At 34.5% G+C, this 144,179-nt stretch overlaps 1 protein-coding gene across 1 annotated transcript; it reads right to left on the bottom strand.

The window, feature by feature from the left end:
- Positions 1 to 8,639: 8,639 nt before the first annotated feature.
- LOC119260685 (ubiquitin-40S ribosomal protein S27a-like) lies at positions 8,640 to 9,110 on the bottom strand. The gene has a single exon (XM_037529706.2). The coding sequence runs from the start codon at positions 9,108 to 9,110 to the stop codon at positions 8,643 to 8,645; it is 468 nt and encodes a 155-aa protein (XP_037385603.1). The 3' UTR covers positions 8,640 to 8,642.
- Between the last annotated feature and the right edge of the window lie 135,069 nt (positions 9,111 to 144,179).

Genomic DNA, 144,179 nt, shown 5'->3' with positions numbered 1-144,179 from the left:
TTTTAAAGAATTGGGAACCACTATTTGATTTATAGTACAAAACTATTTGTGAACAGATAGAAAGAAAAGCAAATTCCACTGTGCAGTCCACTGAAACAGCTGCTTCCAAAGCTCTTTGCAGGCACGATGACTATTACCTTTCCATGAGTCCCTACATTAATCAACTTTTGCATGTATCTGTTTATTTATTTTAGAAGTGATATATTAAAATTTTTGTAAAGTAGAAAATACAGAAATAGAAATTCTCCCACAAATCATTCATTGTTTCAATGCCTAGAGACAACTTAACAAAAACATTTAAAACATTCTTTCAGTCCTTTTATTTTTTGGAGGGGAGAGGAAGGAGAGCAAATCAGGAAAAGAGACACTTAAAGAACCGAACCGGTATGGTGAATAATAGGTTTTGACTTTTGGTGGTGAATCTAATAATGTACATGCGCATGTTGACTCTCAAAAATGGACAATTGAAACATATGTTAGAATACAATGCTACTTCAATGAAATAAAAGGCATAGAGTACTAATGATTTGGAGTCTTAGAGATACCTCTGCTTACAAGCCACCTGATGGCAGTGCCATTTATTCCTTTCCAGATTCACATAGAATGGACCCTGAGAACAATCACAAAAGGCTAGCTATTCTCTAGTTTAATCAAAAGAATAAATCTTCTGATGCTAGATCATCTCTGATGCACAGAGTTCAATAAGAAAAGAAAAAAATATTCTACAAAAATTGTCAAGCAACACTTGGAGGGTACAAAAACCTTCATAGAAAGGTGAAATATAAAGGATTTTCTTGAGATAGGGTTCATATATATGGTTATAATTTATTTTTCTAATTTGGCAGTAGTATAGCCTTTAGTTATATAGTTATGAGTCAGCTCACTATGATCTATTCATTTATTTATTCAATGAACAGCATGTTATTGCATGTCTAATGTCTCCTTCCATTCTATAAGCTGAAAATACAATAAGGACAAATTGATACTTCCTGTTGCAACTATTTTGCTGTGAAATTTGGCAGAAAGACAACTATAAGGAGTAACATTTTCATGTAAATTTTGTGACCAGTTCAAGTACAAGAGGCCCTGGGAACACATAGGAGAGATAAATTTTGTGACCAGTTCAAGTACAAGAGGCCCTGGGAACACATAGGGGAACAAGTCCTAATTCAGGCTTAGGGAACAACAGATTTTTCTTTGGTCTAAAATTTGTGACTAAAATTAATGAAAACAGATGATTTAATTCATTGCTTATAATAATTTTAATATTCACAGTTATAATGAGAGTTATGCTATTGATAGTGTTAGAAAAGAATGGAAAATCTTGACTTTAACAAAATAACTACTGTAAAATAAATTATGAATTCCCACTTACATATAAGAATTTCTCACCAGTACGAGAATATTTAATGATCCAAGGAGCTCAGCATATCCCAAAGAAAAATTAAAAAAAAAGAATGTTACAAATTAGCACACCTTTTCACTGTAACTGATTTGTGTAGAAAATATGCTCTGTTTCTTCTTTTAAAGTGTATATCAACTAGACTTTATTTTTAAAATCAAACTTAGGTATTTTTCTTTATGCAATTTCCTTAGAAGATAATTCAATTTTAAATAAAATTGAACTATAAAAAGTCTATCACACATATACAAATGAGCTATATGCCTTAATAGCAAGAAGGGTGTAAGGAGAAATGGGATTAGAGTCTTATAAGTGCTATAAATGTAAAGACTGCACTATAAAGTAGGAAACAAAAGTAATTTTTTTAGGTAAAGTGGGATGAGGGATAAGATGATACACTATAATTCTAAATAAGAAAACATAATGTAATACCTAAAGTGATCAGGATAAATACTAAATGACATACACAGACAGATGATATAAAGATAGAAAGAAAAAGGCCAATATAGCAAATGCAAAAGAATAATAATGCACAGCTGACCTGTTGCTGTGCCCTTAATGGCAGAGAAAAAGAAAGAGCAGTCTGTTTTCCTTTTCTTACAAAAGCCACTGATGTTATCCTAAGGCCCCATCCTAATGACCTCAGCCAACTTTAATTGCCTCCCAAAGGCTCCATTTGTAATTACAATCATATTGGGGATTAGTGCTTCCATATATGAATGTGGGGTGGACACATAATTTAGTATATAGCACAGCTGTCAAGAAAATCATCAGATATAGAGCATTCATCTGCCTACAGAAAATGAAATGGGGAAGAAACTCCATCCTGCAACAAGTTTCTATCTCACAATGTTCTTCTGAGGATTAAATCAAATCAGATAACAGGCCTAAAGTTCTTAATGCAAGCCTAGCTGTCAAAAATGATTTGACCTTTGTATTATTAACTGCCAAGCCAGGCATTTTTGATACATTATCTAGATTTTTTTTTTAAACAGCTGCAAAGTGAGAATAATCCTCCTTTCTCAGTGAAGAGACTGAGACTTGGTAGAAGCAAATACCTTTTACAAAATCATGCCACTCTTTAGGGCTGGAATCAGGATTAACACCATTGTCTGTCTGATTCCAAAGTCTAGCTTTATACATTAAATCAAGCTGCCGCTTCTTTCTGCAATTATGGTGATTTGTATTTGCAGTCATAAGTCTCATATCTTTACAACTTCAAAAATTAGTGGGAAGAGGGACTATAATGGGAAATAATGGAAAATATGCCACTTCCAAAAAAATAAAAATTCATGGTGTACATTGGATTTTTGTGATTTGCAAGATTATCACTTTTGTAGGGCAACCCCAAAAGGAAATGGGGTGGCCTAGGTATGAGTCTTTACCCACATACTTAGAATAAGACTAAGTGCAGATGTTACAGGGTAGTCCCTTGTAACACAGACACATATAGACATATAAAAATGTTAATAAAAGGTTTACAAGGGAAATGAAAAGAGGGAAAACCCAGATAGAGAATGGGATTAATCGGTCAATTGGTCAATGTGTCCACCCATAATACTGTCTAAGCTGGGACCACAAGAGCTTGTTGAAGGTAGGCAAAACCAAGAATGTGCAGGCCATCAGATGTTTGGTTTTATACCAAGCATGGCTGCTTAACTCCACCCTTAGTTCCCAGCAACCGCCCTTCAAGAAGTCAAGAGCCATGGCAGATTCATAGCATGATGGGATTTGCAATTCTCTGTGCCTAGGATTTCTTTGGTATGGAGATTGTAGTGGGGAGAAATAGCAGGGGGAGGCTGGAGGTGTGCAAGTGAAATAATTCATCAGAGACATATTTGTGAAGAAGAAAGGTGGATTTATTGAGATACACTGCTGAGAGAAGCATCTGGAGAGACAGGAGAGGTCTGTGCACCAAGATCTGGGGCTCCCTTTTATAACCTGTTTTGGTAGGCTTTTCATGATTGAGGGAGTTGGTCTTTTCTGGTTGTTATCTGCTGAAACATCAGGTTTTGGTGGGCCTTAAACTCAGGTGTCCTGCTGAGTTCGTTTTGCCTGGAATTCTTCTTTTTTTTTTTTAAAGAGAAAATGATTTTTTTAAAGTTTTTTTTATTTATTTATACAAGCACTGGGTACAGTCAGAAGTGTGGGAGGGTGAGAGAATTCACCAGAGACAGAGCAGGGAACAGAACAGGCAGAGGGACGAAATACACTGCTGAGGGGAGAGCGGGCGGCAGGAGAGGTCTGCGCACCTTGTGGGACCCTCGCCCGGAGGCCAGAGATCGAACTGGCACTGCAGAGGCTGCAGGCAGCTTCGCAGCCCAGCGCTCAACCGCTGCGCCACCAGGGGAGGCCCCTGCCTGGAATTCTTGATAGCCCCTAAGGGTCATGCAGACCCATGGCCAGGTTCCCATGGCAACTCTATTTTGTGGCTCCTAGCATTGTTCCGCTGAGCAAAGTGCAGAGACTAAGTTTTAATTTTATTAAATGATACCCTGACAGAGGTGGGGGTGGAGTTCATAAAACATCAGTGGGTGGGGTGGGTGAATGATCAGGATATACTGTTCCCCTAACACCACATGTCTGTAGCAAGATGTGAGAATGAGAATGGGAATGTGGTACTTAGATTTTTTAAGGTAATTAATGTCTCATAGGGTTTACAATATTATTTGATATAAGAAAATCAAGTTGTCAGATTGAGCAACAAAAGTGACCCACTACACTGGAGCACATGATAGGTCCAACAAACATGTACAGGGTATTGAAGCTGATGTTTAGGTCCAGCAGAAAAGTGGGTAAATGTTTATGTAATCAAATACAGTTGAGGATTTTTTGCTAAACCGAGGAAAAATTGTAAGGAATACTTTGACCTAAATAAGTTTTTATTAAGCCCTGTCTGCTAAAGTAAACTGTAAGACAAATGACATATCTTGGCAGAGTTCGGTCTTACAAAATGGAAATTTTCCAAGACATTTTGTGGTTGTGTTGGGGATTGCTTGGGGGTCCTTGGTGTCTTGCAGAAAATTTCAGGAAGTACCAGGCAAAGCCAGCAACAAAGTTTTTGAGGACACAATGGGAAGAACACTGTGAGAGGCACTGGGCAGTCTCAGAAAGAGGAGACCTGCCCCCAAGGCAATGAAGCAATAGGCATTTCAAGGTTTCCCTCTCCAGGTTGGCAGCAGTCCCTCATAAATATGCATGCCTTGCTCATACCACATCTCTCTGTTCCAGAACTAATTGGAACTACTCCACTCCCTCACCCCACTTTTTTTTTTAAGCGGGGAGGTGCTGTAGCTTAAAGACTTCCCAGGCCTCCCAGATCTGCCAGACCCTCTCCGGTCCTTGAAACCAAGCAATAGCCCCAGCTGGATGGTGGGATGGCACAGATGCAGCTGTGGTTCTCTGGGGGAGGGTGTGAGGGCCTTTTTTCTATCCCTAACAGTTGCCTTTCAACTGTTCATTATTTTCTATTTCTTCACTCTTCCTTCCTTGGCAGTATCATATATATCCTGGTCTTTATTAATTAGCACAAAATGATGCAGCTCAGATGTCCTCTAGGTATGTAGAATTGCACTGTAATCTGTTTTTGATCTTTTTTATTGGGAGATTTTGTTTTCCTCAGAGGGAGCTTTTCTCAGTGCCTCTGCTTGCAGCTTCCTTGACAGGTCTCTGGCTGACTCATTAAGCCCCTCCCCCATGTGTACAACACACACCATAATGCAACAAAAGTCTAGTGACCTACAGCCAGAATCTTATTGCTGGGGTCAACTTATGCAAAGAATTAATTAGCCATGGTTGGAGTTAATTTTAAAAGACCCCAGTGTGGCTTATGTGGCACAAAGAGCATCCAGTGGAAATGGGTACCTTTCTGCCCCACGAGGATGCAAGCCGCTCTCAGCAGAGCCGCTCCTCTCCACGCTTCCAGGCCTGCAGCTCTTAATCTTTACATTTTTCAGTCATGATGCAAACACAAGATGTGGTAGAAGATTCATGACAACCTGACTAGCTGGTCATCATGAACCTCTTTTTTGTACTGAGTTAAAGTGAAGTGAAAGTAGCCCTATTCACACCCCTCCCATCCACTCCTGCCCTATGTCCCAGGCAAAAGTTCACAATTAAGTGATAAGCTTCTCTAAAGAATTCTGCTTTAATTTACCTACAACCTTCCCAAACCCACAATGGAGGTTAGCAATGACCGGGCTTACCCCATATAGGTGGGTTAACTCATAGTTTTGGAATGTGGGTTATGAGATATGTGCTCATTTCTCAGTCCTATTGTTCATATTGTTCATATCTCACTTTCTTTTTCATATCTCACTCAGCCTATTTTTGTTTCAGTTGAAATGAGGAAGAACAACAGAAAACGTCTGCTCTTAGTTGTACATATATAAGCAAACAGCAAATGTGTCTCTGTTGCTTCTTGGCCTGGTGATAAAATGCTTATTAAAAATTTCCAATACTGGCCTCCCTGGTGGCACAGGGATTAAGTCTGAGCACTATGAAACTATCCACAACCACTGCAGTACAAGTTCGATCCCTGCCAGGGAGGTGACCTCATGGCCACATGGCTTAGCAGACCTCTCCTGTCTTGCCCACTGTTCCCCTCAGCAGTGTATTTCAGTCATTCCACCTGTTCTGTTCCCCACTCTGTCTCTGGTGAATCCTCTCACCCCCAAACCTCTGGCCTATACCCCAGTTCTTGTATACATAAATTTTTTTTTAAAAAAATTCCCAATCATTTCTAAGATGCTTTAGATTGAATTTTAGTTTTATCACTTCTATTGTCTTCAAATATAAAAACAACAACAAAAAATTGTTGTTTTGGGTAGGTTCTGTGTCATTCTATGAGGGTAGAATAGAAAAATCTGAGGTACTTTGGCAGAATTAAACTCCAAAGGAATTTTGCAGATTTTGAGCTTGCTTTCAGATATCTGTCTACATAAAAATTTTAAGACTTAGTGACTCTCTAATCCAGCCTGTAGCAGTATCCCCTCCAGCATGGGGAATCTGCATAATTATCTGTCTATGAACTTTCCTTTTGAGAATTGAGAGCAAAAATTCATAGTAATTCACTAGCTAAAGTGACATTGCTATAAGGGAAATATATCTGCCTCTTCCCCCCTCATTATTGATATGATTACAAATGTTTGCATTGTAGTCTAAAGCATATTATATCCTTCCCATAGATCTATTTTGAAAATTGACTTTCCTTTCCTGTCTTGAAAACTTTGAAATTCAATTTGTCATGTGACTAGTCCCTAGAAATTCTGTTGTTTATAAAGATACTTTATCTCCGATCTCTATTTCATGGGGCAAAAAACCCTCAAAAATAATTCCAATTCTGGTTCTGATTTAATTAACATCTACAATGGCAGTAGATCAGATAACTTATAAACCTATTGGGAGAGTCTTTGATCAATATATATTGATGTTGAGTGAGTCTTGCTAAACTCTAGCTCTCTTATTTTCCAAATTACATGTGCTGCCAAACCTTACAGACAGGCCATCTGAATGTAAAATTAATTTTACTGGTCACAGGGACCTGGTGTACATGTGTCTGACAGTGGCTGATACAATGTGGGAAGGGACCACACAGCTCTGAAATATAAGTGGCAGAGATCACTAAGACTATCTTGGGAGGTGGCCACCCCATTGCTCAAGCATTTGCCCTCTGTCCTTGCTTCTTCTAACAATAGCAAAAAAAGAACAAATAGATGTAACTATTTGCAGGATTTTGCAGGATTTTGCAGAAGTCATGGTATGTCGCTTCCAAGATAAGGTTATGCGACATACACTCTTTCGGTGAGATCACCAGCTCTGGGGAAACTCAATTGCCATGTTGCTATCAGTTAAAAGGGGTGACTCCCAGGATAAGAAACAGAAACCTTCTGTCAGCATCCAGGTGAGTGAGACTGGAGTGGATTATTCAGCCCTGGCCAGGTCTTCACAGTGTATACAGGTAAGAGCTCTGTTGCAACCCCATGAGTGACCATATATCAGTTCTGCTGAGTGCTTTATAGGAGGCATGAACACAGGATGGAAATGTTTAAACCAGTGAAATGGTGGCTGAATAAGAGGACACATTTCAAAACCTATCACCCCATACCAAACTCTGCCTGGGAGCTATGTATGCAGAGAGTCAGTCCTATTGTTCATATATCACTTTCTTTTTCATATCTCACTCAGCCTATTTAGAAAATATTTGTGTTCTAAACTTACAAAATAGGGCCTCCCCTGGTGGCACAGGCGGTTGAGCGCCACGCTGTGAAGCTGTCTGCAGCCTCTGCAGCACTGGTTCGATCCCAGCCAGCCGGCGAGGGTCCCACGTGGCGCGGCAGACCTCTCCTGTATTACACGCTGCTCCCCTCAGCAGTGTATTTCATCAGGCTGCCTGTTCTGCTCCCCTCTCTGTCTCTGGTGGATCCTCTCACCCTCCCACACATCTGGCCTGTACCCCGGTTCTTGTATAAATTTTTTAAAAAAGGTCATTATCAAAAAAAAAAATAAACTTATAAAATATTACATCACAACTAATTTGTTAATAATAGCAAAATCAAATGTGACTTTTTGGTCTAATTTTGAAGGATTCTGATCACTCTTTGCCGACTATTCCTGAGGGTTGTTTCTCCCCACAGCATGTGCCTACTTTTGTCCACTCACAGGAATAATATGATTTTCTCAATGTAACAGTCATTGATTTCTTTTATCTGAGAAAGTCATGAAAAATTTTTATGATTATAAAGCAATACACTTCAAATTTATGTACTTTAGAAATGTTCATGTATAATGAAAGATGTAATAACCATAATCTTACCTCACGGGGATAAATACCTGATCATTTTGCTTCATTTCTTCAAATATTTTTATATATGGCTACCTATATAGATGAATAGATGACAAATTGATAGATTGTGAGTGATATATTAATCCACAATGCTAGGAATAAAATATATTTAAATATCCCCATTTCAGGGTTTTTTTTTTTTTCATTTTAATTATCAAATCAAATAGAATCTTTATTCTAGGTATGATAGTAGTACAGCATCTTTTCCATGATGTGGGATAATTTCCATGAGATAATTTTTATCTTGACACCTCTTTCTCTAAATCCCTTGCCTTGTCTAAGGGGCTTTAAGTAGCAGATTTCCTTTAAGAAGCATATTTCATAATCTTTCTTCACCTATGTTATTTTTCTTTTCTTTTTTTAAATGTTAATGTCTTATTATGAAGACATACACAATTACTTGTCTTCTGGTTTGTTGAAACAATAGGTCAGACAACATTTGCCACAATAATGTCTGTCAAAGTGGCTGGACATAAAAACTCCAGCACCACATTCATCAGATGGGCACTCCCGACGAAGGCAACTGATTTTGCCATTCTTATCCACCTTATAACATTTCAGGACAGCCAGCTTAACCTTCTTTCTCTTATGTTTATTTTTCTTGGGAGTAGTGTAAGACTTCTTTCTTTTCTTAGCACCACCACGTAGTCTCAGGACAAGATGCAGAGTGGACTCCTTCTGAATGTTGTAGTCAGACAAAGTTAGTCCATCTTCCAGTTGTTTGCCAGCAAAGATTAGTTCCTGCTGATCAGGAGGAATTCCTTCCTTATCTTGGATCTTGGCCTTTACATTTTCGATTGTATCCAAGGGTTCAACCTCGAGGGTGATCGTCTTCCCCGTGAGGGTTTTCATGAAAATCTGCATTTTGGTGGTGGGTCCACCACGGCGGGCAGAGGGTAAAGCACCTATGTTATTTTTCAAAGTAGCTTGTTTTTCTTCAATAAACGATTAAGTCTCTTATTTAGTCAGACTTTTGGTTATGTCAACAGCTTCTCACTTTTGTTGATTAATTTAACAAGTAATTACTGAAACTTTATTGTGCTAGCTTCTATGTAAAGCATTTGGAATGTAGAGTTTCCTTTATTCATGAAGTTGAATCTAGCTTTCTGACATAAAGGGCATAGTTGTAGTTTGCCAGAAGCTGTCATTTGTACTTCTTAAATAAATTTGAATATTGTGCAACATAGCTCCATGGTAGTGTGATCATGAAAAATTAATCACTCTGACATCTTGCCATGTGAAAATAATTATTAACTAATTTGAATTCATTCTTTTATCATGGACAATTGGATCTATCAGTTCAAACAACAAGTGAAAATGCATCAAGTAATATTCATTAGGAAAAAAAAAAACAACTTGATCTGTTAGCTATTCATCCAGATATCCACATGTACTTGCCATATAATTTAATTTCTAAGTAAACATTGTATTAGTGTGCTTGCCACATATTGGACATGCTTGCTTATTTCTTTAGGGCAATAGTCATCTGTTGAATGGAGTGTTTATATTAAATATCTAAGCTAAAGATTTATTCCTTTTCAGTCTACATTTAGAATTTAGTTATCTGTCAATATGTGAGCCCAGGAAATCAAACAGTGAGAGGTTACCCAAGGGATCATGACAGAAAGGATCATTAATATATTGTCTTTTTATTCCCCTTGGGGCTTATACCATATATCTAACTTGATTTATAAAAGTACCATGAAAGAAGTGTATGTAATCAAATTTAAAGCCCTGAAAGGAAATATGTTTTATCTCACCATTTTGAACCTAAATCTGATATCATACATATATTTAGTGTGATTTCTTAGTGATTACTTATGAGAAACATCATAAATTAAAACCACATTGCTACGCTCAAATTTTAGTAACCAATTATTAATGTGCTATTACATTTATTTCCCTGTTGCCCTTTTCCTATTGCCTTGCTTTCTTGGTGAGTTTTATTTAAGATTCGTATGATGAGAAAATATTAATATTTTATTTGTAACAATAGAAACATAACCAGATGTGCATGGGTAGATAACAATGGACATAAAAAATTTCATAGAATGTAGCAGATGGGCATTTGCAGCAGCTAGATTTTATGCTCTGAGAAACACATAATATGAAAAATCTACTGAGCCAAGAAAAGGATATGAAAATATAAACAATGGCATTTTTTTAAAAAATGTCATTTGTTAGATTTTGTACTTATCTAAATCACCTGTTTCCTATAAGTATTCTTAGAATGAATATAGCTAATTACATAAAGATTTTAAAATGCCAATTATTCTATAGCTAAAGAAGTTGGATCTATTGAATATATTACATAGTAATTAGTGACAGTTTATATTAGGTAAGCTTTAAGACTCAAATTAACATGAATATTGTTGACCTTTAATAAATAGGCAACTATTTCACCAGCAAAATAGATCTATTCAGAAACAACCAAAAAAGCAGTTAAGAAGTACAGTCTTATGGCAAAACACTTAGGCACTTCCACAGAATGAGAGAACAAAAGTTTTTATGTAGATTTTATGGGGGTGAGGGAGGAATGGAGTATTGTAAACAATATTTCAGGAAACTGGGAGTTTGACATATTGTGGTTTCTCATTGGTTGGGATATGGCATACTCTGATTGGCTGGGTAATGAGGGGCCTCTTGGGATAGTCAAAGCCCTATCACTTCCTGATCTGACGGAAGGCATATCTCTTTTGGTTGGATTCTGTAGTATGTGCTCAGTGTGTATACATGAGAACTGTCTTCCAGCTTCCAGGCCTCATGAAAATAAGTTTTCTGTATTTTATTTTCCACAATGTTAATTTAACATTCCCTCTGACACTATCATTCTTATGGAGTAAAAGGGCATTTGTGATTATTGAACATGAATTTAGTTAAAAACACATTTTTATTCACTAGTTTATCCTGACAAGACTTAGGAATATTCAGTAACTCTGATACAATAAATTATCCTAGGGATTTACATAAAGGAGTAAATAATCCCCAATATCTTCTAAAATCAAAGATCGAAAACCATGTGTGACAAGATTTACTCATTGTAGGGTAAGGAAAAATATCAGGCTTTTCTGCCCTCCCGCCATCAGGATAGATGATGGAAACTTGCGGTCCTGAATGCATGCCTGATGGTGGGCACCTGGAGTAGGGTGTGGGCATAGGTAGATGGGATTCACCTGGGTTGAGACTGGGCTTTTAAGGGTGGCATCATGGGGATGCCAGGAGAAGCCAAAAGAGAAGCTGAGAGAGAAGCAAAGAAGCAGAAGCCGAGATCACCGGAGAGCCCAGATAGAGTGAAGATTTGCTGGGGGCTGGAAGGACTACCAGCCTCCCGGCCCCCCAGCACCCCTGCCTGCCATGTACCAGGTAAATCCCAATAAAAAAACCTGCAAAAAGCCACTAAGGATTCTGACTCCTCCTTTACCCGGTCTGCTGGATCAGGAAACCTGCACTGTGTCATTCCTGCTCCTACACTTATTTAATCTATAATTTGAAATATATTTATTCACATATAGTAAGTACTAAACCCAGTTCCAGTATGTACCAGCAGGTGTCTAAGTATGCAACTAAATTCTGACATTATCCACAATTTCACAGCTAATGGATTCAGTTTCACAAAACTGCTCTCCACTTCAGATGCTAATCACAAGCCCAAGTTGTGACCAGTATTTCTTACTGACTGCTATAACCTAGAGGTTCCCAGGACTCCATTCTTGGGTTCAAATAATTTGCTGAAGTAGTTTACAGAACTCAGGATATATGTTCACACAACAGATCACTGATTGACTACATAGGATTTTAAAAGATATAAATTCACATTAAGATGAAGAGACACATAGGGATATGCCTCAAATGCAGACATTACACATCAAGGAGATGAAAACTCTAGCATGTGGAAACATTCTGATTCCTTACCTGGAAGCTCTCTGAATCCTCTCCTTTCTGTATTTTTTTAGTGGATGCTTCATTACGTAGTGTGATTACTTAATTGATCACTGGTGATTAAATCAACTTCCTGCTAGTTGTCAATAAAACTTGAATTTAAAGACAAAAATTTCCTCCAGATGAATTTCAAATCTAAATGTGAACAGAAGAAAACTTTTAGAAGAAAATATATGAGAACATGTCTTGATTATTGATAATACCATATGCTATAAATATATTTAGTGTAAGAACTTATGTTTTTCAAAGATATCCACTAATACATCTGATGAAGGACATATCCACACACATATAAAATAGCTATGAATCAATATCTTAGAGATTAAAAAATCTAATAAAAATACAAGAATCAAAACTCTTAATTAGGCAAATCTTAAACAAGGATATGCAAATAATTAATAAACATGAAAAGGTGTTCATGTATATTGGGTATAGGAAAATGCAAATTAGAGCACAACACAATACCAAATGTTAGCAAAATGTGAAACAACTGTAATAATCATTCACTATTGTTTAAATTTAAACCACTATTAGTCCCTTGGATAATTGTGTCTGTCAGTGTCTCTGAAGCTAAATATAAGCATACCTCAGCAACTTGAAATTCTATTCCTAGGATTACATTCAACAAAATGCATAAATGCATATATATATATGGTAGCTACATGTACATGAATTTTTTAACAGTGCTCTAAGGGTAAAAAATTGAATATAAGCCATCTATCAAAGCTAGAATGGATAAACAGTGGTGTTTTCACATAATCAAATACAATACTACTGTATTAGAGTGAACAAGTATACTAAGCAAATAAATGATGGACTTAATTCAATACTATTTAAACAGAACTAGTGAGATACACAAAAATATATACTGTATGGCTTTATCCATATAAAGTTCAATATATATGATGAGTATCATAGTAATTACTATGTGAATGGAAGATGGGTTAGTGGTATCCAAAAGCAGGCTTCTTGCAAGCTGAAATAATGTTTATGGTCAGGGTCATTATCATATGGCATTCCCCATTTGTGGAGTGTTATGTTGACAATAATTATTTTTGCAGTTTTCATTGGTGTGTTGTAATGGTAGGAATGGCACAGTGCAGGTTCTCTATGATCTGAGCAGAGAGGTGAAGGAGGTGAGAGTCCTAGAGCCCTCAGTGGCTTTTGCAGGCTTTTATTGGGATTTACCAGGTACACAGCAGGCAGGGGTACTGGGGGGCCAGCAAGCTGGCAGGCCTCGCAGCCCCCAGCAAGTCTTCACTCTGTCTGGGCTCTCTGGAGTTCTCTCTGCTTCTTTTGTGGTTCTGCTTCTGCTCTCTGCACTCCTCGTGGTTCTGCTGGCGTCCCCGTGACGCCACCTTTATAAGCTCAGTCTCTCAGCCCAGGTGTACCCACTTATGCATGCCCACACCCTACTCCAGGTGCCCGCCATCAGGCATGCATTCAGGAGCACAAGTATCCATCATAATCCTAATTGCGGGAGGGCAGAAAAGCCTGATGCTTTTTCACTTACCCTATATGTGTGTATTTCAATATAATTTCAAAGAGAATCTAGAATGATTATGAATGTTTAAGCAGTATGAGATATTTGTTTTTAAACTAGATGATGAAAACAAACATTTTAAAGATATATGTGACACACTGAAAATAGACAAATATCCATAATATATAAAAAACATACAATTCAAAAATAAAATAAAAATACATTCCAATTAATAAATGGGATGTATATATGAATAGGCCATTCACTAAAGAGATATCATATCCGTAAGGCCAACAGACACATGGAAAAGTGTTCACCATTTCTCTTAATAGGGACATACAGTTAAAACCACAATCAGATCTCTCACACCCATGAGAATTTCATATACTTAAAAAAAAAAAAAATACTGGAGAGGCTGCAAAGAAGAGAAATCCTGTTGGTGGGTGTAGGGTGAGGAAAAAAATGTCAGGCTTTTCTGCCCTCCCGCCATCAGGATAGATGACGGATCCTTGCGGTCCTGAATGAATGCCTCATGGCGGGCACCTAGAGTAGGGTGTGGGCGTAGGTAGATGGGATTCACCTGGGCTAAGACTGGGCTTTTAAGGGCGGTATCACAGGGACACCAGTAGAAGCCGAAAGAGAAGCCGAGAAAGAAGCAGTAGAAGCTCAGAAGCAGAACCACAAGAGAGCAGGGCAGCAGAGATCACCAGAGAGCCCAGGCAGAGTGAAGACTTGCTGGGGGCTGGGAGGTCCCAGCCCCCAGCATCCCTGCCTGCTGTGTACCCGGTAAACCCCAATAAAAGCCTGAAAACCCGCTGAGGGCTCTAGGACTCTGACTCCTCTTTTACCTGGTCTGCTGGATCAGAAAACCTGCTCCGTGTGCAGTCCTGACCCTACAGTGGAAATGTAAACTAGCCAATCATTTTGGATTTATCTTAAAAAACTAAAAGTGGAAATACCTGACAAGCAAGAAATCTCACTCCTGGGGATCTCTCTAAACAACATGAAGTCAGCAACTCAAAAAACCCTATATTTTCTGCAATATTTATTGCAGCAATACTTAAAATTGTTAGAACATGGAAGTAGCATAAATGTCCATTCATAGAAAGTTGGATTAAGGTGTGTTTTATCTGTTGTATGGTAAAGAAAATGTCAGGCTTTTCTGCCCTCCTGCCATCAGATAGATGATGGATCCTTGCGGTCCTGAATGCATGCCTGAGGGCACCTGGAGTAGGGTGTGGGCATAGGTAGATGGGATTCACCTGGGCTGAGACTGTGCTTTTTAAGGGCCATGTCACGGGGACGCCAGTAGGATCAGAAAAAGAAGCCAAGTACGAACAGAAGCCGAGAGAGAAGCAAGAGAAGCAGAGACCAAGAGAAGGCCGGAGAGCCCAGAGTGAAAACCTGCTGAGGGCTGGGAGGCCTGCCTGCCTCCCAGCCCCCCAGCGCCCCTGCCTGTGGTGTACCTGGTAATCCTAATAAAAGCCTGCAAAACCACTGAGGATTCTGACTCCTCCTTTACCTGGTCTGCTGGATCATAGAAAACCTGCACTGTGTCCATTCCTGACCCTACATCTGTTCTACGGAATACTAATTGAATTAAAATATTAGAAAGTTTACCAATGAGCACATGTCACTGAAATGTCCCCTTTGGGAAACATATACAGTGGGTGTTAAATATCAAGTCCTTCCAGATGAAGCCTTTTTTTTTTTTCTTGGCTGGTTCTTACTTCAAGTATTTTGTATTTTGTTTTTCTTTCACAACCTGTTGAGTTTTATCGTGCTGGACATTTCCAGCAGCTTTCCTACCACTACACCAGAGTGATAGGGATATGAGCACCAGTAGAAGCCAAAGCTTCACACACAATAGTTTATTTAAGTCACTATGTGAAAAAGAGCTGATACCCACAAGTCTGCACATGAGCAAGGACACAGCTCTACCCACAGTAATCACTGTGAAGACTGTAATCTGAAACCTTGCTTACATATTCTCTATGATCAAACCATCTACAGGAAAAATAGTTCATAGATATTCTGTAGAGATTATATATTTCTGGATCTTTTCTGCTATTTTATGGAATCAATCCCTAATTAAAAACTGAGTATGAAAAATGTCAGGTAAAGTAAGACAAGATGATAAAGATTTATTGATATATCAATAAACTAAAAATAAGTTGTTGATTTGAGAATTCTGTTTACTTTTTCAAGTAGTGACTTATTCTGTTAAACCAGTTGATTGCCAATTGTATTTATAAATTTAAGTAGATCTATTTAAATAATCAATGGAATAACAAATAAAAACATTGGAAAATTTGAATGACCTGTATTGGGATTGATTATAATATAAAATTCAGTTATGCATAGATTTTTAATTTTCTTGTATTTTGTTTTGTCCTATTTTTAAAATCATTGGTTTTATTTTATTCTCTTTTTATTTTTTATATATAACTTAACACCTCTTAGATGTTTAAAGAGTATCTCTTCAATGATGAAAAAAAAAACCCTAAAATTACTACATCAGTTTTTTCTTATTTATTTTTGATAAAATAGTATATTATATAATACTATATAGTAAAATATTTATAATATAGTACAACTATAATTATAAGCTACTGTATGCTGTAGTATATATATATATATATATATTTATGACAGATATAACACACACACACATAAACATATCTCATTGTTACCAGGATTTGCCATTATCTTGGAGTAACTACTGTCTTCTCCTGGAATACAGACTGAATCATTTCTCTCTGGTAAATATTCTGGAAGCAATAGGGAAAAGAAGGAAGGAGACAATTTGGAGGAAGACCAGCATCATCTTGCAAAGCATCTGCTTCAGGCAGTTTCTTTGCTGGGTCCACACAAGTTGAGATTATATTTGTCTAATAAAGGTAAAGGTCTTCTATATGTCAATATTTCTGAAAGAAACCACGGTTTCAAGATTTTTAGGATGATGAAAACAATTTTTCCACTCAGTGGTCAGGTTCCTATACCTTTCTCATCAATAACTGGATTTTTGTATAGGGTATCTGTCAGTGCTTCCAAACAAGTTTCTATGCACTACTACCATGAGTAGGAAAAAATGTGGGTAAAATTTATTTTCAGCACAAATTGCATTATAGTTTTAAGAGATGAAGGTATCTTCAAAGTCATCCTGGAGGCCTTCTGAGTGCTTTCAGTTAATAACAAACTGACCCAAGTCTGTCATTTTCCTTTTTCAAGACATCTAGAGTAGTTAACAAAAGCCGGCCAATTTCACATATCTTTAAATGGCATTCTAGTGCCTGAGTCATCTCATAGCCCAAAGCTTTATCAGCTTTATCTTCCACATTCATCTCATTTTCTATCAACACCTGTAGGAGCTTTAGGAACTCTGATGCTGCCATATGCAGGTAATAACACTTCACCTACCACCTCAAGTGGAATCCTTATTTATAATGACGATTAGATGTTTTATTTCCAGAGTACCATCCTGGGCAATCTGTTTCCAGAGGTGCTTCCAGACCAAGTGTTTAAGCTTGTACTACCTACCCAATGCTTTGCAAAAGTAACTGAAGAGGAAAAGCCAGTCTACAGATGCATTACTGACATCACATCTATGGGTAACTGACAGTGCTCAGTTTCTTCCTGGACCTTTAGGAAACCTTAAGGAATGACTCTCAGAATTATTCAATAATTAATTAACTAGGGGAACAATTATTCTTTGCCTCCTGTCCCACCTCCATTGGTTGAGCCTTGCCTACAGGAACTTACTACCATGCTGCATTATGGTTACTGCTGTTTGGGCAAGCATAACAATGGTAAAAAAGAGTCAGTTTTAGCTTAAGACCTGACTCTCATAAGGTATTCTGAATCTTGCACAAAATTGCCAGCCACTAATAAAATATAATCATGGGTGATTCAAGTGAATAATTATGAAACAAGTATTACATATAGAAACTTGCTCTGCAATGTGAATATTTTAACAGCTTTTAAAAAGCATTCATTTGAATTGGAATTTATTAAAATATATGTATACATAAATAGGCAAGTAGGTAAATAATCAATTAAATTCACACAAAGATTGTTTGAAATGGAATTAGGAATATAACTATATTTTTATTGTTTGATTTTTCTGAATTTTTTGCCAGTGCTGCGTGTTAAGTAAATATATACAGTTTTCTTGGTATCTCAGTAAGCTAGTCTATATTTTAGATAGTATTTATAGCAAAATAACACTTTCTCTTTCTCTTTCCCTCTAGTCTCCATTAGGCAACTTGGTTCATTTCCTTGCTTCAATTAGTTGCTAGGCGATGCATACCACTCCACAGTAGCTGGCCACCTCTACTACTACAGGTAAAAGGATTCCTGGGACCAGGGCCAGACTGAGCTCCGAAATGTTTAATAATATGCCCACATATACACAATACCAGGGCTACATGTAGCTAATATTCTAGATAATTTTAGCTTCCATATTCTAGGTAATTTTAGCTAATTCAAAGAAAATGCAGCGGTCTCATTAATTGTGGTTGCAGGAACAAAAGATAAAGGAGTTTTGAGAAAGAAGTACATGAATTAAAAATATATTAATTAGATAATGTTTAAAAGCAGTCACTTTACCCTATTCCCTTGCAATAGAACACAGGCTTAAGGATTGTTAAAGAAAATTTTACTCTTGAACTCTTTCTGATTAAACGTTCATGTTCCTGTTCATGTAAATCTCATTAGATTTACATTTACATCATTGGCAAGAACAATAGTTATAATTTCTAAGTACCTATTATGACTCATATGCAGTGATTCATAAGAAACATTCTTAAATCTGGTATGGAGAGAGAGAGAAAGAGAGCGAGAGTATACTGCGGTGCACCGCAGTATACTCTTCATTATGACATGAGAGAAAGAGAGAGCGTGAGCAAAAGAGCATGGAGAGAGAGAGAGAAACAAAACACAATGCATAGGGCCATGTCCTTGGTACTAATCAAAAATGAAATGTCCTTGGTACTAATCCATGTATTTTACATGACCCCATGTGATTTTATAAAATCTGCAGTAATTCTGAAGCATCTTGAATTTGAAAATAACATTGAACACTTTAGTCATTACAATAATTATATAAAATATAGGGGTTTTTAAAGCAATTTTTGCTGAAAAAAATTGAGACTTAAAAATTGAGGGTAATTAACACTTTTAACATTATCCTGCAATAAGCCATGCTTTTTCCCGCAAACCTACATAGCCATGAGCTTGAGCAGTATCTGTAAAGATGTAAAGAGGCCCTTGAATGATTAATATTTATTACAGGGCCCTCAATATACATTATGATCTTGTATTTCTTACTTATGATGAGAGAGAAATATGTGTATGTCACATATAGATTATATTTTATAATGGGTTGGGACATTTAAAATATACAATTTTTTTAAAAAGCAAAAAGAATTTAAAAGATTAAATCTAAATCATAGTATTATGACAAATTGGATAATCTACAAAGATAAGTGAAAATAAAATATTTGAAAGAATTTGAAATGTTTAATATTTAAACAAAACTGGTTAAATAGATGGATGATGGATTCATAGCTATATAGAGTATATGGATTTTTCTGAAATGAGGTTGTGGAGGACACACTTATAGGCAAGAAAGTAAGTGTGTTAGACCTCGGTTTTTAAAGAAGAGTGAATGGTAATGACATACACAAGGTGAAGTAATACTCTTACTGTAATAAAGGCAAATGATTGAAGTTTTGCAGGGGGCACTCATGAGGAGAGGGAAGATAAGTATACTTTCTTACCCAGCATAAAGGAAATTACTGAGCAGAGACAGAAATGAAACAACATGTCAACATGTAGGGTAAGGTTTTTAAATCGATGCCAAACCACCTTTTAGTTATCTTTTCATATGCATATTTATTTGTATTTTAGATCCTGATTTTGAGTGTGTTGAAGTGTACTTATATGGAGAAGGAGATGGATGAAATCAACAAAGTGTTTGTAAATGAGTTTGAGACAAATGTGAGCATGATGAATAAAACAGTACGCTAGTAATTAAAAATAAAAACACATTCAGAAGACTGTTATTTTTGTTTCATTTTACTTCTTAGTGTATTTTGCTGGGCTTTTCCTCTATGTATTTTTAAGCAACATTTATGTTTATTTGCTATTTTACATAGTTTCCCTAACTATGGCATGGAAAATTTAATACAAATGGAAAGAAGTTTTAATATTATTTTACACACTGTTGAAACAGTGTGAAATAAGAATCTGAGAATTAAAACCAGATAGTCACATGAAGTGCCAAACCCAAAGGATATATAAAGTCCTAAGGCCCAAGTGTTCATTTTGCTAAATTATCCATATAATTAGTTTTAATTAAGAATTATGTTCACTTCCCTAATTTTAAAAGCAGAGCAAATGCATGACCAAAAATTATTCTGAAAAACATTATATGAAAAATGCTTTTAATTTAAAATAAGAATTTGTGAAAATTACCCAGAGATAGCCACTATTTACATAATAAAATACATTTTAATTTTAATTAAATTTTGCCAGGGAAAAGTGGAGTTAAAACTTAAAAAAAAAACACCCAAGTATAGTAAAAAAATGAAAATACTTCATAATGAGTTGAGATCCTATGAAAATATCTCTGAAGTTTGTATTATATATTAAGAAATTAATGTCATTATGAGTTTATTTTTAGCTACTGATTTCTGTTGGGGCAAAGCAAAACTTGCAACATAGTGAAATTTAATTGACCAGTTTATCTTGGTCACTATGGAACTGAAAAGCCTATAATTTTTTTCTTAAAATAAGATTATACTATAATAGTTTACTTTAATTTCATGATAGTGTTCTAGGAGATAGTAATAGAGAAAATGAACTATAAGCCTAATATTTTATAGAAAAGGAATCCTATTCAGGGAAAATTCTACTGCATAATGATATTACTGTCACCTTATAAGTTTTAAGGATATTATGGGAAAAAATCATGCATGAAATAAAATAATCTCTGCTGAATTACCTGATCAATGAATGTGTGACTTTCCAATTTTAGAAAGCACCGTTTTTTATTCTTGATCAATTATTGCAAATCATGCCACATTTTAAATTGCTTTATATTTGAAACACGATTTTCTTGCATAACATTTTATTTGTTGTCTCAAAGCATCTATTTTAGTTTCCTCATTGCCGTTAAAGGAATACATACTTACTTTTACTTTCTTTTTATGATCTTTCACATTCTGAATCATACAATATGTTGAATGTAGTATCCACATCCTCCTAAAAACATCTTATGATAGGGCACAAAGAAAATCATCCCATAACTCTGGGGGTCTTCCAGGCTGGCAAATATCAGATAAGCATCAGATAAATTGATGAGAAAAAGCCATAGAGAAGTTTAATAATAACATACATACCTCCTGCATACATGGGGCTGACCCAATATGACAGAATAACTCACCCACATGACTTTACATGCTATTAGGTAGCTCAGTTAGGACAAAGGAAGTTAGGCAAGAAAGGGTGGGCCTAACTGGGGAGTCTGCCTTCTCCAGTAAAAAGGGGTAAGGAGATTAGGTATTGCTGGAATAGATCCTAGAGAGAGAAGTTTAAAAATAAACAAGCAACTTCCACCCTGCCTTTAGTCAGTCCCACAAAATAAGTCCCTTGCCAAAGACATATTTTGGGGAGGCAGATTTTTTCCTCCCCCTATGCTTACATTGCATAAGTTACACTAGTACTTTTTAACTTTGTTGTTCAGCTGTCACTTTGGAATGTAATTCACTTATTGGGTTGGTATATTGTTTTAATTGGCTGTTTTCTTAGAAGAATATGGTAAGTAAAACTCCCAAGTCCTAGAAATATACAATTTTTTTATTATGTTCTAATTGTTATTAGAAATCAAACATTTTATTGTCACACATGTTTATGTTACCAAGGGTATGGCTTTTTTCTTCCTTTTTGACATTTTGTATGCTCTGTCCATCTGAAGATTAAAGTCATTTTATTTTAAGAACATTTATTTGATTGCATGATATACCTACTTATAGGCTTTCTTTTATATCAGCATTTCCTCACTTGCATCTGCAGAGTTATTGCTACTATATAACAAATTAGGCCAAAACTTACTTTAAAACTGGCATTATTTTGCAATTTCTGTGATGCAGTTTCTAGCTTTGCTTTACTTCTTGCACTGACATCCATTGTCCTCTTTAAAATTGAATCGATTAGTCCAAATTATACTCTGACTTGGGGAATACACAAAGGCAGGATAGCAGGAGGTAAGGCTGTCTTGAAGCTTCTTAGGGACGTCTGTCACAGGATGTCCTCTGGCCCCCAACATTTAATATCCTATTTTAACTGTCTTGAAAATTCACAGAAAATGTATCATTTAATTTCAATGTCCAGAATTTCATTTTGTAGGTCTTGGTCACAAGAGTAGATAAGGCTCCTTAGGAAGTTTCTCCTGAGCTGTTGTCTGTAGAATTAAAGAGATAAGGTATCTGTTAATAAACAACCAACATACAATGATTGGACAAGCATGGGTAATGACTGGATGTTCCTGTTCAAATAATGGGGCACAAGAAAGTTACTGGTCCATAGAAATTCTAATATCCTGCTAGTATTTCTTTAACTCATAAGGCCCAGGAATAATTTTCTGTTTCTTGGCTCTGCACTGGGCTTCTGGTTTCCACCCTCTGACATTATACTTCCTTTTTAGGAAACATTGTACATTCAAGGTTGAGAATTGTCCTGCCTACTTTGTTCTAAAACTTCATACTCCAAAATTACAGCTTTGGAGATTCATTTTTTTAATTTTAATTTTGTACTATTTCTGATCTATTAGTCCAAGATGGTAAGGTTTCTACAAATTCAAATCTCTTAAAAATCTCTGGATTTTCTGTGAATCTCATTGGTGACTTTTTTTTTTTTGTTTTTTAAGATTTATTTATTTATCTATCTATCTATCTATCTATTGATTTATTTATTTATACAAGCACTGGGTACAGTCAGAAGCGCGGGAGGGTGAGAGAATCCACCAGAGCCAGAGCGGGGAGCAGAGCAGGCAGAAGGACCGAAGTACACTGCTGAGGGGAGCAGCGGGCAGCAGGAGAGGTCTGCACGCCATGCGGGACCCTCCTCCGGTGGCCGGGGAGCAGCCGGGGATCGGATTGAACTGGCGCCGCAGAGGTCATTGGCTACTTTTTAAAATAAAAGTCATACCACAAATCTCTTTGAGATAAGCTATTAAATTTCTTGAAGGTTTTATTGTTTGATTGAGAAGACCTGGGAGGCATTGCATTTAATCTCATTGAAAGTCTATTTGAGACTGAAGAGTGGCTTTCTGAAGAACAGTCTTATCTCTCTCTTAGGCCTTAACAAAAGGATGCTAGTTGCACCCTCAATTTCTTCTCTAGACCATATTTTACTAGTAGTTTCCTGAATTAGATATTTTCTTAGATGCCCTCAAAATACTGGCATGATTTTCAATTTGGAAAGACTTCAAACTTTCAAAATCTCAAGTCCTTCCCCTTTGTGTTTAATAGTTCTTCCTAAAATTTATCTCTCTTCTTCTCACATTTTACTATAAGCAATGAGATATTCCCAGATGGATCTTTTAACACTTTACTTGAAAATTTACTTGGCTAAGTCAAGCAATTTGTTAGTTACACTTTTTCCTTCCATATTTCTGCAGGTGATAATCATTGCTACTCTTTTTTCTTCTGCTGCATACAAAATATTCCCACTTTTTCCAGTTTCCAGTAACACATTTCTCATTTCCTTTTGAGTCTCCACCAGCTGCAACCTAAAAATCCAGGTTTCTACTAATGATTTATTAAAGACAATTCTGGCCTGTATAACATGCTTTTCAAAATCCCACTGCTCAGGTCTGAAGTCAATGTCACATTTTTATGTATTTAAGAAAGAACAAAATTCCTGGCAGAAAAATCTATATTATTATCTATACTATATACACAAATCACCCCCAAATTTAGCAGTTTAAAATCACAAATATCTATTATCTCACAGTTTCTGTGAGTCAGTAAGCTGAAAACAGCTTAGCTGAGCAGGGTGGAATTCAAGCCTGCGGGAAGATGTCAGCTGAGGCAACAGTAGGTGATGGAGGATGGGTTTCCAGCTCACCTTCATCGTTAACAGGATTCAATTCCTCATGGTTGTACTGAAGGCTTTGCTCCCTGCTACATGGGCCTTCTCATGGAACAGAAAACATGGCAGCATGCTTCCCAGTGGGAGAAGAGCACCCAACACAGAAGCAGGTCTTTGTGATATAACGTGGGAAAAGGCATCTTATCACTTATCGTGTGGTATGTATTTAGAAGGGATGAACAGCAGGAAGCAAGGTTAGGATTATGTAGCCAGCTTAGAGTTTGCTTACAACAGAATTTAATCTCCTTGTGTATTAACTATTATCCTTATATCTGTGTGTATACCTTTCTATTTATTTGTATGCCTTTCTAGGGAAAAATAATCTACACTTTAACTTCCCCTGTAGAGCTGTAAATTTGCCAAGGAAAAAGAAAATCCTGCCCAGTGCCAATCTTACAGAATCCTTGGTAATGTCTTTTGCTTTGATACAAATTTTGGATACTTTTCCTTCTAGGTTTGAAGTGACATGCAAATGATTCAGTGAAATAATATACACAAAACACTTATAAAACACATTTACTCAAATATAAACTTATTCATATAAAGAAAACAAATGTGACAATATACTGAAATGACCCTACCTGAAAGTGAAAATCATGTAGATTTTATTGTATTTCTCTTTCACATTTTCTCTAAGTTTGACATATTTCAGAATGAGAAGCTCGGAGAAAAACAAAATCCCACTTAAGGCATATAGTAACATGAATTTTATCTACTCTAGGGAACATTATATAGAAAATGAGATACTGGAACAAATTAGTGTTTAAACTTTCATAATTTGATTTTGATGAAAACATGTATTTTTATTACAGATTATTTTAAAGTAATTTTGATATTCTAATTAGTGACTAAAATTCAAATGCATTATTTTATGTAAAATGCCTTGATTAGTGTAATACTTGCAGAATGACTTCAGGTTTATTTTAACTATTATTGTAAAATAATAAAAAATACTTAAAAACCATTTTTAATATTATTAAATGTATTTATTTATTTTCTTGCATTGTTGTTAATTTTTGTACAGTATTTGATTTCACCCCTCAGGTGTAGTCCTCATACTTTACCCATCACCATAATATCTGTGATCCATCACCAAGTCCCTTGGGCTCTTCCCTCCTCTTTTGACCCCTCACCTGTCCCTCCCCTGCTACATGCCTCAGATCTATGATCACCTTGCAAGTTTTGTCTTTTTTTCTGACCCACTGTTCAGTTTCTCTATCTTACACATGTAAGTGAAACCATTCAATGTTATCTTTTTCCTTCTAACATTTCTCTTAGCATAACCCCTTCCAGCTCCATCTATGTTGACACATAGTGGCATGTGTTTATCTTCTTTGATTGCTGAGTAGTATTCTACTATGTATATGTACCACATCTTCTTAATCTACTCATCTGTTTTGGGACATACAATAGCTATCTTAGCTATTGTAAATAGTGCTGCAACAAATATAGGAGCACAGTTTTCCTTCCGAATTAGTGTTTTTGTGTCCTATGGGTAGATTCCTAGGAATGGAATTGCTGGATCATATGGTAGATCTTATACAACTCAACAAAAACAAAGCAAACAACCCAGTCAAAAAACGGGCAGAAGAGCTAAAAATTCTTCTCCAAAAACTAAATGCAAATGGACAGCAGGTATATGAAAAAATGTTCAACACCACTTATTATCAGGGAAATGCAAATCAAGACCACAAAGAAATACCATATCACACTGGTGAGAATGATCCATATTTTAAAAAATTAGAAATAACAAATGCCAGTGAGATTGTGGTGAAAAAGGAACCTCTCATACTGTTGGTGGATATATAAATGGGTCCCAACCACTGTGGAAATCTTTGTGGAGGTTCCTCAAAACACTACAAAACCTTTTTTTTAATTTTTAAAGAAATGATGTCCCTGCAGTTGTACGTTTTCCGGTCAAAACTTTAGGCACCATCTTTAACTATCTCTCTGGCTATTATATCACAAGCATCACCTACCCAACTGTTCCTTCTAAATTAATACACCAGAATATGCAAAGAATTATTCCAACTTGATAATAAGACAAATAATACAATATAAAAATAAGTAAATGATTTGAATTGCTTTTCTTTGAAGTCCATTATTTATAGTGTGAAGGAAAACTAAAGTTTAAAGAAGACACTGACCCCAAATGCATGCCTTGTTGTATGAAGGGTATGGAAAAGGAAGAAGATATGTCTTGGGACAGCTACATGGCAAGGAGTGTCTTCAGGTGATTGCTAAATTTTAATATAATAATGATCAATATTAATCTTTAAGAGAATGATACAGTAGTTAGTATTCTCAAATAAGATATTTTAACCTCATTAATTTTTGTGCCACTCATGAAAATAACGTTACACACAATAACCTCAAGGCAGCCTAGTATAATGGCAAGTCTTTGGAATCTGGAGGAAGAACAAGAAGTCTGATTTTCATTATTTCATATGACAATTGAGTGACCTTGAGCAAATGGTTAATGTCCTTGTGACATTATGCTTTGGAGAATGGTGACTTAGAGTCTGTATTTTAAAAGATGCTTCTATGTATTTCCCAGAATCAAGTTATTTTTGTAATTCCTTAGTCACCTTGACACATGGGAGATCTAAAAGGAGTATTTCCATACTTGGGAGATGGAAGGAGAGGACCAAAGTATCTCATGGAAGTAACATTTGAATACTAAGGCAATCATGTTTCCTAAGAATGGCAGTGAGGTCTGGTTCTTCTAAGGACATTCTTTTATAGGGACAAGACTGAATATTTTGAGAACACAAAGACTCCACATTCCCTGGTGAGATTATTTCTGAATACTTAGCACATTTGATAAGAAAATCCTCATAACCAAAGGTTCTGTAAGGTAAGCTGCAGCAGTGACTTCAAATCTCTTCTTCCCAGCAGTGCTAAGGGTCAAAAGGAAGTACCAGATTGTGCACATGAGTAAAATACCCAATGCAAAAAGAGATCAAAGCTACAAATTAAAGAAAATTCTTGATTGACACAGGGAAAAAAGATAACTCAGGGGAAATGAAGATACTAAAGCATAATTTTAATTTTATCCAAACATTTTTCTGCTTAACTTATGTTTTCACATAGCTTATTCTCTACTTCTAGTTAATGATATCTCTGAGAATGTCTATTACTCTGATATATCTCAGCTTGTTTTAAGACAGAACAAATTAGTAGGTATCATATATTCTACCCAATACTAATTGAAAAGGAAAAAATTTAGTGTTACAAGCACAAACACAATACTCTGAAAAGAGTAAGTATATAGAAGAATTTCTTGGTTCTTCTGATATATATTTTTATGTTTGTTTTTGTTCATACAGAAAATGACCATTCAAAGTATTTATACCTGTTATTAGCCTATAAAATAATAAGCCTGAGTCTATAAGCCAAGGAAGAAATGCCTCTTTATTGTCCATGTATCTCTAAATTTTAATAATTATTTATAATTTTTATAATAAAGTAATCATATTTCTACTCTTTTACTTGTATTTAAGTGCTACCATCTGTTTAATTACATAAGGCAAGAACTGAATGCCATTTTTATTCTGAATTAACTTTGACAAAGGTAAAAATAATTCACAACTGCTACTAATTTTTCATTGTACAGAAACATCTACCATTCCCCAGTGCAACTCTAATTTCAAATTCTCACCTGGATTGTTAAAAGAGTCCCTTAGTTGGGTGTCCTGTCTTCAATCTTGTCCACTAACTATCAACACCTATCTTGCTCATAGAGACTTATAAAATACTAGTTTATCCTCTGCTTAAAGCATGTGCACTCTTTTTAAAGTAAGTTGTGCAAAATTCTGTGTGATTTGGTTTTTATTATATTTTACACTTTATACTTAACAATGTTTGTATTTTTCTCAGTATATCTTACTGGCTTCTCATATCACATTCCTGAATGCCTTTCCTCAGTTACCCAAACCCACCCACGAAATATATCGCTTCAGTCTTACCCTTAAATCTCAACTTGGTATCATTTTTTTCCCCAGGAAGTTTTCTTTCTTTAACTAAATAAGTTGGAAGAAACATCTCTGGTACCAAGCCTGAATAAAGCAAAAGAAAATTATCAGCCTATCTTTACCACAAAAATCTCCTTAAATTCAGTCTTGTTATAGAAAGCTTTCAAGCAGATAGAAGCTAGATAAGGTATGGAACACATGATGTAAACAGGATTTGAATCTTAAAGCTGCAGAAGGGTTGCAGGAATATAGATGAAGGAATGACATCATATGCTTTGGAGATTTTTTGCACATTTAACTAATACTTTTTGTATTAAAGCACCATCAGCTATAGACTTAAAATCATAGTAACTTTTAGTAGCCACAAAATGTATTCAGAAAATGATGTCATCTTATATCAATAGCTGTCCTACATTATTTTCAATATGCTGTTTAAATATATAGTAACTGATATGTTCACTCTCTATATGAATGTGTGAATAGTCCTCTAATGTTATTTTAAATTATTACATTAAATTTCAGCTATTTGTGGTTTTTTTTCACTTTGACTGCTCTTTTAAATGTTAGTATTCAAAATGTGTATTTAAAAAATTTTTATTCTATTTCTCAGTTTGAATTAATAATAGAAAGCATTTAATGTGTACTCAAAGAATTCAGTTGGCTGTTGAATACCATTACTTTGGAAATAACTGATTGGAGATTCAATTTCTTAAAAAAAAGCAACAACAAAACATACACAGAAAAAACCAATATCTAATCAGAACATTTTGCTACCTGTGCATGATTTCTACTTTTCTTTGTAACTTTCATATTAATTTTTATATAAAAAACATTTGAATATTTTTGTTTTAAATCATTCTAAAATAAACACAAACGTTTTTAGAGCATGAGGTTGTTCTTTGTTCATTGACATATCTATTGAACTAAAGTATGGATAAAAATAGAAGTGCACTGTTTTTTTTTTTTTTTCCCCTGGGTCTCAACCCTACCCCAAGAAAATCAAACAGAAAAGTGAGGGTCTTTTTTTCTACTACAGAATCATTAACTGTACATAACTGAACATAACTGTAGTGTAACTTATATAGCTTTCAATATCAATTTTTATTGTGTCCCTGTGCCCTAAACCTCAAAAGACTAAAAAGATACTAAATAGATTAAGTTGCCTGATATTCAAAATGTTTGAAATAAAAATACATATGAGTTTTGGTATATGGGTTAAATGAATTCAAGTAGCAATTTGGTAACCACTCATTCATTTGTCTATTTAAAAAAATAATGTCTTGTGTACTTAATATGGTCAGCAAATAGGATTAGCATAGGACAACTAGAATAATTAAGGAGAGACAAAGCCTTTAACTAAATTGCATTCTACTAAGATATTTATTAACTAAATATTAATGTGAAAAATACAAAACTGTACTAAATACCTGTAGCAAAGAAAGAGAATGTCATAAATGCAAATATCAGATATATGGTCCAGTTAAGATAATCAGGGAAAGCTTCCATGAGGAAATAATATATAAGCTAAGACCTAAAAGAGAAGTCAAAAACAGTAAAGTAAGTATATGGAAAATATGCAATAGAAGAATATTAAGTAGATGGAAATATACATACACACACTCACTATATATTTATAAAGTATTCTAGAGACTAAAGGAAAGTCCAATATAGTTAAAGCATGGGAAGTGAAGATGTAATAGCAAAATCTCATGGTGGGGATGGGTTGGGTCATGGATATTATTATAAATCAAGTTGAAAAACACCGATTTTTGAGAGCAATAGTAGAATACATATGGCCTGTAAACATATAAGTCTGATATGTATTGATTTCTTGGCTGCCCAGAGTTCTTTCTCCATAATTTTGAAAACAGTTACAGTTTTCATTTATGAATCCCCCATATGAATCCACAAGACTCATTGGGCTCCAATCTTCAGTCCTAAGCATAATATGTCCCCCTATCATATCAATCATAACCATCAAAACTCAACCTTTTGCTTGAATCCTTTGGAAGAGGAATTGTTCCATTTCCTCTGATCTGAACACAGAGAAATACATGCTTGAGCTGCTTCAGGAGTGTTCTATATGCAAATATGAGTATGATACCTATAGAAAGAGAAAAAAGAAAAAAGTTGGAGAATAGCTCAATAATGATTACATTGTTATATCTCTATTCAAGCTGCACTTTGAAATTTTAAATTATATTAACCACAATTTCTTCTTTCATTAAGGCTATTTATATGCTATATAATGGAAAGCTGAATCTTTGGTTTAGGGAAAATGTGTTAAAGAATTTAGAGATAATTAACTGAACATTATTGTGCTCTATTGGAGGCTATTCAAAACTTGGTGTGCTTCTCTCTGGGCTGTATTAACTCTGTTAATGGTATAGCATAGACATAGCATAGATAGCATAGAAAATAAAAGCAAATATGACCATAGAGTTTACCCATTCTTCATTTGCTATCACTATGGTCAACTGACAGATATCACACTGATTACGCCCCCAAAATTTGGTTCAAATGTTAAGATTGATGATGTATAAAGAGGGTATGAAAGGTTCATTACTCACATAATAAGGCTTACTGAGAGAGCAGAGGAGGCTCCCCAAACCGGTCTGAAATGGGGTTGAGGTATCCAGTAGAGTGATGTGGGTTTTTTTTACGTTTAGGGAAGAATGATGGATCCTGTGTAGTTCAGGACTTGAATGGTTTGATCTTCCTGTTAGAGAAATGACTTGCTATTTTATCAGCTTGTCCAGAGTGGGACAGTAGAAGAGAAAAAATTGTGAATTGAAAGTTGTCAACAAATATCAAAAAATGAAATCAGATTCATTATCACAATTACTAAATGCACTGTCCACAATATTTTCTGTGTAGTATTGAGCATCTTAAAGGTGTGAAACATGAACAGATCACATGATACAAAGCTCTGGAACTGAAATTATTTATTTAGTGATGGGAATCAGTATCAGAGGAGGTGCTTAACAACTCTAAAGGGAGATTTTGTTAGTAATATTCAAGGCAAAGTTTGGCAAACAGAAATGAGGGACTTGTATGGACTGAAAATTTGCTGTCCTCTAAAATTTACATGTTTAAGCCTTTAGCCACAATATAATGGCATTGGAAAGTAGAATCTTTCAGAGCTCTTTTGTCATGTGGATGAAGCCCTTGTAAATAGGATCAATATACTCTTTTAAGAAGATACAGAGGAGGACCTCCCCAGTGGCACAGTGGTTGAGCGCTGGGTTGTGAAGCTGTCCACAGTCTCTGCAGCGCCGGTTGGATCCCCGGCTGCTCCCCGGCTGCTCCCCAGCTGCTCCCCGGCCACCGGAGGCGGGTCCCACATGGCGCACAGACCTCTCCTGCCGCCGGCTGCTCCCCTCAGCAGTGTACTTCGGTCTTTCTGCCTGTTCTGCTCCCCGCTCTGGCTCTGGTGAATTCTCTCACCCTCCCGCGCTTCTGGCTGTACCCAGTGTTTGTATAAATAAATAAATAAATAATTTTTTTTTCTTTTTTTAAAAAAGATACAGACGAGAGAAGATAAAATGATTCCAAGTACATTTTTCCCTCAATGTAACAAAACGAAGTCAAAAACAGTAAAACAACGGGAAAATTCACAAACTACTAAAAACTGAGTAGCACACCCTTATACAACCATTATGTAGCAGAAGAAATCAAATGGGATTCTAAAAAAATGGAACAAATGAAAATGAAAGTACAATATATAAAAACTTATAGGATGTAGCAAAAGGAGCATTAAGGGGAAACTTACAACTTACAACTGGTGCGAGACAAAGACACCACAAGAAAGAAAACTATAAGCCAATAATTCTTACAAATATACATGCAAAATTTCCTCAAGGAACTAGGAAAAGAACAAAGTAAACCCAAATTATTAGGTGGGAAGACACAACTGAATTAGAACAGAAATAAATGAAAAACAGACTAAAAAAAAAAAAAAAAAAAAAAAACACCATTAAGAGTTGGGTTTTGCGGGCCTCCCCTGGTGGCGCAGCGGTTGAGCGCTGGGCTGCGAAGCTGCCCGCAGCCTCTGCAGCGCCGGTTGAATCCCCGGCCACCAGCGAGGTTCCCACATGGTGCGCAGACCTCTCCTGCCGCCCGCTGCTCCCCTTAGCAGTGTACTTTGTCACTCTGCCTGTTCTGCTCCCCGCTCTGGCTCTGGGGAATTCTCTCACCCTCCTGCGCTTCTGACTGTACCCAGAATAAAATAAAATAAATAATAATAATAAATAAATAAATAAATCTTAAAAAAATTAAAAAAAAAAGAGTTGGGTTTTGGGAATGATATAGTCAACAAACTTAACTATACTAGTTAAGGACAGAGAGGATTCAAATAAATGAAATCAGAAATGAAAGAGGAGACATTTCAACATATGCTTCACGGGAAAAAAAGGATCATAAGGGATTGAACAATTGCATGCTAAGAGATTGAGCATCTTAAAGAAATAAATTCCTAGAAACATATAACTTGTTAAAATTAACTCACAAATAAATAGAAAACATGACCAGAACAATGACAAACAAGGAGATTTATCAGCAATGAAATACTTCTCAACAAGAAAAGCCCAGAACTAGAAAGCTTGGAGAATTCTAACAAATATTCAAAGAAGAACTAATACCACTCCTTTGAACAAGAAAAAGCATTCATCCAAGGACCCCTTTCAAACTTATTTTATATGTCAGCATCATCTTGATCCCAAAGCCAGACAAAGACACCACAAGAAAGAAAACTACAAGCCAATCATTCCTATACACATACATACAAAATTTCTCAACAAAATATTAACATATTTTAAATATTAACATATTTTAAATATTAACATGTTAAATATTAACATGTTTAACAAAATATTAGCATATTAAAATGATCACCAAGTGGCAGTTATCCCTGGAATACAAAAATGGTTTAACATGCACAAATTAAAGAATGTTCCATTTAAACAGAATAAGGAATGTAAATCATATTAATATCTAATTGACAGAGAAAAATAATTTTATGAGATTCAACACCTCTTCATGAAAAAACTCTCCACAAACTAGAAATAGAAGAAAACATAGGGACAATCTTCTTTTTTTTTTTTCTTTTATAGAGGCATGTTTATTTATTTATTTATTTATTTATTTATTTATTTATTTATTTATTTATTTATTTGTTCGTTTGTTTCGTTTATACATGCACTGGGTACAGTCAGAAGCGCGGGAGGGTGAGAGAATTCACCAGAGCCAGAGCAGGGAGCAGAGCAGGCAGAAGGACCGAAGTACACTGCTGAGGGGAGCAGCGGGCGCAGGAGAGGTCTGCGCACCATGTGGGACCCTCCTCTGGTGGCCTGGGAGCAGCCGGGAATCGAACTGGCGCTGCGGAGGCTGCGGGCAGCTTCACAACCCAGCGCTCAACCGCTGCGCCACCGGGGAGGCCCGGGACAATCTACTTGATCTTGGTTGTGATAGCATTTTTTAAATTCTGATACCAAAAACACAGACAACAAAAGCAAAAATCAAATTGAAATTCATTGCACAATAAATGAAAGACAGAATGAAAGACCATTTATGGAATGGGAGAAAATACTGTCAAACAAATATCTTATTAGAAATCAACAGTCAAAATAGATATGAAACTCATATAATTCAATAGTATAAATAACCTTATTAAAAATGGAAAAAGTAAATTGACAATTCTCAAACAAAACGCATATAAATGACCAACACGTAATGAGAAAAAGTGCTCAATATCACTAATCATCATGGAAATGTAAATTGAAAGCACAATTAGATGTGACTTCACACTTGTTGAATGCTTCTTATAGAAAAGATAAAAGACAAGTGTGGGCAGGAAAGTGGAAAAAGGAGAACCCTTATCTATGATTGACAGGAATATAAATTGATATAGTCATTATGATAAACAGTATGGAGGTTTCTCAAAAAAATAAAAATAGAACTACCATATTCTGCAAATTATTAGAAGAAAGCGAAAACACTAATTTGTAAATATATATGAAATTTCATGTTCATTGTCTCATAGAATTGTCAAAAAAATGGAAATAACCGGGCCTCCCCTGGTGGTGCAGGTGGTTGAGCACAGCACTGTGAAGCTGTCCTAAGCCTCTGCAGTGCCAGTTCAATCCCAGCCAGCCGGCGAGGGCCCCACATGGCTTGGCAGACCTCTCCTGACTTGCCCGCTTCTCCCCTCAGCAGTGTATTTCATCAGTCTGCCTGTTCTGTTCCCCACTCTGTCTCTGGTGGATCCTCTCACCCTCCCGCAATTCTGGCCTGTACCCCGGTTCCTGTATAAATAAATAAATAAATCTTAAAAAAGGAAATAACATAAGTGTCTTAGTGTATTCAAGGAGTCTTTGTTGCAAACATCCCAGCTTCTTAGTAAATTGTTTCTCTCCTTGACTTTCTCCTGATTAATATACCAATGAATTTTGAAAATTTGTGTTTGCTTCTAAATTTCTCATAGTTATTACTTCTCAAAGCTGTAGGCGCTCCATTGCCTAAGGGTTTACTCATATTTTAAATGGGTGAACTTATTTTCCTATAAATCAAATCTATTGAACCTATGCAAGACTTCTTTTGACATTGCATAAGTTGCTTCTTTTGAAGGAAAGAAAAAAATAATGTGAATGTGATCAAAGAAATTAAAAGAAGAAAAGAACAATTTATTATATAAAGTATTCCTTTGTGACTACCCCTTTGGACATATTCTCTTTGTTTTAAAGCTCCATTTGTAGAAACATAATAACTTGGACTCTTTGATACTTAACCTGATACACTGTTTACTTCCAAGAAGAGTTCCTTGCTCCCTATTCAGTCATAGTACTTTGTAATCCATTCAATTTGAATTCCTGAAATTTTGCCAGAACTGGGTCTCTCCTGAATTCCTATTTTTCTTGTAAAATTTTCAATGCTCAAGTCGACCTGTCATGGAAAATCATTACAAACATTCTCTCCAATGTTTTACTGGCAAGGTTTTCAGCCTTATAACATCTCTCACACACTATTTTTATTGAAATTAAACACAGAACAATGTATCCACAACCCTATAAATCGGCAGTGTATCTCTGATTTAAAAAGTTGCTAACAGTATATACTATGGAGAACAAGTCTAAATTATTTATTGTCAACTTAAGGGAAGGAAGGAAATAAAACTCTTGTTTTTATTAACTCCCCCTCCCTCCAGCCCACAAAACTGCCAGCAGAAAATAAGATATTGAAAATAAAACAGTAAACTGTTGACAACACTTAACCTTCAGGCATGACAAGAAGTAATCATTTTCTATAGTGAATTTTCTAGTCATTGATCACATCTAAAAATGAATAAGTCAATTGTAATCATTGCTTTTTCTTATAGAAACTATCCTGTAGGAAGAAATGATTTCATTTTAGTTTTCTTTCTTTAAACATTTACTCCTATTGTCAATCTTCTATTTTATTTTATTTTTTAAACAGATTTATTTATTTATGCATACAAGAGCTGGGGTACAGAACAGAGATGGGGGGTGAGAGGATTCACCAGAGACCGAGAAGGGAGCAGAACCGGCACACTGACCGAAGTACACTGCTGAGGGGAGAAGTGGGTGAGTCAAGAGAGGGGAGAGGTCTGCTGAGCCATATGGGTAGCACCCTGGCCAGCCGGGGGATCGAACTCATGCTGCAGAGGCTGCAGACAGCTTCATAGGTTGCGTCTTAACCCCTTGAGCCACCAGGGAGGCTCTCCATTTTATTTTTATTGACATTTTTTTTTGAGTGAAACTTGTGCACATGGCACAAAACTATTTATGCAGCAATAACTGACACAAAATATGGAGCTTGATCCTAGAAGACAAAATTTCCTTTGGTTTCTATTTTTGGGAGAGATTTGTATGCTTATTACATGGTTTTTGAGTCATATATCTCTGGAATTGAATAGTTACTCCAATTTAGTCATGAGAGTCTAAGACATATAATCAATCACTTAACTCCAGTTATACGTGAAAAGACATAGGGTTGTGGTAGGAATTAAATAAAATCACACACACATGTAAAAATATTGTATTTGCCATAAAAGTACCTCTATAAACAAAATTAACTTTAATATGATCAGTTATTCCAACTAATCAGTAATATCTACCTAAGTATAAAAATATAACTTATGTTACTTATAATACAAATTAACTTATACTACTATAGGCTTTCAACTGATTATTAACACTCAACAAATGAAATTACCATTACAGCTAATTAGACTTGAAAATAAGCTATATTTGCTTTAATATTTATCCTATTTTGAATAATAAGTTACAGTGTACTTCTTTGTGTATTTTTAAGTTATAGCTGATTATCTCAAGGAAAAATTCTTCTTTTTCTACCTTCAATATACAGGCTGGAATAGTTATTTTAGCAACCTTTCTTGTAATTAGAAGTGAATTTTTACCAATTATACTAATGCAATATTAAGAGTAAATATGTTGTGGAATGCTTGGGACATATTTTGCTTCTCTCTTTCTAGGAAATCCATTATTTCTGCCTTCAGAGCTGAGTAAGAGATCTTGTGTTAATTAAGAACCTTACCAAAGAAGTTCACTACTAACATTTTCTTATTATTGGTGAATATCTAACTGATTAAACCAATTGATTTTTTACTGCAACGTCACCTGAAAGCAATACTAATTGATGTATTGTAAAAATTGTGCAGGGACATACCTACTCATTCAGTGATCTGCAGACACAGATTTTTTTTATAGTTATGTAAGAACACAAAGCTCACCAAGCCAACATTTAATTTTTTTGTTCTAGTTTATTGTGGAAAATGAAAGTCAAAACTTGGTTGAGATTATCACCTTATTACTATTGAACTAACATAATTTCCTGGTTCTCAGATTTTTACAGTGTCTGATTCATTCAGTAATATCAGATCTCCTTCCTTATAATACTTTACACTAAGTTGCTCAATTTGCATATTGATAGGACAACTATTCTGTGTAAATAATTTAGAAAGGATTCTGTAACCAAAAATACTTATCTAAAACAAAACAGCAAATTGAAGTAATTCCTTCAACATTATTTATTCATATTTTTAAATATGATAAGATACAGTAATAACACAAATGGTATTATATTTAATGGGCAGAGATAAAATAATCTTTAGAAACTAAAATACCACTCTATTTTAGAGCAATACTAACAAATGATGTACAATGGTTGAGATAAACAGCTACAAAAGTATTCCGTTTTAATAATGCTTGGCAAATTGGTTGAGGAGCTAGAAATACACAAGTGACTGTAGTGTTAAAAGGTTCAGGAGCATTGTAGTTAATGCTAGGTTCAAATTTTGGTTGAGCAAATTATTTACCATGTAACTTAAAGCATCTCATAAAACCTTCCCCAATCTTCTTTCTATGTATAAATACAGAGTAAAATATTTATTTTGATAGGCTTTGCTTGTGATAGTGAAAAAGGGTTTACATAATTCAAAGCAACTAACATACTGCCTAGGATACAGTACACATTCAATAAATATTTACTTTTTTATCCTTCCTTCCATCAGATTCTGCCTTCTTCCCCTCCCCCAAAACTTTTATAACTATTTAGTGCAAGAATTAATGCTTCCTTATTAAGGGTGACATATTTTGTAAGTGCAGTACTACTTGGAAATGTTTTGTTTGGCAGTCTTTTGACAGAACAAATACAGAGGCTATTTTGACATATTATGTAAAATTATATAGGATATATAGCCTCTGGCACTTATTAAAGTCATGCAATCAAACTGTCTTCATAATGGTAATCCTTCATAAGATCAAATCAGCGTGGACCTGGGAGTGGTTAGAAAAATGAAAATTTACTTATCGTTCTTTGGTATATCATGCATTCATTGATGCATTACACATTGAAATGCCTACTAAATGCCAAACACTGGTCTAGATAAGCAGATTAGTTAGAATAGTGAAGAAGACAGTTAAAACAGTTAAAGTCTTGCTGAGTGTGATCTAACCAGGTAATAAGGAAGAATTTAGTAATCCCAGCAGTGTGAGTAGATAGCAGAAAAGTTTCCTGTAACTTTGCGGCTGAAAAAAGGCAGGTAAAATAGAAAATTCTCAGACATTAGCCTCCCAAATTCCAACCAAGCTGCTTAAAATGATAATGAAATGATTGATTCAGCAGCTTAATAGTGTCTTCCTGTGATATGTCACCCTCACTATTGACTTCTTCCATAGGCTGGACTCAAGAGGGGTCCAGAAGCTCTGAAAATATCAGAGAGACCAGTTAACTTTTAAGAAACTTTCAGCTGCACTGTCAGTCTTGGTGAGCACACTGGCCCAATAACCATGTATAACAGGATTCATGGTACATGCCATGATAAGAATAGGATTCAAAGCTCCCTTTGGCCAGTCCTGAATATATTCCCCAAGTCTCACAGCCACCCTGTTTTATGCTGTAGTTTTAGTTAAATATTTGATTTCTATCAAAAAAGTGTCAGTTTTTGTGAGGATTCTTCACAGGAAAATCTCTCATATTTTTATCTTTGTGATCTACCTTCTGTACTTCTGCAGTCTGTGATCTCTGCTATTTGGTTCTGAAACTCATTTCTTACACTGAACTTCTAACTATTTAATATTGCATATCCCAGTATAGAATCATATTGTAGTAGTATTTCACATTTAGAAATATATTGAATTGTGAAATGTTAAAATCTTATATATTGACTCATATTATCATATTATCTTCCTTCAGCTGTAGGCAGGAGAAAAATGTATTACTGTAGTTGAACAGCTGAAGAATTTTGTCTCATTAGAAAAAAGTGTGATGATAAGCAGTAAAGAATTGCGTACAGTGCTTAAACAAAGCTAGCAGGAAACAACAACTTTTATTTGTTCTTTCTTTGTCATCTTGCAAATTAGTTTTACCCCAAGAAAGCAAGATGACCACTGCCTGTTTAGGTATCTTACTGTCATTCCAGAAAGAAAGAGGAAATGATTCTGTAAAGGGAAACCTCAGCAAGAACTTGTATATACATGTCATTGGAAAGAAATGTCTTATAAGTCACTATTAGCTGTAACAGAATCACAGCTATCAATGAAGTTCAACTTTTGATCACCTGAAGTCAAAAAAGACAAAGGAGAATGTGACTGTGGTAACAATTACAGTGGACATCAGCTACACTGAATGAATTAACAAATGTAGATGAATAATTGTAGTTTAGACTACACACAACAAATCCCAGAACCCACTAGGATCTTGAAATCTTATACCAGAGATATAAATCCCACAAGCTTTTGACAAGTTACAATAGCAAAATTATTTCTAGTAGTTGCCAAGTTGTTAGAATCCTAAACATTGTATTAAATGTTTTACTTTATCAACTAATTTAATCTCCTCATAATTTAAGAGATTATAACTATCATTTAGTCCATTTGATAGATGAGGAAACTGATGCAAGAAGAGTTACATAACTTCCCATCCTAATTATTTACATGGATGACTGCTTTTATACTGGCATAAAGAAGTGATCTAACACACTTGTATTACATACACGTGGCACTGATATAAATTTAAAAGAATACATTGATACAAATTTAAAAGAATGTATATTCATATGGAGGATAGGCACTGGATGTGGCTGATAGGTCTATTTGCATTTAGAGAAAAGGAATAAGCAAAAAAGAACCAGTTATGTTGTTTACTGATTATAGCATCACTCCATATGTCATTTTACAGATGTTTGAATAAGTGATCTATCCTAACATGAGGTTAGTTCTCTAATCTTATCTTGGGTCAGAACTTCATTAAAATATAATATCTAAATGACAGCAACACCAAATCATAGACTACTGAAAATGAAGCTAATCATTTCAATTCCTTGGTGATTAGTATTATATCACTTATTAATAAGACTGAAGAACTTTACTAAACAAAAAATACAAAGAAGTCATTTCCCTTCTAAATGTTTCAGCCTATAGTTTTTATCATTTAACCAATAAACTCAAAATGGAAATTGAAACCTTACTTCTTAAAGATAAATTCCATTATAAGTGTTCTAAATTTCAAATTGGGTTTATGAACTCATGGCTAATCCTGAAGTATAATGATGATTGTATAAAATTTAGTGTTTTGCATTTCATTAGCATTTTCAAATGAAGTTATACAACCATGATATGACTATTATCAGCAAAGTTTTCTCATACAGTAAAAATGCCTATGGCTTTCTCTCTATAAGGTTGCTAATATTGTTTGTGATTATATGTCAAACATTCTGAGTTATAGTGTCAATGTTATCTTTGGAGTGACAGCTGCCATTATAAAAATGATAGGGATTGGTTTTCCCTCTTGCAGCCAGCTAAGTAGTAGATGCCTTCTGTACTGCATTTCTTTATCCTGCTGACAAAGGGAATGTGTGAGCTTTCCACAGAGCCCACCACTGCTGAGGAAGTCTCCTCTTTGTCCACCTCCACCATCACTTCAAAGTCTAAGCACCAAAGAATAGGACAAGAACAATCCGAATGCCAGGGCGATATAAGGTGCGCTAAGGCATTATCTCATCATTGTTGTATACTGTCTCAAAAGTCTTTCCATCACACAGGTTATTTCTTTTATTTACACTTAGGGTTTAGATTACATGTTTATTTTTTAAGCTGTTGCCTCCCAGCTTTGTCCTAAGAATAAAAGTCTTTTAGTGACATTCTTTAGTACATCAGTCATACTTTAATTTTAAATCTTATAGAAACACTCAGCTGCCTCCAGCATCAAACCAAACATAAGATTTGAAATCTAAGAAGAGAGATTTCTATTTGTATCTCCTAATTTTGAATCTGAAATAATGAAGTTCTTGTTATCTTTGGGGGATAGAGATTTATATAATCTTCTCTAAAGGAGACAGAGAGAGATTAGAATAACTGGTTGACATTTCCTACCAGCCACATATTTTTTTAGTTGGGACACCAGAATGCAAATCCAAGTGGAAAAAATGAGAGAGCAAGAGCACATAAACTCACTTTAAAAAAAAAAAAAAAACATGGCCACTTAACTTGGGACCTGATTCCTAGCAAACCCAAGGTAGGGAAGTCAGGTTTAGAGCATACTGGAAATTGTAATTCTCAAGATCTGAAATCTTGTTGCCTTGGAGATGGGGTAGAATGTGTTCAGAACAACATTCATTCACTGTTTCACAGTTTGCTCCTCACTGCTCCTCAAACCATTTCCCCCCTTTCAATTTTTGTCACAATTTCTGTAATGATAAAGTCAAATGTGTGGGTGCTGGGATGTTGTCTCAAAAGAAACTTGTCTCCACGATCACATTGTATTCAGGGTAATAACAATAAAGTCCAATAAAAAAGGAAAAATGCTAAACATAGTAGTGTAATAAGTAGCTAACAGAGATCATAAAACCTCAGAGACCAAACAACCAAGAAATAAACATCAAAAATGGTTGAGCAACTACGCTTAAAATCACTTACTTTCTACCTTCATCCCAATTCACAACAGTTAGAATGACTATTATCAAAAAGTCAATAAATAATAAATGTTGAAGAGGATATGGAGAAAATAAAATATGAAGAGGATATGGGACACTTATCCACTGTTAGTGGAGATGTAAATTGATGCAGCCATTACAGAAAACAGAAAGGAGAGTCTTAAAAAATTAAAAATTGAGCCACCACATGGTCCAGTAATTCCACTGAGTATTTACCTGAGGAATATGAAAACATTAACTCAAAAAGATACATGAACCCCTATGTTCCCTATGTTCACTGCAATGCTATTCACGATAGCCAAGATATGCAAACAGCCCAAGTGCCCAATGATGGAGGAACAGAAGATGTGGCATATACATATACTGTGAATTACTACTCAGTCATAACAAAGATGAAATCCTGCCATTTGCAACAATATGGATAGACCTATAGGGGATTATGCTAAGCCTGAAGAGAAAAGATAAATACCATCTCACTTATTTGTGGAATATAAAGAAAACATAAACAAAACTTCAGGCTGACAACAGAATGGTGGCTACCAGAGGGTAAGGGTGGGGGTAGGGAATGAGTAGAAGGGGCAGACTGTTGGTGGTAGATGGTAAATGGATACTTGGTGGAACAGTGAATGTGATGAGAAAATGTAATTTTGGAAACTATACAACATTGTAAGCTAATATTGCCTCAATTAAAAAAAAATAAAGTCAGAAAAAAATAGCTGGCTAGAAATTTCAGGTTGAAAAAAATTAATATGCTTAATTTTTTGAATTAATAAAAAACTGATATTGATTTGCTGAATGCAAAATAAAAAGAATACGTACAATTATATCTAGGTAAGTGACCACATATCAATTTTGTTTTCCAGGGCAAGCATCAATTCAAAAGCAATAATCAAAATGAACACACAGAACTCCTATACCGATGATTCAAAATCATAAATATTCATCAGTGCAAAAATATAGATGTTGAAATCTTAGGGCAATTTCTATATTTGATAAAAATTATTAAAAGCAGCAGTTATTTTTAAATATAGAGAGCAATTGTTTTAGGTGTAGATAAATAGACAGAGTCCATTAAATCAATAGGACGGATAATGCCATTCATTTCAAGGCCAAAGAACATTTCTTCTTATTGCTGCAGGGTTCACTATTAGAATTGTTATTCAGATCATTGCATCTATTTAAGCCAATTCAAATGCATCTGATTAGCACAGTGGGTTAGAATTATTAACTGTGGCCACAGGTTTGGTCTCAGGTCAATGTGGGAGCCCACATTGTCATCTCTCCATTAAAAAAAAAAAATTTGCGTATTAAGAAGTTGCTAGTAGAGGGCCTCCCCTGGTGGTGTAGCAATTGAGCGCTGGGCTGCAAGGCTGCCCGCAGCCTCTGCTGTGCTGGTTCGTTCCCCGGCCGCCGGATAAGGGCCCACCAAAAAAAAAAGAAGTTGTTAGTAGAATGATGCAAACCTGATAAATATCTTACTAGAAGTCCATTCTATTTTTATAAAAAAGGCAATCTAAATGTCTTTTGTAAGTTGTGCACAATGTTATTTTGCCTTTATAATTCTGAATATCTCTAGGAAATGTGAAGAAATAAAGCTCTATTTCAGATTATCAGATCTGTCATTTCATACATGTACACAACCATAGGTAGATAATATAATAATTACCTGAATCTAAATTTGTTTAGCTTTAGTAGTTAACATTCACCATATGAACTTTAGAATTTTTGTTTGTTTGTTTATTTTCCTCAGGGTAATGCATTTATAATGAGGACTGATTAACTTCAATGTGTACAGATAATAACTTATATTGACTTATACTTAATATTTAATATGTACCCTGTACGTTTTCAAACATTTAAAATATAGTATTTACTAAAACTTTATAGCATCCTTATGAGGTAAATCCTCATTAACATATTAATATTTTAATATTAACCTTTTTATTTTTTTGAATGAGAAATGAAGAAACTGAGATATGGAAAAAATTTAAACTAATTGTTCCAGGTCACATCACACAACAAAAGCAGAGCTGTACTTGGAACACAGAAGATCTATTCTTAGACTGAAAGTTTTAATTATAATAGTATACAATGCACAGGAAGTTTCAGTCTGATTCTTATCGGTATAGACATTAAAAAGTATTTTGTGTAGATCACAAAGAAAATTGACCAAATGAGGTGTTAGAAATGAGTGGCTATGCATAAATATTTAATTTTTAATGTTGTTAAGAATTTATTTTCTGATATACCATTGGATATAATAATGAATGTTTCAGGTTTGGTGTGGTAAAGAAAAGAAGAGCTAGGTCAAGCTTTCTCAAAGGAAGGGAAAATTTATTGCACCCCTGGAGGACTTCACGGACCCAAAGTGGGGGTTGGCGAAGTAGCACATGTTGTTGGGGGAAGTAGGATTTTATAGGGTGAGGGGAGGTCAGGTGGGAAACTGAGTTAGTAAGGTGGGAAAAAGTTTGTAGGGCGTGAAAAGATTTGTGGGGGGAGGGGGAGGAGGTTCATTGTCTGAATTCTCTAGGCAGGCTTCTGCATTTCTGCCCTCAGGTGGGCTTCCTGGTGGCCTCCTGCATCGACCTTTTGTATTCTGGCCTCCTGCATCGACCTTTCAAGTTGTCTTCTAGCATTCCTTAGCCCTCACCATTTTATAGCAATAGAAGCCATTCATATGGATACATTAATCTCACAAGAAATATGAAACATTTTGGAGACACTTGAATCTGGATATATAAAACAGAGTGAGGGGGTTGTTGAGGGTAGGACCTGCAGCATTTCTACCATATACTCAGACACATCCACCTCAGGAAGGAGCAGAAAGGAAGCAGCCATTTACAACCAACCAGAATAAAAACGAGCAATCATCACAAAACTAACTTTCCACTTTATTTGTATGTTACTGGACCCATCAGAACTCAATTGACTTCTAGCCTTCCTTGCATAGTAGACGATGCACAGGGACTTTATGGACTATTGACCTGATTTGCATAGCTGGCCAGAGCAAAGACTGTCCTGATTTTTCTTTGTGTATATAAGCCTATATGCCACTGAAAACACAATTCAAAGACTTCTTGAATCATGTCTCTCAGGCCCCCAGTTAAACATACTGTGAGACTTAGCCACTATTCCTCCATCTTGTGTATAACCGCCATCTTAGTATTTCAAGTTTTGCTTACTCAAGACTAATTAGCCTGCATTCCAAAGAGGGTTTATGACCCCCACCCCACTCTGGTCTTATCTCTGATGGCCAGCCACAGTGGAGCCGAGTAATGGGTCTAATTGGCCATAAAATAGAACCGAGCAATGCAGGCCACTGATGGGGTCAAACTAGCCATAAAATAACTGTGTACCCACCATTATTAAGAAATGCACCTGTGTAATCAATGAATGATGCACCTATGTAAGTAATGAATGACTGCCGACATGATTTAATTTTTAGAAATCTACTTGTATCCCTATATAAGATCCCTGTGTCCTTTGTTCAGGGCTCCCGACCTCCACCGTTACATCGGTGCGTGTCAAGGGCCCGGCCTCGAGCCCCCAATAAACTCCTTTGTGTTCTTACAGCGGTTGTCTGTGTGTCCTTGGGGGCTGCACTGGTCGACGCTGGGCACAACACATACATTTTGTTTAAATCACATCTCCATCATTCTGGGACAAAAAAAAAAATGCCTTCCGGGCCACCCTGGTGGAGCAAGGGGCTAAGCACCACACTATGAAGCAATCTGAAGCCTCTGCAGCACAAGTTCAATCCCCGGCCAGCCAGGAAGCAACCCACATGGCGCAGCAGACCTCTCCTGTCTCACCCGCTGCTCCCCTCAGCAGGGTATTTCAGTACATCTGCCTGTACTGTTCTCCACTCTGTCTCTGGTAAATCTTCTCACCCCCCGCATCTCTGGCCTGTACCCCAGCACTTGTATGCATAAATAAATAAATCATTAAAAAAATGCCTTTCACAGATGGCAGTTCTGATTGACATAAAATAATCAGATTAATATCAGGTCTATTATTCCATATGCCAGTTCAGTTAAACCAGATCTAAAATTGTGTCTCAGCATTTCCTTTCCTTTGAGCAGTATTTGCCTATAAAATATCAATACCTGCTGTTGAATCTCATCACAACCAGCTTTACCAGCTATAAATAAATTTTGACCCTGTGAAACGATAGCTCTCTCTTATTCTACCTGGAGTCATGTTCCTGAGCAAAGGGACTTCTTTTTAACAAAGTACAGAATCAGACTCAGTCTTCCTTTACTACATATGAATAAGAACTTATTGTCTGAAGATTACAGCTAGCAGCTTCTAGAACCTAGAGAGAAAACACCCTTAGAATAAAATAATGTGGTTGCCTGGGAAGTAACAGAAAGAAATGGAAACTGAGATGACTTCACTGAGCCACAGCTCCAATTAGTCCAGCTTCCATCCTACCATTGGATTTTTAGCCTACACAACCATTACTCACTTGCTATAAAAACCATCCTGTGTTTCTAGAATCAGAAAGCATCATAACTGATTCAAATGCCTATTTTGCCAATTAATTTCAAGACAGTCATATTTATTTTAGCCAAATTGAAGTACAGGAATTTTTATTTGTTATTTCTTTTCAATAAACTATGTCTTTTTCTCCAGAGTAGGGAATTTTAAATCAGGTCACTTAAATATTGCAATAAACTACCTTTTTCTAATTAGAATATAAAGTTTTAAAAGAATGGGATGAACTTGGCATATGATGAAGGAATAAAATTTAATGACGACATTCAATAAAGTTTGCAGACAAAATGTGTACACTTTTTGAAATTCGTCTGTCTAGAAGAGGTGATTTGTTTGTAATAACTCACACAGAGATGCCAAATGTGCTCATAACAATTCTAGAATATGAGAATAATAAAAAACTTATGATAAAACAAATCAGAAATGCACATTCCAAAGTTACTTATAACTTATAGGTTAGAATATAAACCATATTTTGATTGTATATACCACTATTTTCCTTCATTGAGTAATCCAGTCACTGATCCTTAACTATTAATAAAAAGGATTAGAATTTGTATTGTGTTTGTGTATACTGTAATGATATATTTCAAATATGAACTTTTTAGTTTTAAATCTTTCAAGTACCTTGTTTTGCATATTATCTATTATGTGCATACATGAAAATATTATAGATGGATAAAGAGTATTATTCTGGAAAATTACTTTAATAAGAAAACAAGAGCTGGAATCTGCAATTATTCTGTTGTTCACTACTTCCAGATGAAGATGCAAGGTCCAAGTTCTTCTCTGGTATGTATTAGGGATGTAACAAAAATCTTCCCTAACCCATGGCACAATGTTATAATAGTTGAATAATAGCATCGGCTAAATGCACTGTAAATTGCAATGTATAAAGTATAGATAAGGTGGACTTGAATGAATTGATAGCTTCAAGAATCACTGTCAACCACTTATTATCAAGTGCTTGCAAACTTCATAAATGAAATGAATTTAATTTTAAAAGCACTTTGTGGCATTATGCAAGAGATTATAATGTGTGATATTTTGATTGTATATTATTTATTGCTTCTTTTCAACAAAATCAAGCATTGCATATCTTTTTTATTATCTTCACCAAGCATTTCATTTAGGTCATTTGGGGAAACCAAACTTCCAATTCACATCTCTCACAGACAAATACATACTTCCACTTATTTTGTTGTGAGCAATCAGGTCAATGACTAGATACTGTGTAAACAATCAGCATTCATAAAAAGGATATGTGAGCTGATCAGAAGAAATTAAATAATGATGATTTTTAAGGCTTTTCTTTTGTCCATAATACAAAATTTTAGTGATTACATTGAGTCAATAAATTTCACCTCTAAATCAGAATCAGAGAGAGAGAGAAGAAATACAGCAAACACAGCAAACCAATGTGATTTCAGTAAGCAGCAGAGTACCAGTGTCTTCACCACATTCCCATTTCTGCCATTCTTCTGTTTTTTAAAATAGGAATTAAGCAGAGAATATATCCATATATAATTCAAATAGATCCACATGTAAATTTCTATCCATTGTTAGAAAATGGTTTATGAACTTTGCTTGAAATCATAAATAATATATTGATTTGGATGAAGTAAAGTAATTGTAGATAGCTGCTCTAATGAACCAATATGAAGGCTTTTTCTCTTCTGTGTGACTACCACTGTAGAAAAATCAGGCCAAATGAACAGAGGATAGGTTGCTGGGTCTTATTAGCAAAAAATGATACTGATTTTCTCTCTATCACATCCTACTGTCAAATGGAAAACATTAGCTTCTCTTTTGCTTAGCATCAAGGCTTGTTTCCCTCTGCTTTTCTAAGAATTCTAGGAAAAAAATAGACATCTATAAAGAAATTCTGTAAATTACATGACTGACTATAAATCAGTGTATTTCAGCATAAGACAATATAAAGTGCTGAAAAATAAATTTACCAAGAAGTAACAAATATATACAAATATTTTATAAATATTTAAAGTGGAGACAGGGAGTTGATGGAAATGAAATTAAAAAACTGTACTTCGGACCTCTCCGGTGGCGCAGGCGGTTGAGAGCAGCACTGTGAAGCTGTCCGAAGCCTCTGCGAAGCTGTCCTCAGCCTCTGCAGTGCCAGTTCGATCCTCACGGCCATGGAGCAACCCACATGGTGCAGCAGACCTCTCCTGTCGCGCCCTCTGCTCCCCTCAGCAGTGTATTTCGGTCATTCTCCCTGTTCTGTCCTCTCACCCTCCCGCACATTTGGCCTGTACCATGGTTCTTGTATAAAAATAAAATAAATAGTAAAAAATGAAACAAAACAAAACAAAAAAAAACCCCTGTACCTTGAAAAAGCAGTGTCAGCAGTTTGGTATAATTGGAATTAATTTTTACCTTTCCTAAATGGCATATAGAAATAAATAAATGAAGCTGAGTTTTAAGTAAACTCATGGCATGCAATAATCTGTATATTTCCAAAGATTATGTTAACATATTTGTCAAAGGATATTTTATCAAACAAAAAAGGAAAACTGAGTAACAAATTCCAACCTGTTCTTTTGCTAAATAAATACATTATGAGTTTAGAAGATGTATTAACAATATATGTTAGTATACAAATCAATCAAAATTGTAAGCTATGACTTATATTCTGTGTGTAACAAAAGTATGCTGAAGTTATGATTATTATCAATTCTGAATTATAGATGAAGGAGATGTCTTTACTTGCCTATTATCGTGGAGATACTAAAAGCAAGAGCACAAGATAAACTCAAATCTTCTGAAAAAATAATCATGGGCTCTTAATGCAAAAAATATTCTCTAGTTGAATTCTTTGCATTTCCAATTTCATAGTTCAATTAAAATAATTTGAAATGTCCACTCTAGCTGATGTGAAAACACCTAACATATTAGGTTTCAGTTAGATGTAAATGTACAAATTGAAATGATAAATAGTAAAATCAAAAATGACCATCAGCCAAAAGGGAATATTAAGACAAAATACAGTATTTGATAATAGATGCTTTTTACTTCAATTTCCCATTTTCCTTTCTACATAAAGCTGGTGAGGGCCCAAATTATTTTCCTAAAAATTGCAATTTTGATTTGACCAAATGTAGTTTGTTTGAATATCAAATTACTGCTGTATTTTTAAAATTTTTTTTAAGATTTATTTATTTATGCATACAAGAACTGTGGTACAGGCCAGATGTGCGGGGGCAGTGGCAGGATTCAACAGAGACAGAGTGGGGAACAGAACAGACATATTGACTGGAGTATACTGCTGAGGGGAGCAGCAGGCAAGACAGGAGAGGTCTGCTGTGCCATGTAGGTGGCTCCCTGGAAGGCCCGGGACAGAACTCATGCTGCAGAGGCTGTGGATATCTTCACAGTGCTGTGCTTAACTAACCCCTGCACCACCAGGGAGGCCCTGGACTTTTAAATTATTACTTGAGAAATTCCTTGGATGAAGTGGAAATTTTGAAGTGGAAGCAAATGTATGTTTAAACCTACATCTCTTATCCTTGCTCTAAAGCAAATTTAGTTTTAAAATGAAATAAATTTTAAGATAATATATGCCTTATTAATTTGGCATTGTAAATAGATAATAAAATAAGCAAATATGTTTTATTCTTTCAATGTTTTGTTAGGGGAAAATTTCAAAATTCAAGACAATATTGTATTGTATTAGATTTTTTTTTTTTTTAGAAATATTCTTGCTTTTTTTTAAAGAAATCTTTTTTTTTTTTTAAAGATTTATTTATTTTTTTATACCAGCACTGGGTAGAGTCAGAAGCGCGGGAGGGTGAGAATTCACCAGAGCCAGAGCAGGGAGCAGAGCAGGCAGAAGGACCGAAGTACACTGCTGAGGGGAGCAGCGGGCGGCAGGAGAGGTCTGCACGCCATGTGGGACCCTCCTCCGGTGACCGGGGAGCAGCAGGGGTTTGAACCAGCGCTGCAGAGGCTGTGGGCAGCTTTGCAACCCAGCGCTCAACCGCTGCGCCAACAGGGAGGCCCTACCTTTTTTCTAAATGTACCCTATCATTATTAAAAAAAACATTGACTACATCATGTCATAGAAGAGAAATAATGCCATATGCTTGAAGTATACAAGTTCCTTCAACCCTGTGTCAAATGTGTTCTTTATATTTCTTCCTTCTTAGTTCTCTTAACTTTTTACAGTGCTTTTCCTATACTTACCATTTTTCCTATTGTATTTCTAGATATATTCTCATTCTATATTTTGCACTTGAAATCTGCTGCTACAAATGGGCATACAAAAATAAACAAAAAAAGTTCAAAGTAAGTTTAAATTGCTCTGACTATTGACTAAGAAAAATTGTTCTGAAAGCTATTTTCATCTCTTTTCTACTTACTTCTTGTTTCCCAGATATGCTTTCATATTTGAGATTGTTGGCAACTTGACTACTAGGAAAGTGATGTTGTATAATTTTTACAATTCTATTTCTGCTAACCAGTTGCATAGAAAACTCTTCTTTTTTTAAAGATTTATATATTTATTTATGCATACAGAAACTGGGGTGTAGGCCAGTGGTGTGGGGGGGTGAGAGGATTCCCCAGAGACAAAATGAGGAGCAGAACAGGCATATCTACTGAAACACACTACTGAGGGGGGCAGTGGGCAAAACAGGAGAGGTCTGCAACACTATGTGGTTAGCTCTCTGGCAAGGGATCAAACTCATGCTGCAATGGCTGGTGATGGCTTGATAGTGCTGAGATTTTAACCCCTGTGCCACCAGGGAGGCCCTAATTGCATAGAAAACTCTTAGAATGCTTTCTTTTGATTAAAAAATTGCAAGTTGAGAACACAATAAAATTTCCCTGTAAAGCACTTAAAAGTACATTTTAAGTGTTCAAATATAACCTGATAAAGAAATCAAAATGGAATTTTGTAGGTATCAAAAGAGGTATCTATTAATGAAGATAGCAGTAGTGAGGCTAGAGAGATGAGAATGACCATGCTAGACATCAGAGTACACCTGGGCTGCCTGCTTCGAACAGGAAAATTATAAAAGGTCATCCCAGTTTTAGATCACCACATCAATTCAGCTGAGGCTTCTGTTGCAATTTCAAAGCTGTTCAAACTTTTTACATGATAATGAAAGAATAAGAAAAACTGTCAACCCAGAATTCTATAGCCAATGGGTGTATTTTCCAAAATTGAAAGTGAAGAAGAGCTACCTTATTTTTCTGACATATTTCAGATCTCCACATATGCAAAATAGATTCAAAATGATTCAACTAAAGGCAAAAGATATGAAATGTGATGGAAGCTGCCTCACTCAACATGTTAGATAAAGAACAAAAGTAGACAGATTTTAGTGAAATCAATACACCTTTTTGGAGAAGGTGAGACAGGGAGCTATGCAATTAAGTCCCTAACTCCCAGACTTCCAGTCTATAGGTTAAGTGAACTTTTCACAGTCTGAGTATGTAAGTATGAGTATGTAAGTTACCTGTTGTCTGGTAAATTAGAAAAATCATAGCAATATATGGAATGTTGAAGAAAAAGAAGAAATGCTGAATGCTGAAAAAAATGGGGTGCCCTGGAGGATGAGAGTCAGAGAAGGAATCTTTCATCTTTGTTTTGCCATATTCTTACTGACTCCCAAATCATAACTATATAGAATAGATTCAAAGCAACAAAGCTAGACCAACAAATGTAGTGGGGCACAGTTGTGGGCCCCAGTTTCTAGTACAAATATAGTCATAAACATCACCTGCCAAAACAATCAAACGAAACTCAATGTACAACAAAACAGGATTCATAACTTCCACAATTTGACCTTATATATATAAGATAGAATCCAAAATTTTCCAACATACATATGGGACATAGTCAATAACAGAGAATTAATATTAAATGAGCCAAGTAATAGCCTCAATATCAGCTGCTATGCCAGAGATAATGTTTTACTAAAACAGGTTAACACAGTCTCTGATAAGTATGGTTATTTAAATCCTGATCAAGAAATATGATCACCAAGAAAATACATTCCCTATTTGCCACAGGTGTGATGACATTCATGCTATCACGATATTGTACTAAGAATCCCTGGGTGTACTATTTTACAACACATTCAGATGATCCATTATACTGAGGATATAATACTTATTATACCTGCTTAAGTGGGGAGCTGCAAGCACTCCTAATATCTCAGGAAGATATAAGTACATGTGAGATAAATCTTATAAATTTTAAAGGCATGACACTTCAGGGTAAGTTTTAGGATTAAAAATTAGACTATAACAAGACATTCTGATAGGTAAAGGACAACACTTAAAATGTGGCATAGTACATATTGGATATATTGCTCTTTTTTTGTATTTAAGGAGAAAAAATATATACAACATTTGGAGTTACTTCTGTGACCCATTTTCCTGAGACTCAGAAAGTTGCCAGGTTTGAAAGAGGGAGAGACTAAGAAGAGTCTATGCCACAGCAGTAAGATTTGGCTAAGCTGTCCTGTCACTTGGGCTATATGCATTATTAAATCCAGTTGTATTAGAGATTTCCTTGAGCTAAATACAGTCCTGGGAAACCACAAAGGAGAGAAATGCCCTGCGTTCAGTGGCTGAAAAATACACACCATTTGAAAAGTAGCACCTGGCATGATACACCTTGTAGAGATGAAATGCCTGACCAAGGGAGATAAGTGACTGTGTAATTAGAATTGTCCATCAGAAGCTTGGTATTGTGAGAGCATTAAAGCCCTAAGGTCAAGGGAATGCAGTAGCAATCTATTGTTCTATGAAATAACATATGAAGCCTAGCAGATCCAGAGAGCTCACTAAATGTTTTGCAAAAGATAGCTCAGAATTGCAGTTCACTTGTCTGTGATGCAACATTGCCTCTCTCATAGATCACACCAGAGGTTCACACCTAATGTGACAAGTTGATGAAAAAGAAAAAAAAAAAAAAGGATCTGGTTCATAGATGGGTCTGCTCAATATTTTGTCCAAGGCATTTATCATATTATAGCTCCACTCATGTGTTCCTCAAGAACAGTGATGAGGAAACTTTCCCTCAGTTAGGCAGAGTTTGGGCAGTACAATTGGATTTAGCCTCTGTATGAAGGGATAAGAGTTCTGCGGTAAATAATATAGATGGTTGGACTGGTGGTTAGTGCCTGAAAGGAGCAACAATATATAAACAGAAACAGGAAGATTCAGGAAAATGTAAACAGACAGAATAGTGGGATTTGCCTCAAAATATACAGATCTTTTACTCTCCCATCAATGTATATCAGAAAGCACCTCCTAAATAAAAGTCACTGAAACTAACCATTACTTAGCTAAAAAAATTGTTTTCCAGAAAATTTCTAAGGTACTACAAAAATTAAAAAAAATACATCAAAAACATATAATCTTAAACTTTGATGATCTAATTCATCCTTCTCTCTAATACCACACACACCAGACTTTGACAGCTTTATAACTAATTTATTCCCAAACTTAAAATATTGATTTTCTAACTTCATATAAACTATGAGTGATAGAATTTTGTAGGCATATGTAAGATTCTGAGAATAATTGTAATTGTTCTTAATAAATGATCTTATTTAGCTTAAACAAAGTGGTTTGTATTAAGGGTCACTAAAAACTTTGTAATAAGGTTAATGAGATTTTACCTGAACTTATTACTTTATAAGACCAAGATATAGCAGGCTTTAAAATTCCATATTATTGATATGACTGTGGGAGAAAATAATAGATGGTTGCTACAACACATCACTCAGGAATCAAAATATAGGAACTTTTTACCTTATTTTTTCTACTTTATTTTCTTATTTTTTTAAACCACAATCATTCTTAGTAATTGAGAAAAAAAATTACTTCTATTGCAAATTCAACACAATACCTACTAAAATGCCAGTAGCACAATTATAAAATTTGTATGGAAATACAAAAGACCCTTGATAGCCAAAGCAATTCTGAAAGAAAAGAAGAAAAAAATCATACTCACTGACTACCAACTATATTGCACAGCAATAGTAATCAAAACAATATGGTACTGGAAAAAAGCAGAGACATAGACTGATGGAATAGAATAAAGATCCCAGAAGTAAACCCACAATTATGGGCAGTTAATCTTTGACAAAGAAGACATGGCTATAGAAAGAATAAAGGAATAAACGAAAGTTTCTTTAACAAATTGTGCTAGAAAACTTGGACAGGCACAGGCAAAAAAGCAAAGCAAAACAAAAACAAATAAACAAAAAACTAGATCATTACTTAATTCCACACATGAAAAATAGTTCAAAATGGATTAAATACTTGGTAAAAGAAAAGAAACAAAGCAAAAATAGACAAATGAGACTATATCGAAGTAAAAATTTTTGTACCTTAAAACAGATAAAAAGGCAGCCTACAAGCTCAGAGAATGTATTTTCACATCAAAAGTCTCTCAACGGGTAAATTTCTAAAATATATAAAGAATTCATATAACTCAATAACAACAAAATGCAACCCAATTAGAGACTGGGCAAAATACCAAACTGGAAACTTTTTCAAAGACAACATACAAATGGCCTACAGGCACATGAAAAAAAAAAAAAGGTTCAACATAATTTATTATAAGGACAATGCAAATCATAAACAACATGAGCTATCATCTTATCCATTAAAATGATCTATATCAAAAAGACTGGACAAACAACAAATGTTGATGAGGGTATAGAGAAAAAAGAACACTCATTCACAGTTGGGTGATATAATTTATATGTAAAAAGTAGAGCGATTCCTCAAAAAAAAAATGGAAATACCATATGCTCCAACAATACCACTTCTAGGTATTACTTTAGAGAAAAACTAGGTATTTACCTAAGAATATATAAACACTAATACAAAAAGATTTATGCATGACTATGTTTATGGCAGCATTATTTACGATAGCCAAGTTATTAAACCAACCTAAAAGCCCATCCGTAGATATTTGAATAGAAAAATTGTAGAATATGTACCCACTGAAAAATTACTCAGCTATTAAAAAAGATTAAATAATGCTTTTTGGACAAAATAGACGGGTTTTGTGGTGATCATGCTAAGTGATATAAGTCAGATAGTGAAAGACAGTTGCCAGATGTTCATATTCATTTGTGGAATATATTATATATTAAATATTATAAATTATATATGGTGAACCAAAGAAAACTGGGAAAACACATGAGAAAAAATTCTTAGAATCTTAACAATATATGGGCTACATGTGAGTACAAGTATGACAGATAGGGGATGGAACGTGTTAGGCTCTGGAATTTTGGGGAAGGATGAGTGAGACATATGCACATACATAGATGTGAAGTTTTACTCCCCAAATTATATGGTTATGTAGCAAGTGGTAAATCAATATAATATCAGAGAAAACATTTAAGAAAAAAATCGAGGAAAACAAAATTTAATATTTAGACTTGGAATAGCCAATGATTTGAAAAAAGGAGTAGGTACAAAACACTGAAGCTTCTATTTTTCTTCCAGACCCTAGTTATGGTCCATTTTTCTAGAATCAGAGTAACAACTATTCATTTCTTTGCCCTTGAATTCAAGGGCCAACATTTAAAGTCTTGTTTTCTCTCTCCATTCAACATATTTGCTTTAAATGTTCAAGAGTTTCTAGAATAAGAATTACTTCTGGAATAAAATCCCAGTCAAATGGCTGACTTTTAAATATATTCCCCAGTTTCTAATTTGTTTCTTTTTTATAGTTAGAAACTCTTTTTTGAGTAGAAGATTCTCCTGCTCTCTTCTTCCATCTGTGTTAGTCACGTTGTGACTCCACAGTTTTTCATCCGGTATCTTCTGGGCATATTATGGTGGTGGTTAATCTTATTTTGGAAACTTACTGATTAGTTTTGAGTATATGATTTTTAAAAAAATCTTGGATGCTGAATCCACAGCTCATCAAAATATAGTTTCCATCAACTAGGAAACAGTCATTTCTTTTATTTTTTTAAGATTTATTTATTTATTTATACAAGAACTGGGGTACAGGCCAGATGTGCGGGAGGGTGAGAGGATTCACCAGAGACAGAGCGGGGAGCAGAACAGGCAGGCTGACGAAATACACTGCTGAGGGGAGCAGCAGGCAAGTCAAGAGAGGTCTGCCACACCATGTGGGACCCTCACTGGCTGACAGGGATCGAACCGGCCCTGCAGAGGCTGCGGGCAGCTTCACAGTGCTGTGCTCAACCGCCTGCACCACCAGGGAAGGCCCAAAACAGTCATTTCTTATCAGAGACCGAGAGAGTTCCCTGGCCCTTTCTGTATGTCATATGACACAGTGAAAAAGATGCTGTTCATATTATGGGTCTTGGTCAGATTTTGAATTTGCTGGCAAATTTAGCTTAGAAATCTCAATCTCTAGAACTGTGAGAAATTAAATTTATTTTGTTTATAAGACCCTCCCCCAGCCCGGCCCTGCCCCAAGTTTATAGTAGTTTGTTACATTAGTCTAAATAGACCCAAGCAATCACTTTGCATGTTTATATTCCGAAATAAAGAAGGAAAAAGATTTTTTTCTATCAATTTATTGAGATATTTTCTCTAAATCTTGTGTTTTTAGAACCTGTGGACAAAGTTTGCTAATGTGTTAAAGTATAAAAATTAATTGTATAAAATAAGCTGCATTTTATAAACATGCTATGTCAGTTGTGTTCTCTAAGAGGAAAACACTATTAGAAGAGAATTTTTTTTCAAATCATCTCATTTATTAGATATTAGACCCTAACTTTCTCTGAATCCTCAGGCATGTCCTTAAGCCCAGAATTTTTTCTTCCTCAGAATGTAGCCATCAGATTGCTTAGCCATACATTTGGAGAAATCTCTTTTAGTGATAATAGTTAAGCAAATTTGTTCAGACACTCCATGTTTTCATTCTATAAATCTGTTGTTTTAACACATGTGTGGAGGAGCAGGCAGAAATTAAAATCAAAAGCTTGGTGAAGATTTGAACGAAAAATTACTCCTATTATTAAGGTATTTATTTAATCACCAGTGGTGGGAGATTACTATTCCCTGCCTTCAGTATTACTTAAATATTATGAATTTAACCATGGTTTGCTTTGAAGATAGCTAGCTAGACAGATACATATGCATATAATAAATTAAAGAAGTATTGCAGTTAATGGTTACAGAGTTTATTTCAGGATTTGACTAACAATTTGGAAGAAATTGAAATGAAGTCCACTTTTTAGACTCACACATCATTTTTGCATGGAAAAAGGTATCAAACAATGATAATTTTCCAAAGTGGCAATTTAGCCACTTTAGTTTTTAAGCTTATTAAGGAAGAGATGTAAACAGCAGATTCTTTGCCATCTTGGCTGTTGGTATAATTGTTCATATTATACCAAATTAATGATTTTTATTGAAAAATATAGTAATAAACAAGAAAAATAAGACTATCTTCAGAGTCCTACACAGAACATAAAAGACTAACAGGACAAAAACAGGGTAAACTAGTTTTATGGAGATAGGTTTCTTCCCTTTTTTACCATTAAAAAAAAAAGCTCACAGCAACCCTGGAGCTTAGAATATACTACAACATTCAACCATGGCAATAACATATATCATTTTTGTAGACTGATTAAAACCAAAGGGATTCAATATAATGATTACAAGCTGCTTTGTTTCTAATCTATTTGTTTTATTTTGAGAATAAAGCCTGAAATTCATACATGAAAAAAAGAATGGGAGGTTGGGGGTTGGTTAGTGAGTGAATTGTTTCGATTGCCTTGAGAACCTGAGGTCTGTGGAAACAGAAGAGGGAGAAAGGAAGATTGAGCAGAGAAAGCCTCATCTGTGGCGCAGCTATGACCTAGTTCCAGGGATGCGTTCAGGGGTTTCTGGAGCAGACTGTCGCTAGAGGAATCTTACTTTGAGCAGAAATATCCAGGGCTTAGGAGGCCCAGCATGCTCTGTCCTGGATGGGGTTGCCTGGAAAGAGTAGGGCCTCTACTTGAAAGTAGATAAGGGAAAGCATTTAAAAGAACTAACAGAAGGAAACGGTCAGTTAATTACAGAGCTTGCACCTTATAACAAAGTCTTCCTTGAAGGGAGAACCAAGCACGAAGTCAACCTTATTGCTACCACATATTTTGACTTATTTTCATTCAGAGAAAACCTGAAATCTTTTCAAACTGTCAAAACTTTTATTACATGAAATTATAGAGCAAGCAATACTTAATTGGTATATTAACTATCAATTAATTACAGAAAACATTAACAGGATGATTAACATTTTACAATTTTCTAAGTTGTCTATGTTAATCATTTAAATTTCAATCTCTAAAAATATGCAAGAGTTAAAGCATTGTAATGGCAATGTCTGAGATCTTTTACTAAAGACGAAATTTAACTATTATTTTTGAATGAAAACCTCCCTGATGTACTTACTGTGGAGGAATGTTCATTATTCAAGAGCTGACAATATTATTTTTTTCCAGCACAAGGGATGTGCTGCTCCCTGTTCCTTTCTGTAACCAAAGTTTTCATTTCACTTATTTTTTTTAATTCATGCTAATGTAATTTTACCTCTTGACCCATGTGAAGACTCAGTTCATCATTTTCTCCATAAATTGTGAATTAATTAGTGGTGGCAGCATTTCAAATGTAGAATACAAAATTTCAACCCATAATTATAAAAAAAAATTTCAATTCCTTGATGTTTGGTAATTGTATGATTTCCCCATGCTGACATCAACCTGAATGTTGATTGATACAATGTGCTTGTAAATTATTTATAAGCAATTATTATATCATTTTTGTATCTATCAACATGCTATTGCAATTACCACATAATGCACAGTGTACACCAGGAGCTGGTCAACTTGACACTTGCTACTAACGAGCATTTTATTTCAGTCATCATAAGCAAAATGAATAACCTTGTGTCACCAAGTAAAAGGAAACTAAGTAATTTTAAAAGTCACAGTGGTATTGCACATTCATATACTTATGCTCATACTAAAATTATGTCACAAATGCCTATCAATAGTGAAAGTATGAACACTGTCTATGTATCTCATTTCATAGAGTTTTATGTGGCCTTTAATTTTTAATTTGTTACTATTTTCAAAGATATAATAACTTAAATAGGTGCATTTTTATAATGTTTTAAAATGGTGATATAAACATTAATGTAAATAGTAATGACAATAAATCATTCCATGGATTTTCTCTTATTTTTGCCCACTACCATCCCTTATATCCCCTTGTCCTTTTTCCTCCCCTCTCTCTAAACCTCAGAGTCCCCAGGATATTTATTGATGTCCACTGGTTTTTGAAAGTGTTTTAAATTATCAGTTGTCTGTTCTATAAATATTCAGTACTAGTTTTAATCATTTGACTTATTTTGGTACACATACTTCTATCAATTTCCCTCTATTTTGTTGAAAATGGCTACATTTCAAATGATTAATTTAGACATATATGCTGAGACATACTCTTTTTTCATCTTAAACCTAAGGGATCTAAAGCCATGGCATACTTGTCTCCATCAATCTGTAATTTCCCAGCTAGTCCTGTTCTTTAAATCATGTGAGTATAGCCATCTACCATGTGGGGCTATAGTAGAGAAGGTGCCTATTTACAGACCAGAAAGAGGACCCTACCAAGAATCCAATCATACTGGCAACAGACTATTGAAATCAGACTTTTAGACTCCAGAACTGTGAGAAAAAAAAGTTTGCTTTTTAAGCCCACTTTCCCTCATCTAAGCTATACATGTTATAACAAACAGAATTGGCAAATAATAAATGTATAGACTTTCAATTTTCTCATTTTGTGATGGTTATAGCAACTGGAATTACACTAGCAACCCATTTTCTTTAGATGTTATAGATTATTTGATTTAGTAATCATGTAAAAATGACATTTATTTATTTTAAACTTGTCCAAGGGAGGGGAATGATGCTTCAGCAAAACTGTTTATAATAAAAGTACTCTTCTTACCAGTGGTTTGGTAATGGTATTTTAAGTTAATGTAATGAGTGTATCTTTATAGGCCCTTTAGGCACTCATCAATAGAACATTGACTACTCTAAATTAAAAGGAAACTAAGTTCTACCAGAAGTACCAAATGTTCAATATGGCTAACTTTAGGCTTCAAGCTTTCCCCCCTTGTATTCTCAAGGAGTTGTGTAGAGAAGAATTAAGTTAGATTCACATATTTTATAAAACGACAAGATGCTTTTTCTGAATTCTCACATTATTTCTGGAGTGGGTGCAAGTTTCTTAGGTCAAAGAAATTCTACAGGCAGAATTTGTAGACATATCCACTGAATCACGGCTGTAGAGTTACATGAGCATGGGCACGCCTAAGAAACCTCACAGTTCACTATTGCCATCACAGAAACCAGGGAACTGATGGTGAAATAAAATTAGGTTTGGTTTTATTTCAGTTTGCCTAGTGAATTGGGTGGAATTCCCTTCAAATAAACATTAAATACAATGTCACCACATTATAAAAGTTATAAAAACATAAGAAATGTGAAAATGTTTCATTTGACGCTCTTGATGAGAAATAATACATGTAAATTTATTGTCAATTTATTGGAAACTATAAACCCAAAAATATAAATATTGTTATGCCATGGATAGGAAATTATATCTGCCATAATCCAAAAATCCAACAAGCCATAATCCAAAAGAAGCCATGGAAATTGAAAGACAATAGGAGGATATCTTAAGCACATTGAAAACCTGTCAAGCTAACATTTAAGCCCAAAGAAATAATATTCAGGGCCTCCACGGTGGCGCAGCGGTTGAGCGCTGGTTTGCGAAGCTGCCCTCGGCCTCTGCGACGCCGGTTCCATCCCCGGCTGCTCCCCAGCCACCGGAGGAGGATCCCACATGGCGCGCAGACCTCTCCTGCCGCCCGCTGCTCCCCTCAGCAGTGTACTTCGGTCCTTCTGCCTGCTCTGCTCCCCGCTCTGGCTCTGGTGAATTCTCTCACCCTCCCGCGCTTCTGACTGTACCCAGTGCATGTATAACCAACCAACCAAACAAAGAAACAAATAAATAAAACATGCCCCTATAAATAAATAAATAAATAAACAAACAAATAAATAAATAAAAAGAAATAATATTCAAAACATAAAGACAAAATGAAATCATTTTGAGATGCACGAAAGTTGAAAATACTCATTACTAGGATTGTACTATGGAAAACATAAAGGGAGAATCCTTTAGGCAGAAGTAAGATGGCAGAAGTAAGATGGTAAAAGTAAGAAGAAGTAAGATGTGAGTAAAGCCATAGACCATGGGTAGCTACAGTGAGAAGGTTACTATTTATAGACCAGGAAGAGGACCCTATTAAGAATCCAACCATGCTGGCATCAACCCAATTGAAATCAGACTTTCAGACTCCAGACATGTGAGAAAAAATGTTTGCCTTTTAAGACGACTTTCCCCATCTAAGGTATACTTGTTATAACAAAGAGAACTGACTCTATACAAATGAATGAAGAGGACTGGAGTGATAACTATATGGGTAAATGAACAGAATTGTTTTTTTAAAGATTTATTTATTTATGCATACAAAAGCTGGGGTTCAGCCAGAGGGGGGTGAGAGGATTCACCAGAGACAGAGTGGGGAACAGAACAGGCATATTGACTAGAGTACACTGCTGAGGGGAACAGCGGGAGAGTCAGGAGAGGTCTGCTGCACCATGTGGGACCCTCGCTGGTGGGGGATCGAACTCATGCTGCGAGGCTGCTGACAGCTTCATAGGTTGCGTCCGAACTCCTGCGCCACCAGGGAGGCCCCCAGAATTTTTAGTATAAATATCTTTCAAAAGTAATAGACTATTTAAAAATAACAATGTAGTGTAGAGTTTATAATATATGTAAAAGTGAAAATTATGACAATAATAACACAAAAGTCAAGGAGGAAAATAGTATTATATTGTGGTTAAGATTTTATTTATAAATGAAGAGGTATATCACTTGAAGGTTTACTATGACAAATTAGAGTTAAGTGCTTGAACTTTATTTATTTATTTTTTTAAAGATTTATTTTATTTATTTATACAAGAACTGGGGTACAGGTCAGATAAGCGGGAGGGTGAGCAGATTCACCAGAGACAGAACAGGGAACAGAACAGGCAGACCAATGAAATACACTGCTAAGGGGAGCAGCAGGTGAGACAGGAGAGGTCTGCCGTGCCATGTGGCACCCTTGCTGGTCAGCCCGGATCGAACCCACGCTGTAGAGGCTGTGAATGGCTTCACAGCGCTGCACTCAACCGCCTGCACCACCAGGGGAGGCCCTATGTGCTTGAACTTTAAATAATTACTAAGTAGACATAGAATTATAGCTAATTAACTGACAAAGAATATAAAATGAAGACACAATTACGCACAAAGTATGCTTTTGTCATAAAGCATATTCAAAGAAAATGCAGATAAGTAAATTGAAAGAAGACCAAAGAGAGGAAAAGATTGGACAAAGAACAGATTAGATGAATAAAAGATATGATATAATGATAGATTTAAACCTAGCCATAGCAATTATCATATTAAATGAATATCCTAATGAAAAACAAAGAATGTCAGATAAAAAAACAGAATTCAACTATTTGCTGCCTATACCATATAGTCTATGAGGCATATTTTCTATAAAGGCACACATAAGTTTTAAGCAAAAGATGAAAAATATAAGATTCTATAAATTAAAAGCTAGAGAGGCTAAATTGTTCTATCCAACAAAATATATTTCCTTAAATCATCATTTTATAATGATAATAACCAATCCATGAAAGAGACATAGTGTGTCCATATTTATGCATTTAGTAATGGAACTTCAAAATACAGTAGGCAAAAACTGATAAAGCATCAAAGAAAATGGAACAAAACTCAATTGTAGTGAGAAGTTTCAATTTCTTTCTTAACTGGTAGAACACTGACTGAATAGTAGTAAGGATGAAGAGAATTTAGCACTGCCAACTAACTTGATCTGCTTGAGATTTACAGAACTCTCAATTCAACAATAGCAGAAGGTAAATGTGCTTTTTCAAGTGTACACAGAATTTTTACAAAAACAGAACACCTAGAGATCATTTAAAAATCTCCATAAATATCAACAGACTCAAGTTCTATGAAGTATTTTCACTGAGAAAAGTAGAATTAAACTATGTCATAGATAGAATAATTTTTAAAATGTCTATAAATATTTGAAGACTAAGTGCTATACTTCTATATAATATATCTTCAAAGAAAAAAATGGAAATTAGAAAGTACTTGGAATTGAATTAAAATGAAAATATACTATTTAAAAATGTATGGTATACCACCAATAGATTACTTATGAGTATATATTAAACTGAAACACTTTACACTAGCTCAGTTTTTATCTCAGGCTCTATCATTTATTATTTATTTATTGAGAATATTTCCATAAAAGACAGTTATTTCCTAAAACTAGATTCCTTTTACCATGTTCAATTTTTTTGAAGTTATCAATAATATATTTATCTTCAAAGTCTTGTTTCCATTTTAAGTTACTTTTGTAGCATCTTCTTATAATCTATCATGTAATTTTAGTAATGTCAACTTTTTTTTGCAGTTCAGTCAATTTCTGGTTTTCTGATGTTCTATGTAATTAGATATGTATACTTATAGTTGTTACACAGTGATGCCATATTTAGTATTATGTAGTAATTAGTAATCTTTTATATTTTTGGTTATTGTTTTTGTCATAAAACATATTTCACATGATATTAGTAAAGCCTGAATAAGCTTTCTTTCATCTAGTTTTTTAATCATATTCATTTATAAAATGACTTTACTGTAAGCTTATTTTTGTCACTGTTACAGTTTTTATGGCCATATCTTCCCCAATTCCACTCAATAAAACTTGTATCTGTATAATTTATTTGTTATAATGACATACAGCATTTAAAATTTCCCTAGCATTTGTGATATGGATTTCACTGATCTTTACTAATTTTTACCTTTGTATGGTATTGATAGAGCTTGTAAGTTGTAACTGCAAGTTTCATTGTGATAGACATTTTAATTGAGTATATGAAAAGGCAGGCATTAATTACATTTTAAATTCTCTCTTTAATATATTTGATCAAGTGACCAAGTTCTGGCAAAAAGATAGTAGAAGTGATACATATAACCTTTATAAAATGTACCAAACAGAAAGAGGTGTGCTCCTTCTTTTTTTCAACTTTTCCCCTTCTCATTGGATTAGAATAAAAATAGCAAGACTTTAGACATGGAAAGAAAAACCTGAAATAATGTGACAAGCTTAAAGATAATCAAACTCTCCACACTATAAGACCTGGCTGCTTATACTTTGAACCGTCAGTAACTCTACAGCATAATAGTTTCCCTGATTATAACCTCACCCTGTGTTTATGTTGAAAACTCTAAAGAAAAAAAAAATATTTGCTCATGTAATAGCTGTACCCTGAAATAAACAGGAATGTGCTGATTTTTAATTTTCTTGTGAAACTGTTTTGATTGTCCTCAAATCAAATGATTGTTAGATAAATATTGGGTCAAAAAGTCAGGCAGCGGATGGTTTCCTGACAAGTCTAATATTTACAGAATTTTTAATATCATTCATATCCCAAAAGAGACATTCTTTGATGTAATTATCTCTTATAGATACAGCAACATGATATCAACACATAGTAACCTTAAATTGATTTTATTTCCTGAAGAATTACTAAGACAATTCTGAGACAACTATATAATTGAATGAGAACACAATGACACTTACCTTGTGGTTGTTCTTGTTTTTATGAGAAGTGATATTTTATGAATCAATTATTATAAACTACACAAAACTCTAAAGGGTTCACCCAAAACAACAGTTTTCCTGTCAGAAACCTGAAGAAATAATATAAGAATATATCAAAAGTAACAGATGAAGAACGGACTGTTGTCTCTGTTACTATTAAGACAACTACATTAAGAAGTTTCAGAGTTGGGTCTCCCCGGTGGCGCAGCAGTTTGAGCACACGCTGTGAAGCTGTCTGCAGCCTCTGCAGTGAGGGTTTGATTCTGGCTGGTTGGCGAGAATCCAAATGGCTCAGCAGACCTCTCCTGTTGAACCCGCTGCTCCCCTCAGCAGCATATTTCTGTTGTCTGCCTGTTCTGCTCCCTGCTCTGCCTCTGGTGAATCCTCTCATCCTCCCATGCCTCTGGCCTATACCCCAGCTCTTGTATAAAAAATAAATAAATCTTTAAAAAAAAAAGTCTCAGAGTTGCTTCCTACCTGGGGAGGATAACACAGCCTGGAAGAGTGGTAAGTAGTGGGCAGCTAGAGAAAGGGGGAATGCAGGAATGCAAGCAGAGCTGTGCTCTATTAATTACTCCTCCCCAAACTTACCAATCAGAAATGTTATTTTACATCTTCACAGGAATTAATATACAAAATAAAAAAAGGGGCGATGCTATAGACAATATCTCTCTTCCTGGAATCAGAATTAGGAAACAAATGTTCACTTCCAATAAAATGATCTATAAAGGCATCTGAATCTATGCTGAACACATATTCTGAGTAAAATCTCTTATGGCTAGAAAGCAATAATAATGTCTTCACAATTTAGAAGTTGTAAGAAATCAAGTAAACAAAAATGTTTAAACCTTAGAATGATGGTAAGGAAGTAAATTCTTCTTATATCAGTTTAAGATGTATTGATATGGGGCCTCCCTGGTGGCGCAAGGGGTTAAGATGCAACCTATGAAGCTGTCTGCAGCCACTGAAGCACGAGTTCGATCCCCTGTGAGGGAGCCACCCACTTGGTGCAGCAAACTTCTCCTGACTCACCCGCTGCTCCCTTCAGCAGTGTATTTCGGTCATTCTGCCTGTTCTGTTCCCCACTCTGTCTCTGGTGAATCCTCTCAGCCCCTCACACTTCTGGTCTGTAGCCCAGTTCTTGTATGCATAAATAAAAAAATCTTTAAAAAAACAAATAAAGATGTATTAATAGTTTTTGTTAAGGTATATTTTCCAAAAACTTAAGATTATCCTATAAATATAGTACGAACACATGACACATTCAACTAGTTAATGAATTGGACATATTGCATGTGGTACATTTACTTCAGGAGAGATTTTAACAAATCAGTAGTCACTGAAGAAGAGAATTCTAGAGAGTTTAGTAATATACCTACAAAATTGATTAAGGGTTTTTAAAGCAATGAAATTAACCTTTGGGGGTAATCTGATGTAATAAAAGATATAATTTTTATTTCTATCAGGAAAAAATCTTCAAGGTATCATACTACTTTGGAAAGTTCTTTTCAAAATTAATAATAAAGAGTAAATGAATCAAAGACATTTTTCCTTAGAAAATCAAATAATTCTTGGCTGTCCTGTTAAACATTTCAATTTGACGATGAAACCCATGCAGTCATTTTGTTACCTTATTTATAATTTCTGTACTTTTTACCATTTTCCCAATGTATAAATTCTTAAAGGTTGATTAAACACAATTTTTTCATGGTAGAAGAACTCATAAGTTTGAGAAAATGAAGGTCTTTGTAAGGCCAATACCTTTCCAGCATATGTGAGACTTATAAGTAACTTTCTAACAATATCATCCTCAAATGTAAGGAAAAAAAGTAGTACCTAGTAGGCTGGAGCCAGTTTTTAAATCTTAGTGAACAGAGGCTATAACAACTGTATTCTCAGCAAGGCCAGAACTGAAATCAGCTTCTTGGAATCTCAAATCACCTGTTATCCATTTAGTTTTATGATTCTGTTCAAGTACCTAAAATATGATTTCATTTTTTATCATAAAATTTATGAGTTCCTAAGTTTTACAATTTAAATCGTGTTATAGTGGGAAGAAATGAAAAGAATATACCCGATAGTACCTAGAGTGGGGGTTAAACTAATAAATGGAAACTCTTTGGATCTAAATTAGTGGGCATTTGAGAATTACATTATTTAAAGATTTTTGTTAGAAATTAGTTGTTTATAAATGGATTTTTATAAGTGTATGTATAAGCATGAATTTTTTTCCAAAGTAGAAGCATTTATACAGTATTCTATAAAATTGTTTATATGCCAGGTGGGCTATTTTAAGAATTCATTCCCTGAAAGCGCTAATAGTAAACACCTATTTAACATGCATTTTTTAAACTTTTACTGAGATGATTTTTAAAAGACTGCTTAACATACTCTAGTTTATGATGAGAAGGGATTTATGAATAATCAGAATCAAGATGTCATATCACATTGCATCCACTCATACCTTGCAGACACAATTCTTGAAAAGATATGAAGACCCCTTAGAGACAGCTGCCTCTTTAGGGCATTTTCATAGCATTCTGAAAGAATAACAAAGACACATCCCCAGATGTTCAGATAGGAATATAAAAAGCTCATCTTGGAGTAAATTTCATAATTTCAACTCTATTAATATTTAAAGGACAGTCAGTTACATTCTAGAGGGCTGTAGAGTTCAATCTTAAGTAATGAATTTTTATGTTGTAAGTGCAATAATCAAAACTGCTAACTTTCTGCATATTCATTCTGCATGTGGGGCCAAAATACTTCACAATTATATTACATTGATGACTTAAAACATTCACATAAATAATGACCATATTAACTTATAGTTGACCTATTACTGAATATTTTGTGATAGGCTATTAATTGGGATTTAGCTTCTAAAACATTACTGGTTGAGTGTGGTAAATACTATACTATTGAGTGTGGTAAATACTATAGATTGAATTATGTGACTTTTGAAATAAAGGAAAAAATTTTGAAAGCTGACATAATGCGTAACAATAATTATTGAAAATATGTTTCAGGAAGTCCCTAGTTTTTTTTTTGGATTTATTTATTTTTATACAAGAACTGGGGTACAGGCTAGAGGCACGGGAGGGTGAGAGGATTCACCAGAGACAGAGTGGGGGAGCAGAACAGGCAGACTGAAATACACTGCTTGGGGGAGCAGCAGGCAAGACAGGAGAGGTCTGCCACACCATGTGCATATTTCCCTGGCTGCCCGGGAATCGAACCCACACTGCAAAGGCTGTGGACAGCTTCACAGCGCTGCGCTCAACCTGCTGTGCCACTGGGGAGACCTCCTAGTATTTTTTTATTGATGCATTAGGATTCTTTCATTGTTGGATACATATTTAAATTGACATTTAATTTTTCTTAAACTGCAATAAGAAGTTTGGAAATTTAAATTTGTCTATATTACACCTTAATATATTATAAATGATTAATGTGTCAACTTCAGCTACAGGGTCAATTCAGAATAAAGCTTTTCTTGTCACCTTTGAGCACAAACTCAAACTTCTTATAAATGTGTCATTGACTTTGAATATAACAGTTTCCCTTGATATGGTATACAACCAAAAAATCACTGCAATTTGATTTTTAGGGAAGAATACAATTCAAAAATACCTTGCGTGAGCACTGTTTTCTTAATGTAGAGTCAAGTGAGGTGATTTTTTCCACTGCTGCTTCTGCATGCTGTGAGCCAGAGAAAATGGAGAGAATGAGAAGACAATCATAAGGTAAACAGGTTACTACAGGCCATTAACACTTAAATTCTTATATCTTCCCACAAATCTTCTGGATTAGCATCCATGGCATTGAGATAATCTCAGGTAAGGATCAGTTTAGAAGACGCCAAGCAGCAGTTAGACAGCTGACATATACATTATATACATATAGTATTAAAATACCTTATTCTACCCCAATTGTTTTCATAGATGCATACCTTTATCCATTGAAATATCTACCACACACTGAAAAAAATAACATCCCATGAAGGAAAAAAAAATCCAATTTTTATTAGAAACTCATTGCACTTTTAAACACAAACTATTTGAATGTTATGATATTTATGTACATATAGAAGTGCAAACACATAAACATCCAATTGATTATATGAGTTTGGGGATGGTATTAAGTATATAAAGTAGATTGAAAATTGTTAGCAGTATCTAACAAAACAAATTCAATATTGTGTTTGAAATATATGACACTACCATTCTGCAAACTGAAAAAAATAATTTGCAATATGCTTTTCTAGAATAATAAGGTATGGAAACAACAAATTTCAGATAGTACCAGACAGTAGAATTTGAACATATTTTAAATACTATCCAATTATTAGAAATAGGAAATAAGAAACTAAAAATAATCTATTTGCAAATGAGTGTTTTAATTTAAAGGCATGGTATCATAATAGACAAATATAAAGCAACATCTGCCTGAGGAAATAATCTTGAAGCAATAGTTAATATGATTTTATAATTCATTTAAAGAATGGACATGTCATGTATATTAATAAACCTATACTTCTATTTTTGCACCTTCCAAAATGTTATGTCAAACTTTTAGAAAAAAAGATATTCCAGCTTCAATTTCAGTGAAGCAGAACAAATTCAATGAGCATTTATGATGTGCATTCTGTAAAAGAAAGCACTAAAAAGAAGGCAGGAAAGAACTGTGGTATTTGAAATTTTATGAGAAAGATCACAAATAACTAAAATAAAATATTAACTTTTTTTCCAAGAGAGCTGATATACAGGTCTCACAAAACTGAGAAAAATTTGAAAATATTAAAAATTGAAAATATGACTGAGTTCTCTTCCCCCAAAAAGGAAAATTTTCTTTGTGATGATGAAAAAAGTAAACTGAGTTGAATGTAATACAGCTAAAGGAATTAATTCATTTTCACATGACTTAAGCACTTCATCAATCTGATATCAGTGTAAAATGAAGTCTTATTCCAAAATATAATGAAAATATTCATTTTTATTAAAAATCAAGTTCTCCTTTTGGATTTGATTTTTCTTTATATTACAATATGTCTCCTCTAAAATACAGTTAGGATTTAGAGATATTGGTGTTGTATTCAGTATACAATGTCAATAAGTAATTTCTGAAAAGTAAAAATGGTTAAACACAGCCAGGTGATATCTGAATGTGATTTCAGAGATGTATTTATTGGAAATGAACCTTCTAACTGTCCATAGCAACATATATTTCTCCCTGGGGCCAGTGTAACTTATTTCTAATCAATTTTCATGGCATAATTTGAGTGTTTAGAATGATTACTGTTTGAAAAGTGTGACCATTTTAGCATTACAAATTTACAAGGAATTAACTTTAGTTTGAATGTAACAGGTCATTAAACACTAACTGTGTTGTCCTGAATACTATATTCTTATGTACAATAGGCAGATTTTCTTTCTTGAATTCAATCTTAAAGAAAAGCATTAAGAGACCTGTAAGCATATGCATTTTCTGTTACAAGTGAAATAGCAAGTAATTTACATAATTTCTGCTTAATAATATCTGGGCTTTTTAATAAAGTATCTACTGTTTGGGTGTCAAGTCAAGCAAAACAGTGCCAGCCTCACAAAATCCATGAAAGTTAAGCTATCATCAGCACTACTCTCGGAAAGGAAGAAGTAAAGAAAGAAGGGGAAAAGAAGAAAAGGAGTATGCTTCAGTAAATGAAAGTAATTTTGTTTATTTTTAGAATGAACTTTTAAAAATAATTAAAATAATCCAACATCTGCAAGCTTTAAAAGCAGATATAAAAGGTATTGGAAAACACAGAACAACAGCTGGCAAGCTTGTAGTTTTGAAAACAAAGTCAATCAGTTCATAACACTAATTTCACAAAGGTGAATTGACACAATTGTAAAAATCATTAAATATCCATTAAGCTTATTCATATTAGCCCCAATGAACAATTTTGAAAAGAATAAAATTTCCTCAGACTGTAAAAGATCAGCAAAAGAATATGAATTTTATATGTGGAAACTGTTTGCAGGTTAACTCATAAAGCTTCAGTGCTCAGTAGCATCTTTTTGTTGTGCTTCTTTCTTTAAGATCAGCAAATCTACCATCTGAGCAAGTGTTTAATGTTTGACCTAGATCTAAAATGAGTGATTACTGAAATTGAAATTTTACAAATATTTGAGAAAATTCCCCTTTCTTTTTATTGACTATGATTTGCTTAAGAAATTTTTCATCTTTATCAGTCAACATTTATTTTTCAGCTATTTTACTCTGGTTGGTACTGCCTTATCTTTTATTGAAATAGTAAGTTATTTTACTATTCATAATCTTACCACATCTCTCTATCATTCCCGAAGGTACTTAGACCCATCTTGAGGATATGTCTCCCACCAGCACCCAAGGGATAAAGTCTCTAGGATTAATACCTGGCAAAAAGATTCCAAACTTGGAGTTATTTTAAGAAAAAATATTAATTTTGGAAAAAGTAGCAAGAAAAATAAATATAAATAGATTTTATTAATAGATTCAAATGTGGAAAATGGTATACAGTAATAACACAGATGTTTTCAAGATTTGCATACCATGGAATTTTGGGCAGTCTAGTGAAACAATGAATCCTTTCTCAGAATAATGTTTTCAAATGCAAGTTCAGGAAATAAAACAGATAAGGTTGCAAAGGAAACAAGGTACTTTTCAATTTAGTTCATGAAATATTTAAAGATAATACTGCTCTATATGTACTTCATAAACCATGGACTTAGTAACTAGTAAACACTGATATTTTGAAATCTCTACATCTAGGATGTGACTTTCAAGATATTTATGATTCATATTGGTGATAAAATCACAAATAGTGCAAAGACTAGTTGGGTTCCTTCTTTTTATTCATATTTTTTAAAAATGTAGAATTTTATGTAGAAATAAAATTAGAAATATTTTCCTCACTTAAGTTCACAGATTTGCTGATTCAATTCATGTGCATTTTGGTACATCAAGTTAAGAGTGTCTGACATATTTACCACTTATTTAAATAAATTATAATTTTAGTTCAGATGTGATACATCTACAGAGAGAAAATGGAAAAAATAGAAGACAACTAAAATACTTGAAGGTAGATACCTCTGTCAACAGCAACAGTAAATAAAAGGTGGGGAGGAGCACAATGGACTACAGTGGACCATGAGTGTCTTGGTGGTGGGTGTGGTGTGGTAACACCACCAGAGGAGGGGGAAGATTCTGCACAAACAATAAGGTAAACTAAAGTTACTGCCATAAAAAAAAAAAAAATCTGTAATTAATTTTAAAAGGTATTTCAGGACTCCTTACATGAATAAAGGAAGATAATAAAAGAATTAAATTCAATTCAGACCTTAAGGATTTTCCAATATTATTTTTACTCAGTGAAATTGTTTTTTGCTTTCCCAGTGCTCTAATTGTGCTTACTAGATCTCATATGTTATAATGACCTTGATCAAGTATGTGCATTCAGAAATAGTAGATATTTATTCAAGACATAAGATGACAAATGAATAGTCTACAGGAAAGATGGTTCTCTGTATCATTCCTCATAACCAAGGTTTTCATAGTACTGAAACAGAGACATGATTATCCTCAAATTCTCTTTCTAATAAACCATATTTAAAGGAAATTTCTGCCAATTTTATACTCAAAACTCATTTAAAGCAGTACACTATATTTCTCCTAATTCTAATTTAGTCATTATGATGAATATAAAACATAACAGAAAGTTATAATTCCTAGCTCAAATGACAGTATTTTTTTAAAAAGCTGATTGTGGGCTATTTAATGAAAATTGGTACATTATAACATTTAATTTAATACCTATCTATTGTAAATGCCTTTGTACTAACAAATGAAACTATATTGCTCTTTTTTAGTTCAAAATGAGAGATAAGAAAAATAACATCATTCAAATTCATAATAATAGCTGTAATTATAACAGCATGTTCTTCTCTTATATGTGAACTGAAGTAAAGATTTATGTGACAATAGAAATGAAGTAGATTTATGACATGAATTTTTCTAAATTTTACTGTAAGATAATTTGAAAAGTCATATATTTTTTATTCAACAAGGAATGCTTTAATCTCTGATATATGCTAGTATTCATGCTAAAAAATCAGATATACTCTTAAGTAAACCATTACTTGTTTCCTTAGTATTTCTTTCAGTAAGTATATGCTTCTGAAATGTCATTGAGGTAATTTTAGTTGTCATCCCAGACTTTTTCAAGTGATGGGTGGCAATTATGAGTTCATCATCATGCATTAGCACTTATTCAGATATCAGTAGAAAAGTTGCAATCTGAAAAGCAAACACATGCTACTTGGGAACATCTTAAGATGGATATTTTAATTTCTGTGCCATAGTATAAAGAAGTTTCATTGATTAGGGATGTTTACTGGTTATTAAAAAAGTCAACTTTAGTTAAATTATGAGAAAATTTTGGAGAATTTCATAGAAAACATATTCACAGTAATTATGCAATGTGTCACCAAACATCTTCCAAATAGTTGATTTGAGATAAAAGTATAGTTGAGTTGCTATGACTGAAAAGTGGCTCTGACACTAAGTACTTATACCCAAAGACAATAACCTCTGAATGATGAACTGTTGACTATTGAATGCACCAAGAATGAGTCAGGACAGATAGGAGTAGGAAAGAATGTTTTTAAAATGTGTTTGGAGCAGTATAACCCATGAGAGGTTGGGCTGGCTACTGTACAGAGATTCTCTGGTGCAGTTAACTCAAAAAGTTATGAACACATTGGAGACTTTAAAACCAGAGACTATGCTATAGAATGAAGTACATCCATTTGAATGGAGTGGGAGCTACAATAGGAATATAGTGTTCCTTTTAATATTTAGGAAACAAGAGATAAGGTAATCTAGGAAACAGTGACTATGGCTGTGATGGACATGAACAGAGGCAAAGTTAAAAATAAGATAACTTGTGGACTTCTGACAACTAGCAATAGAGAGGCCAAAACTGTTGAAGAATAGAGGACAGTTATCTCTTTCTTACTCTCTATCCTGTCCTTGTGTTACAGAGGATCTCCATAAAAAGGGGAAGGTTACATGTTCCTTACCCCACCTAATGAAAGGCGGAGCTGAATGGGGAGTAGGAACTGGAGAAAAATCTGGAAGGAGACTGAGGAGACATATAGAGTAGAGAGACATGTGAAGAGTCAGCTTGCTTCTTGGCTTTGGATTTGCATCAGGGACTTGGGGGACATGGAAGAAACATATAGAGACACACAGAAGAGATGTAGGTAAGAAACTGTGGTCAGTCTGAAAATGGCAGCTGTTACCTTTATTTGTACTTTGATCTTGCTCCTTTTTTCATAGACTTTCCTGGTACCTTTTTCTCCTTTCCTATGGTTCTCTGACAGAAGGTGCCTTAGACTTGTGATAAGCTTGTGGGTGTCTGTGGCCCCAGTTTGGGTCAACTCTGTTTGGCTGGGCATTTACCCATAAGGGGATGGGTAACTCTGGGTGTTTCATTTGAAAACTATTATCCTTTCTTCTTTATTTGCACACTAATTCTATTAACGCTCTTTTCTATTAAAGTTCTTTCACACTAACAGTATGATTTTTTTTATGTGGCAGATGGTAGAACCCCTTTAGGGTATGCATCGTTAGGGGTTCCTGGGTGCCCCTCAGTCTGCACTGTAACAACTGGAAATACAGAAGATTGGGGAAACTAAGTCTTACTCCACAACTGCTGACTCCTTCTCATTCCCTGTCAATGACATGACTGACAATATTCTCTGGAAAAGTGAGATTTTAGACACAGTGCATATGGCTCACTCCACTCCTGATGACAGTGGCTATACTTCATTTTTCCTTGTATAAAAAATGAGCCATAATTTTACTACTACATAAATTTCTCTAAGAATAAATGCAAAATGAATAAGTGTAAAATGATTGGCACATTTATAAAATAAATGAAACTTCAAATTGCTACATGATTTAGTTTTAATCTCAACTAAAAAGAGAAAATAATTCCTTATTTTATTTTATGATCAGTTTTCTTTTTCTGTCTATCCATACATAAAAATTACATTCAAAGGTAGAACTGAAAATAATGGGTACAAAAATTCAGCCAAGAGCGAATCCACAAAATTTAAAAGGAGAGCAGTCTAAAAAATTAAATGAAATTTCAACAAGTTTTACTGGAATTAGATTTTAAAAAATCATGAATGTCATCAGCAGGTACCAAAAAAAAAATTCTTTAATAAGCATTTAACCTTCAGTATAGGAGTTACAGCCATTCATTTCAAGGTTCCTCAAGAGCAGAAAAATTACATTTTTATAATGTCAAGCACCAGGTTTACATAATTCATATAATTCTTTTATTTAAAAAATAACATATGGTATTCCATATGATATTATGACCTACATTTATGCATATTAGAAGATAAGTCATTTTAGCTTTATTTGCACTAGAATTGTTAATGAAAAATTACATGGGCATCTGGCTTTGAGGTCTGGTACACACTGCTGTGCCCTTCTTACACACAATCTTGGAAAAAGAAATCAGATGAGAGATTTTTTTCTGCCATTATTTCAGCATATTCTTCCTGAAAGTCCAACTTTCTAATTTCAACATTAGCAGAACAATTGAAAAATGTGATACTTGTTTTTATTTTAAAAATGATAGAGAATCTTGATGTAGGACAAGAATAAAATATCTGCATTACTTTTGAAGTCCAATTCTCAGAACTACTAATATGCTAAATAAAAGAAAAAGACAGTCACAATTTGAGGTCTATTGATCTTTGTTTCCAATTCTGGAAATATGGGTATAAAAATTTAAAGATTTTATGACATTGTATATCCTGTACATTTTGAGTGAACAGAACATAAATTTTAAATTTTCCATTTGGGTCAACAGAGCTTAGGATATAAGAAAACAGGTTCTTTAAAGTTTTTGAGTGTGCAAATGTTTTTGAGTGTTCTCTGTTTTTGAGTCAGAAATTATAGCAGTACCCTACTTCCATTGGAGAGCAAGGCCTTTAAAGATGCTGTCCACTCTGCTATATCATTATAAAAGTTCCCAGTCTTTTAAGAGTAACTTGGTGTTGGTATTCTTGATGTCAAGTCATATTAGAATACTACTGAACTAAACTATGGATAGCTTACTTACTAGATAAAAATCTGGTTTACCTTTTCATAAATCTTTTTTTATTCTTGAAACGAGCTGTTAATTTGCAACCTTCACAACTTCTGATATATTTATTCTTAAATAAGAGATATAATTAGTTGAACTTGATATAGTACTTTCTGGAAAATTGGATAATTATGGTTTTCAGACAGCACAAAATACAATGTGTATCCCTTTAAAGGACAAAAAAGGTCATCTGTGCCAAATTCACAGAGAGCACAAGACTGTCAGTAACATTTCTGTGTTAATGCTAATAGCAGGAGTCATGATGGTTTCGTGGAGGCCTGTGCATTAACTAACAGCACTTTCATAATTAATAACCCTATACAATTGAAATTGAAATAAATTAATTTCCAGTTAAAGAGAAAGGGACATAGATATAAAGGTTTTTTTTTTTTTTGGGGGGGGGGAAACAACAAACAGAAGCAGAAAGCAAAGATACCAGACAGAGAAAGCAGTAGGCAATTATTAATATTTTTTAATGAAAATTTTTTCCTGAAAATCAATCCAAGGCATTATAGGTGGGGGGTCCCTAACTCTGTCTGAAATAGCCATAGTTCCCTGCTGTTTTCGTCAAGAAAAGAGACATTGTGATTTCCAGTGTAATTTCAATCCTTGTGATAGGAGGTTGGCAGTCTGCCCCTCCAACATGCTGAAGATCTCACACATGAATGAAAGGCAATTTCACCTCTGTCATGGGGCGATGTTATAAGATGTGCTCTTCTCAAAGGAGGATAATACAAAATCTATCTTATCTTACAAAACATTGCAAGATGCTGATTGAATCTTAACTATTATGTCATATCTACTATGCTTAATAGCTTATACAGAAAAAGAGATGATTAGAAAAAGTATCAGGAAAATTGTCAAATTTACTACAATTAACTGCTAAATGATTTTAAATAGCTGTCCATGTCATGTATTGGCATTAAAGGTAGATACTGTTTATTTTTAATATAATGGCAGAGAGAAAAGTTAATCATTTAATTCAGAATTTATGAGAACGGGATGCCTTTAGTTGTCAACACTAAACACCTGGTGTTTATCAATTAGGTAAATTACCAATGGTAAGAAAGCCTTGAAAAATCTGTTTTAAATATAAGAATAAGGAATAACTGTGTCTATTTGTGAATTTCTTCAGACAACATTAAATGGCATGCTTTTTGATTCATCCATTTTTAAAATATGAGATGATAGATTATTTTAATTATTATAATTTTTCATTCCCTCTATGCCTACCTTCTTTGATTTCTGACTTGTATTTTAAGGAGGTTATGTTTCTTAGAATCAGTAATGTTTCCAAAATCTCAATTTATTTTGCTAATATAGAAGAACAGAAAATAATACCTCCAATACAGGAAATGTGTTTATGAAGGTAGTGATTGTTCAACACACTTTTAGTATTGCTTCATTTGCTTCACACAAGATTTCAATGAGTTGTTAGCAACTTCATTTTGCAGATGAGAACACAAGAATCATGGAAAGAAACAGACTTGTTCACACATAAAGAGCAAATAAATAGAACCTTAGCAAATACACACAATCCAAATGGCTTTCTAGGTTAGCATTTCCCAAGAAACCATATTTACTCAATACCAATGTTTAAGAATAAAACAGACTTTAGAATCTTATGACACTTCAAGTTTTCTAAGTACATTTTATTTATTCATGTGCATTATGACTATTCCAAGCACAATATGTCCTTTTGTTTGTTTTCCTTGGAATAATTCCCCACTTTGACATTGAATAAAACACAATCTAGAAAATGCTGAATCTAGGCAATTCATTGATTCATCTAAATTTTGAGTGCTTAATGTATACCACATACTTTGGTAGACACTAGGAAATCAGCTTCATAAAGCTTAGTTCTGCATTTTACAGAATTCCACAGCCTAGAATTAAACCCTATAAATTCTGCAGTGCAATAAAGGTGGAAATAAATTCAAGGGATTATGGTACCATAGAAAAGTAACACCTTTCACAGCCTGGATTCAGGCAGAAGAATATATATATCTTAAAAACAATCCTCCTTGTGACACAGGGTATGTTTTCCACCCAGATATCAAGAGTTCATTATATTACCATTAGTTAAACTATGACTGATTTTGTGAAATTTTGCCATATCTCCAATTATTATCTTAGTCACCTACAAAGTCATGAAATAGTTGTTTAGGAATGAATTCATGATCCAGAGATGTAATATATTATTCCTATTTATTTTCATTTTACTTTGGATCTTATAATTCTTGAAGATCAACATATGGTGACTACAATGGATGGATATATCCACATATCTTGTCTTCTAAAACAAACCACTAAAAAAAATATCAAGAGTAGATATTTCAGAGCACTGAAAATAGCCAGAGACAACAAAAAATTTATAAGTTTAGTCATGAGAAGCTCTTGTGCTTCTAGGAAAAACAGCAGGATTCTTGCCTTAGGCTGTTCTACAAGATATTTTATAGGTTCTGTATGGACAGAAATAAAAGTAGCAACACAGAAATGTGAATCCAAATGAAGAAATTAAAAGTCATATAAGGAAAAACTACAAAGACAAACACAAAAGAAAGTATAAATTTATGTTTTTTATTATAATTTATTTCTTCTAACCAATTTAAAATTCAACTGCATAAAGCAATAATTATAAAAATTAATTGATAAGATAATTTAAAATATACCATCTATAAGGCAATGTTAACAAAAAAGGAAAGGGGAGACTAACTATTGAAAATAAGTTTGTATTACCAAACTACATTATTTTGTGTTAATATATTAATTGCAAGCCCTAAGACAATCATAATAAAATAACAAAATAATTAGCTAAACAACAAGGGCATTATGGTTACACACTGGAAACATAAAAAATTCTATAAAGGAAGAATAATGGTACAAAAATGACGGAAGACATAGATAAACAGTAAGATGGTACATGAAAATTCTATAAGTAGTTTCATTTATATAAGTGAATAAACCACTTCAATAAAAAATACACAGATGAGCAGAACTGATTTTAAAAACATGATTCAACTATATGCTCTACAGCAGACACTAACTACTTAGATTCAAAGAAACAAAGTTGTTAAATATAAATAGAATTGAAAAATATATACTATGCCAACATAACCCAACAAAGAGTTGGAGTGGCTATGGTCACATCAGACAAAATAAATTTGAACACAAAATTATTACAAAAGACCTAGAAGGGTATCTTATAATGATAATATATCAATCTTTTAGGAAGACATATACATTTATAGACATACATATAATCCACATGACCAAGTGGGATTTATTCCAGGAATACAAGAACAATTCAACATGTAAAATGCACATCCCCCAAATTCTTGGAGGACAAGATTCTTACTACCCATCATCCTGGCACCAGTCACCTGCTCCAGGAATGTGGGCTTCTATTCTCTCAGTAGAATAAGGAATGGGTTAGAGTAGCTGGTTTATACATTTTACCTCCTTACCCAAAAACAGCTATCTTTTCCTTTATCAAGCTTTCTCCTTATGCTTTTAAATGCTCAATTATGTTCCATAGTTCCAAAGTCACTGATTCCAATAGCTCTTTCCCCCTAAATGGTTGCTTTAGCAAAAGGACAAACTTTAGAACTTTCTACTCTGTCACTTTCTGTGATATATGTAAGCATCTTTTAAAAAATGTTCTCAATTGAACTGCGAGTGAAGGACTTTTGAGAAAGTGTAGTCCTTCACTTTGAAACCATGGACCATTGCCTAGGACATCTTTAGGTTATAAACATAAACTAGCTATTGAGGGACAAAATGCCTATTAGGAGGGCCCATGTCTTTGAATTAGGCAATGTAATAAATGTATTATGTGAAAACTAAATAGCTTTTGTCCCATATTGGCAGCATAAGCGTTAAGGTCAATGTTTGCTGATAGACTCAGGAATATGACTATAGATAACTTGCTTGGTTAAAAAATAAAAGGATGTATTTTGAGTTTCAAGTAAATACAGAACTTCAAATAATTGAGTAAGAATATGATGAAGAGTGGGGAATGTTCTCTCATGAACCTGTAGCAGGTAAGCAATTTACATTTTCTACAGATTTACAAAATCCATGTGGGCAACTACTATGACTCTGGTAAGTACTAAGAAAAGTCTAGAGTGGGTAAGGGGAATTATTGAGATTCTTCTTGGAAATATAATAAATTTGGCTATTTTTCTTACCCCCAGAATTAAGGTAAAACTACTTTCTTTCCTCTAATCTGTATTAGATAAAGAAAATGCTGCCCAGTGGATATCTTTAAAGATTTTTTTCTCTTGAACTCATAATGGGAACAACAATAGAAAAGGGAAATGTGAATTAAACCTAATGGTTGCATTAGTCAGAGATATGTACTGCCTGAACACATGTTCCAAATAGTGATTCTTTGCCCTGCTAACATTTGCATCTAAGACTAAGGAATAGTGTACTGAAACTTGTCTTCGAGTTCACAGATTTATAAAACCCACTTCCCAAAGCCCCTGGAGATTTATTCACAAAGTTTGGTAAATTTTATCAGTCAATACATAAAGACAGTAGGAGAGGAGACCACCTTTAAGGGATGCATAACATTTCATAAATTTAAGAAGTAAATCTCCAGGGCTTTATGCAAAATGCAAAGTCTTAAGGAGGTTATTGAAAAGATGTCTGAATGACCATTTTTGTGAAAATCAAGTTTATTCAAAGATTAATATGTTCTTTTAAAAAAAGATTTTTTCCTTAGAATTAAAAATGGGAACAACTTTGGGTTGTGGTAATTTATTTAGCAGACTAATTATGTTCAAAGAGGAAAAATAATTTTCTTAGGGGAAAGATAAATATCTCAAATACCAGCTTAGATAAATATGAAAGCAAAAAAAGAGTAATATCCTTTACTGCTATTATTGATGGTTTTATTGAAGACAGAAATCTTATGAAAGTAGATAATGAGGATAACTGTAGTCTAAAAGATATTAACAAAAAGAAAGGAAAAAAAACTCAAAGAGTCAGTGGGAATATAGCTTTACAAAATTATTTAGAGGTAGCTTCTTATCATTTAAGAGAGAAAGTCAATAAACAATTTTGTGAAACAATCTGTGGGCAGCTGGAAAACCATACTGTGTAGACATAAAAGGGGACAGAAGTCTAGAATGATCTGGGTACAAGCATTATTTGAAGAATAGGCTTATGAAGTATTTTTAAGATGCTATGAAATCACTGAAAAAATTTTGTAGTTAGGTACTAAAAAAAAAGGGAAAAGATTCCACACACAAAAAGTAATCAGGGATAAAAAATCTGAGAGTTCATTTGGAAATGGTGAGAGAGTGGAATTATTCCACACAGAGAGGCAGTGACTGACAGAATTTGTCTTAACAATGGATGATTTTTGACAGATAAAGAAATTATTATATTTATATGTATTTATTATTGTGGACTGAACAAGACCATCTTTGTTGAATGATTTTGGAAATAAAATAAATTGGTTTACTTAAGTTTGCAAATACCCAATATAGTACAAAGGTGAAAAAGACTGTTAAGTAAAAAATTATCTGTCTATCAATTATCTACCTACCCACCAACCTCCCTCCCTCCCTCCCTCCCTCCCTCCCTCCCTACCATCCATGCAACAGGATATGCTTCAGAAAAAGAACTGGATCAGACAAGACAGAGAAAGGGAATAATGTGAAGACATCCCATCGGTCAGAAAAAGAAAGTTTGAAGAAATGAACATCATTGTTGCTATGTCCCAGTATCAGAAAATTCAAAAGTTGGAGAAAGATTATATTTTGAACATTAGTGCTTAACAGAGGAAAAAGTGATCCTCACTGGGTTCCCAAATATGACATGAAGCCATCAGTATTTCAGGGATTGCTTTAGTTTAGGACTCTAATATCCTTATACACTGAGTTAAATTAAATGTAGAGGGAAGGGAAAAACTGGCATGGGGATAAGATTCAAATATATAGCCAGAAACAGCAGGATTTAATACTTTGGGATGTTTTGAGAAGTAGAAAAATATAGATGGAATAACAATTGAATGAAACTGTTAAGGAGAAAAAGTTAAGAAATAAACTACACCTGGGCATCTGTTTTTATAGATTTAGCTTACCCTGTTCAAATAAAAGGATGAAAACTGTGTTGGTAGACAGGGTTCACACTCAGTTCAGTATCAAGTTGCTAGAAAAACAGTGTTAAAAAGGAATGCTGGTATCAAATGTGCTGAAATATTCAGAGCATATTAATTGGGGAACAGAATTCAAGTAATGCCTATTTAACAGGGGTGGCATAATTGCACTTTTTAAAAGTTATTTCAGATGCTAACAATCCATCCAATGCTAACTAGGGAATATGCCAAGGGAATGTAAAAATGTATTTCAAATACTATCTTCCAGGAACATCTATGCTAGGGGATATTGTTCCTCAGTGTTGGGTTCTAGAATATATGTCTGCACCACTTCCTTGGCTGCATTCCTTTATATTAATTCAAAAATGTTACCAGAAGCCTGACACAACTGACCCTTGGAGGATTCTTCCCTTCTTCTGGAAACTAGTCAGATGATGGAATCTGCTTGCAGATAACTGGTTTCTAGAAGCTTAATTTAGTTATGAAAACTTCTTCAGAGACTAGAGATACATTTTCTTCATAATATTTTTTTGATTCGGGGTTATATAGTAATTTGACTCTTGGGGATAGTAGGAAACAGGAGAAGCCTAGGTGAGAGATCAATGTCATGTTCAAGGTGAGGCACTAGAAGAGGTTGAAGCAACTGCTTCATAAATACATAAATACATACATACACAAGCAAAAAATATAATGTCTTCTTAATAAAATGATATAATTGGACCTGAGCAGATAAAGAAATTGAAGAAAAATTATAAACATTAATATTTTTGAACTTCAGAGAAAACCAAGCCAGTAACAAATCCTAGATATTTGATTGTGAATTGAGGCTACAGGATGGGGACAGAAAGGTGGGAAACCAAGTGTGGCAGAGGCAAGATGGACTATGGTGGAGGATTGGGGGTCCCTTGGTGGTGGGTGTGTTGTGCTGACATGTGTCTGAGGAAGTGATCCATGCCTTGAATCAAGTACAGTGTCATAAACCAATATTATCCCAATAAACATATTTAGTTCAAAAATATTTTTGAACTTAATTTGAAGAGATGGAACATTGTATACTTCAAGTATTCCTATAATTTTAATGGGGGAGATAATTTTTATTAATCTCTATTAAGTGACTGGCTAAAGTGGTAAAGAAACTCCTATTAGCGTCTTATTAACAAGGCACTATGCTAGACACTTGGTTTTGTTATCTCTCAATTTTTTTTTATCTTAATTGCAACATTGACTTTCTTTACCCCAATTATGTTTACAAGGAAACTTTGGGGCTTTTGTGGTGGCATGGTGTGAAAACACACATTTGTACAGGTTCAAACTTAGAACTCTAAAACAAATATTGTGTTGCCAGCATCAGTTTTACCTAGATTTCTAAATTTTCTTGACTACTGTAAATTTCTGTATCAACTATTAAATAAAAAATTTTGCAGATTTATCATTGGGATACACACAAATATGGGATTATACTTGCACCTTTTTATTTGTAATTTAGCTTTGTTTTGTAAGTTAACACTATATTAAGATGCCTTTTCTACATTTGTGTATCTATAGAAATGCAAGGATATACTTTACTTCTACATACACTCTTTACTACTAGCAAAAAGTGAGTACAATCACAAAAGGTGAGGGTTACCTGAAATTAAGCAATTTTTATTTTTTACAAAATAACATTCACCCAAATATGTTCTTAATGATGATATCTATTAAAATGTATTTAATACAATTGTTCTAAAAGATATTTTATTATCAAAAAACAGCATGGGAAAAAATTCTTCAGGTCACCATACCTAAAACTGGTTTTCAGTATTGGCTTTGACTTTTGCATTTTGTAATCAGACCCATTTCTTTCATGATTGTTCTCTTTATACACAAGTAAAGGCACTCTTAGGAAAGAGATGCATCTTTCATAATACTGTCTTATTCAGTGGTATTCATTAATTACACACTAGTTATTTGAATGAATGATGCTTTAAAAGAACAGATTTTATTTTAATTTAGCCTTTCTGCCCTACCCTGCCAGAATATCATTTCTTGGAGGATGTGAGAACAATAACTGCTGTGCAAATCCATTTCCTGTGACAAAATCACAGTTTGAATTATGACAATTTTCAAACCCTGTGGGTAATGTCCCTCAGATTAGATAATTGTCACTGTGCACTGACTGATGGAAAATGATCTCTGTTCTTAGAATATCTGATTAAGACAGATAACAATAATACTTGAAAACTTGAGATTTATTTGGTAAAATTTGTTTTATTTCACCTTTCTTTGTTCAGTAAGTAAGTAAGTAATGAGTTTTACTTTATAAACAGCCAGGAATACCACTTGTATGAATTCACTGTCATTATCCTAAATTTTTTTCATGGTTTCTCCTTGGATAACAAATGACCTTCAAAGTCCTTATTTATTTTAAAACTGTTGAATATTGGTGAGTGCTATAAAAAACAAAGTCAGGCATGTTAATCAGAATATAGAGAAAAATGTTTGACTAGATAAATGTCCTTTCTATCTACTAGTCACATAGTAAGACTATAAACAAGTGATGGTAAATAAATTAAGACATTACCCATCTCTGATTCTTTGAAACAAATACTTTTAGCTTAAAATGACATCTCTGGTAGAAAGACAAGCTGAAAATACCTATTGAATTCAGAATGACTGAGATGAGTAGAGCAGGCTGTGTCAAATGGGTATTTCAACTTTTTAAAAAAATTAAACTGCAAAGTTTCATATAACTCACTTAGTATTTTAAGGTGTATGAAGAAACAGGATTTTTGTAATCACTGATAATAGGTTTTTATCAGACATGATAGGCTAGATTATGCTATAATAACAAAACAATACTGATATCTTTGTTGTTCAACATAACAAAATTTTAATTCACATTCATATTATGTCTCTATCACAGACTTGTTTTGTACTTGTGGTTTTCATCTTTACTTTAGAACTTAAAGTGATGATAAATAACTATCTGGAAAATAGTAATATTCTCGACGTTAGCAGAGGAAAAAGAGTTCTACACAGTCTTACATAGGCAATGTAATCTGGACTCAAAGTAATACATACTTTGCTATTATTACCCATTGACCAGAAGTAGTCACAAAATCACACTGAACCACTAGGGGGCAAGATAGTTCAATTCAGTCTCGTGTCTGCAAGGAAGATAGCCGGCATTAATTGGTAAGCAAATAGATAATTCGTTATTGTTCAATTACATCTGTTACCAAAGTATGCTGAAACTGATTCACAGCACTTTGCAAGAGTTGGTTTTTCATATGTCTTCCCAACTCCTTATTCAATGATATCACTTTGGAAGCTTCAATGTTTATCTCATGGATATTGGCAAACACTAAAATCAGGGTTTTTATCCCCTCTGAAATCATTTGTTAAACATTTACAGCACAACACAAATTTATAAAATTTAAATTTATAAAGATAAACAAGTACTTTTAAAAATAAGACTAATTAAAGAGAACGATTATTTCATGTTCACTTGATAATTTCAAAGGCATCTGTACCATGTTCCCTATATTTGTGAAAGTGCTCGTAAGAAAATAATCTAGTTGCAAAATGCATTATTTCTGCTTAAGTTCTTTCTGAGATAGCATTCTTAGAAAAGCAGATGTCCCTGATTTTTTTCCTTAGTTAAAAACAGTCTGTTTCAGCTTCCTTACAAATGAAACTAACATATTGAGACCTCGATGAAACTGCACTTTTTTGAACTCCATGATACTGCAGATTAGAGCCATATAGGCTAACAAAAGCCCTCCAGAATCTATTTTCAGAACTGAGCTAATATTATCTTCGATGTCTTACAAATTTTATTACAATATGTTGTCACAGAGAAATCATTGTTCAATTTCCTTACATTTCAACTATATTCAAATACTTCAAAGTTGTTTTCCCTAGAAATATCATTATTAAGTTAAAATGAATAAATACATATTTCTAAAATAATTTATGATTTCTCCTTTCTTACAAAATTTAATTCCTATTGATTAAATACCCTTTGATTCAATAAGAATTGGACCAGACAAGTTAAACAGGCAAGGAAGACATTATTCCCGACTATCATAATCAGGAAGAGAGATTGAACTTAAATTTCACATGACAAAAAGGCTGAAGAAATAGTAAGTGGGTCATGTGAACAAGTGGAAAAGCACTAGAGGATATTGGGAAGGGGTAAGGAGGTTGTGAGTGGGTCATTTATGTTTACCAATTGATGCCATCAGAGTAAAGCTCCTCCTGTCCCACAGAGAAACTATATAAAAGGTGAGGTCACAATGTAAAAGATGACTCCCAGTTCTTCAGAAAAACTGTTTTGTTTGTAAAGCTGGCAAGAGATTGGGAGAACATTTACATCTCAAAGGGAAGAGAAGTAATATTCAATTACAAGTTTTCTAAAGTAAATGCTCTAAGAAAAGGGAGGCCAGGGGTCTAAGGTCAGGAAGAAGCTGATGGGAACTTTTAAAGTCATTATGATAAATACCATTACTTTAAAATAGTATGTCACTAATGACTAACACTAACAAACAATGGTGTTAGTCAGTGGTCACATAAAAATATAAAATTTCATTTAAATATTTTGTACATAAGTAATCCATCACTTTTGCATACTGTCACTCTCATATATAGCTTGTATCGATATTTATAAGTTGGTTCAGTAAAGAGGAAAGTAAAGACTGAAGTCCTAGAAAAAGCTGGAACTAAATAACTAACATTCATAGTTCTAAACAAGGTGGTCACTGATTTTAATGCTGCTCTAGACTGAATATTTATGTCCCCTAAAAAAGTATATGCTATAATTTTAATATCCACTCATATTTGGAAGTGGGATTTTGAGAGGTGTTTAGTGAATGAGGATCAGTCATCACAAATGGGCTGTATGTTCTATAAAGACTCTAGAGAAATCCCTCTTCCTTTCTTCCATATGAGGACACAGTAGAAGATAGATATCTATGAACCAAGAAGTAGGGTGTCACCACACACTGAATAGTCCCACCCCTTGACCTGTCTTTCTAGCTTCCAGAACTGTGAGAAATAAATTTGGTTTTTTAGAAGCCATCCAGTCTATTGTATCCTGCTATAGCAGCCTGTGACACAAATTTGACCAGAGACGGGGTTGCTGTAACCAATATCTTCACAAGTAGAAGTAGCTTGGTAGAGGTTGGTGATGTTTTGAGGTGCTTGCTGGAGAAAACCTACATTGCAATGAATGGACCTGTAAAGATGATTATGAAATATAAATTTTCAATCTTCTTATCTATTATTTAAGTAATTTTTAAACAGAATGTTGATAGAAATGTGGACACTTAAAGCCATTCTGATAAGGTTTCAGATGGAAGTAAGAAACATTTTCTTGGAAACTGGAGGAAAGGTAATTCGTTATAAATTGACAAAGTACTAGGGTGAATTGTGTTCTAGTATTTTGTAGAAGGTAGAACTTGTAAGCAATGAAATTTGGTATTTAGCTCAAGAAACTTCTAAGCAACGTTTAAGGTATGACTTGGCTTCTCCTGACTCCTTATATCAAAATATGAGCAGAAAGCAATGACATAAAGGTGGAATTGTTAATCAAAATGAAGTAGCATTTAGATTCAGAAAATTCTCAGCTTATTCATATTGCAAGAAACTGAGTACATGATAGTATGGCAAAACGATACTTTGATAAGACTAATATAGACCAGTTATCTCAACAGAAGCCAGAAGCTGTTCTCCAGGATGATGGAAAAATGGCTCTGAAGACAGTTCAGAGATCTTCAGAGTTGTCACTCCCAGACCCAGAGTACAAGCACCCAGGAAGCAGAGTAATTTCAAAGAAGGGTTGTCAGTGCCTGTAGGACCTCAATGAGTATTACCAGGTACTGCATCACATCTTAGTCTCCTTCCCTCTATTCCACATACCTTGGCGACTCAAGGTGAAGCTCCTGCAGGTTGTGGTACAGCTTGGGCCACAGTGGCCACCCCTCCAGAAAGCACAGGCAGCAGACTTCAGAAGATCCAGGAAATAATGCCATTCCCCAGCACCACTCCCACACCCCCACACACCCCCCACCATGTAGAATATATGAATCCTTGGCATGGCTATCTCTACACTGGATTCAGAATATGGACCTGCCTGCTGCTGGAGGTGTGCAACCCAGGAGAAGAGGTGCCACCAGAGGGACTACTCCACAGAAAAGTTATGGGGGTGGGATGTCTAAAATGAAGGGGTGGGACTCCCTGGTAGTGCAAGGGGTTAAGATGCAACCTATGAAGCTATCCTCAGATTAAGTTTTACCTGTATTGGGCCTCCCTGGTGGCGCAGCGGTTGAGCACTGGGTTGCGAGGCTGCCCGCAGCCTCTGCAGCGCCGGTTCGATCCCTGGCTGCTCCCCGGCCACCAGAGGAGGGTCCCGCATGGCGCGCAGACCTCTCCTGCCTCCTGCTGCTCCCCTCAGCAGTGTACTTCGGTCCTTCTGCCTGCTCTGCTCCCCACTCTGGCTCTGGTGAATTCTCTCACCCTCCAGCGCTTCTGACTGTACCCAGTGCTTATATAAATCAATCAATCAATCAATCAATCAATCAATCAATCTTCAAAAAAAAATCTTGTTAATAAAAAAAACAATTCTAAAAAAAAAAAAACGTTTCACCTGTATTTGATTTCGATATTTACATGAGACTTTGGACTTAGATTTTAAAGTTGATGTAGAAAAGAGCTAAGATTTTTCTATGGGTATGGAATTTATGTGTTGTATATGCAAGAAGAACATAATTTTTTTTATAATTTATTTTTATATATATCTTTTACATCATTGTGTATTCCCTGCAAAATTCTCACTACCAGTTCACCCATGAACCATCACCATAGTTCCCTGTGCTCTTCTCCTGCCTGTTTTGATCCCTCCCCCCTTCCTTCATAAAATATCTTATATATATGGTTGCCTGCTAGCTTTATTATTATTATTATTATTGTTGTTGTTGTTGTTATTTTTGAGGACAAGGGGTAGCATTCTGCAGGTTAAATGTTTATGTCACTCCAAAGTTTGCCTGCTGTAATCATGATAGAATCAGGAGGTGGGGTGTTCCAGGAAGTGATTAAGTCATGATGGGGGAAGCCATCATGAATGGAAAACCTCGGAGAGCTTTCTTATCACTTCTGTGATGTGAGAATACAGTACAAAGATCCTCTGAAAAGATGAAGCAGAAAGCAATTTTCCACCAAAAACCAAACCTGCTGGGATATTGATCTTGGGCTTTCCATCCCTCAGAACTGTGAGAAGTAAATTTCTGTTGCTTATAAACCATCAGTCTATGGCATTTGGTTTTAGCACCTCAGATGGCCTACTGCATTTTTCATAATTGATTATGTGCCATGATTGGATACTAATAATAGTTAATGGTACCTATGTTTTGAAAATCTATTTTACAATATAAAAAGAAATTATTAGAAAGGTTGCACTGAAAAGTCATTTAAAATGGCCAATAGCAGGGCCTCCCCTGGTGGCGCAGGCGGTTGAGCACCATGCCGTGAAGCTGTCTGCAGACTCTGCAGTGCAGGTTCAATTCCGGCCGGCCAGTGAGGGTCCCACATGGCACGGCAGACCTCTCCTGCTTTGCCTGCTGCTCCCCTCAACAGTGTATTTCATCAGTCTGCCTGTTCTGCTCCCCACTCTGTCTCTGGTGAATCCTCTCACCCTCCCGCGAATCAGGCCTGTGCCCTGGTTCTTGTATAAATAAACAAATAAATCTTTAAAAAATAAAATAAAATAAAATAAATCATTTGGAAAAAAAAAATAAAATGGCCAATAGCAGCCAAGGAACCCTTGGCGAAGAACAAAGTACTCAAAAAGATTATGATATGTAAATAGAAGCAGTTCTCTGCACACATAATATATTGCAGAGATGGCACTAGAGGTGATTGATAACAAGAAGACTTTTAAAAATAAATTGCTCATTAGAATATTAGACATTCACATATGAAAATAATTAAATTGTGTCCCTATTTTATACCATACATAGCGATCAATTCCTTGTGCATCAGTTTACACATAAAGAACAAAATTAAAGGGCCCCCCTGGTGGCACAAGGGGTTAAGCACCACACTATGAAGCAATCCACAGCCTCTGCAGCATAAGTTCTATCCTCAGTTGGCCAGGGAGCAACCCACATGGCTCAGCAGACCTCTCCTAACTTGCCTGCTGCTCCTCTCAGCAGTGTACTTCAGTATATCTGCCTGTTCTGTTCCAATTCTGTCTCTGGTGACTCCTCTGACCCCCTGCATCTCTGGCCTGTACCCCAGCTCTTGTATGCATAAATAAATAAATCTTTAAAAAAGAACAAAATTAAAAATATTTTGGAAGATGATAAAGGAGAATATTTTCATAAATTTCAAGGTTAGACATAACTTCCTGAAACTAAGCACAATTAGTTACTAATTATAAAGGCAAGGATTAATGCATTCAACAGTATATCAAATTATTCTTCTGTAAAGACAATTTAAAAAAAACACTGAATATAAACAAATGCTGGCAACACATGCAGCCACCGAAATATTTGAAAATTATATTGAAACTCCCTATATTAAATTAGCAAAAGGAGAAAGAATTCATTTTAAAATAGGCAGAAGCTTTAAGTAAGTACTTCACAAAAGAGGAAATCCGATTAAGCAATCAACAAATGAAGAGATGTCAACTAGTTAGTAAAATTTCAAATTAAAATTGCCATGTAAGTCCATTACACACACATCCAGTTGGAACAAATTTAAAAGTCTGATTTGGTTAGAATGTGGAGCAAGGAGAACTCTTACATGCTATTGTGAGAATATAAACTGTTATTGCCACTTTGGAAAATGTTTGTCATTTGACAAATATGCATTCTCATATACCCTACAACCTAATTGCAGTAGGATATCCATACCAATATATATATCATTTGTACATTTGCATATGCACAGATATGTAGCATTACTTTTTATAGGAAGAGCAGAGAACAACTTGTCTCCACCAGTTGCAGAATAGGCAAACTAAACAGGTTATTTTATACAGTGAAATATTAGTGACTTAGTATGTATTATATGATTAAGAACACAGTACTTAGAACTAGATTAATAGATTCATGTCTGATTCATATTCCATCACTATTGGACTAACATTGATATTATTATAGTTCATAATAATTTTTAGAGTGAATGATATTTATATATGATATCATCATCATTAAAACAAAAGTGAAGGAACTATAGTACATTAACATATAGATAGCTCTAATAAATTTAACTTGGAACAGGAAAAAAGACAATGTATACAATGCAATTCCATTTGTATAGACATCAGAGACAGGAAAACTCGATATTATTAGGGAATACAGACACACACACAAAATCTAAAAGAAAATTTTAAAAATATAATTCAAGTATCAGCACTGTGATTATTTTTTATTTTAAGATTTTCTTTATTTCCCTATTTTTTTATATATACATTTCATTTCTTCTTTCTCTCGGAAAGTGGAACAGAAAGGACCTCTGCACTTTAGAAACAAAGGTTTATATTGCTATTGTCACTTAAAGTGGAAGAACTGGTTACAGGTCACAGGTCTTTCCCACTTCTTCCAGAGTGCTGTTTGCAGTGACCTTCATTGAGGGGTGCTCCCCGACTTGTCCCGATGCAGTGGCATGGCGGGAAAGCACCATGAGCAGCTCAGCAATGACAGATGACTGGGTTTTCACAACAAAGTTTTCCTTCTTTTTTTTCTTTTTTAACAATATTTGCTTCCCCCCCACCCCCTCAGGTTGAGTCCCCATAGCAGTAGGCAGATGTGTTCATAAAATGATAGCACTGGGGTTGTTGGAAGGTTTCTAATTTGTGAATTGGATAACATGCACATTGTTATGCTCTAAATTATGATTTAATTTGTCCATTTAGATTTTCACTATTATATACATATCAAATTAAAAATACTAGCAAAAATAATTAAAATTAATTGGACCTCCCTGATGGCATAAGGGGTTAAGCACAGCACTATGAAATTATCTGCAACCTCTGCAGCAGGAGTTGGATCCCTGGCCAGTGAGCAACCCACATGGTGCAGCAGACCTCTTCTGACTCACCTGCTGCTCCCCTCAGCATTATATTTTTAGTCAATCCACCTGTTCTGTTCCTCACCCTGTCTGGTGAATCCTCTCACCCCCTGTACCTCTGGCCTGTACCCCATTTCTTGTATCCATAAATAAATCTTTTTTAAAAAAAGGTCAGTTAGGAATTAGGTACATGCCAATAGGTAAATTATAATATAATTACAACTGCCTTTACTTAGATACTTCAGGTTAATAATTAGTTTTCTCTTAAAAACAATTGTCTTTTTGTGATCCATCCAGCCTGGAAAGTCTACCTTTAAAGTACAGTAAACATAAGGTATGTGCATCATGTGACTCAGTCACTTTTCAAGAGAAGACAGCTGGGCCTCCCTGGTGGCGCAAGGGGTTAAGACACAACCTATTAAGCAATCCGCAGCCTCTGCAGCATGAGTTTGATCCCCAGGCCTGCCAGAGAGAAACCCACATGGCGCAGCAGACCTCTCCTGACTCGCCCACTGCTACCCTCAGCAGTGTACTTCCGTCAATCTGCCTGTTCTGTTTCCCACTCTGTCTCTCGTGAATCCTCTCACCGCCCCCCCCCACCTCTGGTCTGTGCCCCAGCTCTTGTATAAATAAGTAAATCTTACAAAAAAAACATAAAGAGAAGACAGCTTGTTACCATTTGTGGTTTACCTATATACTAATTATCTAACGGTTAGAATCTTAAACTCAATTTATAATCCCAAATGTCTTACATAGTACCCCGGTTGAACCTGGTGAACAGGCTAGTATTAAGAAATGCCTCACTCAGCACTACCTTCAAGTATGCTGAATATGATTTTCTTACTATAATCAAGTACATCTGAAGGGAACTATGCTTTAAATATGACTTTTTCACAATTTCATATTTTGTTGTAACTATGGTTTGGAGGTTTCTGAAAAATACTGACTTTGGCTTAAATATTGCAATAAAACTCATATTTTTTTCCAGTTATTACTGTTACTCCACAGTTCAGTATGCTACATAAGAAGATACGGGAATAGCATTTGAATTCCTATGAAAACAGGAGTGGACATATATATTGCCTTAATTCAAATAATTCTACAAAGTTATACCTAGTCAATGTTTATATGAACATTATATGATATCACCTATTCCAAACACAACACAAATGAATAAATTTTACCTAAAAAATTCTTTAAAAATTTGCTTATTCACTGGCAAAAAGTTTTAGAAGTCCTGAAAAAGTTTCAATACAGACTAAATTTTTTTCACTGGTGCTAAATAAAAATTAGAAAGCACAACCTTATAGTATGTGTTTGTGTTGTAAGCTTGAACATTTCTCTGAACCAATCAAGCTATTGTGCATATCAAGGAGAGAAATAGAATTCAATGAGAATTCTTTTCATCATTCAAACTCAGTGCTGCCAGTGATACTAAAGATTGTCAGTTCAAAAATGTTCCTCTTAAGTAAACTGTATGTGAATAGAATAAAAAAAAATCTGTCCAAGGAGTTCCAATCAGGCCAGAATATGAGTCTTCTAATAATCAATTGAGAAATTTCACTGATAATATACTGTTGAAGATTGCATGTATTAATCTAATGCAGCTATTTTCAAGAATTAACATATTTTTTGCTCTTTGCTTCAGAAATATTTTTTTCTGAGATACAATATGAATTGAAATATCATTTGTACATTATATAAAATGTTATATAAATGAAAATTGTCACCCCTAAAGATTCTATTCTGAACTCAGATTTGATAGCCATACAGAAATAGCATGATGACTCACACCAGTGACTCTCCAGAAAGGCAGGGAGCCTGTTTAAAAGTTAATAAAATTTCTTCACCTTATTCTCATTAGTCCTGGCTGACAGTCTCGATCACAATTCCATACAGACTGAAATAGAATTATGGAAATTTCAAAGGCAGCACCACTAGAGGCAAAAATCTACTAAAGCAGACAGCTAAGCCTGTGGGTTTGTAACATTCATTGAGTGTCTACTATGAGACAGGTGCTGAAACCCCATGACAGTGATGCATGAAACAAACTTCCCATGCCTCCCTCAAAGAAAACCAATAAAGAAATGGTTCACAATCTGGAGAGGAAGAAAAATGATTAGCCTCCACGGAGGTCTTGTAAGTTTACCAACTGGCATCACCTATATCACATCTTCATGTGCGCTCAAGGATACAGATTTTTATTACCATTTTACTGATGAATTGTAATTGAGGTACAAATTATTTAATTGCATTGCCTACATCAATTAACTATTTATTTATTTACTTACTTATTTTTAGTTTCTATATTTCCCAAAGGCTGTAGGTAATTAAATTGTAATCAGTTCTGGGGAAGTTATTTTCTGTTGTTTGTTATTTTAGAAACCATACAATTATTTCCTTTTCTTAATTGTTTATGTAAAACTTACTTGGACAAGATACATGTCCAAAGTTTTCACTTAAACATGAGTTCTCTGAAAATCTTTCTCTTGTTCTCTATCTTTAGTCAGTATCTGTGTACCTTTGCATTAAATCTAGACCTGAGTATCACTTGTCAGAAGTTTATTGTAGATATTTTCAATTGAAAGTCACACCATAAATCTTTGGAATGAATATATTTTTGTTTCTTCACATGAGAAGACTAAGCTAATAAAAATAGAGCACTTTTATAAGGTAACCAAAAAAATTGGGGTAGGGGGAAGGATAAGAAATATAGTAAGTTCCTATCTCTAAACTGGTACTATTTTCTGTATTTTATAATTTCTAAGCAGATTTATGTGAATTTTTCTACTATTTTCTAAAATTAATGTTGTATATTTTAAATGTAACTCTGTTTTTAGAGCTTTATTCCCATCTAAGTTTATTTTCAGAAGTTAATTTTGAATGTTGCTTATATGTTATCTTCATCATCTCAAATTTTGTCAGTTTATTAAATCAAGTATTTATTGATCATAACACATATGTTATGTATATATACAAATATATATTTATTTAATCTTTATCTTAAAAATATAGTGCTTTAGTCACTAAGGTTTATCAATTTAATGATCAATTTAACTCAACTATTCTTATCTTTATATCTAATTAACAAGTTTATATAATGCAGGCTTATTAAGGAACAGATGGTTTAAATTTTTGAATTCTTAAAATGAAGAGAATTCTGTTAGTTACAATAGCTAAAACATATTGCATATAGTAGATGCTGAGTAGAGTGGTATTTTACAAATATTTTCTAATTTAGTCTTCAAACTAAACTTAAGAGATTAGTAATAATATTTTCATGTTCTAAAAGTAACAGACAGAAATTTAGGCAGGTTAATTTTCTCAAGGTCATGTGAATTTTACTAAGATGTACAAAAATAAAACCTACCATTTTTGATGGAAATATCAAACCACTAAATCCCTCTCATTTATTTCCCCAAAGAAAACTGATTATTTTCTATAATCTAATGTTTACTGACTTATATATCTGTTGCTTGCAGCAGCAACATGGAATACAAATTGTTTTCTCTAAAGGCATTGTATCATATGGAAGGATAGAAAGTTTTAAATAAATTACTTGACTTCAGTTCAAGAGCTGGCAGAGTAAACCAAATTTTTGACAATTTGTTCTAACCAACTGACTCTTAGATCCAAGTCATAGGTGAAACTAGTAATATATCATCCATCCTTGACAATCAAATATGTAAAAATTCAATAGAGACCAATTAAAAAGTAGACATGATAAGTGAATCATATTTCCTTAATTCCTGTTATTAAGGGAGCCCTTAAGCTATGTCATCCAATTTGTCAATTATAATAATTTCCAAGACATAATGCTTTAACTGTACAGTCACAGATCTTTAACAGAAGGCTCCATTAAGTTAAAAAGATGTTTTGATAAAATATTCAATAGATGAAAGATGCTGCAAAAGCCATAAAGAAAGCTCTTCACATTTAATGGATTTTACCTTGAGGGTTGAGAAAAAATTTCAGTCTTCAGAGTTTATTCACTATATTAGGATTATTAAATGAAGGCATGTTGAGATTTAATGAAGTCCTTGAAATTGCACCTAGGAACTGTCTAGTGCTTTTATTCAAAATAACTGAAAAATTGTTTTTAATTTTTTATGAAGTTATTTAAAAATATATAATGAATTTTAAAAGTCTGTTGTTTCAGCTGACATGGTCTTTACAGGCTCTGTGAGCATTATTCTCTTTCTAATATCTCTGGGTTGGAAAAGACAGTGCACAATCGAGAGACTAGTTCTAAGCAATGGTATGTGGAGCAGTAGACGGCAACAGATTTAGGTGTAAATTCTTTTTTTTCCTAAAGATTTATTTATTTATTTATACTGGGTATAAGCATTGGGTACAGTCAGAAGCCCGGGAGAGTGAGAGAATTCACCAGAGACAGAGCGGAGAGCAGAACAGGCAGACTGACGAAATACACTGCTGAGGGGAGCACCAACGGCAGGAAAGGTCTGTGCGCCATGTGGGACCCTCGCCCAGCGGGGACCTAACTGGCGCTGCAGAGGCTGTGGGCAGCTTTGCAACCCAGCACTCAAACACTGCCCACCAGGGAGGCCCAATTCTCTTTTTTTTAATATTTTATTTTATATAATTGTTACAACATTTTTCATTTTTGCACAATGTATGCATTTTCATTTTGGTTATATTCCCCATACAATTGCATCCCCCCCTATTTTGACCCTAATCCTTCCTCTCCCCACCCCTTCACTTCCGTGTTCATCGTTTACTATAGTTGTTTCATTAGGGGCAGGGCTTATAGGTGGAATTGGAATATTTCCATTCGTTGACAATATTTTTCCAGGGAATGCTTTATATAATCTTTTTAAGAGCTACCTCAAATATGAAATATTTTTTGAATAAGTCTATAGAAAAAAATACAAACAAAAAAGAGAAAAGATGATGAACAAAAAAGCACAATTTTTCTATCATTCTGGAGGGTACATTATTTTTACCTTATAGAAAAAGAAGGAAAAACGAGACTGGCAAGACTTCTTGTGTCTAGGGAAAATATGTTATTCTTAAAATCAAATCAGAAGTTGAAGAAGAAACTCAAATAATATGCTAAATAATTATAAATATCAATTGTTAGGTAGCAATAATAAGGTATGAGAATGTGCCTTTTATTTATCACTCCAGTGAAATGAAAGCTTGTATTATCCACCTCAGTAGTTGGCAATGATTCAGCTCTATTTAAATGTTTTCTTTCTAGGAATTTTAAAATCTTGAAAATAGTATTCACACATGCTGTTAAGATGTTAATAATAGAAAGTGACTCAAAGTATAAAAATATAACAATGAATATAATATGGAAATGAATAATTCTATAACCTATTATTAAAATATCTATATGCAAATAGTGAGCATATTTTTAAAATAACAATTCCTAAAACTCAACAATTTATTTCATATTCCTAATTAAGATGCACATAACTTACATGATAGTAATAAGAACACAGTCTTAAATTTACACCTTTGCTAGAGCGAGCATCTGATAAGTGCTCAAATTTGTATGGGGTGACCTATCATGGATCCAGGAGTTGCATGTTGAACAAGTACAACCTATGGAGTAAAACAATCATGTAATGTTGTTTTTTTACTCTCCTATTGAATGAACTTAGTGATGACATTTTTTTCCTATTTTAAGGAAACTCTAGTAGAATTCATACATGCATTGGTTATTCTTAGAATAAAAATCTAATAATTAACATTTCAAATTTTGTAAATACCATATATCTTAAACTATGTAACATTACTGAAACAAATCAAACAACCTGTTTAAATCAGACATTGCCATACTGATGAATTGCAGGTAAAATTCCTAATTTTCTACAATTTACTCTTTAAAGTCAATGCAGTTTCAAATGAAATATAAGCAGGTTCCATTGCTGAAACTGACTATAGTTGATGTAGAAACTGATTAGCAAGTTTTAATACACAATAATCACATCTCTAAAATGGAAATTCTAATTCATCATTCAATGGAATTAACAGAAATGAAGTGTATTATGACAATACCCTTCTTAATTTTTATTGTTATCTCTATCTTACTGCAGGCTTTCTGCAAGCAATGTTATCTGACTTGTAAGTACAGAGGAAGAACAACGATTTTTTTGTCTCTACAAAATGAATAGATTTTTAAAAGGACTGAGGTATTTATGGATATTACAATAATCAAGGACTTAAAATACATTATCTCATTTTTTTTGTTAATTATATCTCCAGAAAACTGTAACAGATTTATAGACAGTTATTTGTAACCATGTAGTTTCTGAGTTACTTCCTGTCTCAGTTCTAACTACTAATATGTGTCTTAAGTATAAGCAAAACCACTGAAACTAAGTAATATATACAGAGAAATCCAATTCATTGGTCATGCATATGTTGTCAAAAAGATGAATAATATGGTCTCCCTGGTGGTGCAATGAATTAAGTATAAGCATTATGAAGCTATAGGTAGCCACTGCAGCACGAGTTTGATCCCAGGCCAGGGAGCTAACTTATAAGGCTCAGCAGAACTCTCCTGTCTTGCCCACTGCTCCCTACTCTGTCTCTGGTGAATCTGCTCACCCCTCCACCCCCTGTACCTCTGGCCTGCACCCCAGCTCTTATAGGTGTAAATAAATAATAATTAAAAAATATGAATAATATAAATTATACTATGAGATGAAGGGCCTTGTTTTCAAGGTTACCACAAAAATACAGAAATGGCCACTTTATTATCCTGACAAATTTCTGTTAATGATAATATGGTTCAATAAATGAAAACATTCTTTTCCGGACTAAGCATCCATTATTTTGTGTTAATGCAGGTATACAAAAGCATAATCACAGAAAACATACATGGTGGCAATCTTGCTTTGAAGTACATGTTAATTGCATGGCTCAAATTTTAAAATATTTTAAGTAATATTGGTTTATAACATTATATAGGTTTTAGGTTCCAGCATTATAATTATATATCTTTAGGTATTCTATTATGATCACCACCAAAAGTCCACCTTAAACCCAACTTCATATTGGCCCCATGTACCTGACATATTCTATAGAGATTCCCAGAACATGATCAAAACAGCGAGCAAAAGACTTTGGACGTAAGCGCCACACAATAGTCCACTACAGGAGTTATGACTGGGTATTGAACAGATGAGAAGCAGCAGTGTCTATGAGTGGTCTTTTTTTGGACGATATTCTGACAGGTAAGTATTACCACTTAAACTATATTAACATAGTGTTGAGAAACTAACATAAAATTAGTCAAATAGGGCCTCCCCTGGTGGCACAGCGGTTGAGCGCTGGGCTGCAAGGCTGCCCTGCAGCCTTTGCAGCGCCGGTTCCTTTCCCAGCCGCCGGCAAGGGTCCCACAAAAAAAAAAAAAAAAAAGTCAAATAAAACAGTTAAACTAATTATTGCTCTGGCCAACAGTTAGATTCAAACATAGCATATTCATTTTCTATTGATTTGGAAATAAATTATGAAAAATTTGAGACCTAAAACAACACAAATTTATTATCTTAAAGAATTTGTAGGTCAGAAGTTAAAGTGGGGGCCTCCCTGGTGGTGCAAGGGGTTAAGACACAGTAATCCACAGCCACTGCAGCACCAATCTGATCCCGGCCAGGGAGATAACCCAAATGGCACAACAGACCTCTCCTGTCTCACCCACCACTCCCCTCAGCAATGTATTTCAGTCAATCTGAAATACACAGTGTATTTCACTCTATCTCTGGTGAATCCTCACCCTCCATACCTCTGGCCTGTATCCCAGTTCTTGTATGCATAAATAAATAAATAAATAGATAGATAGATAGATAGATAGATAGATAAGTTAAAGTGGGTTAGAATTTCATAAAGCTGAAGTCAAGCATTGGATGTTGGCAGGGAATACCTTTCTAACTAGAGGTTCTAGAAGTCAACAACTAAGTTATTGGAGGAATTCAAGAACTGAGGTCTCTAATGGTAGGACTGAGGTCCCTCATTGGCTGTCAGTCAGAGATCTGCCCCTGCTTCTGGATGCTGGCTGTATTTTTTCTCATGTTTTCTTTATGGCTGTTTTCAGCAATAATCATCTCTCATTACTTTGAATATCTTACTTTCCCTATTAGCTCTCCTCTGACTCTGGTTTAAGTTCTCCTCCTTCAGAGACTGATGTAACCAGATCAGATCTACTGAAATATTCTAGGATAGTCTCGATATATTATGTCAATAACCTTAATGACAGCTGTAAACTCCCTCTTGTCATATCATAAGTCAAATTTATAAGTTCTAGAGATTATGGTGTAGATATTGTTATGGGTTTATTCTAATGACAAATAGCAAAGTTCATAAGTATATTTATTGATTGTTTTATTTGTACATAGAAGAACCGGGGTACAGGCCAGATGTGCAGGAGGGTGAGAGGACTCACCAGAGACAGAGCGGGGAGCAGAACAGGCAGACTGACTGAAATACACTGCAGGGGAGCAGCAGGTGAGACAGGAGAGGTCTGCCGTGCCATGTGGTATCTCGCTGTCTGGCCGGGCTCCAACCCACACTACAGAGGCTGCAGACAGCTTCACAGTGCTGTGCTCAACCGCCTGCGCTACCAAGGAGGCTCCTTCCTAAGTATATTTAAAAAATGAAATTGTCCAAATTACCCAAATTCGAGTACATTTCAAATAATTGCATATGCATCTTTGTGTTGTGTGTGTGTGCGCACGTATGTTCAGATGCATGTGTTTGTGTATGTACGTGTATATGCACGTTTCTCCCCAAATGTCTAAATCATTGATGCTGAGATATTTTCCATCTATTTCCTAAATGCTTCAGTCTTATATTTCATTTTAATCTGTAGGAAAAAAAATCAAAATGTATTTTAAGAAGTAAAACATCTCTGAATAAGTGATTAAGATGAAGAGAGTCATGAAAGCAATTTCATTAACAAAATATCAAGGGACTTTTCTACATTTAATTTTGCTACTGTTCTCAAATAGACAATAATTGTTCCATTCTCTACTGAAGAATACATATATGTTTCTAAATTATGTTTGCATTTTAACTGTGAAACAATGTTGTTTTAAAATAGACTGCATTATCTTGCATTTCTCTGTGGGAAATCCTGAGAAAAAATGAAAATGATTTAGTAACTGTAGCACTGCCTATATCAAAATAGAATTATAATTATTTTGCAGGTGGCAAACTACTTAAGGTACCTGCAGAGTACAGATAAAGTGGTTCATTGGCCATCCATTTCCCAGAAGGTTTAGCTTAATCTGCAGAGTAGTATAATGCATATCAATCCAAATAACCCCAAACTTCAGCCATTAGAGAAAGCACACCTGAATATTCCTTTAAGAATAGGTTTTGTAATACTTTTTCTTTTCTTTTTCTTTTTTGCTGGTAATAATCATTATCACTAGGTATTTTTAAACCTAGCTGAAGGCCATATTGATACTCTAAAATTGATACTTAGCCAGAATTTTCACCCTTGTGAGAGTACCCTCAATAAAGGGATTAAGGATGTCTTGTACACAATCCTTGTCAGAAGATGTTCAAAGTATTTTGGCCTCATAGAAAGAAATATGCAAACACTTAGTTGGCATAATTCCAGCAGGTAAACAGTCCAAGTAAAGTAGAAAGTTCCCAAAGTATGATATAATGCCTCTCTTTTTTTAAAACAAAGACATCAGTGTCAAAAATAAAAACATAGTTTGCCTGTTTCAATGAAGACATTTATAGTATATACACTAAACTTTCACATATGTTTTAAGATACATAAAATAAATATATAAATATATATATAATAAAAATATCTTTTTGGAAAAATTGCAAAAAACAGATATTGTGACATTATGCCATATTGGCTTGCTCATTTGCTCTGTTGATTATATATTAGATATGATAAGTTGACAAGTAGCTTGTGGCTTGGAACACAAATAACAAGCAAATATGATGCCAACTATGATTTATAATTCAATGCTAGTGCTAATTCATCGATGTTTACAAATTAGTGAAATTTTTTTCACAATTAGGAGAATTACCCTTACCATTTAGTGTAAACTATAAAACTTGCATAATGTCCAATGTCATTTGTAATACATAAAACAGCATTTCTTGACTTAAGTTATATAATAAGGTAAAATAAGGATTAAATAAATCTGTTTTATCTGGAAGACAATTATAAATAAAAATAATAAGCTATTACAGAAATACCTGAAAGTCTCACATAATGTTTTATGATTTATTTAGAGCCAAAGCAAAACAAATTTATTGAGTTATATAGAAGAAAATATCTTTTTTTATTTAGGCCTTGAAAATTAAGTTTTAAAGATACAGGACATTTTGATGTAATTTAGAAAGCATTTATGAATCTCACCAGTACATACCAGTGATACTTTGGCTAAGATTAGTCATTCCTATTTTCTACTCAAAAACACAAAGCATATTAATTGTTTTATAATAAATATAGCAGTCATTAATAAATGAATGAAAATTATATAAGGAAAATAGTAAACGAAATCAAGACAAATTATGTTTTTCATTTGAGTTGAGGCAATAATTTTATAAATCCATGCTATTATTTTAGTTACTTAATTTATTTTCTTGGTTCAAATAAGTCTTCATCTAGAAATTAAACACAAACTTGCTTTAACTAAGCTCTTTATTCTATCTTCCTAAGTTAAAAAAAACTTCCTAAGTTAAAAAAAAACCCAAAACTATTAGGCTCACTTTGCTCAATTAATTTTTAAAAGGATGAAATTTCTCTAAATAATAGAAGTATATTCTATAACATACAAAATGTTTTTATAATTTTAACTCTCAATTTGCAACTAGTTTAATTTAAAAAATGGAACTAAAAATAATTTATGGATAACCCAGTAAAGCAATATTACTTATGAATTAACTAAGCATCTGCTCAGATGTACAATTTTTACTTTCATTATCTTGAATAATGTGAAGAAAATCCTCCAATTAGTAAGAATATTTATAGATTGCATTCTCTGCTGCATAATTTGTGGGTTACTTAGAATGTTTAAGTGACAGGTAACATTCTAATTGAAAAATAAATGCTACTACCTCTTGCCATAGGGTATTTACTATTCAAAATTTAATTGGCTCAAATTTCTAAAATAGATGTTCTCAATGAATATTTTATTCAGTAACAAAATTCCAAGAGAGACTTTTTCCTTAACACAATAAAAGAGCTTAAATATTTCAAAGACAGTAAAAAATCAGTAGTAATTATAGTAAAGTCATTATTATCCAGTACATTTCATGGTTTCCACAGTGACACTTCTTTTTCTGCTCATTTGACCATTCTTCAACCCTGTCATTAGATTTTAGGATTTAACCTTGATTCTTTTCTATTAGATCCAAGGGAGGAATTTTTTTAATTTTTAAATTCTTGCTTCTTACTACTAGAAAGGTATACCCAATATAGACAAATTCTTGATTGATACCCTTATAACATCACATATAATTAGTTGAGACAAAACTACATTTTGTAAAATGTATTAATACTTGATATTAGGGGAGGATTTCAATATATCTCTATCCAGGATGCCAAGAACCAGTAAATGCAAAGGATCCACTGCAATGATAATTTTTAATACTATTGTTTTTATTCTTTTATAGGGAAGACCCTACCTTTAAACATTATTGTAGGATGCATAATGGGATATATGATCTTTCTTATACCTTTTATTATCTTAAAAATGATGCCCACAGTGTTTATGAGTGTCAGTCTATGATTACTTTTTAGAATATTTATGTAATTTGAAGTGTTTCAAATGATTTTATAATGTTTATCACTTTGGTATAGGGCTATATATTTATATTGTGGGACATCTGAAAAAGAGATCTGCATTAGTATTACAAAATATTGGTTTTTAAGCTTGGTGTATGACTAATATTTCTGCTCCTTGTATTTTTCAAGTGATTGCTCCATGCTGACATGATAAAAGGCTGAAAGTTATGAATATAGTCTTTAAAATGATAGTTTCCTCTTGTCTTGATGACATGCCTGCTAAAACATGAAAACAAGCTGTGATATATATATACACATATATATATACACATAGTTAATGTGTATATGCATATATACATAACGATATGTATCTGTGAAGTATATAGTATCTTTATAAGGACTTAATTCACATGGTTATAGAGAACAAGAAGTCCCAAGACCTGTGGCAACAAGCTTGAAGTGTAGGAAAATCAATAATACAGTTGCTATTCAAGTTTAAAAGCCTAAGGACAAAAAGAAATAAAGATGTACATTTCAGTCCAAGTTAAAAGGTAAGGAAAGACCAATGTCTCAGCACAAAGACAAGCAGAAAGAGCACATCTACTCATGGCACCACTACTATGTTCAATTTGGACCTTCAGGGGATTGTATGCAGCTCACCAACATTGGAGAGGGCAATCTGCTTTACTCAGCCTAATGATTCAAATATTAATCTCATATAGATAATACAAGTAACATTTAACAAAATATCTGGGTGCCCTGTGACCCCATTAAGTTGACACAAAAACTTAACCATCACACGTGGATTCATGACTACTGGCACATGATTTGACTATGCATCCAAGAGTATGTAAGAAAGTTGGACTACTGAGTTCAAGTAGAATCTTGGTCTCACATAATCTTCTCTCTACCAGAGATCATCCTCTATATAAAAGATATGACATCCTCTATAGAATAGATATCCAAGACAACAAGTTTAAAATTATAAAAAAATGGAGACTTGTTAAGTTAGCATAGAAGGTTGTATAAAGTATGATAAGGTTGTTAGAAATCAACAACGCTGATCTGCACAAATAACTGCGTAGCACACAGGAAAAAAAAAAAAGCAACACCAATAACAATAGCAAAAGAAGTTAAAATATTTAGGAATATACCTAAAAATAAACGTGCAATGTTTTTAACAGTAAAACTTTATTCATAAAAGACTCAAAATAATTGTACAAATTGGAAAGTTACTGCTTTTTTTAAAAAAATATTATTACTTATGCAATTATTGGCACAAAACTGCTAGCTTCCATTGCATTCTATCCATGTCATGGCCTTATCATGAGTGCAAATTTGGTTCCTGTGCCTCTGATTGTGATTGGCTGAGTGACTTACTTTGAACATTATCTTTCTACCCCTTACAACTTTATGGCAGGAACATACTCTGTCTAGTCACTTGCTCTAGAAAATGAGTTGCTTTTTATTAAGGGCAATAGTAGCATATTATCAAAGTAGCAATTAATAAAATATCAGCACATTATAATTTTGTCTCAGGTACCATTTTACAGGCAAGTTAGGTCAACATACAAGTTAGGTCACCGCTATATGTACAAACTAGAAATTTTAAATACTTTAGCATGCAAACTTTTAAAAAAAAAATACTGTCAAATTTATCATGTGAAATAGGTTTTTTAAAGAAACGTTACAGGAATGAATTTTTATTGTATCAAATACAATTTTAACAACTTTGAATGAATATTTGTTTCTTTGAGATGCTAGAGTGGATTAAATTGATAGATTTTCTAAAACTGAAATATATTCAGACCTTTAAAGCAATTGTCTTGGTTTTTAATGTGTCTATCACATAGTATACCAATGGGTCATAGTTGCTAATATTTTGTTTTAGGGGTTTGGTACTGGTATTTATAGTAGAAAGCATCATTTGGGGATTATATTTGTCCACTTTTGCAATTAATGATATCCTGGATTTACATAAAGTTTCCCTTCTATTCTTAAGAAGATTTTGAATAGAAGTGAATCATGTGTTTCTTAAGGTTTTCATAGAATTCAGCCATGCAAACATGTGAGTCTGGTAATTTTTAGTTCATTTCCTTGATTCCATTCTTAAATGTTTTGTTAAAATTTAGCTGTTTAAAGCAACTAATAAATTTCTGTATCTGTGTACTCACTGTATTTGTGTATTCATTGTTACTTTTTTTGTATCTGTTTTCTATTCCATTAATTTACTTCTTGTCAGAGAGAAGCCAAATATGTCACTTGGTTTTTGAAAAGTTTTGAATGATAAATGCATAAATGCAACCACAAGGGGAGGAGATCATTTAAAATCCTCCCTAAGGACAAGGAATTTTTGTCACCACATCTGCCCCTTATCCATTTTCTCTTCTTCAAGCATACACATGATGTAAGTAAATTCACTTGGTTGAAGTAATTAATATCATCTGCTTGACTTCTATGTCTGGCTCTATATTGTTTTTACACTTGAGCAAGTAAACTTGGTATATTTTTTTACCATTTTTCCAATTCGACTATTTGGAGACTTCAGTTTACATTTACACAAAAGAGTACAAAAAAGTATTACTTTAGTATGTATAGTTATAGACCATTCAGGTTTATGTAATTGAGATCAGTTCTGCATTGAGGATTGGCATGACAGTCATGGCCAGAAATTAAGTGTTGTTTTGTCTTGTTCAGCTAGCTTTAACCTTTTGCATCGTGCACACACTTTCTTATGCACAACAAGGAGGCATGATTGTCTGAGCAGGATTAGCATATTCAGGGTATTCCTAGTCAGATACCATGGTAACATCAGCTTATTCTCACTAACATCTGTAATACTGTAATACCATATAACCAGTTTCACTTATATAGTAAATCATTCTCTACTATGCTAAATTATCCATTGTACATAAATATCTGCTATTTCTCCTTCTTTACCAAGAGCACCCATATCCTCTACCACAACCCAAAGTTGATCTGGCTGTTCCACATTTCTTTGCGGGGGAAGGGGAGGTAACACCAAGACTAAAATGGTGGTCATATGGGACTAGTTTTTCACTATTATGATGAAAGTATTTTTACTCTCTGTTTCACCAACCATACTAAGAATATCAAGAACATGGCCTCGGTGAATGAAGACCCCAAGGACATGCCACTGTGGGGATTCCAGGAAAAGACAACCCACTTGAAGGATAAACTAAAGAAGAGAAGCTGGAAATTGGCTCCAAAAGAAGAGCAGCAAGAAGAAGGCTGACTCAGCCCCATGGGGGTGCCCTTAGGATCTAGTGATTGAGTCTGGTATGGGTAAGAGAAGGAGGATCATAGCAATCACCAGCAGAGTCAGTCTTGGATGAGAGCATAAAATTGAATTACATGCAGGAGCACAAGGGGTAGCTAAAGAAGAGAAAGCAACCACCCAGGATGATTGTGGTAGGTAAGAGGAGAGAAGTATAAACTGCTAAAGGGAAAGGAGAAGATGTTATAAGATCTGTGGTAGGACCAGCAGGCCACAGATTTACTTGAAGTCAAGTATAAAGCCATGCAGAACAAGCTCCTCATAGCAGGCAGGAACATCATGGCTTACAGCAATGAGCAACAGAAAATTTTGGAAATGCAAAGGCAGTTGGATTGCCAACCAGAAAAACTTTGAGTGTAATCTGCAACAGGAGATGGTGCTCAGAGATGAAGACCATGTGCTCTGGGGCTCCTACATGTCCTTGCAGCAGGAGATGGAAGTCAAATCCAAGAAACTCAAGCAGCTCTACCAAGCTACAGTCAGTGAGGGCAGAGGTCCAGGACCAGCATGGCAAGAACATCCATTTGCTACCCAACCTGGACGAGGCTCAGGATGAGCAGCACAGGAACTCAAGGTCAAGTACATAATCATGGAGAACTTCATTCCCAACAAGAAGAAAATCATGAACCATTTTTCCTGAACTTCAAGAAAGGGCAACAGAAGTGCTAATCACTTGTGCTAGCTAGAGTCAATAACAGCCAAATGAAGAAGTGGCCAATATTACTGCGGGCTGCAAGCGCCTATTAGCTAGTAACCCTGGCTGCAATGGCCAAGTGCAGGCTGAAAAATGTTTTTGGAGTTGTATACTACAACTCCAACTGTTTGAGGTAGAATTCTCTCATGACCAATAACAAGATTCTCATGTACTACACCTGCAGAGGTTCATGTGATTGGACCACTTTCTGCAAAGACCTTCTATATCTAAGGTCAAAGTCCAGATCCTGATGGAAAGTCCTCAGCAATCTCATGGCTTAATGCATTTCTGAGGCAGTCTGTTCCTCAGAATTGTCTGCACTATTTGTTTGCTATCACGGAGCCTAGAGGACAGGCTGATAAGCAGGGAGGAAGACACAGGGTCTAGGCCCCTACTTTAGATCTCCCCTGGAAGCACAAATGCCAGTGACCATTCCCAACTATCATTCCCAACTATCAACCTGCAGGCTGGATGTATAAGAGAGAAGGGTCTTTGAGTCTGGGGCCTACCTGGCCAGGTGGTGTGACCTCAGGGCTCTTTGAAGAAGCTGGTAGGGGCTGTGTCCTCTCAGTGACTCCTAGCAATTGGAGCTCAGAGTGAGTTGGGGGGCTCTCGTGGAGCTGCTGGTGTTGGAGCCACTCCAGTCACTAAGGAAGTGGGTTGATGAGCCCCTGTTGTGCTGCAGGGACAGAAATTAGCAGGGTGCCACATGGGTTTAGCTTGGCTAGGTGGAGGCTGCAAATAAGTTCCATAGGAAGGTGGGACTTGAACTTCGCAGGGACATACCTGAAGTACAGCATGGCCAGTGCCTCTACAAAGAACTTCTGGTACAGTCCTGCAAGCCCCTGGAGAAGGCCTCTACTCTGTGTGAGTTCTGAGGTATGCCTTGAGGTGCAAGGATATCTCATAAGCTTTCTGGAACACCTCTTATTGTCATTTGTGCTTTCTCCTTGGGGACTAGATGTCTATGTGGCTTTGCCCAGCAGACCCCTTTGTCTGAGGCTGGGCTCATTGCCCCCCACATGGGATTATGCTTTTGCTCTCTACACACCAGGAAAGGGACTCTGTGCCTTATCCACATGGGAGGCAGGCTGGGGTAGGGGCTAATACAGGGTGGGACTGTGGCATGGGTTTCTCACTCTCCTGTGCACAGCACCCATTGGCTGCATGAGGTCTGCCAGGATTTCTGCCACTACAAAGAAGGAGCCTCTGTCTTTGACATCTTGGCTCCTCAAAGTTGGGCAGTATATTTGCTAAGAACTTTAGGGCTCTGGAGTTCTTTAGGTGACTGAGAATATTAGGGCTCTGGCCCTTTAGATTTGTGCACACCTAGAAGTCAGGCAAGGATAGGAAATAGAAGAAACTTCTAGATATAAAATAAGCCCTGGGTGTACATTAACTGTAGTTAATGCTCTATTGTATAGTCAAAGTAACTAAGAGAATAGATTTTAAATGTTCTCATCATAAGAATAAAACAGCAATTTTGAATTCTTTATCAGGTAAATCACAGAGCTCTATGTTTTGGGGATGAGTGACTGGAAGACTATTGTGATCATTTGTCGATTTTGTTTTCTTGATTTTTCATATTTTTTGAAGTCTTGAGAAGCTGTATTCATATATCAAGTTGCAGTTATTTGCTGGCTGATTTTCAAGAGAGAAATACTTTACCTCAGTCCTGCTAGGGATTCTGAGACTCTCTCAGACCTTCTATGATGCTCCCACTCCACACTTCTTGCTTTCTCTTGTGGCAGAAATCTGAAGCTTTGTGCAGCAAGGCAGGCAGCCCGTTTTTGGCTTTCCCAAGGGTGATACTGATACCTCAATGTGTGGTCTGTCCTTGACCAGCAGATTTTTCTGCAGGTAGGCAGTAGTTATTTTCCAAAACTCATGACTCAGTACTTAGGATGGGGAGAGAGAGAAATGGACCTCTTTGGTAGAATTCTGCACAACTGGGGAATATATGGGTGCTCACCAAATGCTGTCATTTCCCCCCACTGTGAGAAATCACGGGCCATGAAGTTCTCTTCTGGCACTAATCTGCAATGCCTTTGAGGATGGCTGCACAGGTAAAGCCAAAGCATCCAGACATGTTTTTTTTTCCCCTCCCTCCAATAGTATCCTGGAACTACTTTAATGGAATCCTGAACTCCCACAAAGGATCTTTCACCTGTGGGTGCTTGTCTAACCATGTACTTTTCAGGGGCTTCCACATTCAGCTGAGAAGGGCTAGAACAGCCTCCACAGGCAAGACCAGGTATATATGCCTATTAACTGATGTACAGGTTGGTCAGAAATTTTTGATGGTTGATATGGTCTGAGTCCTTAGCACAATGACCTACTAAACAAACAAAAGCCAAACACACTTTTGTATTTCCTTCTTGTGACTGAATGAGCTCCACCTGTCTGAATCATAGGTATGATCTATTTAAAACTATTAAAATTAATACTCTGTGGTGGGCCTCCCCTGGTGGCGCAGCGGTTGAGCACTGGGCTGTGAAGCTGCCCGCAGCCTCTGCAGCGCCGGTTCAATCCCTGGCCACTGGCAAGGGTCCCACATGGTGCCCAGACCTCTCCTGCCACCTGCTGCTCCCCTCAACAGTGTATTTTGTCAGTCTGCCTGTTCTGTTCCCCGCTCTGGCTCTGGTGAATTCTCTCACCCTCCCACACTTCTGACTGTACCCAGTGCTTGTATAAATAAATAAATAAATATAAAAAAAGACAATTAATACTCTGTGGAGACTTAAAAATAAAACCAAAAAATGAATATTCAAGCAAAGCTATTGTCGATGCAAGAACTCCATTAGTAATAGCCTGTAAATATATCTAGAGTATCTAAAATAAAAAAAAATATATATTTAACAGTACTTCTATGGTTTTATCTATATGACCATCATTGGCTTCATCCAGCCTTGAGTAAAAATTGTATTTTTATAGGTTCCTATTGTCATTGATTCACTACATCCATTAACATGCAGAGAGTGTTTTTTACTTTTAGTGAATTATGTGGATAGACTATCATGTTAGATGTTTTTCAGGATGACAGTCCTTACTTTACTTAGAAATAGAAACCATACATGATGTTGATACTATAACATATATTTCGCAAAGTGTTTCTTCTGACCAAAGAATTAATGAGCTGTCCAGATGTATTCACTGCATGCAACACTACAAAGTTGATATACGATATTTAATTCATGAGAGAGAGCAAGTTATGTTACCTGAAATATACTGATACTGCAGCCTTTAAAGCAGTCTTCACAAGGCCCACAAAATCCTAAGGCTCCTAAACTAATTTTATACGGAACGCAAATATCACATTTGAAAGGTAGTTCTGCTTCAGGACAAAAATACTTTTGATGTAATGTTAAAATATGATTCATTATAAAGGCTAGAGAGTTTTTAATTAAACACACAACAGTAAATTTCATGGATTTTGCATTTGCTTTAAATATTTGCATTTACCATTAGGACCATTAGGATATGATCAGAAATTGTTAAAATGGGGCCTCCTGGCAGTGCAAGCGATTAGTCTCAGCACTATCAAGTTATCAGCAGCCACTGCAGCATGATTTCGATCCCCGGCCAGGGAGCTGACCCACATGACGCAGCAGACCTGCCCTGTGTCACTCCCTGCTCCCCTCAGCAGTGTATTTCAGTCAACCTGCCTGTTCTGCTCCCTACTCTGTCTCTGGTGAATCCTCTCACACACACGCCCCTGCCCCACACCTCAGGCCTACATCCAGGTCTTGTACACATAAAATAAAATCTTTAAAAAAAAAAGACATTATTAAAATGTGTTAATGTCATCTCTACATTTCAGCACATCACACACAATCAATATATGTCAGCTATATGATTTTAATTACTTCTCTAGTTAGTGTGCTCTGATTTTTTTCATATTTTAATTGTAATTTGTTATCCTGTTATACCATGTATATTTATGAGATTATATATTTATAATCCACTACATTTTTTACATCCTGATGCCAAGTAAATTTGTTTTTTCATTGATACACATACCAGAACATTTGTAGTTGTGACATCATTAACTCTCAAACCAGCTTAAGCAAACTTAATTTCTATAAAATTGCTACAAAAATTTTAGATGTGGCCAACAGGCATATGAAAAAATGTTCAACATCACTTGTAATCAGGGAAATGCAAATCAAAACTACCATGAGATACCATCTTACACCAGTGAGAATGGCACATATTAAAAAAACTAGCAATAACAAATGTTGGCGAGGATGTGGAGAAAAAGGAACTCTCCTGCACTATTGGTGGGAGTGCAAACTGGTCCAACCACTATGGAGAGCTGTGTGGAGATTTCTGGACCTACTAAACATAGAGCTTCCATATGATCTAGCAATTCCACTCCTAGGTATTTACCCAAAGGACACAGAAACATCAATTCCAAAGAACACCTGCACACCTATGTTTACAGCAGCACTATTTACAACAGCTAAGCTTTGGAAACAACCCAAATGCCCAAAAATAGATGACTGGATCAAGAAGATGTGGCCCATATACACCATGGAATATTACTCAGCATTCAAAAATGATAAACACATGCAATTTGCAGCAACATGGATGGCGCTGGAAGGGATCATGCTTAGCAAAATAAGCCAGGAAGAAAAAGAAAAATACCGGATGGTCTCACTCATAGCAGGAACTTAGAAAACTTAAATAAGGGACCAGGAAAATGAATAACTATAAGAAAGTGAAAATCAAAATCAACAAAAAAATATGAACCAGAGACACTCTCTGGGGGTGGGGAGAGGGCGGGAGGGGAGGGATTGGGGTCAAAATAAGGGGGTTGCAATTGTATGGGGAATATAAAAATAAAATTTATTAAAAAAAAAAAGATGTGGTCCATACACACCATGGAATATTACTCAGCATTCGAAAAAGATAAACACATGTTATTTGCAGCAACATGGATGGCGCTGGAAGGGATCATGCTCAGCGAAATAAGCCAGAAAGAAAAAGAAAAATACCGGATGGTCTTACTCATAGCAGGAATCTAGAAAACTTAAATAAGAGACCAGGAAAATGAATAACTATAAGAAAGTGAAAATCAAAATCAACAAAAAGCTATGAACCAGAGACACTCTATGGGGGGGGGGGAGGGATTGGGGTCAAAATAAGGGGGTTGCAATTGTATGGGGAATATAAAAATAAAATTTATTTAAAAAAAATTTTAGATGTACAATCATTTTTTAGATGACAGTTAAAGAATAATAAAAACTAAAGACTCATTATGTAACCATCTTAATTTCTCCCAAATTACTCTTTCTGCTTAATTTACATGTCTATCTCTGAACTAATTATAAACACTCTGGCCAATGTGAGTTGCAGGTTCATCTCATAGGCATGAGAGTTAGGTTCTCTATCATGTGAGTGAATGGCTTTTTCTGAAGGGAAAAAAAAAAGTTTCTATTTTAAGAAAAAGATCAATCAACACTCAGTATTCATAATGTTCATAGTTTCCATAGCCTGACACTCTGGCTTAACGGAATGCAGCCTTCATAGCTTTGGCCTCAACTCTGGACACATAATCATGGGAACTTTAATCCTTCAGTCTGCTACTTCTTGTACTCAGTAATACTCCATGGGAAGAAGGTCCTCACCTGAGAACTAACTTTGCAAATTCCCTCAATTTCTCTAGCACAAGAAGACCTTCTGAACATTGCACTCTCATGGCAAAAACCCATCAACCTTCCATTGCTCAAAGGATAAATCAAATCATGCTTTCTTTGCTTGTTCTTCTTATATCTGTCCAACAACATCTTTCAAGAACTCAAATAATTGAGTTTTTGTTCTATGATAGTACTATACTCTCTACTATATATTTTACTTAATATCCAAATATTGGAATCCTACTGCTGCAGCCTCTTCACTGAACTAACATCCAGTTACTTGTGTGTATGTATGTGTGTGTGTGTGTGTGCATGCATCATACACCAGTTACTCTGAGAAGTGCATTCCCTCAAAATATAGCTGATAGTCAATTCTCCTACACCCTAAATTGCATCCTATATTTTCAACACTGTACATGTAATTTGTAAAATATAAAGAAAACATGTATTAGGGTAAAAAAGTTAAAATGTCAGCAATAAAGACCACATGCTCAAATCTAAGTGCTAGATATGAAGGTTTAGGACAAGCTCTTTAAGTTTCCGGTTACAAAAGTTATACCATGAAAGCACTTTTCAAATTGGATAAGGTAAACTATGGGGATTTTTTATCTCCCCTACTTCTGTCCATTACATGCTTACCTTAACATACAAGATTATGTAAACAAGTGGATATTTTTCTAGTCAGGACAAAATGTAAAGTTTGTATTCACACAAATGAGGCAGAATCAAAATAGGTGAAGGGAGAGGTAGGGAGGAGAGTAACTTAAAGGAAGTGATCTGTTTGCTAATTAGTTTTCCCTTTTGCCTGCTCTAATCTCCTCTTCATGCTGACAACTTTTCACAATTTCTTTATGTCTTTGTGCTATTTTTATATACTCCACAATCCAGTGTAAGAGTCACTTCCTGTATGTGAAGTGTAATGACAGTAGCTAGCTCAGTGGCTTTGCTCATTTAGAGATAAGTACATGTCCTGACATTACAGTCACTCAGGAGGTAATACATATTCCTCAAATTACTCATGGAATCCATTGTTCACTCTCCCTTACAAAATTATTAGAGTGGGAAGTTGATTTCTCGGCAATGTTCAGAGACATTATTAAACAGAAAGTTATGTGAGCTGCCCATGGTTATTGCTCCCCTCCCTTGCTCTGACAGACCATGTTCTTGTACTCAAAACAGAGAAAACTTTCATTATTATTTGTGAATTTTCATGTGTGCAGAAAAGCCAAGCCTGCTATCACTTTCAGCTTGGACTTGCAATTCTAACATCCAGAATTGTGAGAAAACAAGTTTCTATTGTTTAAATCTCCCTACATGTGTTATTTTGTTATGGGAGCCCTAACAAATCAATGTAGAAATTTAGCAGTCTCCATTTCAGTGTCAGCTAGTTGAGCTTTCTAGTAATCTCTGAGCCTATGAAGTTACTATAATATGCCTTAGGTGTCCAGAGAGATCTCTCTACCATTGTTCATTGGAACTCAGTCTTCTTGAAGCTTTACATAAGCTCTTGCAATTGTTCAGCCAACATCTCTGCTTCATTATTGCCTGGATTATGTACTTTCATCCCATGGATAAGCAATACAGTATTCAGCAAGAGGTTTGAGAGACCCAATGAATATTTCCCAGAAAGTTTCTCTGAATAACTCTTCTCTCTCTGATATTCTACCCTGTGAGATCCAACTTACTATTTTTCTTCAAACTCTAACCTTACTTGCCTCAATCTGTATAATCTGCTTGGGTTTCTTCTCTTTGCTCCACTATCTGTAATGTGCTTCCAGAAAGAAATCTGACTTCCTGTTAGGGTGATAGAATATGCTTACATTTTCTTAAGTATCATGGTCCTACACCACTTGCCCAATGTCTAAAAAGTGTTATTTAATATAACCATGCATTTTATAATCATTCACAAAGTATGATGAAAGTGTAGTCACCGGAGCACAAAACACCCACAGTCCTCCGTCTTAGTGCATTATTCCTTCCCTGCCTTCTTCTTGCTCCTCCCTTCTTGTACTTCCTCTCAAGATATCTCAGTTCTATGGCAAACTCACAAGTTTTGTTTAAAAGTTTGACATATGACCCTTTGCTTGGTGTATCTTGGTGTATCTATATTCCACATGTAAGTGACACCAGCTGGTATTTATTTTTCTCCTTCTGGTTTATTTCGCTTAGCATAATCCTTCCAGCTCCATCCATGTTGCTGCAAATAGCATGAGTTTATCTTTTTTGTTTTTTAAAGATTTATTTTTATTTATTTATGCATACCAGAAATGGGGTATAGGCTAGAGGTGCAGGGGGTGAGAGGATTCACCAAAGACAGAGTGGGGAGCAGAACAGGTAGATCAACTGAAATATACTGCTGAGGGGAGCAGCGGGCGAGGCAGGAGAGGTCTGCTGTGCCTTGTGGGTCAGCTTCCTGGCTGGGGAAGCTCATGCCACAGTGGCTGCCAATAGCTTGATAGTGCTCAGAATTTAACTACCCTGAGACTCTAGGGAGGACCCAGTTTATCTTTTTTGAATGATGAGTAGAATTCCTTTGTGTATATATACCTGTTAATACATACCACATTTTCTTGACCACTCATTGTTTTTTGGGCACTATGGTTGTTTGCATTGTTTGGCTATTGTTAGTAACACTGCTATAAATACAGTAGTGTAGGTTTCCTTTTGAATTAGTATTTCTGTATTCTTTAGGCAGATACCTGAGAGTGTTGCTGTTATTTTTAAAAGTACTGCACATTATTATTATTTTTGGTAATACAGAAAGGCATAAAAGAAAAATAACAGGTAGGTAGTAAAGACTAGCTTCTAGCGTACAAGTAAGTAGACATATTTATGCTGATTATACAGTTTCATATTCTGCCTTTTCTCAAAAAATTTCCTGTCATTTTCAAATGTCAAAAAGTTTCAAGTTGGGGAAGAAAATTCTGTGGGGACTACACCTGAGGCGGGGGGGAGCAAACATTGTTTAAAAATGAACAAAGATGTAAAAAATATATATAAATAAAAAGAAAATTAAAAAGTTTCAAAATGCCAATGGTGTTTTGATCAATTTAATTTTATGATGTAGTAAATCCATATAGTATTCATTTATCATTTAGTATAATAAGAAAATTTCTAACAATGCCATACCTCCAGGTCCCTGTATTTTAATTATACAAATACTAAATAGTTAGCAGAAGCTAAGTAACATGACTTAAGATGACTTAAGTTTACTAATCACTGACTTTGGGCAAGGAACTCACCCTGGCTTCTCTAGGTGGCCCAGTCTAGTCACATGAGCTTATAAAAGCCAAAAAGCCAAATGTAACAGTCAGTAAGGAGGATGCAACTGATGGCGAGGTATTTGAAGCATGAGAGACACTCTACTCGCTATCCTAGGAGAAAGGGAAGATACATAGAAATATGAGAAAGAATATAGAAGGCTATTTAGAGGCAAAGATGAGCCTTTCCCTTACCTGCCCTTCACAGACAGTCAGGAAAGAAATGGAGGAAATGGGTTTCTAATCCTAAAAGTGAAAGGAAATGAATCCTGCTAATTGAATGAACTTAGGGACAGATTTGTCCCCATGTCCTCCGGAAAGAAGCACAACCCTACTGGCTTTTATTAGAAAAAGCAGAGAAAAATGATGTAACTGAAGAGAATTTAACTGTCAATAATAAAAAAAAATTCAATATTTTTACTATGACCTTAAATATTTTGCCCATTTTCTGATGAAAATGCAATATTCATATTCCAAGTGCTAGAGGGAAAAAAATAGGCATGGCAGATTTTTAAGTCTTATGAACTTATCACTGTGTTCTACTTTTTCTCATACAATGTATTCCAAATATGCCAATAATAGACATGCTTTGGATGAAAGATAAGCAGAAACCATGCTTGACCATGTGAACAAAAGGTGAAATGCAATAGCAAAAGAAATGATAGCTGAACTAAATTATCTACCCAGGACAATTATTTATAGAGGCTTTTTTTTTCCCCTCTCAAATGTCTTATAATTTAATTCATAGAACTTTTCCTTTAAAAAGTTTTTATGTAACTTTATTTTACTGCTGTAGAATATAGAAGAAAATAAGATATGGTGGCTGATCCAAAATCTCAATTAAAGAGTAACACAACCTGTAACAGAATTTACAATCCCTTAATTTTCTAAAAGTAAATAATTGTCTCCAATTTAAAAAAAAACTATAAATTTCCACACATGATATTTCATTAAAGTGAATTATATTTATACCTAATGGTTAATATAAAATAATAGCTACTTTAAATTTTATATATATAACTAATACAAAATATTTTTAAACAAAATACTAATTGCAAAATATAGTCATTAATATTTCAACATGTTATATGATTCTCTCTTTTGCCTGCTTACAGAAGATGCTATTTGACTATAGTGACAGAACAGATTATAAAAAAACACTAGAATTAATGTGGTTAGTTTGCAAACCATGCAGAAATACAGGATTAATCAGGGTTCAGAGTACTTGGTCTACAATTAAAATATTTTAAGCCTTTACAATTAATCTAAGTTGAATTAATATGGCTAAAGAGTATAGAAAGGGAGTTGCATTAAAATTATCATGAACTTTAATTTTTAAACATTTCCCTTTCAAATGCCATGAGGTGTCATCTTAGAGATTTCTTCTGTAATCCAATATTCACACTCCTGTCAGGATTTATAAATGAAGTGCTCTAAACTAAGCTGTTGTAACTGCAATGCACTTGACAGTGTCAATGTGATGAGAGCTGACAAGGGCTAGTGTACATGTTGTGTTTGCTGATAGACTTTCCTATATGTTGCCAATATAGCATAGCCTTCTGTTTAAGCAGAGTTCTCTGGGAAAGTGGACAGAACTATGAAAAGCAAAATGAGGGAAAAAAGAGAACAAAATAGAGAGTAAAAAAGGAAAAGAAATGAAAGCAAAGCATTTTCAAATATTCAGGACAAAAAAACAAGGGCTCCACAGTCTCATGGCTGCTATAAGACCACTTTAGTCTAATGCAGATTACAAATAAATGGAGGGTTAGTTTGAGCCAATTTACATAAAGTCAATATTTCTGATATGGAAACATCTTAAAGAAGAATATAAAAATAAAATAATACTTAAGACCTCTAAAACGTGCCTTTAGAGATTGCTTAAAATGGAAATGTGCTCAGGCATAGCATTCCCTACTAGGTTCTGGATTAATTTTAGTATAAATACAATATCAAGAGACACTTTATCAAGGCAATCTAAGTTTTAGATCAAAGTGTTTACATCATAAAGCTTTTGTAATTTAATAAACTTGCACTGTTTTGCATTTAATATGTATCTGTAAGAGAAAATATGTGCAAGAAAGAAGTTTTTATACACATATAATCAAAGTTAGTAGGTTTCTTATTTTGTGAATGCTCTGGAAAAATAAAAACCCTTTTACATATTCTGTCTCTTTCTTTCCCTTTAAATTCTCTTCCTCAAATTTTCCTGAAATACTACTAAACTTGCATTTTCCTCAAATATTAAGATAGAATTTTAATCTTTAATTAATTTAATTTTAATGTTTAATATTTTAAAAAATTGGAAACACACTAAATAAAATAATTTTGATGGCATAGCATCTAGGAATGAGGACACACTTTAAATATAATAGCTTTGGGTATTAATGTTAGTATTAAACAAAATTAAAAATTTTTACAGTGCAAATCTTATTAAGAAATGAAAAAATAACAAATTCAATCTACTATATATATCTAGATAGATAATTCCTTACACAAAAAATTTCTATTCCCCCATTATTAACATATTTTTAGCAGCATAGTATAGTGAGTACCTCATGGAATTTATCATTAGACCTGTCTGTATTTATATCCCAACTCTGCATTTATTGACTTCATGTGCCTGGTCAAGTCTATTATATTCTCAGAAAAATCTGTCTCCCCAAATGCAAATCATAGTTAACAAAGACAGGGTTATGAAAAGGATTAAAATCATGAAGAAAGAGAGGGTATGTGAAAGTGTCTGTTTTTTCTCTTCTTTTTTTCCTTTCTCTACTGGGAGAAAAAGCTCTTATAAATTTGAGAAATGATGTGCTCTTTAAATTTATGTAGCCCTTAACACAGTCTATACAAATATAATTGTGGCATGTCTTTTATTTTGTTACTGTGGACACATGGTCAAGTCTGAAGTATGATATATGAAAATCATTAGCTTTGTAGGTATAGTATATTTCTGGTGGAGCAAGAATATACACTAAAGCAATAAAAGTCTCTTAACAAATCATGTTAGGAAAGCTGGACATCTACATACAAAAGAATGAAACTAGACCACTATCTCACACCATACACAAAAGTAAACTCAAAATGGATAAAAGTTTGCATGTAAGACTTGAATACATAAAATACATAGAATAAAACATGGACAAAACATTCTATGACATAGGCTTCCGGGATATCTTTGTGAATTTTTCTCCCACAATGAGGAAAACATTGCGGCTATATCAAACTAAAAAGCTTCTGCACAGTGAAAGAAACTGTCACTAAAACAAAAAGACACCCTACTTAATGAGAGAAAATATTTGCATACCATATATCTGATAAGGGGCTGATTCAAAGATCCACAAAGAACTCATACAAAGCAACAAAAAGAATATAAATAAATAGGTATTTCTCAAAAAAAGACATACAAATGACAAACAGGTACATGAAAAAAATGTTCATCACAAATCATCAGGGAAATGCGAATCAAACCACAATGAGAATCACTTCTCGGCCTTTTGGCTAAGATCAAGTGCAAAACCACAATGAGATACCACCTTACATTTGTGAGAATGGCTTATATCAAAATGACTAGAAACAACAAGTGCTGGTGAGGATGTAGAGGGAAAAAAAAAAAAACCTTCTTACACTCTTGGTTAGAATGTCAACTAGCCAAGCTCCTATGGAAAACAGTATGGAGTTCTCTCAAAAGATTAAAATCTGTCATACAACCCAACAATTCCACTCCTAGGTATCTACCCAAAGAATACAAAAACGCTAATTCAAAGGAAAATATGCACTCTTATGTTCAATATAGTACTAAAAACAAAATCCATGCTACTGTAACAATCTAAGAGTCCCAAAAGAAATGAGTGGATCAAGAAGACATGGTATATATAGACAATGGATTACTATTTAGCACTCAAAATGATAAATTCTTGCCACTTGCAGTAACATGGATGGAGTTTGAAGGGATATCTTAAGTGAATAAGTCAGGAGGAGAAAGACAAATATTGGATGGTATCACTTATATATGGAATATAGAGAAGCTAAAGGGTCAGAACAAAGCTAAACTAATAACTAATCCTAGAAACCTGAATTTAGAACTAAGTCTACCAGAGAGGGAGAGACAGAGAAGAGAGCAAGATAGACAGGGAATACAATGGAACATACTGGTGGTCGTGTGATGTGGTAATAACACCTAAGAAGGAAGGTGGTATACTTCTAAAACACAAACTACAGTAAACCAATGTTTCCTCAAAAAAAGAAAAAATCAATTGCCTTGAGAAATCATATCAATATGTGGACTAATAAAAACATTCACTTAATGATAAATGAAGCTTGCCTTATAATCACTACCCAAACCATATAATGAATATGGGAGAAGCAAATAGGCAAATCTGATTATTAGCCAAACTGTCAAATTCTTAATTTCAAAGCAGATGGCCATGGAAAAAAGACAAAAAGAGGCCCTCAGATATATGCATAAATACAAACCTTGAACTGACTTGTTACATTAACTCTGTTTCTTTTGATTCTAGGTATGAAATTCAAATGGTTAGAATTTTGCTTGGAGCTAGGTGTTCAAATATTGGTATTCAAACTAATCATTAGAGGAAGTAGATAAAATATTATGATACAGCTCCCAAACTGTTGGATAAAAAAACACACAAAAATAGGCAAACGCGTAAATAGTTATAAAGATTCTCAAAGAATTGTGATACAAGTTTATATTTTAGGACACTGGTCTAAATTAGAGCATGACTCTACCAAGAAAAAAATCTGTAACTTCTAAGCAGATAATAAATTGTCAAAATATTGACACCCAAATGTCAGGGACAAGTCTCCATGTGAATGATAAAAATACTCAAAAAATGCATTACTCTTGTACTTTTATAAATGTTCTTATTATAGTGCATGGTGAAAGGGATTATTGATGTGCTAAATTCAGTAGAGAAATCACAGATTATATGGTACTCAGCTCACTGACTACCCTGCACGAGAGGAAAAATTTAGCAGCCTCATCAGGAGGTTTTGACTTGAATCCTTGGAGCATATTTGCTGATGCCAGACGCACAAAAATTGCCTAATTAAATGTGTTTGAAAACATCTCACTGCAAAAGAGCAGTTCAAATCTATATTAGCTCTTTATTATAAAGATTCTGAAATAAAATATAAAGTTAAAAAGTTGACATGTAATTTCCATTTTAAGAAACTTGAAGGTTTTTCTATTCTTCATATTGAAAAACAGTAGAAGAGTTTTCTTCAATAAATCAAATAAATCCAATTAATTGAATAAATGACTGATTCTCAAATTTGGGGATAAATTTCTTTTTAAATCAATATTTAATAATATGGAACATAAATGATTTAAAGACTAGTAGTACCTTTGCTGTTTCAATAAAATGTTTCCTCTTTTAGTAATTTTTGTGAATAGTAATTTTTGTGTATCTCCTTCTTTATTGAAAATGAATACGCAAAATTGGTAACAAAAAAGACCATGTTTTTGGATGTTATCTGGAATTAGAAACAAGTGAAATAGTAAAGTGTACTTTTGAATATCAACTTGAAAACAAGATAGCACTTTTTGTTAAGTTATGACAATGAAGTTGTGAAACAAAATTTTTTAAGTAGAATATAGGTTTTGATAACTTGGTTATGACTCTATTTACTTTACAAGTTCTACATAGAAATAGGTAAAGATTTTTTATAAAGTGTTCCAGCCAGTACAAAAGCTGTTAATTTTTTAAAAGAAAATAATTTGGAAAAATAAAGAGGTAATTAATGTGTGGTATGAAGATGTGCACAGGAAGCATGGGATTCTATATATAAATATAATTTAGGAAGAAGCCAGAAGCCTGTAAAATAATTGTTTCCATAAAACCACAGGTGTTGAAGGTACCAGCACAAAATTTGAAGCAACCAATTTTATGAGCAAAGATTGGTTCAAGAATTTTAAGAAGCATTTTAATCTGCATAATGTGAAGTTAATAGGAAAGGAGGCATCAGTTGAATATATAACTGAGAAAGTATTCTCTACCAAAGCAGAAACACAAAGAGATAAGCCAAAGGCAGAATAAATTTCAGCTAGAATTAAGTCATTCAATAATGGAATAAAGTCTGTTTCTAATATACATTCATACTATTTGTTGTAAACACACACATGCAAGATACACCTCGATCACAATAAGGACCACTATTGTTTTAGCTGTGCCATCTCAATTTCTGTTCATAATTGATATCATTACACTAATGATACATATATAGTCTATTTTACTAGAAAAAAAATGAGTCCAATATCAAGCTAAATAATTCAAATCAAATTAATATTTTGAAATTTACTATTTAGGAATTTATTCAATGTTCATTATAATAATGCAGTATTTTATGAGGGGGCTTATCTTTTACTAATTTTCCCAAATCCAGAGTCCTACTTTAAATAGTGTCATCTCATTTGGCAGTTTATATACAGAAAATTCTGACTTCCAGAAGGATAAAAGAAGTGTTTAGTTTTCTAACTATACTGTGTAGAAGGACTTTTCTTTAACTTCTCACACAAAAGAAATTTACCAGTTTAATAATTATTTGAGTTATGTGATTAACATGTTTTTTCTATGAAACATGAAAACCTACAAAGCTAAGTGGAATCTGCAGCCCTCCTTACTCTCAGGTATATTGTCTTGGTACCCAGAGTTCCTGCTTGTCAGCTAGGCATAGGGCCTTCAGGGGACCTCTCACCAAAGGCAAAAGTCCTGGTATGAGGAACATACTGTAAAACCAGTATCTGCTGAAAACAGAACACAGATATTAGAATAGAGATAATAAACTTCCTCTAGCAGGAACAATGGAGCCCCCCAGGCAAGAGCCTTGGTCACTCCACCTTAGCTTACATCCCCAATAACTGCTTCCTCAAAGCATATACACTCCCTAGATAACTGCTCCACTTCTGTACCCGATTCCAATAAATAAGGAGGCTGCTACACTACGTTACATCTGATGTAGCCCCTCTAGGCTTCTAAATGCTTATACATGGACTTTGAGTAATCTTTTCCTCATCCCTAGCAGCTTCCAATACTGCCACCCCATGAGGTAACAAAGCTATTCTTGCTCTGAGGAAGTTCTTTCAACTTCTGTGTCAGAATAGGTTGGACTATGGCATATGTACAAATTTAAAAAAAAAAAAAAAAAAAACAAAACAGTGACTAGACAAAACTAAGTATATTTCTTACTCATTATATATTCAGTGTGGTTTCAGTTACTTTTTTTTTTTAAGTGCAGGGACTTTATTTTATTTTATTTTTTAAAGATTTATTTATTTATACATGTAAGAACTGGGGCACAGGACAGTGGTGTGGGGGTAAGAGGATTCACCAGAAGCAGACTGGGGAGCAGAACAGGTAAACTGACTGAAACACATTGCTGAGGGGAGCAGCAGGCAAGACAGGAGAGGTCTGCTGTGCCATGTGGGTTAGCTCCCTGGCTGGGGATCGAACTTGTGCTGCAGTGGCTGTGGACAGCCTCTTAATGCTGTGTCTTAAACTCTTGCACCACCAGGGAGGCCCATTTTCAGTTACTTTTCAGTCAAAACTGTCTCCCAAGTGGTAATGTAGTTATTCAAGCCACTCCCATCTTGTGATTCCACAAGGCAAATTCAAATGGTTTTTAGCATATTGATAGAATTCTGCAGTCCTCACCACAATCTAAATGTATTGTTCTGGTAGGAAGTAGTGAGAACAGAACTCTCTTATGATTTTTTTTTTTATGAATTAGTCTAGAAATAACACATTTATTTCACTCATATTTTAATAATCAGGAATACTCTCATGATACTACCAAAATAAAGGAAATATTGAAAGTGCAGTCTGTTTTGTACCAAAAAAGGAAAAAATAGACAAAATGATGAACACTAGTAATCTCTGATTCACAGATTTATTCTAAACCTAAATGTTTGTATTTAAGGCAGTGAAATTAGTCAAATGCTAGACAAAGATGTGGAGAATTAGAAAAAAAATATTTTTTCACTACAATTTCTTTACTACAATGTATTCAATAGTCTTGTAAAAATAAACAAAAGGAAACATCCTATTTTAAAAAAAAAATTGAATCGCACAGTAATTGGACTCCTAAAGTTTTCCCAGACAACTTCCAAATAAATAAAGGCAATGTCAACCTATGCTTTCAGCATAATTAGGAGATACAGTTTGCTAAAAACTGCCATTTACATTATATGGGAGAAATATCCTAAGTCAGTATAGCCTATTCTGTAGCCCTTTTCTAAGTGGAGAAATATTTAAGTTAATGATGAAAATGGAGGACCGAGCAACAGAGTTATTAGAGTAGAACACACATCATCCTTCTCTTGAAGGAGAAAGTCTAACATTGAGAACAAAATTAGAACATCCCAAAATCCTGTCAGAACAATGGATGGTAGGAGACTAAAAGGAGAAGAATGGAATATGTGTGAGGTCAGAGAACAAAGGGAATGAGGCCACATGAAGCATCATTTGGTAGTTTAGTGATAAAGAGATAGGGGAGAGATGGGAGAATATGGGGAACAGTGATAAATATGGATCTTTAGAAATAAAATATAGCAAACAAAAGAATATCATGCATCTTCCCTATCCCTACCTTTCCTCCTCCAGAAAGGAAAAACACAATTAGAAAATAAATTTAATTTCTCTGTGCCATTGCAATATGGTATATTTGAACTAAGAATCTTAGTCATTCAAACCATTCAGCCTCATTTACATAAAATTAACATAATTAATGTTTCAGAAAAATAAAAGGTACTTGAAAAATACATAGAAAATGTCACATAGCAACCACTTTAGATCTAATGCTAAAGAAGAAAGCAGAAAATAGTCAAGACATATCAGTAGATGAAAATTATGGTAATATTTATAAAACAAATGAAAATCAAAAAGCAACACACTAACATAAATTGAATAACATTAAACAAGCCATAATAAAAAAGAAAGCGCACTCTATCAAAAAGTCAAAATTTCAGAATATAAGTGGATCAAAAAATGTTAAACAAGCAGAAGCAAATTGATCTTGAAAATAATACGCTTAGTGAAAGTCAATAAAAAAGACAACATATTATGTTTCATTTTATATGAAATATCCAGGATAGACAGAATCTTTGGAGACAGAAAGTAAATTAGTGATTGCCTAGGACTAGGGAGATGGATGAAAGTAACTACTAATGGGCATCAGTTTCTTTTTATGAGTGATAATAAAATTCTAAATTTAGATTGTGGTGATGACTGTAGAATTCTGTGAGTATCTTCAAAACCATTGAATTACACACATTTAATTAATGAATTGTGTGATATATAAAGTGTTTCTTAATAAAACTGTAAAAATATACATAAGAATTTTTGAAATTAAATTGCCTGAACTGAGGAAAGAAATCAAAGGAAATGACAAAAAAATTCATACACAAAGAATGAACTCAATTCATCAACATTTTAGCCAATTTCTTACATGCCTCTGTGGAAGCTACCTATATCTTCAATGTACTGATCAAAATGTAACAGTTCATTTGTCCCTTTTCTCCTCGGAGACTTTTGTCACCCTTGAAATTCAGTTCCCTTAGTTGTTTTTTGACAACAACTTCAAACTCTTGAGAAAAGTTATGCTTTTATTAAAATTTTTGCCTTATATTTGGTCATTAGGATGGGAGTCACATTTTCTTATTTTCTGCATCTTAAGTGGGAACAGAACTGTCTTGATTATTTACTATTATCTTTTTAATTACACTGTAAATGCCATAAAGGTTTTATTCATCATGGTAAACTGATGACCATAATATAGTACCTGGAATCTAATAAGAATTATACTGAAAATTTGAATGAATAAATAGTACTTTAGCTAGAATATATAATTTATAATAATTATAAGTCTTATTTGGCTATACAGACCTATATTCTCTCTTATATTTTCCAAAACACAACTACTTCTATTTTCCTTTCATGTCACTGACTATTATGCCCCCTTAGAACTTGTCACAATTGCACCACATATGTTTGTTTAGAGATGTGGGCATAAATATTTGATGAATGCTTATTTTTCCTACTCAGATGACAAGATTCATAAGAACAGATCTGTTGTTTACTACTTTTTTCTTTTCTTTTTTTTTTTTTAAGATTTATTTATTTATACAAGAACCAGGGTACAGGCCAGATGTGCGGGAGGGTAAGAGTATTCACCAGCAGAGTGGGGAGCAGAACAGGCAAACTGACTGAAATACACTGCTGAGGGGAGCAGTGGGTGAGACAGGAGAGGTCTGCTCACCATGTGGGTATCTCCATGGTCCACAGGGATAGAACCGGCACTGCAGAGGTGCGGACATCTTCACAGCACTGCACTCAACCGCCTGCGCCACCAGGGAGGCCCCTACTACTTTTTTTCTTAACACAAAAAATAATCAAAAAATGGTCCTCAAATAATTATTGAATGAATCAATAAATGGCAGAGAACATAAAAGAGGTAACACCATTAAAATGACACAATATTGTCACTTCAAACAACTGTCACTGTCAAAAATGTTTAGGCAATTATACTTTAAGTGTATGTTTAAAACATTCAGTTCAAACTCTTGTTGTTTAAACGAAGAAATTAAAGGCAGGAGAAATTAAATGACTCTCCCAAAGTCACAGAACTCATTAGTACCAAGCCTGGAATAGAAACTAGGTCTCCTGACTCTAAATTCATTGCTCTCTTGATTTGGGTGCTCTGAGAAAAACACTTTAAAACACTGCTTTATGGATGTAAAAATGCCCAGGTTGAGGGATAGGAGAAAAGGAAGACAGATTTCTAAAATATGTCTCAGTCATGATACCAAACAGATGGCCATGTTGTAGCAACTCTCTCAGGGAAGTTATATTCAGAAAAGGCAACGCATCACCAGGTCTCACAGTTCCAATGGATAGGAAATGATTTCACAGTGTAAAAAGCAGCTCAGCAAACGACATTTCAATATTTCCTTCTGAAAGGAAGATTAATGTAAAAATAGTCTTACCTTCATGCTCTAGCTGGTGATTTCCCTGCTGTGCCCTTTATAACACTGGTTAAAAAGAAAAAAACAAAGGACATGAATAGAGTCAGCCAGCCATTTTAGTATTTATAAGGTCAGAAATAATCTAAAGTTTCTACAAATATGAATAACAATAGCTAATAATAATAATTCCTATCTTGAACTGAATATAATAAACATTGATTATTATTTTAATAGTTAAAACCCCTGAATCAACCATAATACAATGCCAGGATACTATTTGAACTAGTTATTCAAATAGTGTTGAAAAACACAGGTTAATGGAGTTTAAAGATTTCAGAGAAATGGAAAGTAGTAGGGCTAAAATTTAAATCAAGTGGTTCAATCTACATAAATAAAATAGGAACAGAATCTCAAAAATTAATTTATTTGGTTGAAAATATTATGAGTGACTTTGTTAGTTTTCTGATTGCATGGTCAAAGCATAAATTTGGAGTCATGAGAAGAAATTGATTTTTAAGCATAAATGAGGAGATGGAGAAGACTAGATCAGAGGAAGCTAGATGCTTCATCCTCAAGAGGATTATCTGAGTTAATCAGAGGGACAAAACTCAGCAAAGAAGAAGATACATTAAACAGAGCAAATTTGTACCAGCAGCTGGATTTTTATAGGCCTCTGCCCCACCTCTGTCTCAGCAAATAGAAGATCAGCTATCCAGACCTTCCAAAGCTGGTAAAGTACAAAAATACTAAAACCAAATAAGACAATACTGCTAACTTCTGAAACAGTAATGCTAGCTCAACTTTCTAACTTACTGCTACAGAAACAAACAGACAAAAAAAACAGGGTGTGGGGGGGTCGATAATCAAAAGAAGAAAAATAGGCAGACAAAAAAATATAACACATGACACCTTGAAACGTCAAGGGAATATGACATGACAAGAAGAGAACAACTCTCCAGAATTTGATCACAAACATGTGGAATATTTTATCTTCCTATCAAATAGATTACTCAAAATTGCTAGAAACAGGAATATGAAAGAGACAAAAGAATTACAAGAAAACAGTAATGAGATACAAGAGAATTCAAAAAGCTAATCAAAGAGATTGATAAATCAAAATTTGAATAACAAATTAATGACCTGAGAAATAAAATCAATGAACATAAAAAAGAAACTGAAACTTTAAATAAGAAAATAATAGAGATCCAGGATATAAAGAATTCAATAGATAAGTTAAAATTTCTAGAGAAAGATTTGGAAGCAGGATAAACCAAAAGAAAGACTGAATCAATAAACTCAAAGATAGTAATGCACAAAAGATACAGGTGGCAAAAGCAATATAAATATAAAAAAAAAAGTGAAAAAACACTTTAAGAACCATTCAGCTCCATTAGGGAAACAAAAGCAGAAGGCGTTTGCAAACACCAGATCTTCCTTAAAAAAATGTTGAAATGAGTTCTCTTTCCTAATTCAAAGGAAAGGAATCCACCAAAAAATTGAACAGAAAATATGTAGAGCCAGAAAACTGAAGACAAAATGTCTGCTCACATATTAATTATCAACCTAAATATAAATGACTGAATTCACAAATCAAAAGGCACACAGTGGCTGGCTGGATCAGAAAATAAATTCCAAGTTTCTTCTCTCTCCATGAGACCCATCTGAGTTCCAAAGATAAATATTGGCTCAGAGTTAAAGGATGGGAAACCTTTAAGGAAATGGTACAGAGAAAAAAAGGAAGGGACAGCTTTATCTTATATTAGGTAAAACAGACTTTCAGTTAAAAAGTTACCATATGAAAAGGATAGACATTATTTAATAAGTAGACTCCACCTGCAAGGGAAAGAAAACCAAAAAATAAAGAAATGGTACCAGATCAAACTAAAAACTTCTGTACAGCAGAAGAATTCATCATTAAATTGGAAAGATACCTTACCAGCTGGAATAAAACATTTGCACATCAAATATCCAAAAAGATGTCAAAATCCAAGATCTGCAGTGAACACATACAACTAAACAAAAACAATCCAATCAAAAAATGGGCAGAACAGACACTTCTCCAAAGAAGACATACAGATGGCCAATAGGCATATGAAAAAAAAAATACTCATTATTACTTACTATCCTGGAAATAAAAATCAAAACCACAGTGAGATACCATCTCACACCTGTGAGAACAGAAGGCTAGAAACAACAAGTGTTATTGAGGGAGTGGGTAAAAGGAAACATTTGTACCCTGGTGGTGAGAATACAGACTGGTCCAGTTGTAAAGGAAAACAGTATGGATGTTTCTCAAAATATCAAGAAATAATGGTACTTTATGATCCAGCAATTTCACTCCTTGACATCTACCTAAAGAATGCAAAACCACTAATTTGAGTGGATACTTGTACTTTTAGGTTCACTGCAGAACTATTTACAATAGCCAAGATATGGAAACAACTTAAGTGTCAAATGACAAATGAGCAGATTAAGAAGATGTGGTGTATATATATACAATGTAATACTACTCAGTTAATAAAGATGTTGCAATCATTTGCAACAACATGGAAGGAAATGGAAGGAATTATGGTAAGTGAAGAATATTAGAAAGACAAATACTGGATGATTTCATTGATATGTGGTATTTAGAGAAACAAAACAAAGGAACAGATGAGACTAAACCAAAAAAGCTCTAAAAATTTGACAATTGAGGCTACCAAAGGGGGTGGGTAGGCATGGGAGGTGAAGTGGGTGGGAGAGGACTGAATGGCTATGGTAGAGGACTGTGGATGATTTGCTGGTGGATGTGGTATACTAAAATACATCTGAAGAAGTGTCAACCTGAATCGTAGACAGTGTTTTAAAATAAACTTATCCAATAATACAAAAAAAATAATTGAAACCATCGCCCATAAAATATATCATGATTTTAAAGTCCCTATATTTATCAGTTCTATTGTACAGAAATATAATTAGAACTATTTAATTTCACAATTTTGTTTGTTATATTTTTAAAAACTAAATGAAACATAGTAAATATTGCTATACATATTATTTAATTGATTTTTATCAAAGCACTGTCAATCCCAATGTAATTAAAAAGGATTATAAATGAGATGTTTTCATTTTTCATCCTCTTTAAAATTCACTGTGTATCATTTTTCAGTTATCTTACTATTTTTCAGCTAATTTCCAAGTTATTTTTTCTAATACATTATTCCTATTAATATATATTGCATTTGTATTGTAAAATATTACTAAAATAACAAAAAGTATCTTTACAAAAGTATCTTTACAATGCAAAATTTGGGAGAAAATTTCAAATATTTAGTTGGTTCTAGATTTGCCAGTAAACCATGTTTGAATTGTTTTTTGATGTGAATATTAGATTTTTTGCCTTCTTTCTCACATATTTTTTAGCTTTAAGAAACAGATTTTGAATAATGCATATCTTTGTTCAAGTACATAGCAATTCACACCTACACTGCTGTCTGCTATTAAGTATAATTGTTACTTCCATTACCTGGTGTCTGAGTCATTTTCTGTGTCACTGTTGTCTATGGACTGTGAATACTGTCTTAATTACCATCTGTTTGGCTTATTTAAGATAGCTTCTCAGTCTAAGTTTTAGACAGCATATCACATTTATTTCTACATTGTAAACATTTTCACGTATTATTTTTTATATTTTATTATTTTTATTATTTTATATATATTATTTTTAAAAGATTTTTAATAAAAACTTTACATAAAAATAACTTTAATAAAAACTTTAAAAATCACTCTAATAGTGATTTTCCCAAGATAATTCTTCCATGAAATTCACAGCTAATTATCTTTTACAATCTACTTTTCATTTGTTCCTGCTATCTTTTCTTTCAAGTAAATCAACAATTTCAATTAATCAGGCATTACTACATCAAAATGTTGCTTAAGCTTATTTTTGCCTTATAACTAGATTTTAAACTTTACATTGATTTTCACTAGAAAAAAATAGAATTTCTATAATCATAGAAGGAACATATATTTCAATGTTCTGGACTTTATTTTTTGCAGAATAACAGAAACAATTAGGAAGAGTCATAAGTCATTAATATCCCTTACAATAAAGCTTAACTCCTAGAAAACAAGTATTTTTACAACATATGATATTTTATAACTGTCAAAATTATTTCATAGCAACAAACAAAACAATTTAGATAAAAACTATAATATTGCTTAGTACTGACTTTGTTAGGCTGTTGAAATTATCAAATCAAGTGAATACTCAGAAGCAAATGAAAATCAGTTCAATAGTTACAAATATAAGTTTCACTACTATTTATGAATCTCATGCATAGTCATTTTGTGCAATAGTTGTTGAATATTTCAGAACTAACCTAAACATTTTAACTGTAGGTTTACAAAAATTATTATATTGACATATATTATAAATTTCCAAGAATTCTACATAAAATATTTTATTTTACTAATATATTTGACCTTATTGAAGAAATGTCATTTTCCAATATGGAAAGTCAGATAAATGAATGGAATGAAAAAACTGGAATGAATACTCAATTTATATAAATTCATAAGATTTCTAGAGTATCCCAGAAAAAAAATGTTCTGTAACAAAACTGGCACAACAGAAAATCTCTTATCCAAATTTACTTGATTTTTTTTTAAAAGACATTTTTTAAAAGCAGCACTATGTTCACAGCAAATTTAGGTGGAAGGTATAGAGATTTTCCATTATCCCCCCACCCTCCCCACACACACAGTCATAGACTCTCCCCCTTTATTAGCATCCTGCATTAGTGGTATATTTGTCATAACTGATGAACCTACAATGGTATATAATAACCATCAAAAGTTCACAGATTAAATTATGATACACTCTTGTTTTTTTTCTAAGTGGGTTAGGACACTTCTATCCACTGTTACATCACACAAAGCATTTCAGTACCTAAAAATTCTCTGTGCTCTACCTATTTATCCCTATCTTACCCCAACTTCTGACCACTAATCTTTTCACTGTCCCAAGGTTTGGTAAATTTCAGAATGTATAAGAGTTGGAATCCCAAGTATGCAACCTTTCCAGATGATCTTCTTTTTCTAAGTAACGTGCATTTAAGTTTCTTCTACATCCTTTAGTGAGTTGATAGTTCATTTCTTTGTAGTTCTAAATACTACTTTATAGTCTGGATGTATCACAATGATGTATCTATTCACCTTGATTACTTCCGTTTTTTGGCAATTAGGAAGATAACTGCTATATGAATCCACATGCATGTTGTTGTATGGACATGTTTTCAACTCCTTTAGGTATAGACATCAAGGGGCACACTTGCTGGATCATATTGTAAGAGTATGTTTAGTTTTGTAAACAGCCACCAAATTTTCAAAGTTTTTGTGCCCCTTGCATTCCCGTAAGCAATGCATGGGACTTCACATTCTTGTCAGTTTGTTGTCAATGTTTTGGATTTGGGAATTCCAATAGAAGCATAGTGGAAACTAAAGTTTTGTGTGTAGTTTACTAAAGTTTTTTGTATAGTTTCCATCCAATAAACTAGCATTTGGTTTTCACTTTTGAATCCAGAGCATTTGGTTTGGTGTTTTAACTTTACTCTTGTGACCAAGTATATGATCATATAAAGAGTACTAATTTGGCAGGGATAATATGAAGGGATTTTCCTGTGGCAGTGCTATAAGAATTATGTTTTCCCCAAATTCAGAAAGACTTGGAATACTTTCAGATAACTATAAGTGCAATTTTATCTTATATGTGTAAACAATATTAGCTATTCTAAGATAAATAAAAGCTATCTAAATACCTATATTATCTGAGCTCAGGAAAACAACTATAATAACCTAGTTATTATGGCATACTTTTTACTTTAATTTTTTTTTTAAGATTTATTTCTTTATACACACAAGAGCTGGAGTACAGGCCAGGGATGCAAGGGGTGAGAGGATTCACCAGAGACAGAGTGGGGAGCAGAACAGGCAGACTGGCTGAAAAACACTGCTGAGGAGAGCAGTGGGCAAAACAGATGTCTGCTGCGCCATGTGGGTTGCTCCCTGGCCGGCCAGGGATCAAACTCATGTTACAGAGGCTGCGTGTTGATTGCTTCATAGTGCAGTGCTTAACCCCTTGTACCACCAGGGAGGCTCAATTTTCACTTTAAAATTAAAATAATAAGTAAAGTCAACAGATTAATGATTTAAGAGACAAAACAGATGGGAATCTATAAAATATCCACAAAATAATAATTTCTGTACTATTCACAACCTGCAGTTTTGGCTCTGTTTCTACTAGATTTTACTATTTCTATCTATACAATTATAAAGCAATTATATGAGACAGGCAGTTATAGGAAATCACTAGAGCCCTCACTAGAGTCCAAAGATTGGCTTCTTAATTGAGATTAAAAAAACATTAAGATTGTACCATTTCACATTCATGGATAATGCTGGTGACTGTAGCTTCTCTTGCATACACTGAAAACCTAAAAAAGACTTTCATTAAACTACACCCTGTGATCTGTGCCACCATAGACATGCTGAAATAAAAATTAAAAGGAGGGTATTGCTGATCAGGGAGGAGAAAAAGCTGCAGAGGAGACTGAAGAAGGAAGGAAGCTGGATGGAGAGCAAGAAGGAGACCTGGAGGAGGCACATGGGACAGAGAGATATGTGAAGAAACTGCTATTTCTTGGTCCTGAACTGGTTGAAACAGATGCGGGTGAGAGACCCGTGGAGAGGTTAACAATGGCAGCTTTTATCTTGAGTTTGATTTTGCTTTTTTCCTCCCAGACTTGTATGGCTGTTTCTGCCCCTTTTCTCTGGGACTCCACCAGAGGGTGCTTTAGACTTATGGCAGGCTTTCAGGCCTTGCTCTGGGCCAAACACATTTGGGTGGACCTTTACCCACAAAGGGATGGGTAACCTTGGGTGCTTGATTTAGAAACTTATTCTTTGCCTTTTCTGTATTGTTCACTAATTGTATTAAAGTTCCTTTCCATTAAAAAAAAGAGAGATTGTACCATTTCATATTTTTGAAATTGTGATAAAATATAAAACTGGCTTGAATTTAATTTTCCAAAATTAGGAATATTGTTAATATTAATTGTTAATATTTACCTAATAATTTGACAAAATTTCTTAATCTTTTAACCCGAACATGTTCACTAAATGAAACTTAAACCTTTAAATACCCAATACCAGATCTTTTTTTGCTGCAATTCTGTGGTAGACAACCTATAGGATGGTCCCAAATAATTCTGCCACTTGATCTTTAAGTCATTATACATTCTCTTCCGCTTGAGTATGACCTGTTCCTAGTGATTCATTTCATTCACTTATAATGAATACTGCAAGTAATAGGATGTTATATCTGAGTTACAAAATGCTATGACTTCTGTCTTGTTCTCCCTCCTATTATTTTCTCCCTCATTGAAAGCCAATCAACCCATTGTGAGCTGCTCTCTAGAGAGGCGCATATTGGGAGGAACTGGTGATGGTGATGTGTGGGGATCTAAGTTCTGTCAATTCTGCTTGAAAGTGCAACCAGGTAAGAGTTGAAACCTCATGGTTGCAGTTTTGCAAGAGACTGAGTCAGAACTAACTTATGCCTACATCATTGAACTAGGGAAACTGTTAGATAAAAATATTGTTGTTTCAAACATCATTTTTTGGAGTAGTTTGTTACATAGCAATGCACAACTAGTATAAATCCCAACAGCAATAATATTTCCATATCTATTATTTTTACTTGAGTATAATTGGCGTGTAACATGTTTTTAAAATGTTTACATTTAAAAAAGGGACATTTTTGATTATGAATCTCATCAATTCCAAATTCATACATTTAGATTTATAATATATGCATCTTCAAAGTTTTATCACTCTCTTTTCATTCCTACAAATGAGGATGTGAGCCTAAATGACTAGGGTTTTTGAGTGGTAGAAATAGGAAATCAACCCATTTTATCTGTCCTTATTCAGTATATCCTATGCATATCTTTTATTGGGGTTTTTATTATCTGCCCCAGTAAGTCTAAGTAATTGAAAACCCAAACATATTTTTAGTAGAAAAATCATATAAGAAAGCAAAAAATAACACTCATAAAGCATTATTAAACATACTTACTTGAAAAGATACACATTCATATAGCTTGTAATTAACTTTGAAAAGAAATTGTGGAATATTCACTATATATCAGAGGGTGTTCTAAGTACTTTACATGATTTTTTTCATTCATCCTCACAATAACCCTATAATACACATATAAAACTATGCACAGTTTATAGATGAATAGAAACACATAGCATTTAATAATTTGCCAAAGGTTGCCTGGTTATTATATAGCAGACACATACTTTGAGCTTGGAAGTCTGGCTCCAAAAACCATGACCTTAATGAAAGTTAAATACTGTATTTCTTATTTAAGGCTACTAATTCCAGGGGCAAATTATTTGATAATCTGAATAAGCTTAAGGATCAAATAAACTAATGCTTTTATTTGCTTATTTTTTTTTTATTATGGTGGCTTCTGTGCCAACATGTATTATGTGTTTTAACTTAGAAGTTTTCTAAATTTCCTGAATTATGAATTTAGTATCCTGTACGTTTAATACTGAAGTCTTGTTTTTTTTTTTTTAAATTCACAGTACCTTGAAATAACAACAAATAAAAGAGTATTATGTATGCATTTCACAAACACAATTTAGAAAATTAGGCTAAAATTACTCCATTTTAATCTTTCTGGGTCCCTGATTAAAGCAACACACTTTGGGACTTTCCCCTAAGTATTAGGAAACAATTAGTTCTAATTTGAAGCAGTTATAGTGAACAAATATAGGAAAAGTGATATAATACTTGTCCTTGATAAATACAATCTCCTACTTGCTATGTGCAGTGTACTTACAAAATGTTACCTGGTATAAACATTATCTGACAGTGACTAAATGTTTGCATAATTTTCTTTAATATGTAAACCTTTGTATTTTAAAATATTAGTGCAAAATTTAAAGGAATAGTAGTTGAAAAATCTAAGAAGGAAATATTTTCAGTAAGACTTGGGTTGGGTACTTTTTAGACTAGAATTATTTAACATAGAATAAAGCTATTAGTGAAATTTAGTTTGAACACATGGCATTTAATTTCTATGAAAGTTTCAACAGTCTGAGTCAAATGTTGCTACCAGTAAAATAATAAAATATAAGTGGAATGGCATGACAATAGTGCCCTACTGGGATTCAGGCAAAGGCAGAGGAAGGGGCTGTTCTAAGAACATCTGTTTCTTTGGCAGTATTTAAAGGCAGATGCTCTGGTTACTTTCATAATGCTCCTGAGATTTCCATTTGATTACAGAAATGATGTCTGCCCTCTATTGCCAAACATGAGTCATTTTCATTTGCCCTACCTCTGATGCTGAGTTATTTTGTTTAATTGTTTCTGATGGGAAAACAAAACAAAACAACCTCCTGAGCAAACCCCAATGAAAAGTTTTAGCAAGTTCTGATAATATGCACCCAGTTTGCTTGTATATATCCTTTTTCCAAATCTCATCCTAATTTTTACTACTGGTATGATGGGTGACAACAGTTGCTAACTCATAATATCACAGTCTTTATCATGTCATGTTTCTGGTAAATGCTGTCCTTTTTTGAGGTGACCTACTATATATCTCTCTGCTTTCCAATTATTTTCTTGTAAAGGACTGATAAAGCAAATGCATACCTGCTATTTTTCTTTCCAAAAACAGTTCTTCCTTTTTACAAATACTTAGAGACTCAGGAATTCTTATCATACAAATGGTAGACTTTCTAATATATTAGCTTCTAAAAGTGAGATTGTAAAAGTCTGTGTGTATGCAACTTAAATACGCAGTGAATGTTTGAGAATTATGGAGTCAGTACAACTGGCTGAAATTTCTATTTTGTTATTTTTTAACTGATGATCTTAGGAGATATATATATATAATATATATAATACATATATATATATGAATCATATATATATGATTCCTGAGTTTCAATTTACTCTTCCGCAAATCATAGTAAGATAACACTTACTTTATGTATTTATATAAAATATATGTATTTTTAAATTATATGAAACAAAATTATGTACTTTAGTTGCTGACTTGTACTATATTCCCAAAGACACTAAAGAAATATAACTAACTACTAAGTGATGGATATTTCATGTAAATAATGTGTCTTTTAGAGCACATTTTCTATCATCAGTATATCTCATTCCATTTACAGTTATCTAAAAAAGTTACTTGTGAAAAAATTCTCTTGAAATAGTTGTCTTGTTTTGCATTCAAAAATTTTATGTGACAAAAGTGAAAAAAAAAGGGACATTACAACTCATAGATAAGTCAATAAAACTGGTCAGGATTACAGATAGAGCATTCCCCACATTCCTCAAGAGAAGAAAACAGAACATTAGTCATGGAAATAGAAAGAGCAAAATGGGTACAGAGGTTAAGTGGATGTTATGCATTCAAAATTTAAAAGACATGCAAGATATGTTTGAAAATGAAGGATTGTTATGGCAATTCAGAGTTCCAATAAGAGTATGATCAATGAACTCATTATGTAAATTAAAACATTATGAATGAAAGAAATTTCTAAAGCAAGTATATTTTAAAAGAATGTTAGGGGCAGTTTTTGGTTTATTATATGAAGTGACATCATACGTGCATAAAATATTCAGAGTATTACTTCCCTGCAATCAACAGTTATGGTGAGCACTTTTATATGTCCTTTATGATTAATTTCCTCCTTACTCCTCTTTACTCTGTGACCTGGGAATGCCAACCTCCAAGGACTGAATAATTACATCTCTCTTGCTCACTTTTAGTTGAGCTTAGTTATAGTGTTTGGCAAGCTACCAAAGGATGGGAAGATGAGGTGAAAACATTATTTGCTCAGCTCCTTCCCTGCCATAGGTGAATTGATAGTGGTTCCTCCCCTCTGGCCTCACACCTTAGCCTTTAACTTGTGTTGCACTATAATATTTTGAATACATATATGCAAAATGGCAGAAATATTTTAGATTATTATATTACCCTAAATCTGCTAGGTTAGTTCAATATATGTAAACCTAGAAACAAATTCTTTGATATAATGAATTAAAACGTACTAATAAATTAGAGACTATTAAACAAGGAAATAGCAGAGTCAGAACTTTATTTTAGCAAAATGTTGGACAGAGACTAAATAGAGTGGAAGGATCATAGCTTTTGGATTTTACACACCAATGTGCAATTGTTTCTGCATTATTTACTTCCTGTGCAATTTTCACATCTATATATTGTCAGGGTATAATTTAATAAGGTTAATAAGCCTTATTATAATTTAATAAGCCTCCACACCCTGTCCAACAGACAAGTATGGTAGGCTTTAATAAATAAGGGGTTCATAAGGTTGCCATGGGAACTGGGCATAAGACCCAACAGCATGACCCACCCTTCCCAAAAAAGCCCGGCTTCAGGAATGCAGCAGCAGAGCCAGCACACAGCCTGTGTTAAAGGCCAGTGCCCCAACACCAGACATCCCAGCAGATAACTGGTGCAAACTGGCACCCCAAGTAAGAAAACCTGAGAAACTAATGTAAAGAAAGCCTCAAACTCTTTGCATGCAGACCCTGTAGTGCTCCCTTCTCTCTTGCAGAGTATTTCAATAAATTGACCTTTTCTGTTCTACATTATGTCTCTGAATTCTTTCAACCCTGAATCTCTGGCCTCACACCAATATTAAATCAAAACATTACCCTCAGTTTTCTAATCTGTAAAATATGGTGAATAATACCAAATTTTTGTATTTGCTGTATAGAGATTATTTGAATAGAATTTTACACTACAAAACTGATGCTAGGAAAGTTCTATTCTGGTGCACTATAGGAAGTCCCAGTGCTTGAATCCCTTGGCCCAATTTTACCTAAATACCTTTAGAAGAAATTACTTATACACTGAGTTTTTCAAATTTCTCTTTTCACTTACTTTGTTACAGGGTGGTGCCCAGGAAAAGGGGAGTTTCCAGGTTTCCTGCCCCATCCAAAGAAGGGTGGAGCTGAGCAGGGAGGAGAAAAAGCTGGAGAAGAGACTGAGAAGGAAGGAAGCAGGATGAAGAGCATGGAGACCTGGAGGAGGCACATGGAGCAGAGGAGACACATGAAGAAATTGTGCTTGCTTTTTGGTGGTGGACTGGTTGACACAGATGTGGGTGAGAGACCCATGGGGAGGTAACAATGGCAGTTTTTATCTTGATTTTGATTTTCCTCTTTTCCTTCCAGACTTGTTTGGCTGATTCTGATCCTTTTCTGTGGGTCCCTGCCAGAAGGTGCTTTAGACTTATGGCAAGCTTTCAGGCTTTGCTCTGGGCCAATCCCTTTTGAGTGGACTTTTACCCAAGAGGGGATGCTTGATTTAGCAACTATATGCAGATGGCAGAATCTAATTAGAACAGGCAGGTTTGGGGGTTCTGGTGTGCCCCTCTCTCTGCCTTGTAACAAGTTCACCACTCTCCCTTGCAGAAATTATGCTTTTATTCTTTTCAGTTACACATTTATTTGTTTTCTGGTTGCTCTTTAAAACTGTGAATAATCATCAGTTGTTCTCTGGCCTCATAGAATTGTTTTTGCATATACAAATCAAATTTTATTAATTCACTAGTAGATTTTCTTCCAAAAAAAAAAAAAGAAAGATGATTCCTGGAGGGCAGATTTTTTTTAGGGGAATTAGTTTTTCTTGTTTCAAATTATCTTTATAAATCAATTAAAATAACTTTTGGTGATTCTATTTTATTAAAGCAATCATAACTTTAATTTTGAGTTATAATTTATGGACAAAAACCAATAGGTAATAGAATATTAACTCCCACTCATTAATTAAAGCAGGCTAAATCTTTTCTGAATCTGTAATATCAAGAAATGAAAAAATTAACACTAGTTTATCTAGCTAATTTTACCTTCAGTATCCAATTACCAATTTTTGTTCTTTGTGTTAGGAAAGGTAATCATTATTTACATGTTGTCGGGATTTTCAATCTTTAGTATTAAAGAAGAACATTTAAAAATATTCACCTGAGTAAGAAGAGTACTGGAGAAAAATATGTGACTAGTACTTATCACTCAGTTCTCTTCTGTAGATCTCCTTCTTTTATCTTCCTCTACGTTTTTCTCCTCTTCTTTTCCTTCTAATTTCACTTTTCACATTCAGATTGATGTCATCAATTTTTTTTTTTTTTTTTTTTTGGTGGGACCCTCGCAGGCGGGGGGGAACGAACCCACGCTGCAGAGGATGCGGGCAGCCTCGCAGCCCAGCGTTCAACCGCTGCACCACCAGGGGAGGCCGATGTCATCAAATATTATGGCCCTAATAGTAGTCATCCATATGCAGCTCTATGGCTGATCATCAGCTCTTTCTCATTATATGGACCTGTAAATCTGTCTAATCTTCACTTAAAAGATCTCAGAGACCTCAAAAACTCAGCATGTGTCAAAATTAAATCACTTTACCTGAACTTATTGTATTATACTCTCATTTTACTGTGAAGCCAAAAATCTACTCTAAATCCATTTAGCAAGTTCAACTATTTAATAATCTAATAATTAAACTTGCTAAATTCATTCTTCCTTGACTTGTCCTACCTTTTTACTTTTTCTTATCCAGTAACCACTACAAACTTCTAATTCTCTGAATTCTATCAAGTAGCTATTCAACCTATTTTTCCCATCTCTCCCCCATCTTTCCCAACATTGCAACAGTCGTGACTTAAATGAATCTATTCTCCTAGATTAATTTTTAATGTCTTCCTACTCTATTTCCATGTTCATATATTCTTCATAAAGAAGACTGTATCTTTATAATAACTGCTAATTTGTTTTGAAGTTAAAATGAAGACATGCTTGAATTTTGTAAAAGATTTATTTATTTATTTATTTGTTTGTTTATTTATTATTTATTTATTTATTATTTATACAAGCACTGGGTACAGTCAGAAGCGCAGGAGGGTGAGAGAATTCACCAGAGCCAGAGCAGGGAGCAGAGCAGGCAGAAGGACTGAAGTACACTGCTGAGAGGAGCAGCGGGCAGCAGGAGAGGTCTGCGTGCAATGTGGGACCCTCCTCCAGTGGCCGGGGAGCAGTCGGGGATGGAACAGGTGCCACAGAGGCTGCGGGCAGCTTCGCAACCCAGCGCTCAACCGCTGCGCCATCAGGGAGGCCCACCATGATTGAATTTTAGTATCTCTAGTTATTAAAAACTACTCTGACATTTGAACAGAGAAAGGATTTGTCAAAACTCATGCATAAACTAGTTTCCAGTGAGTCTCACCATAAGGGAATCCAGAAAGTCTATTCGGAGGTTATTGTGAGGCCGGGTGGGTAAGGGCAAAAGCACCTGAGCATGATGATCCAATGAGGATAATTTCATTGATCTGCTTTGTTTATTACAGTTCTACAATATTTTTATTGAAGAAAAGATGTGACAATATTTGGAAGTCATTATTATATCATTTTTCCACATAAAGAGCTTATTTTACTGCAAATTCAATGTAAATATAATCACTGCAGAATATCCTAATAAACAAATCCATAAAACATGCCCATCTCCTCAGAGTCCCAGGTTACTAGAGAAATTATTTTTTCTCTCTGTGTAACTTAATTTGCTTATTTACTTTTATTGGTTTTATTTGTTCTTTCTTTGGAGGAATAGATTTAGCAGACCCAGACACAAGTTAATTTTCCAACTAAATTAAACAATTAAAATAATTTAAGTTACTAAGTGTATTTTTAACAGACAAAATACAAAGGGAAACTTTTCAAAAATGTGTCAACAATAATACACTCAACATAGGAGCAATTGATTTTTGTAGCTAAAACCCTAGGGGTAGTCCAGAATGATTTCTTTTTTTTTTTTTATTCCTCCCATTTTTTACAAAATCATAAATTTCTCTAGTTTGTACTTTTGTATGGTGGTATTTTGGGTATCAGTAGCTCCAGGCTAGAATCACTGGTTACAGATAATCCTAAATTGGTGAGGTTTTATAATCTTCCATATACCATTATTTCAGCTTTACTGGTTCTCCTTGCCTTTTGATTCTTGTGTGCTCTTCCTGGCTCAAAATCCAAAATCAGACATCAGTAAAACATGTAACTTTGTTTCCCAAACTGGTTCCTTCGGTTATATCTAGTGCATTCTTTATTTTTCTTTTTTTTTTAAGATTTATTTATTTATTTATACAAGCACTGGGTACAGACAGAAGCTCGGGAGGGTGAGAGAATTCACCAGAGCCAGAGCAAGGAGCAGAGCAGGCAGAAGGACCCAAGTACACTGCTGAGGGGAGCAGCGGGAGGCAGGAGAGGTCTGTGGCCGGGGAGCAGCCGGGGATTGAACAGGCGCTGCAGAGGCTGTGGGCAGCTTTGCAACCCAGCACTCTACCGCTGCGCCACCGGGGAGGCCCAACTAGTGCATTCTTTCATGCTGAGTTCAGAGCAAGCAAGTACACAGCAAGCATCCATTACCAAATCAATTAAGGACAGCACTCAATATGAAATCTATTTGCCACCTCAGCTTAACTTTTAAACTTCAGGTATTTGCTCCATCACTTGCACTTCACAGGTTTAGAATCACCTTCTGCTAATATTACCTGGATTCAAAAAGAATTTTCTCATTTGTAATATCTTCATGCCTGCCCTGACCTCCAATCTCTCCATCTTTTACTAGGACAGAAAAGTTGAAGAAAGATTCCCAAAGATATCCATCCTCTGTGGCCTGTGTTAGCTCTGAGATATGTTGCTTTCAATCAACTCCAGAGTGCATGTATCTCGTTACTATGGCAACCGTCTTCTTTTAGTAAGTTATTTCTACTATCTCTGATTTTCATTATAGACTCTATTTTAGTAATTCTTTACTAAATTAAGCTTGCCATTTTTAGCATAAGCCCAACCTGAGCCCTCTTTTTTCTGCTGCTTTAAACATGTCTGCTTTAAACATGTCTAAATTAAAGTTTAACATAGGTAACTTAAGATTTGGCCTTTATCAAATGCCAAAAACACTGTAATGGCACAAAAAAAAGCACAAAAAATAGTTGATAACTGGAATTAAAAATCAAAAGTCAATGTTTTATTGGAAATGAAGATCTTCAAAATGCGCCTTACGTGATTTCATTAATATATTCTACCAACTCTTACCCCAATTTTACAGGAGCATTTGCTGCTACTGTAAGTGATGTGACTAGATTTTTTTTGCTAATTATTGATCTTTAGTGGCTGAAATTTCAAAATGGTTTTCAGAGAAAGAATTTATGGGAAGCATAAAGAGTTAGCTATGTAAGATTGGGTGTTGACAGCAGACCATCCATCTGGGAAATTCAGGAGGGAGGACCATGAGGAGAAAGAGGAGTGAGTAGAAAACAGGGGTGAAGGCAGGGAAAGAACACAGTGGAATGTGGTGAAGGGATAAATGTGCTTTGGTAGCGGAAAAATCATGGTATCATACCTGAGGGGAGAAATCCTATACTGTGAAAAATTCAACAAGGATGTATAAAAAGTAAAGTAAAATAAAAAATAGTGAACATTAAATTATGTCTAGTATAAAAATATATGATATAAATAAGCTATATATTGTGTTGTGGTAATATACATCTACAGAGGTATGATCATATACCTCTGAATCATACATTGTGTTGTAAACCAATGTAATCTCAATC

This window comes from Talpa occidentalis, unplaced genomic scaffold (genome assembly GCF_014898055.3).
Source record: "Talpa occidentalis isolate TD23 unplaced genomic scaffold, MPIMG_talOcc4v2.1 talOcc4.6, whole genome shotgun sequence".
Lineage (NCBI taxonomy): Eukaryota > Metazoa > Chordata > Mammalia > Eulipotyphla > Talpidae > Talpa > Talpa occidentalis.
The sequence above is the reverse complement of the archived record's forward strand: the minus strand, read 5'-3'. Positions and strand labels throughout refer to the sequence as shown.

Bases quoted from the DNA above. Each gene is read 5' to 3' on its own strand.
- LOC119260685 (XM_037529706.2), bottom strand. From the start codon at position 9,110: ATGCAGATTTTCATGAAAACCCTCACGGGGAAGACGATCACCCTCGAG.